Source organism: Talpa occidentalis, unplaced genomic scaffold (assembly GCF_014898055.3).
Source record: "Talpa occidentalis isolate TD23 unplaced genomic scaffold, MPIMG_talOcc4v2.1 talOcc4.11, whole genome shotgun sequence".
In the NCBI taxonomy this organism is placed as follows: domain Eukaryota; kingdom Metazoa; phylum Chordata; class Mammalia; order Eulipotyphla; family Talpidae; genus Talpa; species Talpa occidentalis.
This window is the reverse complement of record NW_023601104.1, coordinates 12462690-12606405: the sequence shown is the minus strand read 5'-3', so window position 1 is coordinate 12606405 and position 143716 is coordinate 12462690. Positions and strand designations below refer to the sequence as shown.

Genomic DNA, 143716 nt, shown 5'->3' with positions numbered 1-143716 from the left:
GCAAACCAGGAAAATATCAGCAAGGAGTGAGAAGAACTGTAGGCAATAGGCTGGAAATGTGGTCAGGGTAAAACATAGTGGCACAACAGGTGAACCAGGTTAAGATTTTGGATTCTGGAGCCATATAAGTTTTGTAATATTTACAATGATGACTAAGAGAAAGAATGAATTTGGGGGATGGGTGGGGTTGAGTTCAATTTCGAACATCCTGAATTTGAAGTGACTGCAGGATCTTCGAGAATCCAGTAGACACATGTAAGGGTGTGGAGCCAAGAGAGGATTATAGCATGTTTGTATTTATTTTAGAGTTAAAGAACCTCAGAGCATGCTGCCTTGTTGTGGGACAAATTTCACGGATTAATCCTAGTAGAGGTTGGTCTATTATTAACATGGAGATGATGCTATGGTAAAAAAGGCCTTTTTGTTCTCAAAACTAATTTCAAAAGTTGACTGTATGGGGCATTTGATTAGGGGAAAACTTATACAATAAACAATATATGATCAGCTAAAGAATATGCAGTGCCACAATGGATATTGATCATAACAAGCAATTTGATTGTAACTTCATTTTTAAAATTAGTTAGCCAAAGCTTTGGAAACAACCCAAATGCCCAAAAATAGATGACTGGATCAAGAAGATGTGGTCCATATATACCATGGAATATTACTCAGCATTCAAAAAAGAGAAACACATGCAATTTGCAGTAACATGGATGGCGCTGGAAGGGATCATGCTCAGCGAAATAAGCCAGAAAGAAAAAGAAAAATACCGGATGGTCTCACTCATAGCAGAAATCTAGAAAACTTAAATAAGAGACCAGGAAAAAGAATAACTATAAGAAAGTAAAAATCAAAATCAACAAACAACTATGAATCAGAGACACTCTATGGGGGGGTGGGGGACAGGGAAAGAGGGGTTGGGGTCAAAATAAGGGGGTTGCAATTGTATGGGGAATATAAAAATAAAATTCAAATTAAAAAAATATATATATAAAATAAAAAAATAAAATAAAATTAGTTAGCCAATATAGCTGGGTATGGCAATAGGTTAGAAGCTGATATGGGTAGTGGTATGAAAAAAACGAGGGGCTGTGAAAAGTTCAACTTGATTAGTGATGTTTAGGTATTAAATCACTCACAGCTATAAGACTCTTAATTTCTTTTTTTTTAATTATTGAAATTCATTTTATTATCCGATGATAAGACATATTTTGATAAATATTTCATCTACATGTAAAAATAAGGTAACCTGCAATAAAAGGATGGAATTTTCAGTACATATCAACAAGATTGATATTTTTTATAGTATTTAAATTTTATTTTTATATTCCCCATACAATTACAACACCCTTATTTTGACCCCAATCCCTCCTTTCCCCGCCCCCCACCCCCCACAGAGTGTCTCTGGTTCATAGTTGTTTGTTGATTTTGATATTTTCTTTCTTATAGTTATTCTTTTTCCTGGTCCCTTATTTAAGTTTTCTAGATTCCTGCTATGAGTGAGACCATCCGGTATTTTTCTTTTTCTTTCTGGCTTATTTCGCTGAGCATGATCCCTTCCAGCGCCATCCATGTTGCTGCAAATTGCATGTGTTTATCTTTTTTGAATGCTGAGTAATATTCCATGGTGTATATGGACCACATCTTCTTGATCCAGTCATCCATTTTTAGGCATTTGGGTTGTTTCCAAAGCTTAGCTATTGTAAATAGTGCTGCTATAAACATAGGGGTGCAGTTGCTCTTTGGAATTGATGTTTCTGTGTCCTTTGGGTAAATACCTAGGAGTGGAATTGCTGGATCATATGGAAGCTCTATGTTTAGTAGGTCAAGAAATCTCCACACAGCTCTCCATAGTGGTTGGACCAGTTTGCACTCCCACCAACAGTGCAGGAGAGTTCCTTTTTCTCCACAACCTCGCCAACATTTGTTGTTGCTAGTTTTTTTTCATAAGTGCCATTCTCACTTGTGTAAGATGGTATCTCATGGTAGTTTTGATTTGCATTTCCCTGATTACAAGTGATGTTGAACATTTTTTCAAATGCCTGTTGGTTATTTGCATTTCCTCTTCAGAGAAGTTTCTTTTTAGCTCTTCTACCCATTTTTTGACTGACACATCACCCAAAGGAGTGATAGTGAAGGCAAAGATAAACAGCTGGGACTACATCGAATTAAAGAGCTTCTGCACAGCAAAAGAGACAATAACAAAAACAAAGAGAAACCCCACCGACTGGAAGAACATTTTTGCACACAACACTAATGATAAAGGACTGATCACAAAAATCTACAAAGAGCTGATGAGACCCAACAAAAACAAAGAAAATAATCCAGTCAAAAAAAGACTCTTAATTTCTAAAGCAGTGCAGGAAAAACAGTTTTGTTTTTTATAATATTGAAATTTCAAGCCTCAGATAATTTTTTTCCCTATTAAAAACAATTGTTTCATGGGCCTCCCTGGTGACACAGGGGTTAAAATCTCATCACTATCAAAGCTATCACCAGCCACTGTGGCATGAGTTTGATCCCCGGCGGGGGAGCTAACACATATGGTGGCAGACTTTTACTCTCCACTGCTCCCTTCAGCAAGTGTATTTCAGTAGATCTGCTTGTTCTGCTCCCCACTCTGTCTCTGGTGAATCCTCTCACCCACCCACCCACCCCACCTTGGCCCAGGATCCAGTTCTTGTATGCATAAATAAATAAAAATAAATCTTTATGAAAAATAAAATAAAATAAATAAAAATAATTGTTTCATAAGGTGAGTTTGGGTTTCTGCAGGCAATGATGGTGAGAGTTTTCAGAAGAATCTCTGGCTTTCCACACTTCCTTTATACTGTGTCTGGGACCTGGGAAACCCTTACATATTTTCCCATTCTCAAATCTTGCTTCTCCTTTCCTGACTGGTCCCAGATCACAATGCCTTTCCAGCCTCCTTCCTAGAACACCTCCATCATTTTGAGCCTACTACTCACGGAAGTTTCCTTTATAGAGGATATTTGTGTTTTATCACCATCAATAGATTCAAGTTTTTTGGGCTTAAAGATTAGTTTTTACCTTTGTGTGCCCCCAAACTTCTAAGATGGGGATGAAAGTTTCAGTCATTTGGTACATGTAAAATGAAGGAAGAAGAGAATGAAAATAGTAGGGGATTTTGAGACACTCAGTCTTAGTGGGTCCCTGAGGATTGATGAAATGGAATGTCTGGTTAACCTGGATAATGATATGGTGGTTATTTTTGGATAAACCTCTTATTTTTCATCTCAGCCCCAAAATAAAAACTGAAGGATTAGAATAATCGAGATGTTAAAGCTTATTTTACAAGGCAAACATCACTGTATCCTTGAAGCTATATTTTCAAATAGCATGGTAAATTATCTTACATGGAAATTCTCACTTTTAAACCAGTTTTGCCTTCAAGATACAGTATGATTGTAATGGTGGGGAAAAACCCCCACCTGCTTAGATAAAATAACTGGAAGGAAATTTACCAAGATGTCTTTTCCTTTCCACCAAAACAAAACAAAAAAAATCTATGTTCAAAATATTTGTAATATTAAACAGGACTTCTATTGTAAAGATTTGGTGTTTTTGAATTCTGCACTCCTCAAAATAGCATATATTTTCATTATAAGACACTCTTGTACCAGTAACCAAAGTGTTATTTTACTGAGTCAAAGTAAAGTTATGTTAAGTATCTACTCAATAAACACTTGGTAATGAGCAAGTTTAATACATCCAACCGAGGAACATTTCCTCAAAACACTTAACACATTAAAAAAGGCTGAGGATGTGACAGCTTTGGGTATAACAGCTGCTGAAATTTATAATGAATCACACAGATTAATCCAGGGAATTAGACGCTCTTACATACCTTGACAGTGATCAGTAAATGTGTAAATAGCTTTATGTTTTCTCTGCAGCACTATTATTTTACCAAACTAAATTCTTCAGGAGTGCTGAGTGGAGATTCCTGTGTCTCTCTTTAAACTGTGAATCTAGTAAAACACACTTGACCAGACTTTCCCATCCTGGGTCCTCCTATATCTTTTCTCACTTTCTCGTAAAAATTTTTCCCTCCCTTTTCTCAAAACATCTTACTCAAAACATCTTACTCTCCCACTGTGGAATATTGTTTTAATTCATAAAATATAACTAAGGAAATCACAATCATGCTCTATCTCAATGCTCTTAGACAATCACCATGTATTACATTTTCTTTCGTCTTTTAAAAATGGGACTATGTGTGTAAATTAACACTTTTTCACACCATTGAGATAGGCTGCACTGTTGTATCCTGCTTCCCTCCCCATTGCACCCCCTGTGAACTTTATATCATAGGCGCTTCCCCTTGTCATTGGAACATTATCAAGTTCATTTTAAATCAACAGCATAACAACTCACCATTTTTCATGTACTTCATTTTTCTTCAAGATGGGTCATAATGGGCTGCTCAAGTCCATTTTCCTGACTATCTGTGTGTGACCTTCCTGAGGGTAGTTCTGTCCTTACCTCATCTCAATAATGACTGTGGGTGATGCCTGGCACCAGACTAAGCTGGCTTAGAGTGAATTGCAGCCCAAGCCTTGAAGTGAGGTGCAAAGAGACAGATCCAAAGCAAGCTTATGCCTTCCGTGTCATTTGAGTCTTCTCAGCTTAAAAAGGAAACCACAGAAAAAAAATCCCTCAGCAATTTTGAAAAGGGCTTTAGACAGAAGCTCTTTTCCTTAAGCTAAGATACACCCAGAACAACGGGAAACTTAAGAGGAGGAGGAATAGTAGAAGGAGGAGGAGGAAATGACAGCCCCACCTAACTCAGGATGGAAGAAAAGGTTCTAGTAGGATGACTGTAAGTGCACAGGGAGGCAATTAGGCCTAGAATCTTAATACTGATTAGTTGAAGGACTGCGGCTGAGAGAAGGAAGGAGATGGAGCAGGGTAAGTACGGGGAATCTAACTTTTCTGAGGTTCTAAGTAAAGAGAAGGGACAAAATTTGGAGAGGGCAGGGTGTGAACAGAAGAGACAGGAGATCCCAAATTGATGCTGGTAGTTTCTTCTGTTGTCTGGTTCTCCATTTCCCCCCACCTCCCTTTTTTTTTTTTTTTGATCGTAGGCCACAAATCACACAGTCATACATTTTCTAATGAATGGATTTCAGCTTAAACCTGATGCTGTGGGCGATCTTATCTTTATCACCTTGGGACAAGAGTAGCCTTGGGAAGTCTGAAGAGGCCCACAGGCCCCTTGGCCTTACTACCACCAGGTGCCCTTGGTGTTTGGGAGGCCATAGCTATGTCCTGGGGATGTGGGAGGATCACTTCTCAGATCTGAGCTTTTCCACCTGGTCCAGTATCTCCTCAGCTCTCAGTTCCTTTCTGAGAGCTGCTGCCCCTATTTGTGAACTCAGGCCCCTTTTCTAGTGCCCTCAGAATTTTTGCTGCTCTGCGTCCGGGAGAAGAATAGGACCCTGTAGCTGGGCCATCATGGTGTTATAGAGCAACCCCGATATTAAACGGGTTCCTGGCTATGGGTCCTCACCCGCGCGCTTTAAAGGGACTTATGAATACTCTACTACAGACACACGCAAAAGGGTTAATAAAAGGTTTATTTACAAGAGAAAAAGAAATAAGGAAAATGTACAACTCAGGGAGAAAATAGGGAAATAAAGTCTTTAATGCGTCCTACCCGATCCGACGACCTGGAAACCCCAAAGTCACTCTCAGAGCTAGACGGACGCCGCGAGCTGGCCGAGGGCCCCAAAATGGAGAGAGCCCCCAAAGCCCACGTGTCTGCCTTTTGTATCCACCTGGCTGCTTAACCCCACCCTCAGGTCCCAGCCACCTTCCCTTTGGTGGTGATGGGATTTGGAGTTCCCAGTGTCTTTGGCTTTGACCTGGGGTGGGGGTGGAGTCCACAAAGCCTGTATGGAATTTGCTTTGGGGCAGCCTTTTCCCCCTAACACTGGGGTGGGGGTGGAGTCCACAAAGCCTGTATGGAATTAGCTTTGGGACTGCCTTTTCCCCCTAACAATGGCAGACACCATAAGGCCTGTGGGAGAGGGTACTAAGCATGGATCATGCGTTTCTTAAAATTGTGTTCTAAATTATGTCATAGAAACTATCAGAAATTAGAGATGTACATGGTAATTTAATACAAGCCAGAGTTCAATAGAGAATGCTCAAGAGGCTTATTGATATCCTAGATTCAAGGTTATTTTTCCTCTCAGTTATCTCCAGTAGAGTAAGCCTAAAATGTTCTATTATCTTTAAAAATAGTATACTCTAAACAAGTGATACACTGAAACTGTATGTTTGTTGTGAAAAGTAAAAATTACATATACTAAGACAAAAAAAACCTCAAATTCCCCTTTTTATACATATGTACTCACAGCCCTGCTCCTTCAAAGGAAAGAACTGGTCACAATTTGGTTTACCGCCTCCAAATAATACTAGGTTATATAAAATAGTTTTATAAAAATGGGATTATATAATAAATATTATTAGATGACTTGATTTTTAAAACTTAATCCTACACCTTGGAGAGCTTTGCATGACAGTGTATATTGGTCTGTCAAAAATTTGTAATAAACTATATAGCTTTCTATTCTGGGCATATAAGCACAATTTATTTGATAAGTATATTAATTTTTTAAATTTGTTACTATGTCTTATTGATGGAGATTTAGGTAATTTTCAATATTTTGCTCCTATAAGCAATGCTGCAATGAGCACCCTTATTGATATAATTTTGCATATATGTGTAATTTTTTTTTATATGAAAGATTTCTAAAAGAACTCTTGGCTACAACAATATCCACTTTAAGTTTTGATGGATACTTTTAGGGGAGGAAAAACTTAATTTTTTTCCCTTTACCAATCAGGTTCATTGATTTGGATCTGTAAATTAGACAATAAATGATAGATAAGCAAAAAAAAACAAAACCCAAAACAAAACAGATGTTTGTTACCATGCGCATCTCTCTCTCTCTCTCTCTCTCTCACACACACACACACACACACACACACACACACACACACGAAAGGACTCAGTGATGGGTAACTTGAAGGGGTGGCCAGCACTTGGGCTTGTTTAACAAAGAAAATAATTTTTTAGAGAAGTGACTAGACAAGGAAAAGGACTTTGAGTTTCTAGGAAACAAATTGTAGGAGGGTAAACATATGGGGGAGCTAATGGAAGAGAAGGGCTAGTAAATAGTTTGCTACATAAATTCAACTGGTGCCCTCTCTGGGATAAGAGTCTAGAACTGCTTCTAGACAGTCTCTAAATTATCTTAATGTTAATTAAACGTCTGTCTTTCCTGGTAGAGAGGGGAGGAGTATTAAAAATTTATGTCCTGTATCTAGGCAAATAGGGGGAGAGCAGAGAGCTTTTCTTGTACTTGCTTCTTTTCAGTTGCCTTGAGCTCAAAATAATTATTATACTAAAGTGGCATATTTAGGGATGACATGTTCTGCTTTTAATATTAACTAATTTAAAAGTCTGTATGAATTTACACTCCTACCATCAATATATGATACAGTCCATTTTCATATACCCTCACAAAATAGGTTGTAATTATCCTTTTATATATTTTTGTTACATAAATAGATCAAAGGTGACATTTCATTATTGTTCTAGTTTGCTTTTCTCTGATTATAGTGCAAGACTTCTTAATATTTACAGCAATCTTAGTATATTATGGATAGTAATCTTTTGTTACATTTACTGCAAAATACATAATGATTTTAGGCTGTATAGCTTGCCTGAGAGCACTATTCTCTTGCCAGCAGCAATTTGAATTGCTGAGTAATGGTTATAAACAATGAAACAATATGGCTGATCATATAGACACCTTAAGTGAAAATAATGCTTCACGGAAACAACATAATAGTAAGTGATAAACTGACAAGTGGTTTAGAAATTGCAGAGCAGAGGGAAAGACAACATGCGCTGGCTGGTTCTGCCCTGACCTGCTGGTGTTTCAGGATGAGGAGGGTGCAGTGGAGCTAGGGTTGCCATTGTGCTCTTCAAGCTCCCCCACACCCCTGGGTCTACCAAGAAGTGGAGGGAGGCCTCCCCAATTCTTCCATCAGCACCATTCCTCTTAGGTTTGTTTATTACATTTTCACTTGAATAAGCATGATCCTCACTCACTTGGACCAAAGAAAAAAGAAAAAAGAAAAGACAACCTCTAAATCATCACCAAAGGCCAGAAGTTAAGAGCTAGGTTCTATTGTCAAACTGTCTACATTTAAATGACAGTTTTGAACTTACTAGGTAAGTGATATTGGGCAGAGTTACTTAACCTCACTGATCCACTATGTACTTGGCTATAACATGGAGTTAATAATATCTTATTGGGTAGGGTTTTTTTTTAATACATCTTTTGTTTTTTAAAAAATGTTTTATTTATTTTTCCATAGAAGAACTGGGATATAGGCCAGAGGGGTGTGTGTGTGTGTGTGTGTGTGTGTGTGGCCGGGCGGGGGTCGGGGGGTTAAGAGGATTCACTAGAGACAGAGTGGAAAGCAGAACAGTCAGATCTATTGAAATACACTGCTGAGAGAAGCAGCAGGCTAGACAGGAGAGGTCTGCTGTGCCATATGTGGGTCACCTCCCTGCCCGGGGATCAAACTCAGGTCATAGTGGCTGAGACTTAACACTTAGGCCACCAGGGAGGCCACTTATTGGGTAGATGTAGGGATAGAAGGAGATAATACATATAAGTTCTAGAGCTAAGTCACACTCTATAAATATTAGCTAGATATAAAACTATTTTTACATGTACTAAGATATTTCCAGGTTTTGAAATTTGGGGAAGGATTTCACGGAGGAGGTGGATGCTATATTTTCTTGACGAATGGGGATGTGTGGAGATTAGAGAAGGGACAGGGACTGTCCAGAGGTATGGATGGGCTATCTATTTTTTTTTCTATTTGGAGGCCACACCACAAGCAATGTTGAATTTATTTATGGGCTATTACAGATATATTGGGGCCATATTAAGGGCTATTACAGGGCTTTGAATGTTTCACTAAAGAATTTGGACTTGAATTTTGGTAATTAAGACATTTTTATGCTTGCACACTTACAGAAGCACAGAAACACCCTGCAGTAATATCAGAGAAAATCTTTGTATGTACTCAAACAGATGTGCCTTTCACATATTTTAAAAGAGAAGAAATTTTAAATAATGAATATTTATGAAGGACCAAACTGACAGTAAGATTGAGAAGTAGAAAGAGAAAAGACATTGACAGAGCTGAATTAGATATCAGGACAAAGGCTGGACCAGGGAAGGAGCCAAATATACCTGATAGTTGCCTGGCTGTGCCGCGGAGATATCCAGTCCTTCACCAGGGGCCTGAAAGTTGGCAGTTGATTTTTGTAACCTCCCCAGTCTTCGTTCAAACTAAAGGGGTCGTAGGAAGCTCTGGAAGTCAAAGTCAAGGTGTTTTTTAGCCCGCAACCTGCCCAGGAACGCCAGGACTTCACATACTAGCATGCTCCCTTCTTTCTCCTTACCGACACCTCCGGGTACTCATTAGCTTTTTGCCTAGATTCTTGCAACAGAGTTCTTGCTGCCCTTCCCACCCCATTCTTTTTTCCCCTCTGGTCTGGACTACATACCACAGCAGGATTAATTCTGGAGTTCAGCTTTAATCATGCCACTCCTGCTCAAAAACCTGCTTTGATTAAAAGCAGGAAAAGTTTTTAAAAAGCATACAAAAGGAATACCTGTTCAAAATAAAGGATGGACAAGACAAAAAAAATCATGGCTAAGAAAAATTTTCCATAGTTTTGCCACTTAAAGATAATTACCATGACGCACAGTTTTTAAGTTTTTATGATGACTTTTAACATCTTCTGAATCATTTCCTCAAATTTTTGTCCTTTTTTTGTTAGCTACAGCAAGATGAAAGGAATAAAGCTTATATATCCAACTTTTATTTTAGGATATTTGGGGTGCATTGAACATCCTTATGCTTACATTTTGGTACACAAGTAATGATTTTCTTGGGAATATGTCTAGGTGAGGAATTAATGGATTAAAGGCATTTATGTTTTCAGATTTTCTTTTATTTTGTAATAAATACTAATATATTGCCTCCAAAAGGTGTAACAGTTTATTCTCCTATCAGAGAGTTCTGGCCATAACTACTCAATTAAACAGTAGTATCTTGGCCTGCAGTCAAGTCTCTCTTCATCCTGGCCCTACTGGATTTTCCTTTCCCTCCCATATAACCCCAATGCCCTTCTGCCAGATTACTTTCCCCTTCTTTTAGGCAGGCAAGCATGTATCCATTCAGCAATCATCTCTGTGCATCCACCAGGAAAGGCACCAGATTGTGAAGGTTTAGGGGGCAAGCTTTGGAGTTAGCTCACTTGTGTTTGAATCCTAGTTCTGCCTTGCACATTCTTGCGTGTCAGGAATAATGTCAACATCTCCATCCAGGTTGTGGGAACATAAATAACTTCAGACATGTCAAATGCTTCAACAGTACCTGGCATGTAGGAAATATTGAACAAACATTAACTATAAGTATCAGCAAGTAAGAAGCATGTTCCACTCTAAGCATGGGGGATCCAGGTGTGAGAAGATGGCCAAGGGCTCTGATTCCATGAAATTAATTCTAGATACTACAAAGTGCTTTGTAAAAAATAGAGACGGTGCTGTGATGGCAAGTGATCATAGGGCAGGAAGAAGAGCATTATATTCAGTGGCCAAAGAATTCCCTGTGTGGCGGTACTTCTGAGCCAAGATTCAGGGAAGAGCTGGTACTGTCCACTAAAGCAGGACTGTCTTGGGTTTCGATTATTTCAGAGCATAAGAACTTCAGCACATTTAAGAACTCAATGCAGCCAGATGTCTGTTTTAACATTTTTTTTTTCAAGGCTGATGATACATGGGATATATTTTGATTCTTTTGTGTCCTGTCTTTTGTATTAGTCATGTGGCCAGGACTCATGGCTCCTCTGACTCAAGTCATTAACTCCTGTGGGATGGTGGCCAAGTCAAGATGGCCTTGTGGGTGCTGACAAGTTTTTACTAATTGATTCAGCTTGATTTCCTGCTTTTTCAACCTCTTCCTGATCCTTGGCTTTATTTTCCTCTCCCTTGAAGGCCCTCCCTTTTGTTCTCTGAAGTCATTGTCTCCCTGATATGAAAAATACTTCAGTGAGCCAAATGTATAATTACAAGGGATGGAATAAAAAAGAAAGCCTGTGTCTCCAATGGAAAATGGCTTTTCTCTGTGCACTGTGACCTCGAGGTTGGAGAGGAAAACATTGTCCTTCTTTCTTTTTCCCTTTCTTTTTCAAACCAAGAGACAACCAGGGTAAAGGGAAAACTAACTTGGCTTCCCTTGAGCTGTGACCAGCAGCCAGGAAAAGACTCCCTTACTCTTCTTGTCCCCGTCTGTAGAAGTGATGCTCTTTATTGCCTCTTCTGAATATCTGACCTTACAGGGTGGAATGGCCATTGGGAGTTATATGTGGGGTAGAGAAGCTTTCTGCGAAGGCTCAGTTGGTTTTGGTATGAAAATGTCAGTTCCTCAGGATCTAGCCCAGTTCCTTTCAACTCTTTTGACGATGACCTCCCCCCAATTTACATCATGACTCTGTCATACATAAAATTTTACTTGCTTGTCTCATATGTGATACATTATAATCTTTTCTATTTAAGAAAAATATTGATCACATTTCTCTAAATTGATTTCATAAACTTCTAGAGGATTGAAACACACGTTTTCAAAATGCTGTTAAATAAAGGCATTTGTCTCAGATATTACCCTGAATTTCCTCGTTCCAATAACATAATAATTAAGTGCCCAAAGTTACATTAAGAGGTTTAAAAGTCTTGTACTATTTGTAATTCACCTTTGAATTTATCTCAAGGAAAGACTGTCTCTAGGAGAGGGATTAAGGGGCCATCATAAACATTTTGTGTCCTGTCAGAGGCTTGCCGATTTGTGGGAAAGATGATAATATAAAAGCTGGAGGGCCTCCCCTGATGGCACAGGTGGCTGAGCACAGCGCTGTGAAGCTGTCCACAGCCTCTGCAGTGCCAGTTTGATCCCGGCCAGCAGGCGAGGGTCCCACATGACGCGGCAGTCCTCTCCTGTCCCGCCTGCTGCTCCCCTCAGCAGTGTATTTCGTCAGTCTGCCTGTTCTGTTCCCCACCCTGTCTCTGGTGAATCCTCTCACCCTCCCGTGCATCTGACTTATACCCCAGTTCTTGTATAAATAAATAAATCTTTAAAAAATAAATAAATAAATAAGCTGGATTTGATTGTAGACTGTGAAGGAAATTAAAAAACTCTAATCCAACTTATTAATGTAAAGAATTAGATGTGGTGACAGCTAGTTGAAGAACTGTACTCAGTTCTCTACTTCTAATGGCTCAGTGTTAACCAGGAGGGAAGTTCTGACAATACTTCATTGGCCTCTGACTTAAATCCTAAGACTTAGAATCATCTTGTTACCAAAGACTTGGACCAAGACATGGAAGACAGTTTAACCTATACCAAGATGGTGAGGTAAAAAAAAGCATTTGGATAAAATAATTAGGATTCCAAAATTCTAGACATGTAGGAAAGATAGGCTGAAACTACCAAAGTGAACTCATTTAGCAAAAATAATCAACATGGTACTTCAAAGTGCAAATCACACAAATCAAAATTTCAATGTCATTCTTCAAAGAAATAGAACAATTATTGATGAAATTCATATGGAATCACAAAAAATCCCGAATAGCCAAAGCTCTCCTGAAAAAAAAGAAGGGAATGGAGGCATCACACTCCCAGACTTCAAACTATACTACAAAGCCATAATCATCAAAACTGCATGGTATTGGGACAAGAACAGACATACAGACCAATGGAATCGAATAGAAAATCCAGAAATAAATCCACAGATTTATGGCCAACTAATCTTTGACAAAGGAGCAAAGACTATGCATTGGAGCAAAGAAAGTTTGTTCAATAAATGGTGCTGGGAAAACTGGGTCGCTACATGCAAAAGAATGAAGCTTGACCACTACCGCACACCATACACAAAAATCAACTCAAAATGGATTAAAGAACTAGATATAAGACCTGAAACCATAAAATACATAGAAGGAAATATAGGCGAAACACTACGTGATATGCACATCAAAGACATCTTTATAGACACATCACCCAAAGCAGTGATAGTGAAGGCAAAGATAAACAGCTGGGACTACATCAAATTAAAGAGCTTCTGCACAGCAAAAGAGACAATAACAAAAACAAAGAGAAACCCCACCCACTGGGAGAACATTTTTGCACACAACACTAATGATAAAGGACTGATCACAAAAATCTGCAAAGAGCTGATGAGACTCAACAACAACAAAGAAAATAATCCAGTCAAAAAATGGTCAGAAGAGCTAAAAAGAAACTTCTCTGAAGAAGAAATGCAAATGGCCAACAGGCATATGAAAAAATGTTCAACATCACTTGTAATCAGGGAAATGCAAATCAAAACTACCATGAGATACCATCTCACACTAGTGAGAATGGCACATATTAAAAAAACTAGCAACAACAAATGTTGGCGAGGATGTGGAGAAAAAGGAACTCTCCTGCACTGCTGGTGGGAGTGCAAAATGGTCCAACCACTATGGAGAGCTGTGTGGAGATTCCTGGACCTACTAAACATAGAGCTTCCATATGATCCAGCAATTCCACTCCTAGGTATTTACCCAAAGGACACAGAAACATCAATTCCAAAGAGCACCTGCACCACTATGTTTATAGCAGCACTATTTACAATAGCTAAGCTTTGGAAACAGCCCAAATGCCCAAAAATGGATGACTGGATCAAGAAGATGTGGTCCATATATACCATGGAATATTACTCAGCATTCAAAAAAGGTAAACACATGCATTTTGCAGCAACATGGATGGCGCTGGAAGGGATCATGTTCAGCGAAATAAGCCAGAAAGAAAAAGAAAAATACCGGATGGTCTCACTCATAGCAGGAATCTAGAAAACTTAAATAAGGGACTAGGTAAATGAATAACTATAAAAAGTGAAAATCAAAATCAACAAAAATCTATCAACCAGAGACACTCTGTGGGGGGTAGAGGGCGGGAGGGGAGGGATTGGTGTCAAAATAAGGGGGTTGCAATTGTATGGGGATTATAAAAATAAAATTTATTATATTAAAAAAAAAGATCACTTCATTGGGAAATATAAAAAAAAAAAGTGCAAATCACACAAAATCTAGCTGAGGGCAAACTTGAGATTTTGCATTGGGGGGCTGTTTGATAGTATCTTTGACCTCTACCTACTAGATGCCAATAGCAGCCAGTCATAATAACTAAAATGACTCCAGACATTGCTAAATGTCCTACAGGGAACAACATTTCCCTAGTTGAGAATCACTGAGATAAACTGATATACTTACTAGGGAAAAGAAAGAACTAGTGGATCCCTGTTGACAGTAAATTCAAGAAATACCACCAGCAAAAATGGCCAATGCAATTGGAGACTGCATTATTAATAGGTACTAAGAGCAACTAATGATTACTCTGAGCAATTAGTGCTTACTCTGGTGGACTTGGCACTCTGCTAAGGTCTTTACATGTGAACCATATAAAGTAGGAATACCACTGTCTCCATTTTTCAGCTGAGGACACTGGTGTCAGGGATATTAGATACTTGCTTAAGGTCTCACAGTGGAGTGTGGTAAAAGCCTACGCTCTTGCCCACTGTGCTGAGAGTTTAAAGCTGTGTACTAGGTGGACACAGATAGTAACTCTCCAGGAAGCAGTCAGTGCCCTCCCCACATACCTGGAAAGCCAGAAATAAGTAACCCTGATCTTCCCACACCTGGTATCCTAAAGCAGGGACTGGCTTTTGGTAAGGTCCCAGTTGTTAGTCAGCATACTAACTTAACTCATAAAAGAGTCTAATATGCTTGTTTTTTTTCCTATCAGAAGGATACTAGAGTAACTTTTAGAGAGGCTATTAAGAAAAGTAACTAAGACAGGTGGAGGGACAGGCGCAGAGGTCACAGGTTCATGGTTTTCCTACTTGTGGGCCAGGGCTGCTAACTCACCCTCTGAGGTTGAGTTGTGAGACCAGGGGGCAGGGTGGCAGAAGGGTTAGATCAGAACAGGAGTTTGACCTAGGTCAAAGCCGGTCATCACAGAGATGATGGAGAAGTGTGAGGGAATGCCTGGGCGCTGGGAGCCACAGCTGGGCATGACTGTTCCCTCTCCCCCAGTGGCAGCTTTGGTGCTCAGCTCGGCCGACTTGCAGAGCCCCAAGAACAACAAGGAGCATCACACACAGGAGATGGGCCTAAAGCGGCTAATTGTGCGCCGGGGCCAGTCCTTCACCCTCCGACTGAATTTCAACAGACCCTTCCAGCCTAGGTTCGACTATATCACCTTTGTGGCTGAGACCGGTAAGTGTGACCAGTCCCAAAGGGAAAGCTCACCTGCAGGGCCCCTGCTGCTCCTTTCTGAGCCACCCTCCCCTCTTTTCTCTTAGGACCCCCAAGAGCCCAATTAGTGCCATTAAGGAAAGATTTTTGACCAACTTGGCAAACCAAAGTTATGATAATAACAACCAACTTTTAAGTACACAACAGGTGATTGTGCCAACACACATTTAATCCTATGACAGAACTTTCAAGTGGGTACTATTAGGATCCCATCTTACAGATTAAAAAAAAAAAACAATGGAGGCCCATAGATCTTAAGTGACTTATCCAAGGACACCAAGTGACGATAAAAGCCTTAAACCAAAAGGATTAGCAAGCAGTGGGAGGTGAGGGTCCTTCAGGTCCCACTGGAATCATGTCACATGGATTTTGAGCCTGACTTTGGGGTCATTCTCTCCTTCACAGGACCAGCACCCAAGGAGAAGCTGGGAACTCGTGCCACCTTCTTGCTCACCCATGCCCGACAAGGAAATGTCTGGAGTGCTTCTGACTTCACCATTCACTCCAACTCACTCTCTGTCTCCCTTTATACACCAGCCAACGCCATCATTGGCCCCTACAGTCTGAAAATAGCCGTCCGCAGGGGCCAGGGGCAGAGTGTGACTTACCCACTGGGGACTTTCATCCTGCTTTTTAACCCTTGGAGTGCAGGTATGAGGTGATTATGGATTGTAATGCTGACCGATCCATTGGGAATGCTCTGTGAGACTGTGGTGAGAAAGCCCAGAAGATGAAATGCTTTGTGTGTCTATACTATATTATGTGCATTGTGCTCACCAAAAATCATCCTTTTTTAAAAAAATATGAATATTTTTAAAGTTTTATTTATTCATGCATATGAGAAACAGGGTACAGACCAAATGTGTGGGAGGGTGAGAAGATTCACCAGAACAGAGCAGGAAACAGAACAGGCAGACTGACTGAAAGACACTGCTGAGGGGAGCAGTAGGTGAGACAGGAGAGGTCTGCCATGCCATGTGGGTATCTCCGTGGCTGGCCGGGATTGAACCTGTGCTGCAGAGGCTTCAGACAACTTCACAGCCATGCGCTCAACTGCCTGCACCACCAGGGAGGCCCACCAAAAATCATCTTTACAAGGCATTTTTAATCGCATGATGAAAATGTTCATGGTATGATGTTAAGTGAAATAGACTAGGAAATGGAACACAATGTGACCTTAATTGTATTACACACATGTGCAGAGAAAGAGTAAGTGGCCAGAATATACCAAAAGGGAATGGGTGTCCTTATCCTGAGTAGTGGGGATGAATGATTTTCATTGTCTTCTTCCCATCATCTGTATTTTCCAAATCTCTACTTTTACCAAAAATAATCGTTATCTTTAAAGTACAGATTTCATTGGCCTCTAGAAAAGCATATAGAAGATTTTAAGGGGCTTTCCAGCACAGTACTGTCATTACTCTTTTTCAACTTTATCACTGTTTGTCTCTCGGTTTGGGGTTGGGCCCTGTTCAGAGGACGATGTCTACCTGCCGAGTGAAATACTGCTGCAGGAGTATATCATGATGGACTACGGCTTTGTTTACAAGGGTCACGAAAAATTCATCACGCCCTGGCCCTGGAACTATGGGCAGGTAACACAATCACCAGAAAGTGGGCGGGGGCAGGTCTCCTGAAGCTGGTCCTTAGAAAACTATCAGTTTTCTGAAGGGCCATCAGCAAAAGTCATCATGTTAGGTGCTGAGTCGATTTCCCATCTAGTGAGGGGAGTAAAGAAGGAAGGAGAGATGCCTTTCCTTCTAGCTTTTAATATTTTGTTTGAAGAACTTGAAGTAACCTGAGTAGATAGGCTATTATAATGAATCTCTATGGACCTATCTCTCAGCTCCAATAGTGATCAATTTATCACCATAAATCTTGCTTCATCTACACCAGAGGTTAACAAACTACAACCCATGGGACAAATATGGCCCTCTCTTGGTTTATGTCCAGTCCATGATGAAGAATGATTTTCATATTCTTGAAACATTTCAAAAAATATTTTGTGGTATGTATATTAGGTGAAGTTCAAATTTCAGTGTCCAGAAATAACATTTTGTTGGTACACAGGCACAGTCATTTGTTTAACTATGGTGTGAGGCTGCTTTTGTGCCACACAGTAGGGTTGAGGAGTTGAGACAGAGACCCTATGGCCCATAAAGCCTATTTATTATCTGGTCCTTTACAGAAAAAGTTTGCTGATCCCCAGTCTACATGTCCTGAGCCCTCCCTCTTTGTCATTGAAATTTTTAAAGTCAAATTTATTTAATCCAGTAATACTTTCAAATATAGCTCTAAAAGATGAACTCCTTCTATAAAATATAAACCCCAATACATTATCATAGCTGATAATGTACAATTATTAGTACGATTCTTTAATAACATCAAATATCTAGGCTATGTATAGAGAGGGACCTTAACTCTGGGCCACTTGTGCATTCTCAACCACTATCCACAGCTGGTGTGGTTTTTCTTTTTTCCTCCCACCACCATCTCAGCCCTGTCCACACACACCAGGAGGGAGAATTGGGGGGAAACAGGGAGCATTGCTGAGGAAGATGTTTCCTCGTTTTCCAACTCGTGTCATTTTTTGAAACAAATACCAGTACACTTGGCAACCAAAAGGGCTACAACATATGTCACAACTGTATGTTATATACGTGTATCTTGAGCCTACACTGGCTTCTTCTATACTCACAATATCAGCGCTGAATTCATACCTAATTTCAAGGCTCCTCTCTTCCCTTTCCTCACATACCTGGCCCTATCTATGTTAATTTATCTGAGCTTTTCCTACTCCCACAAATCCTCAGATATGAGCTGTCTATGACCCTGTCCATGGTACCCACCATGCTCAAGGGCCTCAGATCATCATCCCCACCCAACCCTCCCTTCTTCCTGTCTACTTCACCCTCCAAGGCGCACTGGCTCCAAAAGTCTCCTCTGGTCTCTCCAGTCAAAAGGGGTCTCTCATCTCTCCAAATTCTGTTTGCGTTTTCCCATCAGGTTAATTTTTCAGATTCTGAGTCTAATATAGTCCCAGTTTGACTTACGAACTCTTGAAGGTGGAGCTACTTTAGTCTGCTATTTAGCACTACTATATACACACTATCCCTAGAAGTCTGTTACCAACTTGAAGTTTTACAATTCTAGCCAGTTTTACTCTTCTGTTTTGTCTCTCTTGAAATCACTTGCAAGTTTGAAGAGGACATCATAGATATTTGCTTTGAGATTCTGAACAAGAGCCTGTACTCCTTAGAGAACCCGTCCAAAGACTACTCCCGGCGTGGTGATGTGGTGTACGTGTGCAGGGTGGTGAGTGCCATGGTAAGGACAGGAGCTCCCGGGCCCCATCTGAGACAGTCTCACCTTCCCCAGGCACTGTGGAAAACTACATGCCTGTCCTTTGCAGATCAACAGCAATGATGACAGTGGCGTGCTGCAGGGTAACTGGGGAGAGGACTACTCTACGGGGGCCAACCCACTGGAGTGGAACGGCAGCGTGGCCATCCTGCGCCAGTGGTCAGCCAGGGGCGGGCAGCCTGTGAAGTATGGACAGTGCTGGGTCTTTGCAGCTGTTATGTGCACTGGTGAGTGAGCAGGAGATGGAAATGCAGAATCACTCATTTCATCTTCACGATAAACCTTTGGTTTTCACATGAGTTAACTGTGGCTTGTCCACAGCCCCACAACTAAGGAGTAGGGGGCAAATGGGCTCTTAACTAGCACTCTCTACAGTCTGGAGGAATCCTGTACATTTACCCATGAGGGAGGTTGCAATGTTGCAATCATTCTGAAATCTCCTTGACAGAGCAATTAGATCATTAAAATGGTCATCTGCAGAGAGGAGCATTATGGCCCCAAAGTGGAGGCAAATTGGCTTCTTTCTGCCTCTTATTCTGGTGTCTCAGCTCCAGGTGAGCCTGAAGTTTGGGACAGGTTGGGGCAAGCTTGAGGTACAAGCAGATGGTCTAGGATCTCACCTGGGACATTGCAGCTCCCAAATACTTCTCAAAGCGATTCTTAAGAAATTACAATTAGAAATTTGCTAACTACTCTTAAGGAACATCAGTGTCTTAGGCATTATCAATTATATGCAATTTATTTTTTTTTTTTTTTATAGAGGCATGTTTTTTATTTATTTATTTATTCGTTTGTTTGTTTGTTTTGTTTATACATGCACTGGGTACAGTCAGAAGCGCGGGAGGGTGAGAGAATTCACCAGAGCCAGAGCGGGGAGCAGAGCAGGCAGAAGGACCGAAGTACACTGCTGAGGGGAGCAGCGGGCGGCAGGAGAGGTCTGCACGCCATGTGGGACCCTCCTCCAGTGGCCAGAGAGCAGCCGGGGATCGAACCGGCGCCGCAGAGGCCGTGGGCAGCTTCGCAACCCAGCGCTCAACCGCTGCGCCACCGGGGAGGCCCAATTATATGCAATTTAATGCAACTTGTTGATCAGATGATCTCTGAAGATGATAGACAGAAACTTGTGGGGTGATTGCCTGTTTCCCCTATGCAAGGCCAGAGTATCTTACACTGCCTGTTACATTGCGGTGCTAATTCAGGTTTGCTAAACTCATGGGGTGAGTCTCAATTGGAGAATGAGGGAGCACAGACTGGGGAGGATAGTGACAGGGGCCAAAGTTCCAGAGATTTTTGAGACGGGCAGCATAGTTTGGCAGTTACATATAGGCACTGCAGACCAAGGAGAGAGAGGTTTACATCTGCATGTTCAAATCAAGTGACCAAACTTGGCTCAGTTGCTTTTTCACTGGAAAATGCTCAGCACAGCACTAGCCTTTAATAGCCCCAACTTTGCCTAGGGCTGAGCAGTGTTAGAAGGCGTTAGAAGGCAGGGATCAGGCATCCTCGCTTCACTACCTCTCCCTACTCCTAGGCCCTAGAGTTCAGGGCCATTGAGCAAAGGGACAACTTCTCCCGCCAAGCTGCCCCTTGCAGCTCTGGTCTCTCTCCCTGCTAAGGATATGTGAAACACCAAAGTGCTGCGCTGGGAGAAAACAGGTGATTGTGGACAGAGAACCCTCCTTGGGGCTAGTGAATGAATCAAAACAAAAAGATCAGTCATTTTTAGTAGTCCTTTTACTTTTCAAAGCATTGTAACCTCCCAGCAGCCTCATTAGACACCGTCTGCTCTTTTTGGGCAGGAAAAGGGTGGGCTATACCTATCTTTGAACTCCTTAAGTTGCTGGTGGAGGTGGGGAACTATGTTCTGAAGGTCACTCCTAGCTTTTGGCTTGATTTCACTTGGTCCTTGGCAGATATATGTGTCTCTGTGTGTGTTAATGATGGTAGTGTATCTGCTTTGTGTGACCAGATCTGGGAAATCTTTTGCTGTTCTAATCTTTTTAACACTACCCGAAAACACCACTAGAGGCTACTGTTGCCTTATCAGATATGGTTGCTGCCTCATGCATGTTCCTTTTGTCTCTGATGTCTTTGCGATTCTCTCTATAAGTCTATTTTCCCTTTCCATCCATTCTCTGATTTCTTTCTTAGCTCCTCCAAACCCCTTTACATTTAGTAGAATTATGCAGAATTTCAGAACTGAAAGTCATCTGGTCCAAGTCCTCACCTTGTTACACACAAAGTCTGACCTAAGTTAAACTAAGCCACTAACCCAAGGTTATGCAGCATTTCCTCTAAAACTGGCCACAGTACAGGCCTACAGTTTTTCATATTCTTTGTAGTTAACAAATGTTTTTGGTTTTGTTTTTTAATTTGGAAAGCTGCTGAATAGAAAAAGCCCTACCTAATAGATTGCGTTGTTATTAGTTGTTTTTAGTGACCCTCAGATTATTTCTTCCCCCTGGTGGGATGGAGACCGTTGATAGGGCAGGTAGGAGGCAGGTTCTGGGCCTTGGTGTGGAGCTCTGAGGATAAAGGAGTTACAGGTGTGGATCTACAAGAATCTTGCCCCCCCCTTTTGTTTTTTCACCTCCTCCAACTTGCAAGTTAGGAAGTGAGCATGGGGAACTAATGATTCTGCTTGAAATGAACCCAGTGATTTTTCCATACTTTTTTCTCCCTTTAGTAATGAGATGCTTAGGTGTTCCAACCCGGGTTGTTTCCAATTTCCGTTCTGCACATAATATGGATGGTAACTTGACCATCGACACCTACTATAACCAAACTGCAGAAATGCTACCAATTAAGAAACAAGATAAAATATGGTAAGTGGCTCTGTCTCATATTTCTGCTCCATTTTAGGTAAGGTAGGAAAACTCTGACCTGGCTCTTTCTGGCCTGGAGGCAATACTGCCCTGTGCATGGTTGCTGATGCTCAGTGAATAAGTCCCAAAAGCCCAGGAGGCTGTTCTTGCTAATTAGCTCATCAAATCAAACTCATTTCAGAGACAGAAGATCACCAGTTATCATTTTGAGACTGGCAACCAAATGAACAGATTGGGCATCCTCTGAATACTGACCTTGAAACCAGTATTCATCTTACTCTTTCTTCCTTGAGTCTTTCTCTGTGCCCCTATCAGGGCAAAGCCTGGTCTTGCTCCCCCTGAATACTTCCTCCAGTCTCTCTTGATTTCTTCATTCCCACTGTGTGTGTGCTCACCTGTGTGCATGTAAGTATCTCTCTGTGTGTGCTTTTATCTTTGTATCTCTATTCTCTTCTGGTTCCTTTCTCCCATTCTCCTACCCAAATCTCATTTCTTGTTTCTCTTTGCCAGCCAGTTTCTAGGTAAGGTCCTTTGAGTTGTGTGAGAACTAGCTGCTGTCCTTGGAGCCCTTGGTCTCTGAGCTTCTAGAGGACTGAAACTTCTCTTATTCAATATGCAGTGGCAAAAAAAAAAAAATGCAGTGGCACCTCTGAGTGCCACATATATCACTTACGTACAGCTCTGTGATGCATAATTAAATCTAACCAGAAAAAGATGTCAGACAAGCTCAAAACAGGGCAACTTTGGCACAAAAATAAAGACTGTATTCAACAATGTCAATGGAATAAAGCAAAGGCTGAGAATCTGTTCCAGATCAAAGAAGACTGGAAAACTAAATGAAATATGTGATCCTTAACTGGGCCCTGGACTGAGTGGGAAAGCATGTCATAAAGGACATTACTAGGTTAATTAATAAAATTAGACAGTAAAGTAGACAAAAAGTATATTAATATTAAATGTATGAGGTTGATAACTGCACAAGAGTTATGTAAGAAAAGATCCCCATTCTTAGGAAATACACACTAAAGTACAAAAAAGAAGAAAAAATATACAATCTCCACATCCTAACTGAAAGAAAGCCAATGACAAGGCAGATGGGCAAAATGTTAATTATAGATGAATCGGGTATATGGGTGTTCTTGACTACTCTTGCAACTTTAAGTTTGAAATTACTTCCAAATAAAAATCGAGGGAAAAAAAGTAACAATAATAATGAATGATAGCTGGCAAACCCTTCCAAAGTGTAAGTCCTCTCCTTACTTCTTTCTGTAGGAACTTCCATGTCTGGGATGAGTGCTGGATGATCAGGAAAGATCTCCCACCGGGTTACAATGGGTGGCAGGTCCTGGACCCCACTCCCCAGCAAACCAGCAGTGGTGAGTGGGGCCCACTGTAGACAGTGTGGGCTCTTGTGGGGAGGCTGATCAGGGTGACTGAGCATGTGATCAGGAGGCCAGAAAGAAGAGGAATTCTTTCTACTTTACTCCCTCCCCTAAGTTGTAGCAGAGATGATTCCGGGTTAGGAGTTTAACTTTGCTGTTGACACTGGGTGATCTGGGTAAGTCACTGGACCTCTAGCTGTTTCCTCACCTGTAGACTAGGGAAGATGATGACAAATGCCCCTTCACATGGTGGCTGAAAGGATCGGATGAAATAATGGGAACTAAAGCACCTTCATGGATCAGGGTCATTTGTGCTGCTGCCCCTCCCTGTCCCATGTCCTCTCTCTCTGTCATGACTGGCTGCCCCATTAGCAGATGTGTTAACTGTCCACAACTCCTGTTCCCTGCACAGGGCTGTTCTGCTGCGGCCCTGCCTCCGTAAGGGCCATCAGGGAAGGGGAGGTACACCTGGACTATGACACCCCATTTGTGTACGGTGAAGTGAACGCTGATGAAGTCATTTGGCTCTTCAGGGATGGCGAGGCCCAGGAAATTCTGGCCCATAACACCAGTTCCATCGGAAAGGAAATCAGCACCAAGATGGTAGGGTCAGACCAGCGCCAGAACATCACCAGCTCCTACAAGTACCCAGAAGGTGCCTGTGGCCCTGGGGATTCGGTTAGGGGGAGGGTAAAACTTTCTTTGTGTGGCCTCCCTACTGGGATAGCTCCCACATTAAAATTGCCACTTAATCATGTTATCCTCATGGCAAACGCCTAGGAGTTATCTGGAAACTTGGCCTTGTGACCATCAGGTAAGGTTGCTAGATTTAGCAAATAAAAATACACAGTGCCCAGTGAATTTGAATTCTAGATAAATTCAGATAAATATTTAATTAGTGCATGTCCCAAATTTGTACTAAAAATTGTTTACCTGAAACTAATTGAATGTCCTTTATTTTTCTTGGTGACTCCTAGGGTCTCCATATGTCATGACCATGAGAGGGGGTGGCAGCAAGGACAGGGATGGACACTCGAGGAGGCAAAGTGCTCCTGGGCTTGTGGGAGGGAGTGACCGCCCTGTGGAGAAGGCCAGGGGTTCACTTTCTTATGTTCCGTGTCACCACTTCCTTATCTGTAAAAAGGGTTAATAGTACCTCAAAGGGCTATTGTGAGGACAAAGTGAGCTAACCCATATAAAGTTCTTGGAACAGTGTCCCTGGTTCATAGTAATTGTACTAGAGAAGTTCATGGCTTGGGATGAGTTATGGTTAAGTCCAGATGTTGAATGGTCCCCAGAGGCAAGAGATGAAGGTCTCTTTAAAAGGTTTGGGTATATATATATATATATATATTTTTTTTATTTATATATATGTATGTATGTATTTTTTTTAAGATTTATTTATTTATCCAAGAGCTGGGGTACAGGCCAGAGGCGCGGGAGGGCGAGAGAATTCACCAGAGACAGAGCAGGGGGGAGAACAGGCAGACGGACCGAAGACATTGCTGAGGGGAGCAGTGGGTGAGGCAGGAGAGGTCCGTCATGCCATGTGGGTTTCTCCCTGGCCAGCCGGGGATCGAACCTGCACTGCAGAGGCTGCGGACAGCTTCACAGGGTGGCGCTAGACCCGCTGTGCCACTGGGGAGGCCCTGAGCATATATTTTTGAAGCGTGGATGCTGGGAGGGGAGAAAAGCCTCTGGCTTTGATGATGATGATAGTGACAACAGAGGCAATATTGATGACAAAGAATATGACTCGGTGCTTTTATTCACCAAGCCATTTGGCCCAAATTTTTAGTAACTCTATGGATGAGACAAAGAGTAGTCCTGGGTTGTAAATGACAGAAGTGAGCACTAAGGGATTAAGGAAGTGTGATAGAGCACAGATTTGAACACAGCATCAAGCAACACTAATCTCCACATTCTCAACCACGAATGCTTATGCAGTTATTCTTGTAGTTGGGGCCTCAGGAGGGGAGCTGGGAGTTGCTGGATGGCTTGTTTCCCAAAACAAGCTTCTCTTGAATCCTCCCCCCATCACTGTCTTTCCTGTCTCTCCTTCCTGCCAGGATCCCCGGAAGAACGGTCTATATTCCTGAAGGCTTCCCGGAAAATTCTGGGCCCCAAAGGGGTCTCTTCACCCTTCCTGGATCTTTTGGGGTCCAGGGGCTTTCAGAGTCACCCAGCACAGCTGCAGCTTCACCTGGCCCAGACGCCGGAGTGGGGCCATGACCTGCTGCTGAATCTACATGCCTGGAGGGTGACAGACAAAGCCTACCTGCGGGGTCCCGTCACACTGGTGGTGCACTTGTGTGCACAGGCCCTGCTGCACAAGGGTGGCACTCGGGAGCCCCTGTGGAGGCAAAGAGTGCTCCTGCACCTGGACTTTGGAAAGAGTGAGTATGGGGCAGGCTGGGGAAGGCACCTACAGGGAATGGAGGTTTGGGGTTATGAATAAAGCTGGGCTGGCTTGGCCAGATCAAACAGAAACCCTCACATCCCCAACACACACACACACACGCACACACACACATGCACATGCACACGTGCGCACACACACACACGGTAGTGGTACTGCTGTTGGTAGGAGGTAGAATGCCACCAGGTGAGACAAAGCAGTGACCTTTGGGGTGAATGTGCAGCATGAAAGTACCATGTCTCTTGCACACACACTACCAACATGCACACTATCACTCACACTCTTTACATTCTCTCTCACATGTAAACTGTTTTTTCCTTTCTCACACATGTTCCTCCCCCTACCTCTCCCCTCTTTCTCTCTCTCTTACCCTCTTTTCCTTTCCAAGACCCATTCTCCAGACTCAAGATGCTTTTGTCTGTGCTTAGAGATAGAGAGGCCGCTTTTGCTACCCTACAACAACTACAGAAACAAACTGACGGATGAAAAGCTGATCCGAGTGTCTGGTATCGCCGAGGTCAAGGAGACAGGGAGGTTCATACTGGTCCTAAAAGATATCTCTCTGGAACCTCCCCAGTTATCTATTGAGGTAAGGCATGTGGTCAGAAATTGGACCCAGGGGTCCTCTGACTCACCCAACGCAGGACCTGGGGGTACCAGATGCCACCCAAGCCTTGGACACCAAATGGATGATTAAAGTGCAATATTGGGCCTCCCCGGTGGCGCAGCGGTTGAGCGCTGGGTTGTGAAGCTGCGCGCGGCCTCTGCGGCGCCGGTACGATCCCCGGCTGCTCCCCAGCCACCAGAGGAGGGTCCCACATGGCGCGCAGACCTCTCCTGCCGCCCGCTGCTCCCCTCAGCAGTGTGCTTCGGTCCTTCTGCCTGCTCTGCTCCCCGCTCTGGCTCTGGTGAATTCTCTCACCCTCCCGCGCTTCTGACTGTACCCAGTGCATGTATAAACAAAACAAACAAACAAACCAGCAAACAAATAAATAAAGCATGCCTCTATAAAAAAAAAATAAAAAAAAAAATAAAGTGCAATATTGTGCAGTTTCTGCTCCATGCAAGTGCAGGGCAGGGCATGAAGGCTTCCCAAGGGAGATGATATTTGCAGAGGAGGCACAGGAAGACACTATATAGAGAACAAGATGGACATAAAGGCATTTTAAATGAGGAAACAGCTTTGCAGAGGTAACCAATAAAGGCAGTGACTAGAAGATGGAGAAGACTGATTTGAGAGTCAAATTCAAAAGGTGGTTGCTAAAAAGATGGGGGTGACAAGGAAAAACAAATGAAAAGTGAGGCTCAGATTTTGAGTTCAGAGACTTGAGTGACTGGTGAGGCCATGACATGAGGAAGGAGTACATGGAGAAGGGGTAAATAGGAGGAGGACATGGGTGTTTCCCATCTCCTATTACCAGAGTTTTCCTTCCCCTGAAACCTCATTCTCCTCCCTCCCTGCTTCCTCCTAGCCTACCCTGAAAGATTTGCCTACTACCTAGTTCCAACCTGGCTTTGTACCTTGTGGATTCATCAACAACCTGCCCTACTCCTACGCAGAATGAGAACTGGGTGGCTCTGTATTGTAGACATCAAGCTGCCTGACAGTGTGCCTCTGGGCATGCCATCAGGTTGGCAGGCCAAGTGATGCCAGGAACCCTCCATGGTGGGGAAAACAGTGGGCAAAATCACAAGCACAGACACAAGTCTGGTGCTGAGGAGAAGGCCCTACCTGTTATCTGGAGCCCTGGTCACAACAGGATCCAATGCAAACATATCAGCTGCCAATAGAATATTAATTGGTTCCCGTCAATAAGGAACCTGGGGAAGATTTGTGTAACTATGCTGGATTCTGGAGTAATAATAACTGTTCTACTTTCACACCCTCACTAGAATACAAAGGACTTGTCTCTTTCATTTGAATTCCAGAGAAATCAGAATGTGCTCTTCCTTCTTGATTCTCTGGCTAAGCCAGATGAGCTCGGTAGTCAGGGTTCATTTGAGCTCAGCACTTGTTGATTGAATAGCCATCATGTGACAGCACTGTGCCAGGCTCAGGCCCCTAGACGTGCATAGGACAGAGTCTCTCCCTCCCACTCTGAGGCCAAAGCTGTGCTGCCCTGTGACACAGACCTCAACTGTGATGTGCTGAATGCACTTGGAAAAATCCAGAGTGGCTCTGCTGATGTAAATGAAGACAGAGCAGCATGGGGGAAAGCTGGGATCTGGGATTGCTAGGTCAGGTCACAACTCTGAAATTAACATCCTTCGATCTTGGCCTCAAGGATGGCATGACTGCTGGCATAAGAATGTCACACGTGGGCCTCCCCAGTGGCGCAGCGGTTGAGCGCCGGGTTGCGAAGCTGCCCGCAGCCTCTGCAGCGCCAGTTCGATCCCCGGCTGCTCCCCGGCCACCGGGTGAGGGTCCCACATGGCGCGCAGACCTCTCCTGCCGCCCGCTGCTCCCCTCAGCAGTGTACTTCGGTCCTTCTGCCTGCTCTGCTCCCCGCTCTGCTCTGGTGAATTCTCTCACCCTCCCGCGCTTCTGACTGTGCCTAGTGCTTGTATAAATAAATAAATAAATCTTTGGGGGAAAAAAAAAAAAGAAAGGATGTGAAGGGAAAGAAAAATCTTAAAAAAAAAAAAAAGAATGTCACACGTGACACCCTTTCCTTATCCCTGTGCCAGACACTACTAATCAGTCATGACTGTCTTGGTATCCTTTTGAATATAGATTTCTTTTTTTTTTAATTTTTATATTCTTACATTGTTATTCATTTCTATACAGTATTTAATATCTCCACTCAGGTTTAATACCCATAATTCTCCCCCCATAACATAATGTCACCATAGTCCCCTGTGCCCTCTCCTCCCCTGTTTTTTTTTTTTTAAAGATTTATTTATTTATGCATACCAGAACTGGGGTACAGGCCAGAGGTTTGGGGAGTGAGAGGATTCACCAGAGACAGAGTGGGGAGCAGAACAGGCAGATTGACTGAAGTACACTGCTGAGGGGAGCAGCGGGCACGACAGGAGAGGTCTGCTTGTGGTGCCTTGTGGGTAGCTCCCTGGCTGGGGATCGAAGTCGTGATGCAGTAGCTGCCTGCATAGCTTCATAGGTTGCGTCTTAACCCCTTGCGCCACCAGGGAGACTCTCCTCTTCTGTTTTGATCCCTCTCCCTTCCCTGCTGGATGCCTCAGATCTATGGTTTGCCTGCAAGTTTTGCCTTTTTCCTAACCCTTTGTTCAGTTTCCCCCATAAGTAAAGCCATATGATATTTTTCTTTTCCCTCTGACTTATTTCACTGAGCATAATCTCTTCCAGCTCACTCCACATTGTTGCAAATGACATGAATTTATCTTTTTTGATTGCTGAGTAGTATTCATTGTGTATATACCACATCTTCTTGATCCAGTCATCTGTTTTGGGGTATTGATGTTGTTTCCATATCTTAGCTATTGTAAATAGTGCTACAATACACACAGGGGTACAGGTTTCCTTTCTATTAGCCATGACTAATACACTGGAACTGGCACTTAAGTTGAATCTAATTGCGATCCTAGACTAGATGGTGCTGACGAAAATAGATTTGAACTTGGTGCCAGTTTTTGACTGGTGGTGGCTTCCAGAAATTCTAAGACAGGCCAGGGTATGTGTTAACCTTGTACTCTGGCTCATAGTCTCTCCAAATGGCAGTATCTTAGCTCTACTTAGTAGTTCCTTCTAGTCACCAGAGGGATCGGGGAGTGAGGTTACTGAGCTGTAGTGTAGAAATGAGGCCAGTTGCCCATGATATCTCTCTCTACACAGGTTCCAGATAGGGCAGAAGTGGGCAAGGCGCTGAAGGTCCACATCACCCTCACCAATACCCTGACAGTGGCTCTGAGTAGCTGCACAATGGTGCTGGAAGGAAGTGGCCTCATCAATGGGCAGATATTAAATCAGTAAGTGCCTTGGTGGGGGGGCATAGTTTCCTAGATGATGCCTCCTTCCCTACTTTCTCATCCTCCTTGAGGTTGAGCTCCATGGTATTGGGATAGGAGGTGCTTTCCCACCAAGAAAGGAAATCTGATAACCGACTTGAGCACCTACTCTTCAAGGCTCTAACAGGCTCTTTTTGATTTTCAGCCTCGGGACTCTGGTGCCTGGACACAATGTCCAAATTCATCTGGACCTCTACCCCAACAAATCTGGGCCCCGCCAGCTACAAGTGCTTATCACCAGCAATGAGGTCAAGGAGATCAAGGGCTATAAGCACATCTTTGTCGCTGCTGCTGGTGCTTCTTGAGCCCCACCTGATCCTCCTGTTGCCTTTCTAATCCCTTCCCAGCCCAAACTACTCCAGAAGATGTTTTCTTTGGCCTTTCTCTGTCCTCTTTCCAGTTTGTCCCAGGGTGAAGGAAATACTATTAGAATCACTGTGCATCTTGGGTAGAAACAAGAAGGACATCTTTATTTATCATTGGTGTTCTCTTGTCTGTGCTAACAAGTTACTTATTGCTACTGGCTGCTCCTCTTAGCGTGGCTGCCAGCTGTGTCCCTGTGCCCTCCCTGCTCTTCCTGTCTTCTCTCCCTTTCTCTCCCTTTTAGGACTCTGATCAAAATAAGCCCATCATGATACCCTCTAAAGCTGCTCTCTGTAATCAATGCCAGAACTTTCCACTTAAATTGTGTTAGCCAGCCTGGAGGGAGATGTGGGGAGAGAGGCCTGGATATGCTGAGGGAACAGTGATGGGCACCACACTGACCAGCCAGAAGCTGCCCCGCTGGACTTCACTGTGGGCCTGAGAGCACCTGGGACAGCTGGGAGGGGGCCACTCAGGCCAGTTCCCCAAGGAGACTGGGAGTTATTTCATAGCTGGACTACCTTCAACAACTGGCCCTCACTTTTCCTAACCATACCTTTCCCTCCTGGTCTACCACCAACCCTTCCTCCTCATCGTTCATGCTCTCTAAGTCACTCTAATTCCTCAGCCTCTATTGTATTATTTTTATTTTAAAGACAGAAGTCCCTCTTTTATATTTTCTTCCTGTGATTCTCAAAATCATTTGTGCTCATTCTAGATGATCTGGGAAAAGCAGAAAACTGAAAAGAAAGAAAAGAAAAATCACTGATAGTTCTCCCATCCTTAAGAAATCTCTGCTAAACTCATGCCATCTGCAGCAATATGGGTGGCGCTGAAAGGGATTATACTAAATGAAATGAGCCAGAAGGAGAAAGATAAATACTGATGGTTTTATTTATATGTGGAATACTGAGAAACCAAACAAAAGGCCAGACAAGGCCTCCCCTGGTGGCACAGCGGTTGAGTGCTGGACTGCAAAGCTACCCAGCTGCCAGCAGCCTCTGCAGCGCCCGTCCCCACCCCCCCAACCCCCCCACCCCCCACCCCGCTCCCCAGGGTCCTACGTGATGTGCAGACCTTTCCTGCTGTGCCCGCTGCTCCCCTCAGCAGTGTATTTCGTCAGTCTGCCTGTTCTGTTCCCCACTCTGGCTCTGGTGAATTCTCTCACCCTCCCGCACTTCTGACTATACCCAGTGCTTGTATAAATAAATCTTCAAAAAAAGAAAAGAAAAAAAGGCCAGACAAAGACAAACTTTAAAACCAGCCCTTGAAAGCTGATCACAGATCTGAGGCATGTAGGAGGGGAGGGAGAAGGGGAGGGATGGGGACAGGGAGAGCACCCTGGTCTATGATGGAGGAATATGGGTGCATTAGTGGTGGGAGAACTACAGTGACCACACCTGAGGGGAGAAAGCCCATACTGCCAAAAATTAACAAGGATGTAAAACAACATTAATTAAAAACTTAAAAAATAAAATTCAAAGTAAAAAAAATCTCTGCTAACAATCTCTACCACATTTCAGTCTGGCCTCCCCCTCTACCCTTTTCTTGTGTATTTTAAAGTTATCATTACATGGTGATAATCAAAAAGCCAAGTGATAACAAGTGTTGACAAGGATGTAGTAAAAAGGGAACCCTTGTGTGCTCTTGCTGGGGATGTAAATTTTAAAAGGTAGCCTGCACCCCGGTATTCACTGCATCACTATTCACAATAGCCAAGTATGGATACAAAAGTGTCAGTGGATGAATGGACAAAAAAGATGTGATAACAATGGAATCTTTCTCAGTCTCGAGAAAAAAGGAAATCTGCCATTTGCAACAGCATGAATAGGACCTTGAGGGCATTATGCTAAGTGAGATAAGTCAGACAGAGAAAGACAAATGTTGTTTGATAACACTTAATGTAGAATCCAAACAAGCTGAACTCATAGAAACAGAGAGAACAGTGGTTACCAGGTGCTGGGGCTAGGGGTACTGAGATATTAGGCAAAGGGTATACACTTGTAGTTAGAAGATGAAAAAGTCTTGGACACACAGCATAGTGATTTATAGTTAACAACATAAACAACAATACTGTATTTGATACCTCAGTGCTCTTAAGGGAGCAGATCTTAAATGTTCTCACCATGAAGAAGAAATGATAATTATGTGACATGATGAAGGTGTTACCTGAGCTACAGTGTTAATCATATTGTAATACATAAATGTATCAAAGCAACACAGAATACACCTTAAACTTACACAATATTATATGTCAATTATATATATATATATATATATATATATAAATTTTAGGAGAAAAATAAAGTTATCATTACAAATTGACACATGTCCATTATGGAAAATTTACAAAATCCAGAAATGTAGAAAAGGATCATTTTCTTGTGTATTATCAGGTATGGGCCTCCCCACCTGCTTAGTGGCCCTGCAGGTTCATTTGGCATCTCTCACCACCCCACTTCCCTCCTCCGCCTCCACTCTGTTTTTTGTTTACTTTGCTTTCACATCAGCTGCTTTGGGCAGGAAGCCTGCACAAAGCACACTCCACCCTGTGTGCCAGCTACGCCTGTCCCCATTAGGCACCATTGAGCATTTCCATGGGGCTTGGTCACTGCCTGTCACTGCTTTGTCACTGCTGTGTTTCCAGTGGCTCCCTGCCTGCCCGCAGGAGATCTGGAAGCTGGGCTGACTCTGGAGGAAATCTGAAAGCTTGCTCCATCTGCCCCGTGCCCTGGCTTCCTTTCTTAGTCATTGCCCTAACCTCCTGGGCCATTCTGGTGGTGACATGGAATGGGAACAGTGGGCAGGTTTCCTATTGGGCTTCAGGAGACTCCCAGGGGCATGTGGATATTAATCCATTCCTGTCTTCCCAATCAACCTTTCAAAAACTTTCCTCACCCCTCACCTAAAAATTGACTTTAAAAACCATGACCGGGGCCTCCCTGGTGGTTAACCAAGGGGTTAAGCACGGCACTATGGAGCAATACACAGCCTCTGCAGAGTTTGATCCCTGGCCAGCCAAGGAGCAACCCACATGGTGCAGCAGATCTCTCCTGTCTTGCCCGCTGCTCCCCTCAGCAGTGTATTTCGTCAGTCTGCCTTTTCTGTTTCCCACTCTGTCTCTGGTGAATCCTCTCACCCCCAGCATCTCTGGCCTGTACCCCAGCTCATATATGCATAAATAAATAAATCTTTAAAAAAAATAAAATAAAAACCATGACCATTAGTGTTCTCTGTTTCTTTATCTTTTTTCCACATAAGGAAGCCTGTCCTTCTTCACTTCCCCTCTCACCCCCAGTTGGACCAGACAGACAATCCTAAAATTTCTTTCTAACTTTGATACCCCAGACCCAGGACACTGGGATTCACGCCCACCGCTGGGCGGTTGATGATTGGATTTTGAGGCCTCATAGTCCCTCATCCCATAACTCACTGAGTAGTGAGGCTGGGTCAGGAAGTGGTTCCCACAGAGAAATTCTAGCAAATGTTCAGGCTATGGAGCAAGAAGGAGGAACAAACCAGGCCAGTATCCAGTCTCCTGATTGCTGCTCTTCCCATCCCCCTGCCCCCTGGCATCCTTGGAGACTGTTGTCCTCACGTTATTTTGGCTGGTGGTTTTAGGATCCACATAAATCTACGTGTGCTATTTATACCAGCAGTGTCAAGCTGAGCTGTCTACTCTATCTTACAATCAGGCCGAACTTTCAATCCAAAATATGCATTAATTGGAGCTTTGTGAGCAGCAGTGTAAACAAGTTCTTATGAAGTAACCCTAGCAATCATTTTACTGTCAGATCTCTTAATAAGTGATATCATTTCACATTATCAACGCTAACTATTCATCAAGGATACATATCCTTAATCTTTTCCTCATGACCCCTAGCCATGACGTGGTTCACTTCACCCTCGCAGAAACTAACTGCACTCTATTTGACCTGACAGAAAGAGATCAGAACAAGTTCCTCATTTTAATGTTGAATACACAGTAAGCCCATCTGTCTTATTTTTCCTAGCAGAATATGCCAATATTATCATAATAAATATTTTCCCACCAAGGGGCCTCTCTGGTGGCCCAAGGGGTTAAGACGCGGCACTGTGAAGCAATCCGCAGCTACTGCAGCATGAATTCGATCCCCAGCCAGGGAGGTGACCCACATGGTGCAGCAGACCTCTGCTGACTCGCCTGCTGCTCCCCTCAGCAGTGTGTTTCAGTTGATCTGCCTGTTCTGTTCCCCACTCTGTCTCTAGTGAATCCTCTCACTCCCCACACCTCTGGCCTGGACCCCAGTTCTTTTATGCATAAATAAATCAATCTTTAAAACAAAATCTTTCCCCAGCAATCCTGTTCCCAGGCGCATTTAGCAACCTCTGCGCACCAAAACTATACTCAACCAATTTTACCATTATTCCTTTTCCTGTGGGTCCCCACTGCTCATTGGCATTATGTGATATGAAGCAAAGAGCTTTGGGATGAGTCATGGCTCCCTCAGGTGCAAAATGATAACTACGGCAACAGTGCCAACTTGCTGCCCTCACAGATTTGCTATGAGGATCAAATGAAAAAATATTCTGAAGAGCTGCGCAAGCTGTGAAGGACATTCTTGTGCCCAGGTCCTCTGATCAGCTTCATCACCTCTCTTGGGGACTGTCTCCATTTCTGGAGGCAGGAAGGGGAGGAAGCAGAGGAAGCCACCTGGATCTGCCAATTCTGACTTCCCTTTGCAGTCATCTGTGGGAAACCTTCTCAGACCTGGGCACCCATAGAACTTGGTGCCCTGATTCTACAAAGAAACTGGAACTTGCCTAACTATGCTGGGAATTCATGGCAGGGCCAGGATTTGCACCGTTATCTTTCGAGTCTTGGAGAGATCTGAAGGTTCCTGACCTCTACGTTGCAAGAGCTGGCCTACCCCATGGAGATGGCAGGTAAGTTCACACCTCCCTGAGTGTCCCAGAATCTGCTCGGTTTCCTCTTCCCTATGGGTCACAGCCCTGCTTCCATCCAGATAGGAAGGTGCTTGTCAAACCTGCTGAGCTTCCCTAGCTGGCCACTTCTTCCTTACCACGTACCAAGGGATAAGCTGCTCTGATTTGAACTCCCTCCCTCCCGAGTACACACCTCCTCCCCCATATCCTCTGACTGATGGTTTGTAGGAATCATAGGAGAGGCTCCACCTGTAAGCCGGCTCATTAGACCAGCATCATGAAATGGGCTGTTGCCAGATGGCCAGTGGGCACCTTCCTCTTTGGCTACCCCCACATCTCCAGACCCACCCTCCCTGGCTGCACTCACCTTCCTGTCTCCACTCATAATTAAGCTCTCCTGCCTATGTATGTTCCTCACCCCCAAGATAACCCATCTTAGCTAATGTGGCAGTGGGTTCAGGCATATATCCATTTGTTCACGATTCGGTCATTTTTAAAATTAATTCACCCCATCAATCAATAAATGTGAAATGGAAAATTGACCATGTTTTCAGACACTGTATTAAACATTCATGTGGCGTCTGCAGTCTGCCTGAGTTCAAAATATGGCTCCACCAGCTCTTAGGGGGAACTCTTGGGAAAACTATTTAATGTATTTAAACCTTGACTTCCTCATCTACAATATAGGAACAATAGTAGTATCTGTGAGGTTCAAGCAGCATAAAGCACACAAAATGCCAAGGCAGTGTCTGTAACCTAAAAGTGATTACCACTTCTCCTAGTTGTTGCACTACTCTTAGCCACTATTCTCATTAACACTGGGAATATGTCAAGAAGACACAGGTCATGCCTTCAAAGGAGACTGGGGGGAAAAATAGGTTAAGTATAACACCCAGGTAAGAGGAAGTTAATAGGGAACAAAAAAGGGGGGTGTCTGGAGAGCAGGTATGAAGAAGACGTCTCAGAGGGGCGATGCTTGAGCTTGGATACTAGAGAGAGTAGACAAGTGAGAGTAGAACATTTCAGGAAGAGACAGGCCAACAAGTGCCAGCGCAAAGAGGTGCAGAAGAACAGGTCTTTATCTTAGAATGAGTAGGGTTTGGTCTTCCTGGACTCCAGGAAGATTCCACTGGGGACTATGTTGAGTAGTTTGAACTTTATCCATTGTGGGATCCTAAAACAGGGAGCAAACCTTGTTTGTGTTGTTCAGAAAAAACACTTTGTGACTCATTTGGGAGAAGAATGGGTGGGAGTTGTTGTCCAGGCAAAAGTGTGTGTGTGGGCGGGCAGGGTGTTCAATGCAGGCAAGGCCAAGGGCAAGGAGGGGAGAGGACAGTGTTAATAATAGGGAGTTGAACTGGACAGACCTCATCTGCTGAGGGAGAGAGCTAAGGGAGGTCAGGAAGATCCCAGAGTGACGGGGGCGGCGGGGGCAGGGAGGCACTGTCCTCACTCATCAGGACCAGAAATGTAGAGGAAAGGGGACAGGGGAGGAAGTCCATTTTGGATTGCAGGTAGGGTGCTTGGCAGTGAATTCTATGTGAGTGTTTCACACTATAAGAGCTTATAGGGGACAGAGAGAGTTGAAAATACAGTAGGGAGAATGGATATTGGTAAATGAGGTTCCTGAGAAGAGAGGGTCAGGGACCCAGAAAACAGAGGGATGCAGAGAGAATTGTCCCACAGGAGGGAAAGACAGATGTGTGTGGATGCAGGATGTTTGTCCCCACCACTCCTTACAAAGAGCCCTTTTCTCTTCCTTCTTTCTGAGCTTTTGTCCTGCACACTCACTCCAAGGACTTGGAATTTTCTTACCAGAATCCAGACAACTCCCTGGCATTCCCATGCACTCCTATTTCCAAAACTCCTCCATGAATCTTCTCAAGTTTTTTTTTTTTTCTCTACTGTTTATATTTGAGATTTGAGACCTGGTAGGTCTCACCTGAGACAAAAAAGAAAGATGCCAAAATCATACCAAGGGTGATTCAGAGTGGATTCTGTTTGCAGTTGATGTCCAGAAAGTGACTCTTCTGGATAAAGGAGAGGGCTCAGGTTTAGAGCAGAGTTCTAGGCTGGAGAGGCTCTCAGCTGTGGACTATAGTCTTGTAATCCTGACATTCCTTCTTGCAGGGGCACAGCTCCCTTCATCCCCTAGTGGCCCCACCAGGTGGGCCTTTCCCTCCCTGGGTCCCCCACCATAGCAGAGCAGTGGCTAGGGAATGCCCCATTGCCCAAGAGCCATCAGAGGCCACATGGCACAAGGTCCTGACAGTTCATTGGCCTCTATGCTTCCTCTCAGTCAAGCAACAGTGCCAAGAAAAACCTGAGGGCAAGTGAGAAAACCAGTTGTGATCTGCCCAGCAAGCAGGTGGCAGTGCAGCAGCTGGCCCCGCCTTCAGTGCCTCCTGGAGTCTTGGGGATGGAAAGAAAAGCAGACATTCTAGGGCCAGTTTCCTGAAGCTCCAGGCCATCCAACTGTCCTGTGGGGAGAAGCCCAGAAACCAGAAGCAGCCACTATGGATCAAGGTAGGCAAGGTTCATGGTGTTGCTGGAGCTCAGGGACCAGGATGGCAGGGAGACTGCAGGGAGTGAAAGGAAGCGCACATTCAGAGAAAGAGAAGTAAATAAAGAACTGAGGCAGAAACAGTAGAAACCCCAGAAACCTCAGATTTTGTTGGCAGCCTGAGAATCAAAAGACAAGGTGGAGGCTGACAGGTAAACACAAACAACCTCTTGCCAACATGCCTGCTTCAGCAGCAGCCAGGAATTCGGGTGCTAGAGTTCCTGTCCTCTGCCACTAGCTGACCCTTTGACATTGGGAAAGTTATTTCTCTAGTACAAGCCCCTGTGCCTGAAAAATGGGGGGGGGGGGGCAGTTGGTCCAGACAATCATGAACTGTCTTCCAGCTCTAAAATTCTCTGAATCTTTATGTCTTCTCTTTTCCTTACCATTTCTGAGGGTCTGTTCCTCATGTTTGCTAATCTTTCCACCATTACCCTTCTCTCCATATCAACTCTCTCTAAGAAAGAGCTTCTTTGAAGATGAAATGGTTAGTTGAAACCATTTGGAAGAATGAGCTAAAACTCAACAAGTATAACAGCTTCATATTCTTTTATTTTTTTGTGTCTAAATTTTTATTTTTAAACTTTTCTAATTTTTAATTACATAAGAAATATGCAGCTGGAGTAAAATGAAGCAATAATTGTAGACAAAGCTACAGTTCACTGGCTGCCACCCCTAACCCCAGCCTCATTTCCAGAGAAACCAGTTATCAGTCTTCTGTCTATGCATTATATATACACACACACACACACACACACACACACATATATACATATATTCATTTGAATATCTATTCGACTTAATACATAGGGATAGCATGTATGCCTTTCTTTTTTATATCCATGTCAAAATCATATTGTACATATTTTTCTACAGTTTTTTAAAAAGATTTATTTTATTTATTTATGCATACAAGAGCTGGGGTGTAGGCCAGATGTATGGGAGGTAAGAGGATTCACCAGAAACAGAGTGGGGAGCAGGACAGGTAGATCTACTGCAATACACTGCTGAGGGGAGCACTAGGCGAGACAGGAGAGGTCTGCTTCGCCATGTGGGTTAACTCCCTGGCCGGGGTTTGAACTCGTTCTGCTGTGACTGCTGGCTGATAGCTTCATAGTGCTGAGCCTTAACCCCTTGTGCCACCAGGGAGGCCCCAGTTTGATTCTTTTTTTAACTCAACAGTATCATGGAGTTCTATGCATGGCACTCAGTACCTATGCATCTACCTCAATATTTTCCACTTTGCATAATATTCTACAGTATTGATGTGAGTAACTTATTTATCCAGTCCCTTATTCCTGGACATTTAGGTTGTTTCCCATTTTTCAGTTGTACAAGTAATGTTGTAGTTCATGTCCTTACCTATGCTTCTTTGTGCTCCTGTGGGATGTCTCTTTAGGATAGATGTTGAGATCAATTACTTTAGAAGTTCTTCCTTTAATTTCCTTTCTATTGTTTTACCTCATTCTCTCCCCACATCAAAGAGAACATATGGCTATTAATATTAAGTCTACCTCCTCACTAAATTTCTGGTGTCTAGGCAGAAGAAAGATCCCTATATTACAGGCAGAGATAACTTGACCCATGCGGTATCTAGAAGATGAGATTGGGCCCCAGTGCTTGCTATCAGGCAAATGCCTGCACACATTTTGATTACTCTGGTCATGTGCCCATCCTGAATCAGAGCCAGTTTGTGATTGGTCTAGTCAGTTGATCTCCAACATGAGTGAGCTTCTTTTTCCACTTCTAGGAAAAAGCTACATGCTTTCCAACTGGCAGTGAATCCTGTTCTTTCTGAATATGAATAAAGCCAGCAATGAGTGGCAGCTGTTGGGTAGTGGGAAGAGCATAGGACTAGAACCAGTAACCCCACGTTTAACCTTAGGCCAGACATTTCATCTACCAGAACCTTAGTTTTCACATATCCAAGAGTAGATGACAAGACATGTCATCCCTCCAACGTTGTGGTAAGTATTCGGTGAGATAATTGTCTCAAAAGGCCAAGGACAAAGCCTACACATAGTAGGCATGGCCTCATCAAGGGGATAGCTGAATCCAAAATGTGCAATAAGTGCAGGTGATTATGCAAACAATAGAGAATTGTTCAAAACAGCAAATATTTTTGAGTACCTGATGTGCTGAACACTATGCTTAGATTTCTTATAAGAAATCCATACCCACTAGCACTCATACGTCCTCCCCCATCTTTTCAATCCCTGGCAAACTCTAATCTGCTTTCTGTCTCTATGGATTTTCTTATTCTGCATATTTCATATGAATTGAATCATTTAATATGTGACCTGTTATGTCTGACTACTTTTACTTAGCTTAATGTTTTCAAGCTTCACCCATTTGATATTCAACATTCATTTGTATGACTGAATAATACTCCATTTTATGGCTATATTACATTTATTCATCCATTAATCAGATGGACATTTGGATTGTTCTCATTTTTGATTATTATGAATAACACTGTTATTATCCTTCATGTACAAATTTCGTGTGAATGTGTGTTTTCGATCTCTGGGGTATACACCTAGGAGTGGGAATGCTGGGTCAAATGGTAACTGTACATTTAACATTTTGAAGAACTGTCAGAATGTTCTTCAAAGTGGCTGCACTATTTTACAATCCCACCAGAATATATGAAAATTCCATTTCTCCATATCCTCATTAACCCATATTAAGTATGGGTTTAACTGTGGATTTTTCAAAGATATCTTTTATCAGGTTGAAGAAGTTTCTTTCAATTCTCAGAGATAATTTATTTCTTAAGTATTTTTTTTAAGATTTATTTTTATTTTATTTATACAAGCACTGAGTACAGTCAGAAGCGTGGGAGGGTGAGAGAATTCACCAGAGCCAGAGCGGGGAGCAGAGCAGGCAGAAGGACCGAAGTACACTGCTGAGGGGAGCAGCGGGCGGCAGGAGAGGTCTGCTCGCCATGTGGGACCCTCCTCCGGTGGCCTAGGAGCAGCGGGGGATCCAACCTGCACTGCAGAGGCTGCAGGCAGCTTCGCAACCCAGCGCTCAACCACTGCGCCACTGGGGAGGCCCTATTTCTTGAATATTTTTATTATGAGAGGGCATAGGATTTTTGTCAAATACTTTAGTTCATATTTCTTAAAATATAGGTACAACTAAGACAAAACAGATCTCTGTTCTCATTGGCTTACATCTAGTGGGGGAAGACAGACAAATAAAACATTCATACAACAATATCTGAATGTCACATGTTGAGCCTGAAACTAGTAGGTTCCCAGTAAAAGACTGTTGATATAAGTGAAAAAAATGAGCATACTAGTCACTTGTTAACTAAGTTGTTAATGTTCTTATAGTGGTATAGTTGTGTATCAGTGGGAGAGGAAAAAATATATATATTGTCCAAGGGTTTCATGACAGAGGTGAGTATTAAAATGGAGTTGGAGGACAGGTGGAATTTAGTTAGATGGTGAGGGGGCATTCTGAGTTGGGGTTATAGCAAGATCAAAATACATGAACAGGGCCTTCCTAGTGGCACAAGGGGTTAATCATAACACTACAAAGCTATTCACAGCCTCTGTAGCACAAGCTACAGAGTACCATTTGCTCAGGGGCAGATTGGTTGGAGAAGCAGTTTCATGCTGGGAGTGGTGAGAAATGAGAAAGCAAGGGTGTAAGTTAAGGCGAGGCATAGTGGGTCTAAAGTGTCAGGTTAAAGAATGTGTCTTTTATTCAACAGAATATAAAATATCACAGAACTGTTAAAGGGATGGCATGATCATGTTTTCTTGAGGAAAGAAAATCTGATGATGTGTAGAGGGTAGGTGGTATGGAAAAACAGGAAGCAGGGGACCTGATGGAGGCTGCTAGGAGTAAGGCGAGGAGGTAGGAATGATATAAATTTGTGAAAATACAAATGGACACCAGAGATGCTTTAAAGGAACAAGTAAAGGGACTTGATGATATATGAACAGAGAAAGATTGGGAAGGAGATGTTAAGATGATTGTGATGTAAAGGTTGTGAACCTAGATTTCTCGGGACCAAGAGAGGACACTGGTCCAACACAGAGAAGTCAGAAATGGAGCCTATTAGAGGAGGCAAACTTGGAAAACAGTAATGTTATGTTTTGAAAGACTTCAGAAGGCTGGGAGTGGGACTTTCTTTGTCCTCAGCACCTCCGCAACTAGGGAACTGGGCACCGCATTAGTGGCGGTCAGAGGGCAAGCTAATGGTTAAAAGAATAGCTGCTAATCCACGGACATGATCCCAGATCTGAGGGATGTCATGGAAGCAAGTGAGACTGTTAGCCTGAATCCAACAAAGTGGATGCCAGGTAGATGTGGAGCTGTTAGACTGAAGAGAACAATGAAACTTGGTCAGTCCTACTACAGGTGTCAGACAGACACAGAAAACTAAGCATTTCCAATAAGGTTTAAGGGAGATGGAGCTAGAAGGTCAGAGACACAGGGAAGGAGGGAGGAAGTAAGTAAGAAAGTAAGTGGCACTTGCATGCATGGTACCTCATTTAGTTCTCATACCCTCCCTTTAAGGCTTTGGACTCTATTTTACTGACTGAGGTTCAGAGAGGCTAAGTTTCTTCCTCAAGTTTGCAAAGCTAGTAAATGTGGTGGGCAAAACTGGATCAGATTCCACAACCATGTTTTTTTCATTTGTCCCCTGACCACCTGTTACAGGACTGGAGGTGGTCCTCACAGACCTCCAGAGCTCCCTGAACAATATTTTGCATCACACAGAGGAGATCAGTTCTGACCGCCTCATTGTTCGCCGGGGCCAGGCCTTCAGTATCACTCTGTACTTCAGGAACAGGGGCTTCCAGCCTGGCCTGGACAACATCATCTTTGTGGCTGAGACTGGTAAGGACTCTGGCTGATTCACTAGGCTGTGTGTGTGTGTGTGTGTGTGTGTGTTTTGAGGGGATTCTTGGGAACTGAGAGGTCACTGCAGAGGATGTCAACTCTGCTTCCCTTTCAGGACCACTGCCAGACCTGAACAAGGGTACTCAGGCTGTGTTCAGCCTGGCTGGACATCGAAGCCCCTGGATCGCCTCAGTGAAGACCAATGGGGCCACCTCCCTGGAGGTGAGCCTCTGTGCCCCTCCCATGGCAGCTGTGGGTCGGTATCTCTTGAAGGTTCGAATTGACCCCTACCAGGGGTCTCCAATAGCTTACCAGCTTGGGGAGTTCATTCTGCTCTTCAATCCTTGGTGCACAGGTAAGGCCGTATACCTGTGTGGGGGTCCCTCATCTCTACCCCTTTGTCAGTGCCACAGAAACCAGGCTCAAGGATTTCTAACTCCCTGTTCTCTGACCACCCACAAATTTCCCTCACCCCATGTACTCAGCATCCATTCCCAACCACCAAGAATCAAGGCAGGGATATTTACTACTTATTTACCTTTTTAGAATTTTAAAATTATGACCCAAGTGATCTTTACTGAAAATGAAAACTATTACAATTACATTTGACTACTGTTAACATCTACATTGATCAAACATTAAAAAAGTTAATTAATTAATTTATTTTTTAAAAGATTTATTTATTTATTTATTTTTAAAGAGGCATGTATTATTTATTTATTTGTTTGTTTGTTTGTTTACACATGCACTGGGTATAGTCAGAAGCACGGGAGGGTGAGAGAATTCACCAGAGCCAGAGTGGGGAGCAGAGCAGGCAGAAGGACCGAAGTACACTGCTGAGGGGAGCAGCGGGCGGCAGGAGAGGTCTGTGTGCCATGTGGGACCCTCCTCTGGTGGCCGGGGAGCAGCCGGGGATCGAACCGGCGCTGCAGAGGCTGCGGGCAGCTTCGCAACCCAGCGCTCAACCGCTGCGCCACCGGGGAGGCCCTAAAAAAGTTAATTTATTTTTAACTGAGGTAATATGGGGTATCGCCATCAGGTATCACCACTGTAGCGCACCCACCACCAACTCACCCATAGTCCACCACCATAGGCCAGTGTGCTTCCTTCCCTCTTTGTTCTACCCTTCCCCTTCCCCTACCCACCCTTTCCCTACAACTTGGTGCTTCAGTTCTGTAGTCAGCCCCAGAATAGTCAGATACATTTTTTTATCTGACTATTAGTTTTGTTACTTTATATTCCACTTATTAGTGACACCATCTGGTAGATCAAACATTTTTTAATTAACTCAAGTTTTTTCATTAAAAGAGTAATAAATGGGGCCTCTCGGTGGCGCAGGAGGTTGAGCGCCTCACTGTGAGACTGTCCGCAGCCTCTGCAGCACGGGTTCCATCCAGGCCGGCCTGGCGAGAATCCCACATGGCGAAGCAGACCTCTCCTGTCTCGCCCACTGCTCCCCTCAGCAGTGTATTTCATTGGTCTGCCTGTTCTGCTCCCAGCTCTGTCTCTGGTGAATCCTCTCACCCTCCCGCACCTCTGGCCTGTGTCCCGGTTCTTGTATTAAAATAAATAAATCTTTAAAAAAAAAGGGTAATAAATGCATTGCATTGAATATTTGTGGAATGAAGCAAAGGATAACGTAAAACCTTATCCTAGTCTCCAAGTTGTACCCTCCAGAGGAAATCCTTTTAACACTTTCCTGTAGACTTGCGGAAATGTTCTATGCTTAATCAAAGGTGTATTTATCATATACATATACATATACATGTGTGAGTGATTATATAATGCACCTTACAGATGGGGTCATATAATACACAACATGCTCTCTTTTGTTTTTTTCATTTAACAGTTCAACTTTGGGCATATTTTCCTATCAGTATATTTTTCTTAAAACTATGCTTATTCCTGGAGCCTCCCTAGTGGTGCAAGGGGTTGAGGTGCAGCACCATGAAGCTATCTGCAGCCACTAAAGCACAAGTTCAATCCCCGGCCAGGGAGGTGACCCACATGGTGCAGCAGACCTCTCCTGACTTGCCCACTGCTCCCCTCAGCAGTGTATTTTTGTCAATCTGCCTGTTCTGTTCCCCACTCTGTCTCTGGTGAATCCCCTCACCCCCCACCTCTGGACTGTACCCCAGTTCTTGTATGCCTGGATAAATCTTTAAAAAAAAAAAACATACTTATTCCTGTTTGGATATAGCTAATATTTTTAAATAGTCCCCTATTTATATGCACTTCGAATGTTTCCAGTTTTTGTATTAAACTGACAGTGACCATACCACATGTCCCACAATATATTTCCTCTATATTGACCCCTGAGGGCAGTGACAGTATATGGACATAATAAAGCACAAGTAGGAGGAAAGAGTGGGAAGAGGGACAGTAAGAGTAGAGAATGGGTCTGGAAGGCTTCTGGGCAAAGGCCAGACTCAACAAAATCTCACTTCTGACTTAGAGGATGTTCTTCTCCTCTTTATCATTCTACCTTCTGCCCCAACTTTGTTCCAAAACTACCTTCTTTCCTAACCAAGCCTAAGAGGACTGTTGGTTGTTCCAGAACCAGAACGCTGGTTGATTACCAGCTCTCTAGCAACCTCTCACAGCCCTGTCACTGAATGCTCAGGACACTTACCGATTGGGCAGGTGATGAGGCCCTGCCATTGAATCAAGGAGGACAATTGTCTGTCTTTTTGTGTTTCTGCCTCTCTGTGTCTCTTTTACACACACACACACACACACACACACACACACACACACACACACACACATCTTTGGTCTCTAAGACTGTGGAGTTCAGACAGGTACTAAGGGCCCTCCTAAGATATAGAAAGGAACGTGCTATCTGTGGGGACTTCTCTTTTGAGGTTTGTGTCCACTCAGGTCCCAGAGAGACCCAATATGGGGGCTATGACTAGTAGGGGTAAATTCAGGACCAGAAGCTGCCCCATCCAGGATACTGTCTGGGGGGTACCACATGTAGCTCAGGTCACTGGTGGCCTGCATGAGGGTGGTCTCAACCATGAACCTGCAACCCTAATCACACTGGTCCAAAACTTCAATAAAAACGTATCTTAGCATTTTAACCTCCCCCCACTGATGTCACACAGGGTTGTCCCTGAAGAAAGGGGGAGGGTACCTTCAACTCAGGTCAGGCAAGATTTCTAGGACATTGCAAAGAAGGCACCTGCCCCCACTGGCCTTTTGCTTATTCTTAACTTGAAAAAGATATTTTTTATATCATAAAAGTAACACATGTTCATCCCAGAAAATCTAGAGAATGCCAATAACAAAAAGAAAAAAAAACCCAACCAACTGCTATTAACATTTTTTTAAGAATAGACTTCAAAATTTTCTGTTCATATACACATATATTTTTAACAAAAGTCAATTCAGGTTGTGAATAAATTCATTATTATGTAACCTATGTAAAATTAATGTATCACATGTAGATTTCCATACACACACAAACACTTTGCACCTTAACATTAATAGTGCACAGATTTCTGTGGCAGAGATGACTATTCAACCAGTCCTTAAGAACAGGGAATTTACAATAGAAAAACAGTAAAATGAGTATGAAGTGAAAAAAAAAAAAAAAAGAACAGGGAATTTAGTTCCTTCCAGCTTCTCAGTGTTATAAACAGCTCAAACAGCCTCCTAAATACTTCCTAAATACTTTCCTTAGACTAAATTCCTACAAAAGGAACAATGAGGTCAATGTCAATCCCTAAGTTTGCTCTTTACCAGCCAGGATTATTTGAGTACAGCAGAAAGAGCAGGGAATATGGAGTCAGATGGACTGTGTGTTCAAATTTCACTCTGTACTTATTGTGTGATTTGGGCAAGGTACTTATTCTGAGCCTGTTTTAAGGTACTTATCACCCTTAAAATGGGGCTAGGATGTAGATGTGCTTTGCAAATCAAGAAATTTCCCAAAGGTAAATTTTTACTCTTCTACCTCATGTTCATATTGAGCCTGTAGCTGGTGTTGGGGTTTGGTGCCCCTCTTTGTCCTTCCAGAGCTCGGTTCCCATGGTTCTGTGCTCCTGAGCAAGGGCATGGAGGAGGAAAGGCAAGATGGTTTTTCTGCTTTGTGCCCTCCTACTTTGACTCCTAGGGGATGCTGTTTACTTGGATAGTGAGCCCCAAAGACAGGAGTATGTCGTGAACGATTATGGCTTCATCTACCAAGGGAACAAGGATTGGATCCGCCCTTGCCCCTGGAACTATGGACAGGTGAGTCTCAGCCCCACTTCCTGCCCATCCAGGCCCTGGGCTCATGAGGATAGGGGGGTGGGAGTAAGGGAAGAGGATGCCCTGGGTGTGGCTCACCAAGAAAAGTGAAAGTAACTAAATTGCTCCAGGACCTTGTGAGAAGGGACACCAGGGAGCTAAGGAAAGAGGAAGTTGGAAGGGGTTCTTTGCTGATTATGACAGATTTGGATAATGAGATCTAAGGGGGGAGGACAGCTAAAAGCCTTTCCCTCAGGAATTCCACTGAGTATGACTGTGAGGATAAAGGGCTAATAGTGACAAAGGCAATGATAGGGCCTGGTTTTATTTGTCAATCTGCTTTGGGTGGGGACCCAGTTATCACTCTCCCAGTTCATCCTCATGACACCAGACAGTGGATTCTAGTTCTGCCACACTGAGGAAAGTTTGTCCCCTGAACACCTCAGCTGGAAGCAGGGCTGATGAGTAGCAACGAATTTTCCCTCCCTATTACTATTGCCTCTTTATTTATTTATTATTTTGGCTAGTTTTGATTGTATATCTTTTCTATTATGGAAGTAACACAAGGTCATTTTAAAAACTTTACAAGGAAACCTTACAAAAATGGACACATGGAACATGAACATCATCCCAAGCACTGTTTTTTTCCCCCTAAATATATTCTAAGACTTGTGAATTTATTTGTAGAAATAGCATCATGTCAATCATAGTGCAACTCCTGCCTTACTGAAGATCTGCCTCCTACTTAAAGCTCAATCTAGGGTAGGTGCTCCAGGAAGTTCAGTGCCAGGTAGGGGAAGAAGGTTCTTCAGGCTGAAACCCAGCACCAGGAACACTGTCAGGGAGAAGATTAGCCCTGGCTGCTCAGAAGGGTTGTCAGCTGGAGGTCCCGGGGGTGCTTGTGGAGCTTTGTGTATTTGATATGGGTTCCTCTTCTTTACTTGCCTAAGTAGAACTCAAACACACTGGGGTGGCTAGAATCAAAATGAGATATGGCAGCTTCAACTGGCCCCAACAGAAATTCCCAGCTCACCACGGGGCAGATGGGAATTCTGTCAAAACCCTGGAGAGGAGTTTATCATTATGTGTCAGAAACAAAAGAGAAATTGCTGCTTTCTGAGCTGCTTTCTTCCCTTTCTCTTTTATTTTGTGAACACATACTGAAGGCCTGCTCAGTGACAGGGAGGGTGCTGGGTATTTAGGCCCTTGTAACTCAGGGCAATAAACACTGAGTTATGAAAATGAATGAAACACTGCCCTTGAGTCCACAGTGTAGTGGGGACTCAGACACACAAGCAGATCATTTATCATACAAAGAGATTTGTAAAAAAAAAAAAAAAAATAGAGAGGCAGGCACAAGGAGTCTGGGAGCCCAGATGAAGAGTTCTTGGCTAGGTATGAGGATGTCAGGGAAGCTTCCTGGAAAAATGCTTGAGCTGAGCTATCCAAGTAAAGGATGGTGGGAAAATATCTCAGGCAGAGAGAAGCATGACAAGGACACAGAGGTAAGAAAACAGCTTGACCTGATGCAGGGATTACAAGGAATCTGGTGCTGCTGGAGCATAAATGGTGAGGCAGGGCATACGGATACAAGAAGTTGAAGAGTAGAAGGGGGCCAAGTCAGGAGGGTCTTAAGTGCCTTCTAGAGGAGTTTAGAGCTTTGATTCTGTGGGGCGTAGGGGCCTTTGAACATTTTAAAGCATAAAAGTGAACTGATCAAACTTTCCCCTGGGGAAGATGGATCAGAGAAGGCTCCTACTCCTGTTCATTGGCCTGTATTACATGGGCGCAAATACATTCTTTTATCCTCATACAACAAAGATGCATGGAGTCCCTACTATGTTCTGGACACTGTGCCAAGTCTGGGTTGTGCAGATGTGGGAAGACCTGAAGAGAGACAGAATGTATACTCATGTAGGGAAGACGGATCTTAGCTCCCTCACTATAACATAGTCTGAAGAGCAGGAAGATATCCAGTCCAGGTTATGGAGCTACACCAGGCTTGGGCTCAGGGAAGGCTTCAGAGGAAGTGGCATTCACAATAAGCCTGAAGGACAAGAGGTCAGGCTGCCTGGGCGGGAAGTTTCCATACATCCCTTGTAGTTTGAAGAAGTATCATAGACATCTGCCTGGAGCTGCTAGACAAGCTATTAGTCAGTCCAGAGCCCCTGAGTCATGGGCGTCTTGCAAGCCGGCACCATCATCTCAGCAGTAACTGCCAATGATGAGCTGGGTCAGGGAATGAGAGTGAAAGATAAGGCAATGTGTTTTCAGCAAGGGTATTCCAAGGACTCCAGAAGTGTGGCGACTGAAGGGAGAAGAGGGAGAGACAGAGTCAGACTCATCTGACTCCATCAGACTCATTTGAAGAAGCTCCAGCAGTAGCAATGGGCACTTTAAAATGGAAGGGATTTGACTCCCTGCACATACAAACTGGGTGAGCTGTAACTCCGGAGCTCTGAGATCTCATACCTGCCCAGGAGGCAGTTCATGGCCGTGCTGCTGGACACAGTAAACTTCCAAATGAGTTTATAGATGCTAGGTGGGGCGGGCCATGTATTTCTTTGCATATTTGCGTGGAGCATGGACACTTTTACTCTCTGTGTCTCCCCTTGCAGTTTGAAGAGAATATCATAGACATCTGCTTGGAGCTGCTAGACAAGAGCCTGCACTTCCAGATTGACCCAGCCATAGACTGTGCCCTGAGGGGAAGCCCTGTCTACATCAGCAGGGTGGTGTGTGCCATGGTGAGGCCCCAGGGGTTTCCATGGAGGGAGGAAGCTGTGCAGAAGGAGCCCTGACCACTCACAAGTTGCCCCCTGCAGTGGGGCAGTGAAGAGCCAAGAGGCAGGGGCCCTCCGACAGCGTGATTTAGGATGAGACTGGTGACAGAATGTGGAAAATAAGTTTTCTCAACTGAGCTCTGAGCTAGCTAGGTGGGGCCACCACTTAGCTAATTGCCTGCTAATTAATTCCAAATTTCCTGCTTTGGGAAAGGTTGAGTATAGCTCTGGTTTGGGAAATGATCTTGTTTCCAAATTTCCTTTGCTCTGAAGTATTTTTAGAAGCTCTCAGAGCCAAGCTCTCAGAGCCAAGCTCTAGTTTTACAGGTGATGGGAAGATGGAAGGAAGGGGACATAGGGGGTGAGTAGAAATAGGATAATAAATAAATAATTAACAGTGGAGCACAATCAGAATAGCCAGCTTTCTACCCCATCCCTTTCCTAATGAGTCTGTAAATTGCCAGGTAAAATGAGATGAAGGTCTCCGCTGTGTCTGAGGCCCATGGGCCTTGCAAGGCTGCTCACATATCACCTCTCACCGAGGAAGAGGATGCTTCTAATACTTCTATATATGACTTCTCTTCAGATCAACAGTAATGATGACAATGGGGTACTCAATGGAAACTGGAGTGAGAATTACTCAGATGGCATCAACCCTGCAGAGTGGACCGGTAGCGTAGCCATCCTGAAACAGTGGCACGCCACAGGCTGCCAGCCAGTGAGATATGGGCAGTGCTGGGTCTTCGCAGCTGTCATGTGCACAGGTAGGGAATGAAAGGGCCCTGTGGGAAGCCCAAAACGTGTCATGGTTCATCTATTAGCTCTCTGAACCATTCTTATTCTGGTCTCACATGTTTTCCACCAAGGGATGTTTGGAAGGAAGCCCTTTCCAATAAAAATGTCTCATTACTGACCCCAAACTTCACATAGCTGGGCTTATTCTCAGAGGATGGTTCTGAGGCAGAAGTCACACACTTGCTGGAGACCAGTGTCCTTCCATTCTCTTGAGCTTGGGAACCCTGACAGAATATTCCTATGAGTCTGGCTGGAAATTGTCTAGATCCAAACAGGAATAAGGTGAGAGGTCAAGTAACTGGAAAACTTAAAAAATGATTGGTGCCCTTTTGAACATGGGGAATGGACTTAATGAAGGTGGGGCCAGTGCAGGTATGTGTCTGAGCAATGGTCTGGGTAGTAGGGCCAGAGCAAGATGGCAGCCAAAGTAAAATGACCTTCAGTATGGAGTAGTCACAACTTCACAGGATCTGAAAGCAAAATCCATGTCAGGGAGTTAGGGGAAATGGAGGTCAGCTTCTCAAATAGGAAGTGGATGCTGCATTAGTAAAAGAAAGCTAAAAAAATACCTAGGGAGAAAACATGGCAAATTGAAGTTGGTTTGCATGTGGTAAAAGGAATAAGCAGAAGGCAGAGGCTGACGGAGGGATATGTTGAGGGAACTTACACCTGGAAATGAGTCACATACTGGAGGTAGCAGGAGGCAGTCTGCCTCACCCAGGGCCAAACTTGCTCCTGGCCCTTACCCTCCCACCCTACTTATGTCTCATGCTTAGGCCAGCTCTTAGCCTCCTGGCATGCTTACCCATATACCTGACTTGGGTTAAATCAGGAAATTATTATTCTTGTTAGCTGGGGAAACAAGCAAAGTATGGCTTTTGTTTATGGGATTCCCTAGTCCAATTCAGGGAGATCAGATCTGCCTACAACTTGTTTACTGAGAGCTCAGTCTTTTGTATAGTCAATCCCTGTATGACAAAGCCTGGTACAGTCTATGTGAATGTGTGCTGAACCTATCTCTGGGCTATTCAAGCCTACTGGGCAGTAAGACCAAGCCTTTGTCCAGGAGCACAAAGAAGTTTCTGTTAACAGTCCTGAGCTGCTCCTCTGTAGCTGTAGAGCTCCTTCTCGAGTTAGATGGCTTGATTGCCCAGCGGTAAGAAACTAGAAATTCAATAGCTTTCATACCCAGAGTCATAAAGATTTGGGTCAACTGGAAGGCTGGGTCATCCAGGGAGCAGATACAAGATTGACAGGCAAATAATGGATTGCTCTTATGCATGATAGAGAAGGAAACTTCCTGTGTGTGGAGAAGCTTAGAATATGATGGGCTCTGTGTGTGTGTGTGCGTGTGTATTAGGATCTGATGGGCTATGTGTGTGTGATGGGAGAGGGTCAGGGTGTGGCTGTGGTTGTCTGGAACTGGGTGATGACAGAGGTGGAACCAGTGAAGGGAGATTATACAACTGGAGCAGACCAATTAAAATGTTTGTGAAAACTGTGGCCCTTTAGTGAACTGGGAAGCAAAGGTTTGGGCAAAGTGGGTCAAATGTGGCCCTGTCCAACTGTAGCTTAATGAGTAGCAGCCCAAAAGGACCACCATGCTGTATATTAACAGATATATCAATTCGAAAACTCATTCTTTCATTCAACACATATAGAGTTCTTTTTCTATGCTAGGCACTATGCTTCCAGTACTCTTGGATACAGAGATGGGTAGCACCCAGCCTCTACTCCACTAAAGCTAAGGACTTGGTAAAAATTCCTAACCCAATACAGCTGGGAAACAAATTGTTTATTATTGTTGTGATTGGTGCTGCCATTTAACAATCATAATAGCTGGTATTTATTGGGGATTTCTTGGGTGCCAGGCATTGTGCTGAACCTTGACAGGCTACAGCAATGGTGACTGTGGAATCTGGATGTAGACTGCTTGGGTTCAAATACCAGTACTACCATTAATTGAGTAGTCTTGGGCAAGTCACTTACTTTGTGCTCAATTTCCTTAGCTGTATGATGGGGAAAGTAATGGTACCTACCTCAAAGTGTTGTTGAAAGGACTGAGTGATCTGTAATTGGGGACTGCTTAGAATAGTGCCAGCCTCCTAGGAGTACTAACTAATATTGTCTCACTGCATCTCCCATATGACCTTATGAAGTAGATTCTTCAGCTCCAGTTTTCAGAGGCAACTGAGTGGCAAAGCCAGTCTCACATCTAGGTCTGGCTGGCTCTGTGACCAAGCTCTAGCCATTAGGAAATACTGCCTCATGGGACATTGCTAGGAGCTGCCACTTATTCAGTGACCCTGGTGCTTCAGGCACATGCTGGGCATTTTCTTTCTAAGCCTCACAATCTGCAAAGTAGAGATCCTTAATATCATTTTACAGATGAGAAAATTCATCTAGTCACCTAGTTACCTAGTGACTAATATGTAATATTATATTTGACCAAGTAACTCCTGTCTGACTCAGAAGTGCATTCTCTCCTCTGTAGCTCAGTGTTATCTTTTGTAAGGGTCAACATACTGATCTCAACTTCCTAAAGAAAAATCACAAAAAAAGATACTTTGTGTGCATCAAAGATAAGATTATAATGCTTTAAACCAGCTCCACATCCATTTAGTTGGCTGTTAACTCTGGGAATTTTAGAGAAATCCCTGGCCTATCCTGCCTGTGCTCAAGGCTGGCTGCCCCATAACTCTCGATCTTCAGGCTTTTCCTGTTTCAGCCATCTGGTCCTGTGACAAATTTGGCCTCCTCAGCCCTTGATTGAAGTCTGTGAAATAGCCTGGTTGCCTTCTACTGCAAGGGAACAGAGGAGATGGTAAAATTTCCCATTGCCTGAAAATTTTCCCCAAAGTCAGGCATAAAAAAAGTCACCTACTTTATGATTCCATAGATGTGAAATGTCCAGAAAAGGCAAAGTCATAGAGACAGAGAGTAGATGGGTGTTTGTCTTGGGCTGGGGAGGGGGAGAATAAGAAGTAACTCCTTAGTAGGCATGGCTTTTCCTTTTGAGATGATGAAAACATTCTGGGATTAGAGAGTAGGCATTGTGGCTCTACCTGTGAATGTTACAAGCCATTGAAATGTACAGTTTAAAAGGGTGAGTTTTATGGTATATAAATTATATCTCAATGAAGTTGTGCAGGAAAAAAAAAAAATCAGGCATCCTAGGACTGTCCCTGCCCACAACTGTATGGGCTGAGAGCAGTAGTGACAGGTTTAGGGTTGGAAGACAGATGTGACTATGAGCAGGTGTATGGAGCGTGATCCCCTCCTCCCTAAAGTGGGGCACTGTGCTCAGAGTAATCACGAGAAGGTGCAAGAAATGGTGTGGGAGATGAGGAGGCTGAGTGCTTGGGGCTGGGTATTCTCCCCAAAACTCCCACTTGTAGTATTTTGTACATTTGATCCCCATTTAGGCTTTGGTTTATGTCCTCTGTTTAAAGCTTTTTTGAACACCCCTGAACTAGACGTCTTCTAAGAGTTCTTCTCACTTAGTTGCAGAGTGCCCTCTGTCAAGTATCTCATTATCTTCATTTCAAAACAGTACGTCTTGTTTTTACTGGTTCCTTAGTTCTCAAAGAAAGAACCTCAGCCAAGGCTAGTGTGTTTATTTTGTCTCGAACTTTCTTTAGATTCCAGTCCAAACTGCTTTGTGAAATGCCCTGGCTTAAACACAAATCTACCAACTGTCTTCATTGATTTATGAGATATCAAGGATTGTACAGAATGTTCCTTCATTGGGTTGTGGGTTAATGTACAGCAAGCACTTAGAAAGATCCCTGGCACAGTGTTAGTTTTAAGTGAATGTTGGCTATTGGTCAGATACTATTTCAATTTCTACTTCTTGGGCTCTAGCTATCTAGCTGGGTCTTGTACAAAAGGTGTCCCTGGCCACCCTCCAAACTTCGATTCCCCATCCTCCCTATCACTTTTACTTTAAACTTTATTTTCAACCTTTGTTCCTTAGAGTGTTTAAACTAATCATATTCCTAATTTTGTGGTATTTGTCATAATACATCTGCTTCAAGGTCCCCTTTTTTAAAAGTTAATAAATTTATTTTTCTTATTTCTATATCCTAACTTGTTTCTAGTTACCTAGTGATTAATATGTAGTATTATATTTGAGTGTGTTCTTACAAAATGTGTATTATCTTCATGAAATATTTTTTCCAGATTTTTTTTGGTTTTATTTATTGTATTTTCATTTTTAAACATTCCATTGGGTCTTTTGTCCATCTTCCCTTTCTCTTCTCATTATAGCCATGTTTTCTTTTACTTCTCTTGGGCATATTTCAATGTTTAAAATAATTGTTATAAGGTCCTTGCAAGCTAGTTCTATTACCTCTGTCATTTCTGAATCTAGCTCTATTGATGTACCTTTGTCCTGTTTTATGGGTCATATTTTCCTGCTTCTTGATATGATAGGTGGTTTTTTAAAATAGGTTCATTTTTTAGAGTACTTTTAAGTTTTGTTGACACTTCAGAAATGAAAGAGTGGTTCAAATATGAATTCATGACGGCCTATCTGAAAAACCAAGGCAATATTACATCTTGGTTATAAGAACATGGCAGGAGGGGAAGAAAGTGATACCTTTATCACTTAGAAGCTTAATAAATCCAGGGAGAAATTAAGAAGTGCTAAATTCAGAGGTGCTAAAATTAAGAGATCATATTTCAATGTGATCACTTTAACTCTGTTAGCTGGAGCTTTGACTAAATTCTTCAGGATAAGCCATGAAAGTGTGGCAACAAAGTTGACTAAATGAATTTTGATAAATTGAACTCTAACTTTCCACTGATTTTCCTTATGAAATTGGAGCCAAATTTCCACAGGGGAGACGGGATGGGCGAGGTCAAGAGAAGTAGTGAGAAGCCTTCACTGCCAGTCATGAAATAGTGCCCATGTTTTAAAACCATCAGCATGGTGCCCACTGCCATTCAGAAGTTCCTGCTCCTTGAAAGCAAGAATATCGTTTTAGCCCAGTGCCCGGTTCATCACAGGGACTTGGCACTGAATGAGTGCAGAATGGCTAAGTGAAGAGCCATGGTACTTAATGCCTAGAGAGTGGCGTGATATAAAATGCTAGGGTAAGTCTGCAGCCCCTTTCCAATGTTCAGGTCAAGTCCACCTTTGTTCAAGTATCACCTGTTAGCATGTGTACATGCACACAAACACACATGACCCACATGGGCTTCTCTTTTACAAGAGACTCAGTTACCACAAAATTATCAATAAGTTACTTGAGTCTCACATGAAATTGTGCATCAGAACTGATAGTCAGAAGAAACCTTGTCCATGGGTAGAAGACAGCTCATTTCAACAGGAATTTCATGAGCATCTACTCTGTGCCAAGTACTGTGATAAGGATGAAAAAATGCGCAAATGCTGTGGCTGATAGGCTAAGGCAAATATAAGATCACAGAGAACTTCATGTTCTAATAAAATGTGTAGCACATATTTTGTGTGACTGAGATTAAGCGATAGCACAAGAAAGATTAGTGTAGTATGGAGTAGTTGGGGAAATTTCACAGAAGGTTTACTGGGAATGAGGTGATACTGAATTGTTTATTGAAGCTGCAGTGACTTATAGTTAAAGAATGGGAAGGTTTCCAGATTGGAGAAATATGGATTTAAACGCTGCCCTGGTTCTTCTCTCTCTCTGCCATTTGACCCCAATCTCTCTAAAACAATTTTCTCTTTAAAGCTGGGATAATCATAGAGTTGTGGAGACGATTGAGATCATGCCAGTGTAGTACTTGGCACCACACCTGACGTCCATAAAGTTGTCAGCAGGAAAATAGGGAAGATGGAAAGATGCATTCAGCTGGGGTTGTGATTCATGACAACAAGGGCTCCAGAAACACTCCAGATTCAAATTCAAGGCACAGAAGTGAGAGATGAAACCCCAAGATAGGAGGAGCTCTTGGTAGGGAGACAAAGCAAGAAGGACTGAGGCAGCAAGACCCCAGAAAATACGGCGATGCATCAGTCTGAGTGCCTTTAGTTCCCTTAGTGTGACACTGAAGCTAAGGCCATGGCCTCACTCCCTATGTCACAAACCATTTTTTCCCCTTCCTAGCTTCACAGTGACAGCCATCCTCCCTTATAAGTCATGACAAAAAAGGAGAGAAAATGGATCAGTGCAAATTCGTTACCACTCTACACTTTTGCTCTTCTGACAATCAAATTTGGTACCCAAAGTATAGCATGTAGCTATGACAGTGCTGTACAGAAGTCAGAAATCACCAGAGTGGGCAAAGATTCAGGAGACATCATTCATTCACCCATCCAGCAAAGACACACCAAGTATCTACAAAATAGGTCTGGCCCTGTATTATTAATGGCTGTAAAATGATAAAGTTAAATATCACACAAACCCTGCCCTCAGGAGTGCAGACTCACAAATTGTTGCAAACCCTGTGCCATGTTTAGTAGAGAATGTCCACTGCCATGAGACCAGTGGCTGGTTAGGGGTGGAAAGTGCCTAACCAGCCACGCTGAGCAGGAGTTGACGTCACCACTGACACAAATGGCTGTTCATAAACTCATCAATCAGGGTGAAGAACAGAGGAGGCTTGCTCCTGCTCTTCCTGCCCAGCCCTCCTTGGCATGTGCTTTTATTACCATAAGTGTTATCCACCCTCCTGATTGTAATCTTAACAGAAATCTCAGCCCATGCAATGCTTCTGAGTCACCTGAATTAGTTATTGCATCACTCCTGTCTCAAGTTCCTTCAGATGCAGTTTTCCCAACCTTCACCCTGTCCTCTGAGGCTTTCCTGTGTCACCTCCACCTATATTGCTCTGCTCACTCTCAGCCATTGGCCTTAGAGCTCCAAGGAAAGCTCCAAGTTCCCTATAATGCTTCTACCCCCCCGTCCTGGGGTACATTCAGAGGTGTGTCCCCTCACACATAGGTGTGTCTTCAGAGGTGGCCTTACACTTTGTGCCAAAGTGTAAGAAGGAGCCTAAACAAAAATCTATAAGCAATTAAATGTTTAGTATATGCAAGTAAACTAAAAGCTATAAAACTTTTTACAATGATAGCAGTAAGTGTGAAAAACTCTTAGAAATCTCTGTATTTTTGACTCAGTCATTTTACCTTTTAGAATCTATCCTAAGGGGGAGGGGAGATAAAGATGGATCAACAAAGATGTTCATCACAGTATTACTTACAACAGGGGAAAAACTGTTAAACAACTAAATGCCTAAAAATAACCACCACTAGAAAGTATGCTTTGGCAAATATTTGATAAATGGGAAAATGCTTTGGATTAACAGCTAGGTGAAAATACTATGGTGTTGAACTCTGTGCATAGCAGTAGGAGGGAGCCTCAGAATTGAGTACAAGTTTATCAGTGAAAAGAGATTTGAATGATAAGTTCTGCAACTTTCTAGCTGTGTGACCTTGGTCAATGTAGCAAACTTTCCTTAGCCTCTGATTCTTCACCTTTAAAACAGGGTTAATATTAGTAGCTACCATGGTAGAGTTATTCTGAGCCTTTTGTAAATAAAATACTTAGCATCATATTTGGCTCATAGACATTGTTGTTGAATTGGGTGGACTGTCACTGCTGGACCTGAAGGGATAGGGGTTCTAAGGACTCTGGTGCTGGGCTGGGGTAGAATTAATGGTGTACTAAAAAGAGTGCAGAATGGGGAGGGGGTCAGATAAGGCAGAAGATAAAAAAAAAAAAAGAAGTTTTCTGGCAAAGGGAAGAGATGCCTCTTTAGGAATAAAGATAACATTCTCGATCTTTGTAAGAATTTCTCTACTAGGTAGACTTTCATTTCTAGCCCTCTTTACAAGGTTTTCTTCCCTTCTTGGTTTGATCTGTGATGATTTCCTTAAGAAGATTCTGAAACAACGCACTCATTGAAAGGGGGAAATCTAAGCCACAGAACTCTTTGCCTATGACTTTAATGGTCTGAGGAGCAGGGTTGAGATGAGGGGTGGGTGATCCCCAGCAGCTGCTGAGGAGGCTAGCAGACTGGCACCCCCCGTGAGCACATACAACCTACCTGTCCTGCTGTGCTTGAGCCCCCACAGGACCCACAGACTGCCACAAACCTGGGAAGTCAGAGTGGCAACGCCTGCCCTGCCAATTCCTCTTCACTACCTTTACCCAGGAGTTGAGGTTCAACATGTCCCTAGCTGTTGTTTAAGGAAAGAAACTCTGAGTTCTGGAGAGGAGTAAAGTGGTATATGAGCAACTGCTCACTGGCCTCTAGCATGGATGGCGGGCACCTCCCCACGCCTAGCATCACTGTTACTGTGCACTTCTTCAAAATTGAAGGAGCATTCCACCACCTGGACTGAGCACTTCAGGAAAGTGTGCTTGGCTCCCACCAGCCACTTGCCCTCTCACAGAATCATTCAACCAGGTAGGACAGAGCCTTTGCCACAGTCCCTCTGCCTTTCTGTGGCCACAAAAATGTTTGCTCACTAACCACAATTCCAAAGATTCCCTGATTACTGGTGGGAGCTTCTGACAGGTACTTAGGTATGGACAACCTGGGACTGCTCCCCTCTAGGAAGGAGGCCAGTGTCATTGGATAGCACCATGGACAAAAACAATTAAGTCTTGATCTCAGCCTCTCTAACAGCCCCTTAGTAACTCAGACTAGCGCATTGTTGTGGCCAAAGGTACTTACGTGTCTTGGTCCTTGTTCGAACAAGACATGCCTGCACCCAATGTTGGGTGCTGTGGGTGGTGCTGGTCTGGAAGAGGACAGCACCTTCCTGGGGCTGAAGGAAGACTGCAAGCACCTTCCATGAGTCCCTGGACTTAATGACCTTCACCTGTGAACTCTGAGCCCAGAAGCCCAGAATACTGGCTTGACACAGGACTTTGTATTATGCTGCAATGAACATATACCTAAATTGGGGGAGAGAAGGACATAGAATTAAAAAAAAAAAATTGTAGCGATAGTCTAATGCCAGACAGTTGAGAAATACATTGTTTTCACTTCAGTGGTTTTTAATCCTGTTTATGAAGTTGGTTTGTTTGTTTTTGCCAAAATTAACTGGTGAAGCCCTTAAAACCTCCTGGATTTGCATGCATTAATGTTTCAAGCCAGCACAGGAGCACTAGAAGCTGCTTTATAACAAGCTGTGGTTGATTGTTTTAAATCTGTATATAAGGAGGAATGTGTACGGGATGAGAAGGTGGAGCATGCAGAGTGTTTCTGGTTGAGTCTGGTTCTGTTCAGACAGGTCCAGGTGCCCCTTAGGGTTTGCCATGGCTGGAGCGGGCATTGATCTTGAGGAGACTGCTCTCCCCAGACCATTTTCCCCGTGTTTATTTGTTAATTAAATTCTTTCCAAATTGGAAAAAGAATTCTGATGGTCTCAGCCAACAATCTTTACCACAGGAAGAAAAAAAACCTATTTGGTTTGAAGATAGAGATGTATGGCCAGGAAAGAAGCAGGACCGAGTCATTCTGCTAAATCTTGCCAAGGAAGGTGTGCTGGCCCAGGCAGAGGAACTGATGACTAGTTAAACTTTCTGTTGGCCCTAGTAGTGCATATCTGAGCAACCAGCATTCTCAACTTTTCAGGGAGTCTTTTCCATGAGCCCCAGGGAGCAGAATGCAGGAAGATGAGGCAGGAGGATGGAGGTGTCACTAACCAAGTGCCCCAGTCAGCTCCTGCCTGATCCTGCAGATGCCAATGAGCAATTTTCTTGGGCCCAGGGCCCTGAGTGCAGGGTGCCACAGAATTCATGAACCCACAGCTCACAGGGGATTTTTCTGTCCTTTTCTACAGTGATGAGGTGCCTGGGGATCCCCACGCGTGTGATCACCAACTTTGATTCTGGCCACGACACAGATGGAAACCTGATCATAGATGAGTATTACGACAACACAGGCAGGATTTTGGAGAATAAGAAGAAGGACACTGTCTGGTGAGAGAGAACCTCTCAGTCTCTTTCTAGGGCAAACCCCACCGGCAGGAGGTAGGGCAGGGCTGTGCCCAGGTCTCATGCCCTCCCGTCTGTCACCAGCCCCAGGACCTGGTGCCCCAACCCTAAGACTGGGAAATAGCTGGCCATAAAAACAACGATTTTGGGTTTAGAACCCTCACATCACAAGAGCTCTGTGTCTCTTGACAAAGACTGAGTTTGCCTCCTTGTCACCTCCACCATTTAGCCTGTGGGTATAACCACAAGAGGGCCCAAAATCTTAACCCCAGACACAAGAGCCTGAGCCTCTGTGAGCCAGCAACACACATAGGAAAGGGCATCAAAAAGGATGATCTTTTTGAGAGCAAGTGAACGGTTTTTTATTTCATTTGAGTTTGGAAGCCTTCCGTTGATTCACAAACAGTTTCGGCAGAGGAAAGCACTTTTCTGAGCAAGCTAAGGCTCAAAGGAGGAAAAGCTGTTATCCCCTCACACAGAGGGTTAAAGGCCTGGGGTGTGCTAAGTCTGTCTTTCTCCCTAGTGATCCATTTGCTCATCCATCCCCTATCTTGCTCCAGAAAGAAAACAAGTACCACAAACTCTCTTAGCTTCACTTTACACCGATTCTTTGGCTTCTCCCCCCAGGAATTTCCATGTCTGGGATGAGTGCTGGATGGTGCGAAAGGACCTCCCTCCTGGATATGGAGGCTGGCAGGTGTTGGACGCCACACCACAGGAGACCAGCAATGGTGAGGCTCTCCAAAGAGCAGCAGAACCCACTCCCACAGAGATAGTCTCTGCCCCCGCCAAACCTCCAGCAGCAGCCCACAGAGACTCTTCTGTTCTCCTTCAGGCCTCTACTGTTGCGGCCCTGCCTCAGTCAAAGCCATCAAGGAGGGAGAGGTGAATCTGAACTATGATACACCCTTTGCCTTTTCCATGGTGAATGCTGACTGCATGTCCTGGCTAGTCTATGGTGGGAAGGAGCAGAAACTTTACCAGGACACAAATTCTATTGGCAATTTTATCAGCACCAAGAGCATCCTGAGTGATGAGCGGGATGACATCACAGACAGCTACAAGTATGGAGAAGGTACGACTAAGCAGGCCTCACCCAGAGGCCGAGTCCGGTGAGCACCTTCCCCCTACTCCCTGGGAACTGTCCAACCAGCTGGGACAGGCCTCTGGGGAACCAGAGTGTAAATACTGAGCAGGGCCCAGGCCTGCTGGGTTCTCAACCCTTCAATTTTAAAATATTAATTGGGGTGTCTCCACTGCCTCACATCCTCCATGGGATGTTCACATTGAGTGTGGGGCCACTAACAGTGTATCATTCTCTCTCTCCTGCCTCCCCCCACAATCAACCTCCCACAAAAGATGGAAGAGGATTTAGTAACTATCTCCTATTAACTCAATTTTATTTAACTTATTATTTAAATAGTTGTGTTTTTTTTTTTTTTAAGATTTATTTTATTTATTTATTATACAAGCACTGACTGGGTACAGTCAGAAGCATAGGAGGGTGAGAGAATTCACCAGAGCCAGAGCGGGGAGCAGAGCAGGCAGAAGGAAGCACACTGCTGAGGGGAGCAGCAGGCGGCAGGAGAGTTCTGCACGTCATGTGGGACCCTCCTTTGGTGTCCAGGGAGCAGCCGGGGATTGAACCGGTGCTGCAGAGGCTGCAGGCAGCTTCGCAACCCAGCGCTCAACCGCTGCGCAACTGGGGAAGCCCAATAGTTGTGTTTTATTGAGTGTTTGCAGGATAGGCTAGACCACCAGGCAGCCCTAAGGCTGATGTAAGGTCAAATGTCTACTGATACTACTGCCCTCTACAGAGGAAGGTTCTGAGAGGTAGACATCTGGCAGGGGCTTCTTTCCCAAGCCAGCAGGGGCAAAAGTGGAGCTAATTAGTCAGATGTAGGCTAATTTCTGGGAATTGAGAAAACCGACCACTAAGGAGTCAAGCAAATGTCTCCAGGGCTAGCAGCAAGGGCTAGCAGCAAGGGCTAGCAGCATGGTGAGAGACAAGATCCGACCAGGAATGGGTCAGGGTGTGGTCAGTGGGTAGTTGAGCAGTAGCTGGGAGTGCTGGGGAGTGGTGAGTCTGTGGTTTGTCTATGTGGGCCTTTAGGTGGACACAGGGAAAACACTAGAATCAGACTAGGATGGGACTACACAGTAAGATAAAAAGCACTGGACCCAGCTCAGTGGTACTACCCCTCACTTCTTCCACTCCCCATCTATTCTGGGGATATTTTGGTTGGAGAGTCCAGAAACAAATCCTGAAGTGAGGGTTTGAGTGCATGTGATTTACCCTGTGAGGCAAGCCAAGAACTACTGGAAGGAAGGAGAGTGATCTAGTGAGACAAAGGAGAGGAGGAAGCTTATGCATGGTGCCCCTTCAAGCCTGTTAGCAGATGGGCAGCCAGAGTGCAGTCTCGCCGGAGACTTCCAGGCGAGGGTTGCTTTAGTGTGTGTCCCAAATTATTTGTTGTTTATCTGAAATTCAAATTAAATGGCCCCATCTTTTTGTTTGCTATAACTGGCAACCCTGTCAGGGATTCAGTGTGAAGTGTAGAACTGAAGGTAGGATACATCAGTATCCTACCTAAGAGGCAAAGGGACTAGATTATTGATCCGCCAACTCCTGTCCATCAGGGATTGAGGGCTGCTCCATAGGGGTGTAAATTCCCTAGTGCCTACGGCCTACACCTCTCCATGGGCTGTGTCAGCTCTGGTGGCAGAAAATATCTTGAAGAGGCATAGGTGCTAGGATTTGAATTTAGGCACACTGGCACTGTAATGGCAAATGTCAAGAGATGTGGGTAGGGCATTGACAGTATTTCCTAGAGGTACATGGGTTCACCTTTACAGGAGGTTAGTACTGTATGGGGGGGGAGGTTAGTACTATATTCTGGTGGGCCGGAGTGTCCTGAGCAGTCAGGCAGCACAGTTGATCCTTGAACAATGCAAGGGTTAGGGGTGCTGAGTCCCTAAGCAGTTGTAAATTCAAGTATAACTTTTGATTCCCCCAAAAATTAACTACCAAGTGCCAGCTGTTGACCAGTAGCCTTACCGTTAACATAGTCAATTAACACATATTTTCTATGTAATGTGTATTATATACTGTATTCTTACAACAAAGTAGAGAATAGAAAATGTTATTAAGAAAATCATAAAGAGGGCCTCCCTGGTGGCGCAGGCAGTTGTGCGCCGCACTGTGAAGCTGTCCGCAGCCTCTGCAGCACAGGTTCAATCCTGGCTGGCAGGGGAGATACCCACATGGCACGGCAGACCTCTTCTGTCTCGCCCACTGCTCCCCTCAGCAGTGTGCTTCAGTCAGTCTGCCTGTTCTGTTCCCTGCTCTGTCTCTGGTGAATCCTCTCACCCTCCCACGCATCTGGCCTATACCCCAGTTCTTGTATAAATAAATAAAAAAAAAGAAAATACATTTACAATTCATATTTGTAGATACAGTAAATTTATGTCATTTGTTCACAAGATAAATCATCTCTCAGAATCTACATCAATATTGTCTTATACGATACAAAACACTTGTCACAGTTATATTACTAACAGTAGACATCAAAAATAAAAATATAAAAATGACTCTCATTTATTTACAGGTATAGTGATTCATGCATTGATATTTGTTGGGAAAAAAAATCCACTTTTAAGTGGACCCTCACAGTTCAAATCTATGTTGTTCAAGGACGAACTGTATTCTGTCTCCTACCCAGACTGACAGGATTTGAGAATTGAGCAGACCACAGATGAGCCAAATCTGCTTCACATTTCTCTGGGTCCAATCTAGTCATGCCAGACTCAAGCTACTCTTTCACCTGGACCTGGGTTTAAAATGACACCCAGAGCAAGGGGACAAAAGTGGCCTCTGCCTGGGGAGGTTGCAGGAATGCACTGAAGGGTGGGGCTGGTTCCTGAGGATAGTAAGTGCTCAGTGAAGGCAGCTGCTGGGACTGTGAGGGAAACATGATTGGTATTCCCACACAGCCTCCCAGGACTGACCACTCTGGGAACTCTGTTTTCCCAAATTTCCTTTCATTTACTGTGGCTTCTCAGTTTCTCAATTTCTAGGTATTAGGCTACACCTGACAGATAATTTGGTTCTGGAGGAGGAAATCACAACAAACCCTGTTTTCTTTAAGAGTTTATTCCTCTGCATTTGTGGGCCCTTGCCTTTTCCTTGGGAAAAGTTGGATAGAATCTACTGGTTATAAGTACATACTGTCAAGTTGGGGAGATCTAGTTTCCTACTGGACTCCATCCCTTTCAATTTGTGTAGCTTGGACAATTACATGACCTGTCTGTGGCCCATTTTCCTCATCTGTATTATAATAATAACAATACATCTCTGTCATTGTGGATGTGAGGATGAAAGGTGTGAAGGGCTCAGCAGAGCCTGACCCTTGGAAAGCACTTGATGAATAGTGGGGATTGTTTGTTATTGGAAATGAAGATTTTAACACCCCTGTAGTATTGGTGGAGCTGTTGCGGGGAATGTTTAACCAAGGCTTACTCTTCCCCACCAACCATCAGCCTGGCCCACAGTTAATGCTGTGCTCTTAACTTTCAGGTTCCCCCCAGGAGAGACAGATATTTCTGAAGGCTCTTCAGAAGCTGAAGGTTAGACAGGCCCAAGGCACCCACCCAGCAGAATTGCAACCCTCTGGTCCCAGACCTCGGAGCATGGAGGCAACACCCCCTCCTCCGCCCAGTGATGTTGTTCAGGTCTCCCTGAAATTTCAGCTGCTCGACCCACCCAACATGGGCCAGGATGTAAGGTTTGCCCTGATCGCTCTCAACATGTCACGCAAGTTCAAGGACCTCAAAGTGAACCTGAGTGCCCAGTCCCTGCTTCATGATGGTAGTCCCCTGCCCCCGTTCTGGCAGGACACAGCCTTCATCACACTCTCTCCTGGTGAAGGTATGGGAACTGGGTATGGGCACAGAGGTAATCCATGTACAGGGCGGGTGGTGAAAATGCTAGCAGGGTTGTCAGACAACAAGGGTTCTGGCGTCAGACCCCTGTGATAAGGCTCTTCCTGCAGCAGATTCCTCCTTCTCCTCTCCCTCGTCCACTTCCTCTCCTACTTCTCCTGCCCTTTCTCCTCCTCCTCCCTTCATTTACTATGTCAAGGAAAGTAGCCTGATTTAGTGGGAAAAGCCTGAGCTTTGGAACCATCAGACCTTGGTTAAAGCCTCATTTTACCCATTAACTAGCAAAATGACCTTAGGCAAGCCATTTTACCTCTCTTCATCTCAGTGGTCTCCGTTATGGGGGCCTAGTACATATTAGAGAAGGGTCCCCAAGTCCAACCCATGCCAAGCTCATTTTCTAGCTAGCCTAGCCTCACCCCATTCTTGTGTTCTCTCCCTAGCAAAGTACCATCCCTGCCAAGTTCCCTACTCCCAGTACAGCCAGTATCTGTCAACAGACAAGCTGATCCGCATCAGTGCCCTGGGCGAAGAGAAAAGCAGTCCCGAGAAGATCCTGGTGAACAAGATCATCACCTTAACCTATCCAGGCATCGTAATAAATGTAGGCAAGAGCCCTGCAATTGTCCTAAGGGGTTCTTGGGATGGGGTAAAGGACCCAGAGAGGGCAACCTGGCCTACTCAAGTGAATAGCATTCCTTTCTTTTGCTTCTTCTGGTCTCCCCATACCTTGCCACCAGAAACAAGAGGTTTGCCTGAAAACGCTAGGTGAGGTCTCCATCATCTTGTACCATTAGAGGCCGTCTAGGTGGAACTTGAGCAAGTGCCATGCAGAGGTCAGAAAGAGATCCTGCTCTTGTGCCACCTCCCAATGTTGGCCTTCCCTGGGGTCAACACGAAGACATATGAGCTCAATGGGATGGACCTGAGTAGGAAGAAGATCAGCTCAGGTTTGATTTGCTATTTCTGGATTATGAATCCCTGGACAAGTCGCTGGGCCTCTGCCTCTGGAATTGTCAAATAAGAAGATTCGACTAGATGGCCTCTAAGGACCTCTCATACTCTGAGTGGGAAGACATTGTCCCTTCCTCATAGTGATGTCTTCCCAAAGCCCATGAGACTGTGGTGCCCCCTGGTGGGGTGCTTCTGGCAAGCCCTCTCACTGGAGTCCATTTTAGAGAGGGTTTCCAAAGGTTTCCTGGGACCACTGTCTTTTCTCTCTCTCTCATAGCCCTGCATGCTCCTTTTGGTCTTCTCTCACACATTGGTATGAAATGAAATGAGCCACGGAGATGAGAAAGGGATGGAGTGGAATTCAAAAAGAAAAAAACAAACAAAAACCGCAAAAGATTTTATCCATTCACATTACTCATAAGAATTCTTTCACAACTCTTATTATTTCACACTTGGATGAAATCTTTGGAGCAGAGGAAACATCACTGGAGACTCCCAGTTCATCAGATTTCTCTATATACTGGGTTGAGTGATTTAAATTTTGTTACATCACAACTTAGCACAAGAATCCATTTTAAATAAATGATACAGAAGTTTCACATAACTATCTTGTGTGATGGACACTGGTATTTTCTTCTTTTCTATTTCAATTTTTAAAGATTTTGATTACAACCTGTTAGCATTGGTTTTTAACCCATAATTGGAAAAACTAAGGCCATGTCAGTCTAGCTCTTCAGGAAGCAGACCTCTAGGAAAGAGTGCCCTCCATAAATGTTTGCGGAATTGTGGACTGAGACTAATTCTCTGCTCTTTTTTTTCCTCTGGATTTCTCTGTTTAGGTTTTAGGAGCAGCTATTGTGAACCAGCCACTTTCCATACAGGTGATATTTTCAAACCCCCTCTTGGAGCAGGTTGCAGACTGTGTGCTGACTGTCGAAGGAAGTGGTCTCTTCAAGAAACAGCAGAGAGTCCTGTGAGTGTTGCGATCTTATCCAGGAGTTAGTTCTGTCCTTCTCTGAGAACACCAGGAAAGGAGAGACCTGGTTGCTGAGTAGAAAAGGGATTTGGGGTTATCTTGATGCCTACTGTGTCCTGACATTCCTTTCTCTGCTGCAGCATTGGAGTCCTCAAGCCCCAACATAGAGCGAGCATCACTCTGGAGACTGTGCCCTTCAAGAGTGGCCAAAGGCAGATACAAGCCAACCTGAGAAGTGACAAATTTAAGGACATAAAGGGCTACAAGATTGTCTCTGTGGAAGCTGGGTTATAAATTATGGAATAATGAGCTTGCTGCACAGGTTGTGAGCTTCAGGAAAAGGTGCAAGTTCAAATGCAGTTGTATCATTCCCCAACACAGGAGAGGTTTCACAGGGCTTCCAAGTGGGTGGTAAAGCAGATGGCGGCAAAAGATAATCCCAATTTGCCATTTGCACTGGTCCCCAGGAGTCTGTTCAGGGCTGCTGAATTCCAAGGTGTCCGTTTAGAAGTGTGAGAAGGCACAGAAGCCTGAGTACACTGGTTGCATTTGACCATGACTTACTAACCTCACCCCCCACTCCTAAAATGAAGAAAAGAAGTCTAGCTGAGTAGCTCACTGTCATTTTGTTATTGCAATGGCTAATTCCCTGGTACTAATAAATGTCAGTCCTTGTTCTCACCTCCTTTTGCCTGTGTAATTATCACTTTCCCTACAGCAGCTCCCACCTGTTTCCTGGATGCTGGGAGTGTCCTGCTGTTTCAATACCTGAGCTCATTCACTCATTCAAGAAATATTTACTGAGTGTCTAGATGTGTCAAACATTGTTCTGAATGTAGGGAATAAGGCTATAAATAAAGCAAGTCCCTGTCTCCATGGATCTTACATTCCACCTGGGTAGTGGTGGTGGTGGTGGTGCAAGAGACCACCATTAAACATGTCAACACATAAGTAAGGTGCTTAGAAATCCTGCCAGGAAAACAAAACCCCTGCAGGTGTCTCTACATACTACCCAACATCATGTTTTAGGAAAAATCCTAGGAGATCTCTCCCTTCACCTTCCTTTGAATTCCTTCCCATATCACATCCCAGATGTCCTTCAATCCTAATAGTTTCCACCTTAGGCTCAAAGGCTACCAGAGCATTGTGGTCCTGGATGGACCTGGGGTGGCTGGGGTTCTGGAGTTAGAACCAGCTGAATAATGCAGTGAAGGAGAGTTTTGGTAAGGAGCGAAGACTTTTCTATTGGTTGCAGTTCCACTGAACACAAAGCAACTCCAACCATTATCTCCTCTCTGCCACACCTGCTTTTTATGATGCTGTGCAAAGTTCTCCGTGGAGAAAGGTATGGTGCTCCTGCCCTCCAGGTGTTGGTTGCAAGATTGAGACTGCTGTCTAGGGCAGATGTTAAATACACACATTAACTAAAGTTAAATACTTCTATTATATATATATACAAAAGGGTAAGTGTGATTAATCAGAGTGAGAGGAGAGGGTGTGGTGGGAATTTTATGGTAGGGTGATAGTCCTGCTAAAGAGTGGGCTGAGAACCAGGAGAACCCTGAAAGCAGGGAACTGAAAGCAACCTATAATTATTTCATGCTGTAATTACTGCCTGGCAAGCATGAAAACCATTTTAAAGAAAACATCCTGGAGGGGAGCATCTTACAGAGACAAAGGCCTCTGAAGTACTTGGTATATTTCAGCTACCACACCCTTGGACTCCTTCATGAATTTTTATTTTAACACCACATTCATTAACTCTTTCACTCGGCATGTTTGCTGAGTTTGTACTAGGGCACCGAGGACACAAGGAGGACCAGGGCCTGCCCTCAACTAGCTCAAGTCTAAGCCTGTGGAGAATGAAAAATAAATAAGAGGTTATAATACATAGGGGTATAGGGATGAGGGGAAAACTGGTCCAGTCTTGGGATGGTGGATCAAGGAAGGCTTCCCGAAGGGAGTGGCATTTAAGCTAGAAGTTAAAAGACCAGGAGTGAGCTGAATAGACTCAGGGGGTAGAGTATAGCAGTCAGGAACTTTAAGTCATTCAGATGGCTAGAGATCAGAGCAGGAGAGAGCAAGTAGCAGGAAAAATGAGGCAAGACACAAGGGATCGGGGCCTCCCCGGTGGCGCAGCGGTTGAGCGCTGGGTTGCGAAGCTGCCAGCAGCCTCTGCAGCGCCGGTTCGATCCCCGGCTGCTCCCCAGCCACCAGAGGAGGGTCCCACATGGCGCGCAGACCTCTCCTGCCGCCCGCTGCTCCCCTCAGCAGTGTACTTCGGTCCTTCTGCCTGCTCTGCTCCCCGCTCTGGCTCTGGTGAATTCTCTCACCCTCCCGCGCTTCTGACTGTACCCAGTGCATGTATAAACAAAACAAACAAATGAATAAATAAATAAATAAATAAAAACATGCCTCTATTAAAAAAAAAAAAAAAAAAAAAAAAAAAAAAAGACACAAGGGATCTCTGAAGAACTTAGGATGGCAGTCTAAGGAGTTAGGACAGATCATATTCAGAAATAAATTTCCTCTAAGTATTGGATCACAGTCATTGCCTATAATGCCCATGCTTAGTTGATTCTCTTTTGCAGAGCTAAGCAAAGTAACTAAGTGACTTGAAAAACACTTCCAGGGCAAATAGTTCTCCATCATAGAGACCAGTTTTGGGTCTACCACTTTTTGAGGGGTACAGACAAGAATAATTTTATTGTTAAGTGGTTCCAGCTTGCCTTAGACCCCACTGGTTGGGACTTGGCTTCAGATGTACCACAGCATGGAGCTTCCTAAGGGAGGCAGGCCAAGCTGCTTAGCATAACAAGGGAGTTCAGGAAATGCTTGAGCTGAAACAGTATATGAATATGTGGGAATGTGAAGAAAAAAAATCTCTGTAATTATTCACCAAGGTGGAGGAGAAAGATCAAGATAAAAAGTAGAAGAATAAAAGCCTGATTTTAGAAAGATATTGCTATGTTTCATCTATTTAGGGACTTCCTAGTTAACCTTTCGGCATTAATTTCTAGCTTAGTTCCAGTATGGTTGGTGAACACACTGTCAATGTCTGATTTTAATCCTTTGCAGTTTGTTGAGATGTGTGCTGTGCACCAGCATATAGTCCATTTTGATGGCTATTTCACATCCTCTTGAGTACGTAATCTGCAGTTTTGTGGCACATTGTTTATATGTGTTCATTAAGTCAAGTTTGTTAATGAGTTGCTCAAATCTATATATGCACTAATTTTTGTTTGCTCTACAAATTAGTGAGGGAAATGCATTAAATTCTCCCATTAGGATTGTGGATTTATCTATTATCTTTTTACTTCTGTATGGATGGAGCAGAATTTTGAGTAATCTCCCATTAGTGTTTGTGGATTTAAGTATTTCTCTTTTTTTTAAATTTTTTTTTTTTTTTTTTTTATAGAGGCATGTTTTATTTATTTATTTTATTTTGTTTATACATGCACTGGGTACAGTCAGAAGCGCGGGAGGGTGAGAGAATTCACCAGAGCCAGAGCGGGGAGCAGAGCAGGCAGAAGGACCGAAGTACACTGCTGAGGGGAGCAGCGGGCGGCAGGAGAGGTCTGTGCGCCATGTGGGACCCTCCTCAGGTGGCCGGGGAGCAGCCGGGGATCGAACCTGCGCCGCAGAGGCCGCGGGCAGCTTCGCAACCCAGCGCTCAACCGCTGCGCCACCGGGGAGGCCCTTTTTAAATTTTTTTTTAAAAAATAATAAATTTTATTTTTATATTCCCCATACAATTGCAACCCCCCCATCTGACCCCAATCCCTCCCTTCCCGCCCCCATCCCCCAAAAGTGTCTCTGGTTCATAGTTTTTTGTTGATTTTGATTTTCACTTTCTTATAGTTATAGGAAAATCCTGGTCCCTTATTTAAGTTTTCTAGATTCCTGCTATGAGTGAGACCATCCGGTATTTTTCTTTTTCTTTCTGGCTTATTTCGCTGAGCATGATCCCTTCCAGCGCCATCCATGTAAGTATTTCTCTTTTTAATCCTGTGTGTTGCCGGGAGTATTTGAGAAGACAAGCTATTAACCTACAGGTGGGCAGGGGCTAGGGAACTATAGTTATTGTGGGGCATTTAGACCACCAGACCTGAAGTAGTGAGGGGAGGGGAGATTGTTGGAAATAGGAGACAGAAAGAGTTATGTGGAGAGGGCTACCTGCCAGGAACTGCCTTTTCGGTGACACTACAGGGAGGGAATCAGGAGATTTAACACTTCAGCCTCGATCTTCTCCCACCCTCTGATTTTCTGTTGGCACCCGGTTAGGCAAAGAAAACAACAGGGGGTCCACGTGTTTTGTCAACACTGTTCAGCTTCTGGGGTACAGGGAAACATGAATAAGGGTGTTGAGGAAATATAGAGGGGAAAATAAAAATATCCAATTTATGAAGTAGCTAATCCAACTTCCTCACTTTAAAGGTACTGAGCCGACAGGACCTAGAAGCTACCTCACTGCGGTAGGTCCCAGAAGACTCCAGTAAGCCCCAAAATGGGGCCTGGAAGCAGTCCAGACCTAGTAGGCCCTGGCAAATATGTCCTGCCAAGGGGCAGAGATGTGACAGGCCCCAGCAGAGGCAATAGTAGGTCCTGGTCCTCGCTGCTGCAGCTCTTGGAGCAGTGAGCCAGAGAGAAACTGTTTGGAGGGATAGTCCCGTGGGTAGGATTGGACTGATTACACCTTGGACAGTAGACACCAGAGCAGACTTCAACAGGTTTGGCTCTGAGGAGATTCATGATACATAGAACAGGAAGTGGGTGGAAAGAAGAACCTGGGAGTTGTGGTCTGGAGAACGGCCTGGTAGCAGGATGTCAACTCAGCCAGAGGTCCTGGGGAAAGGGGAGTGGAGGTTGTGTGCAAACATACTCCTTTGAAAGAGGAAAACCTTGTGGAGGAGCTGGGGTGCTGCATATTGACTGAGTCCCCAGTAAAGATAGTAGCTGAGCAGGCATTCTGATCTTCTCTTCCCTTCCCACTCCCTGGGACTGGTGCTTACCGCGTAAGGCACACTCAGCATGCAGGGACTGCTGAGTCTCTCATCCCAAACTCCAGAGAAGGAAAATATCAGGGGTGCCACAAATACGAGTCCCATCCCAACTCAACCATACCAATATCTGGATCCTTCCAAGCCCCTCCCTCACCTGCTAACTTAACCATTACAGAATAAATCGGAATACATAAAGAAGTTAGCAAAGGCCAACATAAATAATCAAACAAAACCATGGCACCACCTGTGGGGAAAGTAAAATAATTTAAACCCCCTAAGTTACTGCTAAACATATTAAAAACAATAATAAAATAGCGACCTCAAGTAGCAAGATGGATGGAAAATAAAATACATGGAAATATGAGACCTCAACAGAGTATGACATTACAAGTATGACATTACTTTCCAGAATCCAAACACACACAAAAATGGAAGATTACATCTCCCTATCAATAGAGAATTCAGACTGCTATAATAAAAAAAAACTCAAAGAGATAGAAGAAAACTGAGAAAGTCAAGTCAAAGTAATATAAGAGCACTCAGAAAGGCTAATCGAGGAGATACAATAAATTGCAGAAAAACAGGGGCCTCCCTGGTGGCGCAGGCAGTTGAGCGCCACACTCTGAAGCTGTCCGCAGCCTCTGCAGCACGGGTTTGATCCCGGCCGGCTGGGGAGAAACCCACATGGTGCAGCAGACCTCTCCTGTCTCGCCTGCTGCTTCCCTCAGCAGTGTATTTTGTCAAGTCTGCCTGTTCTATTCCCCACTCTGTCTCTGGTGAATCCTCTCACCTTCCTGCACATCTGGCTGTACCCTAGTTCTTAAATAATTTTTTTAAAATCTTAATAAATAAAAAAATTGCAGAAAAACAAATTAATGAGCTCAGAAATAAACATCAATGAACAGAAGGCATAAATTGAAACTTTAAATAAGAAAATGACAGAAATTCAGAAAGAGCTCAATAAATGAGGTCTACCATATGATCCAGCAATTCCACTCATAGATCTCCCCAAAGAATGCAAAAACACTCAAAGGGATATACACATTCCTATGTTCATTTCAGCACTTTTTACAATAACCAAGTTCTGGAAACAAGCTAAGTGCCAATGACAGAGGAGTGGATTAAGATTTGGTCTAATTAGACTCTTCTGGAAGGTTAATATCTGGAAGGAAAGCTACCAAGAGAGGCTTACAGATTAAGTGAAAGGCAGTAGATAAGGGTGTACCAGGTGGCTTAAAAGTATGTTCTCCTGCTGTGTGGAGATTTCTGGACCTACTAAACATAGAGCTTCCATATGATCCAGCAATTCCACTCCTAGGTATTTACCCAAAGGACACAGAAACATCAATTCCAAAGAACACCTGCACCCCTATGTTTATAGCAGCACTGTTTACAATAGCTAAGCTTTGGAAACAACACAAATTCCCAAAAATAGATGACTGAATCAAGAAGATGTGGTCCATATACACCATGGAATATTACTCAGCATTCAAAAAAGATAAACACATGCAATTTGCATTAACATGGATGGCGCTGGAAGGGATCATGCTCAGCAAAATAAGCCAGAAAGAAAAAGAAAAATACCGGATGGTCTCACTCATAGCAGGAATCTAGAAAACTTAAATAAGGGACCAGGAAAATGAATAACTATAAGAAAGTGAAAATCAAAATCAACAAAAAACTATGAACCAGAGACACTCTATGGGGGGTTGGGGACGGGGAGGGGAGAGATTGGGGTCAAAATAAGGGGGTTGCAATTGTATGGGGAATATAAAAATAAAATTTATTTAAAAAAATAAAAGAAAATAAATTAGGAAGAAAAAAAAAGTATGCTCTCCTATACCTCTACCTACAGGAGTGCTTGGATTTTGTGACTGTCATTATTTTTCTAGGAAGCACTGCAAGCTATTAGAAATCAAACATAGAAAGAAAAAAAAAAAAGATGTGGTCTGTAAATATGATGGAATACTACTACTCAGCTATAAAAAAAATATGAATTTTTTACATTTGTGACAATATGTATGAAACTAGAGGGGACTATGCTAAGTGAAATAAATCATAAAGGGAAAGACAAGCATGGGATTTCATTCATATGTGGAATATAGAGAAGCAAAACAAAGGAACTGATGAAACTAAATGAAAACAAACTCTACAAATGTGACTGCAGTAGGGGTGGGAACAAGGGGGAAAGGAGGCCCAATGGTCTAGGGTAAAGGTCGATGAGTGTTTTGGTGGTGGGTGTGGTGTGATGATCTATATCTGAGTAGGTGTGAGCCATTTCCCCTAAATCACATATGGTGTTGTAAACCAATGTTACCTCAATAGAAAGAAAGAAAGAAAAAAAACATGAGAGAGGGAGGGAGAGAGGGAGAAGGGGCCTAAGCCTCAAGGGGAAAGGCCTGACCCAGTGGGTAAGTTGTAGTGGGTTTGGATGTTGGTTCATACTCTCCCACTCTCAGGTGCTCAAAGGATCCCTTCTCACAAGTGTGACTTAAACCTTGAAAAATAATCTTAAATCAGTTGGAAATGGTTTATTTCTCATTTATGGGTGATGTATTCTACAGTTACTAGTCATGGTATAGTCTGCATTTCCCAGAACTACTTTGAAAATATCTTCATTGTTCATTACACAAAGATGTTGTGTAATGTTTGTTGCACGTTTGAAGGGAGTCAAGATTTTCAACAGATTAAAGGGATGACAGCTCAAACAAAAAACTTGTAGCAGGTAAGGGTGTGCAAGCAGAAGTAGACTTGCAGAGTGTGTCTCAAGTTCTGCAGTGAAGCCCAGCTGCTCACACACTTTCTCTGTGCTGTGGCACAATAAGGTAAAAGGAAGCATTCCCATCCAGAACCCTAGCTCAGCTCTTTGCCACTAATGAGCTGAGAGAGCACTGTCTATCCCACTGAAATGCAAAAAGAGTTGTGTATTGACCCTCAAGTTGCTGGGGTCTAACCACTTCAGAAAACAGCATGACACTTCCTCAAAAAAAAATTAAAATAAGGGCCTCCCTGGTGGTACAAGGGTTTAAGTCTCAGCACTATGAAGCTATCAGCAGTCACTGCAGAATGAGTTCACTCCCCAGCCAGGGAGCTAACCTACATGGTACAGCAGACCTCTCCTGTCTCACCTGCTGCACCGCTCTGAGGATAAAATTCAAAATCCTTAATTGTCCAATATTTTGTTCCTGCCTTAACTCTCTCTCTCACAATCTGTGTTCCAGTTCCACTGACTTTCTTTCTATTGCTCCCTGCCTCAGGGGGTCTGCAGATGCAATTCTCTTTTCTTCCTCCCACCCCATCCTTTGCCACATTGCCTAGCTACTCCTATTTATCCTTTCATTTCTAGTTACATATCACTTTCCTAAGAAGCCCTCCCTGACCTTCACACCTGTGTCCTAAAATTTGGAATTTCTTTTTTAAAGCATTTATCACAATGGGAAGTAAACTCTCACTGTAGGCATTTAGTACTGTTTCTCCCTGCTGGAATGTAAGTTCCTGGGTCCAGGGACATATCAATCTTTATTATTGTATAACCAGTACCCAATACAATTCTTGATGCACAATAGTACTTAATAAGTATTTGGGTCATGAATGAATAAATAAGTCTTTCTTGAGGACACGCCAGTTGAAGACTTGTTTTTCTGCCAGGTCTGCCAGGACAGACCTTTCTGGTCTCTCCTCCCTCCTACCTCTTCACATTCCCCACTCACTTTTCTCCAGCTCAAACAGAATACATTATCTGTCTCATCATGGGATCCCCCCAAAATGCCCCAACTGAAATGCTGCCAGAGAGTGATTATTTGTGAAATCCCATGAGAATTATACCAGGAAAGAGAAGAGTCTCTTTGCTAGTACCAGAAGAGTGGAAAACCCCAAAAGGAAAGTCAGGCTGTGACACCCCCACTTCCTTCTCAGGTAGGGGGTTCACAGTGGGGGAAAATGTCTTCTGCTTATCATTTTCTTTCCTTGGCAAGGTTTTGTTACTCTTTTATCATAAAACATAGCCTAATGGGGACCTCCCTGGTGGCGCGAGGGGTTAAGACACAACACATGAAGTTATCCACAGCCACTGAAGCAAGAATTCGATACGTGGCCAGAGAGCCACCCACATGGCGCGGCAGACCTCGCCTGACTTGCCCACTGCTCCCCTCAGCAGTGTATTTCAGTAGATCCACCTGTTCTGTTCCCCACTCTGTCTCTGTTGAATCCTCTCACCCCCTGGCCTGTACCCCAGCTCTTGTACACATGAATAAATAGATCTTTTTTCCTTTTTCTTTTTCTTTTTCTTTTTTTTTGTGGGACCCTCGCTGGCCGCCGGGGAATAAACTGGCGCTGCAGAGGCTGCGGGAGTGCTCAACTGCTGCGCCACTGGGGGAGGCCCATAAATAGATCTTAAAAAAAAATTTAAAAAAATAAAAAAAACAGGGCCTCCCCGGTGGTGCAGCGGTTGAGCGCTGGGTTGCGAGGCTGCCTGCAGCCTCTGCGGCGTCGGTTCGATCCCCGGCTGCTCCCCGGCCACCAGGGGAGGGTCCCGCATGGCGCGCAGACCTCTCCTGCCGCCCGCTGCTCCCCTCAGCAGTGTACTTCGGTCCTTCTGCCTGCTCTGCTCCCCGCTCTGGCTCTGGTGAATTCTCTCACCCTCCTGCTCTTCTGACTGTACCCAGTGCTTGTATAAATAAATAAATAAAATCTTTAAAAAAAAATAATATGGTTAATTTAAAAAAACAAACAAACAAACAAAAAAAACACAACATAGTCTTATGGTAAAAAGATACTAAAGGACATATAGAAAAAAAGCCTAATTCCAAGTCACTGAATTTCCCTATACAGAAGCATTATCTTTTCAGAAATATTATATGCAAACACAAAAAAATTCATATGCAATATATTCTCTCCTCACACACCCTTTAAACTAAGGTAGCATACTGTTCACACTGTTTTACTCCTTGCTTATTCAATTTAATAATAGACTTGGAAATCCTCCCATCAGTTTATATACAGCTACTTTGTTCTTTTTTTTTTTTTTAATATTTATTTATTTATTTATACAAGCACTGGGTACAGTCAAAAGCGCAGGAGGGTGAGAGAATTCACCAGAGCCAGAGCGGGGAACAGAACAGACAGACTGACAAATACACTGCTGAGGGGAGCAAGCAGGCTTCAGGAGAGCGCACCATGCGAGACCCTCATCTGGCAGCCGGGGATCAAACCGGCGCTGCAGAGGCTGCGGGCAGCTTTACAGCCCAGCGCTCAACCGCTGCACCACCGGGGAGGCCCCTACTTTGTTCTTTTTTATGCTTCTATAGTACTCCATGGAATGCAAGTTCCTTAATTAAATTATTGCTATTATTTAGGAACATTTAGGTAGTTTCTAATATTTTGCTATTGTAACTATCAGTGCACTGGATATACCTGTAAATTTCATTCTACAAATGTTTGGTCATTTATATGATAAGAGTATCTAGAAGTATAATAGCTGACCAAAAGTATAGATTTTGATATTTTCCCTAATTTCCCTCCATAAAACTAAACCAACTTACACCCCTACAAGCACAATAAGAGAAAAACTATTTCCCAAACCAGCACTAACTCAGTTTATTTTTTCATTTGTATTAAATGAAGTTGGATATTTTTTCATGTATTTAGGAGACATCAGAATTTCCTTTTCTGTGATTATCTATCATATCTTTCACAGTTTTTCCATTGATTTGTTGTTCCTATTGATTTGCAAGCATACCTTACATTAAGGAAATGAAAACCCTTTGTTAAAAAGGATTTTTTTCTGCTGTTATTACTACTGTAAATTGAAACTTATTCACATTTTCTGACTGTTGTTGACTATATGTATGAAAACTATTGGTTTCTATAATTTTGGTGCTAGCCAACCTACTAAATTATCTTCTTTTCTACTCATGTTTAAAGTAGATTCATGTTCTCCAGGTAAAAATTACATCATGTTCAAATAATGAAACTTTACCTTTCATTTCTCATGAAGAATGGGGGGAACATAATAATATTCTTCAAATGGACAAGATTTCAAAAGCATAAAAGGGTAAAAACAGAAAAATTAGTTTCCTACTCCACTCCTCAAGTGTCTCCCCACAGGCCACCAATAATCCCTGCAGTTTCTTTGATATCCTTCTAATACATATCCCATACATGTGCAGGCTTGTACAGTTGCTCTAAGAGTGCTTCTGGCAACATAGTCTCAGAAGCTCAGGTAAAAGCTGGGCTTTTAGGAAAATCAAAGGGCCAACAAGAGATGCTCTCCTGTGCCGTGTCTTCTCAGTGACTAAGCGAGTAGAGGTAGAGAGACATAAGCACTTCATCCAAAAATAGCTCCAAACTTTTCTGGTAGAATGTCCCAGACCAACAGGCTTGGAAGAGCAGAACACTGGCTTCTGCTTTTAGGACACTTATTTTTACCAACAAATTCTACCTCCTTATCTGTTTCACACAGACGAATCCCAGACACACACTATTTCTCTGTATTACTGAATCAGCCCATGAATACATAGCAACTTGCAGCCCATGATAAATTTAGAGTCTGCGATTTGGAGTTGCAAATGGGTTTTGAGTTTTTGGAATCATCTCCTCCAGAGTCTTTCAGTGTTGTCCAGGTGACATCTGTGAGTCTCTTAAGGCTACTGAGTAACACAATTATAAGTTTCTTCAGGGCTTTTCCAGCTGATAGAGTGCCCCACCCCACTCCCCTACTCTACACTGCTGCCTGAGCCTCCAGCACAAGAGATAAAATGAAAAAGGGTCACTCCCAGCAGCTGGTCTAAAAGATACCAGCAGGACAGAAGAAACCTGTCAGCAAGCTCACAGGAGAAGTGTAAGGAAACTGCACTATTTACAAGTACTTCCATCAATTTCCATCTGGGAGACTGATTCAGGGAGTGATCCCAGAGCCAGAGTTCAAGACAGGCCTTTCCTGTGGTCAAGTGGATATCAGCCAGCAGCCATGGGACAGGGTGAGCCAAACCAGCTCCTTGTGGGCTTATTGGACTATCAGTAGCCCCTCCATCATTATGCATTTTCATTAGAGGAAGTAGGATGTGGTGGAGGGGATGGCAATGTGATATGTGATATGACACGAGGGTGTGGTAGATGGGTGCTGGTGATGATGGAGGTGATGTTGGTGGGGCTTTGGTAGTGGGTGCTGTGGTGGTGATACTGGTAGTAAACCTATGAGTTGGTAATAGAGTAGGGTTGTTGCTGGTAAGCTGGTGATCATAGTTGTGAGGATGGTGGTTAAGATGAATTTATAGCCTTATCCCAGCATCATCATCACATGATTGTTCTCACTGGGCTGTGATACCTATGGGAGATGACCCTGGGGTAACATGAGAGTGTCATAGCTAGCCTCAAGGTCAAATGGAAAAGAAGGGATGGTACGAGTCAGGGAATCCAACTAAAAGGGGCAGAGGCAGATAAAAGACAAGAAAATGGGCAGACCCTGAGAATGTAGAAATCTCAGAGACCTCTTTAAAGGTCTTGCACATATACAAGTCTCACAGCAAATCATTATTGTAAAATGAGAATTACCTGATATCAGACTGTCATAATACTCTTGGGTCCCTTCCTTGTAGAGTTTTTTCTGGACTGCATAATTTGTTTGGTGAGTCTGTAGGTCAAATAACTATGTATGATCTCAGGTGAGTTGATTCTAACTCCCTGGGTCTTAGTCTTCTCATCTATAAAACAAGAGAATTGGACTCAGTGATTTCAAAACCAACTCTAAAAGTTACCTAATTGAATTCTAAAAAAAAGTGAGTGAGGGTGAGAAAGAATTTCTACTTTATTAATTGCTTTTGGATTGTGGGCAAAAAAAGGAGATCGACAATAAGAACAAGCATTGTTCTTAGTAATAACAGCCTCGATTAATGGCATTTATGGCATATTTGACTCTGTGCTAATTGTATTATATATGTTACCTCAATTAATTGCCACAACCCTGTGAGGAAGGAGTATTATTTTAAGGAAGAGAAAACTGAAGCTCAGAGTGGTTTACCTTACTTGCCTGAGATGGCACAGCTAATAAGTAGGTTAAGCCAAGGATTTGAGCCCTGGCCTCTCTAATTCCAGGGTATCTGCTTTTACTTTCATGGTCACATTTGCCTAGTCTCCATGATTTCTGTTTTTTTCCAAAAAGGACTGGGGATCAAGAGCTGCAACTTCCAGGCAGCAAGAAACAATGAAGAGCACCACACCAAGGCCTTTAGCTCCAGGCACCTCATTGTGAGGAGGGGACAGGCCTTCACCATCAGCCTGCACTTCCGAGCTCCAGTACACACATATCTGCCTGCCCTAAAGAAGGTGACCCTCATTGCTCAAACTGGTAAGTGGGGTAGGACTACGCTTTTTTGGCAGCACATCTAGGGGTAAGGGGTTTCTAGCACCCCCTCAAGAAACCATGGGGAAAATGGCCAACATAGCTCCCAAGCCTCAAGAAGCCCTGCCCATCTTGTAGGGTTGCTGTATGAGATAATGTACACAGTAGCGTTCTTCATGATACAGAAGTTGCTCAGCAGCATTATCACTAAGGCATCTTTTTGGTTGCAAATAGACTATCATTTTTGTAGAAAACTGTATCCCCAGAATTATACCTAATCCAGGATAGATATAACATTTGATTGCTATGTTTATTGAATCTGTACAAGTCAGATACTGTATTACAAGTGCTTTACATATAATATCTCATTAAGTGCTCATGTCACTCCTATGGCGGGTGCTATTTACAGTCCCCATTTTATATCTAGGAAACTTCTCTATGTGCCTCCACTGGCTGAGGGTCTGTGCTCTCCCTTCACCTTGACTGCTTCCCATCACTGAATGGGCCACTTTCGCTCTCATTCTCCTCATTTCAAGACCAATTTCACCTGCTCCAACTTTTGATATTTGACTTTATGACTCTGAGTTGTGACCAAGAAGTCCAAAATGACTGATTCATCTGTGTGACTGCAGGAGAGCAGCCTTCCACAAGCAACAGGACAGAAGCCGTATTTCCGATTTCCAGTCGTGGAGACCGGAAGTGGTGGAGTGCTGCGGTGGAAAGCAGAGATGCAGAGTCCTGGACTCTTTCTGTGACCACACCTGCAGATGCTGTCATTGGTCACTACTCCCTCCTGCTGCAGGTCTCTGGGCGGAAGCCACGCCTCCTGGGCCGCTTCACACTGCTCTTTAACCCCTGGGGTCGAGGTGAGTTTGAACCTCAGCTGCACAGAGGCTCAAGTCTTGGGAGCTGGGCACAGCTCTAGCAATGAGCACCAGTTCAGGCCCTGGCAGGCAGCTCCTGCTATGGCAGCAAAACAGCACTCAGTTGCTGCAGTACCTTCTCCCTGGTTGAATGGTGGGTCAGACCCAGGGTCCTGTCACCAGTGCAGCCTGGGGTTTCCCACTGAAAGCAAAGGTAAACCAAACTCGGGGGCAGGCTGGGACTATTTTAGTCTCAGTTGTTGAGATCCACTAAGGTGACCTTGGAAGAGCTATCCTTTACTATAATAATACCAGGGCAAGAAAGGGAAAAACTTCAGGAATGGAGGCAACCTGCTTTCTCCCTGGCCTCCCATGGCCTGATTCTAGGGTGAGTCCAGGTTTGTTGGTCCTGAAGCTTAAGTAATTTGGAGGGATCCACTTTAAGAAAAAGATTACAAATTTTTGAATTGCTAAGGAAGGCCCCTCCCAGGGCCTGAAAGGGTCTATGCTCATGAGGAGCCCCAAAGTTTCAGCTTCATAGTAAACCTGACCCATTCTGCTCTCTCTATTATCTCCACTTGTTCTGTTCTTACTACAGACTGCTTGGTCCTTTCCACACTGACCAACCTAAATATCTGACTGCAGTAGCCAAATAAAGGAAGGTCTACAGTAATGTAGTCTATTGGTGGGGGTTTCCTGGAATCAGGTAACCTCCTGTGGCCTGGTAACCAGAGGCCACCCCTGGTAAAGCTCAGCCCTGGTTGTTGGGGTTGTTTCATGGGGTAGGAAAGGCCATCAGACATGATTACCATGCCCCAAAGAGAACCCCAGAGGGCATCTCCTTTTGCTTCCCATGCTGAAAACTAAGCCTTGTCTTTCCTTTTTAAAATCTGCCACCACCCACCTAATTGCTTGAGGTACCCTGAAGAGTTGTTTTGGGGAATGAAAAACAGCTTCTCCAGGCTTTCCTACCCTTGCCACCCAAGGCAACAAACTTGAGCCCTTTCTTGTCAAGAGTTCTGTTAGCCTGAGGGGGGGCTCATTATAAGGCAGGACCGAGAAAGAGGAAACATGGAGAAATAGAAGAAATCTTCCCAGGTTCCCACAGCCCTGACTCCCTTTCTATACGGCACCTGAATCCCTGTGGGCTCTCTTTTCATTTCCTTTGCCTAGGGTGGGGTTCTCCAATCCCCTCTCCTTCAGATGGGCCTGTCTGCCATCAGTTCAGGCCCTTCTTTCCTGCTCCAAGGGTTTTGGCAGATAAACAATAGATGGGTACAATAGATGGTCCATTCAGGTGTCCCTTACCCAGTGTGGGTAATAAGCAAAGTCCCAGGCTCTCCACATACTGACAGAAAGACCCTCAAGTCATTCTCCTCCAAAGCCAAGGCTTTAATGTGTCCACCTTGCTGACCCTGAGTGTGAATCCAAAGCTAGGCCCAGGTGGCCTCCTCAAAGATACAGGAAAGATAGTTCTGGAACAGTGCTTGATTCAGAGGAAATTCAGTTTTGATTCTATGCCAGGATTTCTGCCTCCATGCTTGGCTTGTAGGGACCTGCCTTGGGAAGACCTTGACAAGTGAGGGTGTATGGAGATGTCCCTCTGGGAAGAGGGTGGGTGGTGGTTGACTCTGCCCATCTGGGAGGTGATTAAGAGACTTTTCAGAGCTTATCAGGTACATTGTTTATCTGTTATCTGAGTATACTTGGGAATGGGGCTCTCTTGGATTTAAAGGAAATCTTACATCTATAGTGAAAATCAGAGTCCTATTCATAAGCAGGTAAGTTTATAAAGGGGGGGGGGCTATACCAGGTGGAGAAAAGGGGCTACCTGTGCTCTGATAGCATATTGCACAGACCAAGGCTGAATCTGGGGTTAAACACCTCAGTTTGAAAGTGATTGTCAAAGATGGTCAGCTGACTTCTCAGAGAGGGCTCAGGATGGAGGGACAGGAGTCAAGTGCTCCTGGGACACATGGTTCTGTGATTTTAGGTCTTTTCAGTGCTTCCTGATGTTGAATATCTTCTCTTTCTGTTGCTTTAAGTTCCTTGCTCCTGGTAGGATGCTTGGAGGGGATGGTTTGGAAACCTTTTTTTCTTTCTAGTCTCCAGGAACCAGTCTAACCTCCCTTGACTCCACCCCAACACCAGGTGGAGAGAGGTCCCACCCTGCTCCCAGATTCCTAGAGTGGGTGACAACCTCCCTAAAAGCCCCCATCCTCCTCATGATTCCCAGCCAACCCTTGGATGAGGACATCAGCAGCAGCACTGGGCAGAGACGATGGGAATCCTACCCCCACTTGAACACCCCCACAGCAAAAAGCCAATGCTTTGGCTTCCACTGTCCCAGCCCCATTGCTCCCTCTGATCATCTTGCCAAATACTTCTCTTTCTTCTGCTCAACCCTGTCAACCTGTTTTTGTTTTTGTTTTTTAAATTGAACTTGTGGGAGAGAAGAACGGGCCCTCTGGGAAACTCCCCGTGCTGTTGCCAAATTCTCTTGGGTCTAGAGACTCTGGCTGCAAGTGTATTCTGGGAACCAGTAGGCTTTTAAAGGTTGACATGTTCCTGTCTGCCCAGCTGACCAAAAGGCCACATCCTTGGCAGACCCAGGGACTGACTCCTCTCCCCACCCTCCACCAGAGAGGATGTCAGGTCCCAGTGGAGGCAGTGAAATGAGGATGCGCTTCTCAGTCCCCACCAACCCCAGAGCCAAATGGAAACTTGGCAGCTAAACCTGACCTGGGCAGGGAGGGCAGAGGCAGGCTGTGGAGGGCAGATCTCGCACCAGACAGGCCCTCATTGCTGCCTGCTTCTCACCAGAGGATGCTGTGTTCCTGGAGAATGAGGCTCAACGTAGGGAGTACGTACTGAACCAGAATGGCATCATCTACCTGGGCACAGCTGACTGCATTGAGACAATGTCCTGGGATTTTGGCCAGGTAGAGGGCTGGGGAGGGGGGGGTCTTCCGGGAAGGAGAGGGGACAGTGGTTTCTCCCTAACATTCAATGTTCAGGACAGACAGAGCTGGCAGGTCCCAAAGTCCCTGGTCACAAGACCATTTCTTTAGCCCATTTCAGCCAGGTGGTACCTCTCTTTCCTCAGGGCTTTATTAGACCACCCCCTACAGTTTCCAGATTTGCCTTCCTAAAGCCCACACAAATAAAATCTCTGTTAAATCCCCACATACAGAACAACAAGCAAATTCCCTAATTTGACACACAAGGCCCTTCACCGCTAGGCCACTGCTTTCCTTTCCCCGAGAGCAACTCCTGCACTAGCTCCCCACCATTCCTGAACGTGACATGCAGGCCGAATGTTCCCTCAGCCTCCAATAGCTTCCATGCTTACTTCCTGGAAAACTCAGACCCATCCTTTTAGACCCCCTGAAAGCCATCCATACCCCCAAAGGCAGAATCAACTTCTCCCCTGTGCTCTCTGTTCTAGGTTGGTGTTTCCTCCTGGAGGCCCAGCTACAATGCTGAGATCTGTATTCTAAGTGGCTGTGTGTCCCTCTCTACTCTTAAGCTATGGCTCCTCAAGACAAGGAGCCACCTTGCCATCTCCACCCCTGTCGGTGCTGGCAAGAGCAGTAGCAGCTCCCTAAAAAGGAAACTGAAAGGAATGAAAGGAAACACCACAGCCAGGTTCTCAACAGCTCATCCCCTATGGGAGAGTCATATGGCAGAGTAGGCAAAGCACTGGTCTGCCTGGGCACAGGGACCAGGGGCACCAGGGGACAAGGCCACAAGGGGAGAAGGAATAGAGCCTGAGTCTGGAAAAAGACAAGGGCAAGAAGACAAGGGAGGCTGTTGTGTGGGGCGAGTGCCTGGCCAGAGACTCTTCATCATGGTCCCGCGTGGTCCTTACAGTTCGAGAGTGATGTCATCGACCTCAGCCTGAGCTTACTGAGCATGGACAAGCAGGTGGAGGAGTGGGGCAACCCCGTGCATGTGGCCCGCGTTTTGGGTGCCCTGGTGAGTGAGAAACATGGGGTGGGGGGAGGCCAGAATGGGGAGGACATGAGAAGAGTGATCTCTGACATAGTTGCCCCAGAAATTTCTCTGTAACCCCGGAAATTTCAAATCACAAATGGCCCCCTCCTCCCAAGGTCTAGGAGCCAGTTCTTAGACAAGGTTTTGAGTGTGGAGAGGACAAGAGGCTCCTCAGGGGAGAGAAAAGCAAAAGGAGGTGTCATTTCTCAGGGCACAATCCCTGATAGACTAAAATTGGAGCAGATTCCTCAGCGTACTCCTCTCTCCAGCCCCAACTTGGAGGTTGGGGTCCCTGGAAGGAAGGAAATAGAATCCAACTTAAGCTTGTTGCTAAGATGGTCAGAGGGACTTTCATTTCTAAATTGTTCTAAGAAGACACAGACCTTAAAGATAGCTTGGCGTCTTCCTGTTTTTCCTAAAAGTCCTTTCACTAATATCATGTGTTGCTCATATACTTTTATGCCTCTGGACTCCCCTCTGAAGAAGTGGTGAGGGACAGGGACAGCCTGGGAGGAAGAGGAAGCTTGGGATAGTGAGCCTCCAGGCCCCAGGTGCAAACAGCTCAAGCTGTTAGGGCCAGAGAGCAAAGGTGCAATGAAACCAGCCCGCTGAGAAGCAGCCAGCCTGCTCCTCTTGAGGCTTGAGCTGGGTTTGCCAGTTGGCCCACAAACACCTGTTTTTCAGAGGACTTGTTAATAAAGAGGGCTCCTAGGCCCTCCCCCCTGGAAATCATAACCCGGTAGGCTAGGGCAGGCCCAGGAACCTGAAGGTTTAACAAGTTCCAGGTGACTCTGATGTTGGGGGTTCTGTTCTCCAGGGGTAGAGAACTGCCCCTTCTGAGCCCTACTTATACCCCAGAAGCTGTCCTATCCTGGGATTCATATAACAGCCACATATTTCCCCAAACAGCTGCACGCTCTCAAGAAGAAGAGAGTCCTGCCCACTCCGCAGACCCAGGCCACCCCGGAAGGGGCCTTGCTGAACAAGCGCCGGGGCAGCGTCCCTATCCTGCGACAGTGGCTCACAGGCCACGGGCGACCTGTGTATGCTGGTCAGGCCTGGGTGTTGGCCGCTGTTGCTTGCACAGGTAAAGAGCAGGTTTGCCTGCTGCACCATGGGTCACCCTGGCTAATGTAGAGCGTCTGTTCTGCTGTTTGGGATGCCCATGGCGCCCCATGTGGGAGAGACAGCACCCAACACAGTTCCTGACTCCACTCTGCAGCATTTCCCTACCTTCATTGCAACCTTAACTACTTCAGAAACACCCTCTGGCCAAGAAACCAGCTGCTTATCCCTGGCAGCTCTTCCCATCCAGCTTCTGTTCCTGAGCAAATGTGGGCCCATCTGGCAAACTCTGCTCCCAAATTTACTTTCTCCCCAAAATATCTGCCCCTGCCCTCATAAAGCAATTCCCTAGCCCTCTGTGTGTATTCTGTGAGCTTCCCCAGCTGTGCAACTAACTAATTTGATTTCATTTCTTGGCCTTTATACTTCCTGTGCCTGGTGTCAATCCAAGATTCCCAGAGCCCCTGCCCTGCCTCTTTCCACCATGTCATTTAGGGCCATCCCTGCCCACAGGAGACACTGAGGATCCTACCTCCCTCACACTCCCAGGCCAGGCCTCTCTGGAGCCCTCTGACTCTCTGCCTGCTTCCACACAGTGCTCCGATGCCTGGGAATCCCTGCCCGCGTCATCACCGTCTTCGCCTCAGCCCAGGGTACCGGTGGGGAACTGCTCATAGATGAGTATTACAATGAAGAGGGGCTTCAGAATGGCGAAGGCCAGAGGGGCAGAATATGGTGAGTAGCCCAAAGGCGATGAGTTCTCGGACGTGGAAGTGCTCCAAACTTGCATGTTATCACCCCACTGGAACCCCTGAGTGGCCCTGGCACTGACAGGAGGCCTTAAAGACACCTAGAGGTTGGACACAGTGACATGTTGGTCAGTCATGGCATACACATCCCTTCCTGGGATTGTTGCAACTACTTTTACACAGTGTCCTCCCACCCGCACTGCAAGGAGGACTCTGCCATTACTAGAACCTCTTCAGGACTAATTTTTTTTTACCACTTGAATTGTTCCCTTTGCTACCCTCAGGATATACCAGACATCCACAGAGTGCTGGATGACCCGGCCTGCTTTGCCCGAGGGCTATGGCGGATGGCAGATTATATACACAACTGCTGCTAATGGAGGTGGAGGTAAAGTCTGAGGTGGACCCAGGGACAGGACCACCTTGGGCTACACAGAGCTGCATGAGCTTCAGGAATCCCCTGTGGAGGAAACAGGAGCAGCAGATCCTCCAAAGGGGGTCTGAACCCCTAAAACAAGAGAAGGGAAGGGAATGGTAGCACCTCACAGAATGCTACCCAGATGCCAGTGGTAGCTATCTTCAGCACAAGGCTGAGGAGAGACTAGCGACAGGTGAAGGAGGTAAATCTCAATGGCAGGAAAAGGGTCTTAAGATTGTTGTGGATATGCTGGCTCTGGGACTCTAGGGTGCGACTTCATAATGTCTGTATATGGATGAAGACATTATCAGGTTAGGGTCAGACTCGCAGAAGGAATCTTCAGAGGCCCAAAAGGATGGCTCACCTGTTCCCATAACAGAATGATCACAGAGCCTGGCATATCTTAAGTGCTCAGTAAAGATGACCTACTTCTATATCAGTAAAAAAGCTGGTTTAGGAGCTCCTATGTGCTACATTTCTGAGGGTCTACCTGTCCAGTTTCTGACAGGGCTTCAGTCATAACCCTAACTAAAAAGTATTGTCACTAAATAGTGTTTCACCTCTGTGAAGTCCTCTCAAAAACCCTGCTCAGTACCCACCTCTGACCTCGATCCTGGGGTACAGTGTGGGGACTGAGAAGCATGGCTTCTCTTGCTCGCTGACCTGTCTTTCCCTCAGTGCTGGAGGCCTGTGAGCTGGTCCCAGTCAGAGCTGTCAAGGAGGGGACACTGGAGCTGAGCCCTGCAGTATCAGACCTTTTTGCAGCAGTAAATGCATCTTGTGTGGTGTGGAAGTGTCGTGAGGATGGGGCACTGGAGTTGACCGACTCCAACACCAAGTATGTTGGCAACAACATCAGCACCAAGGGTGTTGGCAGTGACCGCTGTGAGGACATCACGCAGAACTACAAGTACCCAGAAGGTACTGGGCAGGGGAGGGCTCCAGGCTTCTCAGCATCTGAAACCACAACAGAGGGGAAGGAATAGGCCAAACAGACATAGGCCAGAGAAAGTCATAGTCCTTTCCTTATTATATAAAACAGGATTTAACCTCTTTTCACACCACTGACATATTGGGCCAGATAACTATTTATGGCGGGGGAGGGGAGGTGGAGGCCGCTTGTGCATCATGGGACATTTAGCAGCACTCTACTAAATGCCAGCAGCCCCTCCTCCCCAACGCACACACCAGTGTAACAACCAAAAATGTCTCCAGACATTTCCAAATGTCCCCTTGAGACAGGGCAAGCTAGGGTTATTAGGCAGTTTTAGGGATAGTGCAGGAGGGGACCTCTGAAAAATTTAGGGAGGCTTCAGAGATAAGGACAAGCAAGGGAAAGTAACCCATTCCATTAGGAAAAACAAACATGCCAGGACCAAGGACAACATTGTTAATGCTGGTCCTGGTTTCCTTCAGGTGGTAAAGGGAGGTGGAGACTGGAGAAATGGAGAGTGGTTTAATTTATGAACACATTAGAAGGGCAGCTGTTTAACTTCAATGCAGGGATGCCATCCAGAAGACTGGGCCATAAATTTAAAGATGCAACAAATGGGAAAAGAGAAAACTGTTAGATAAGGAATGTGAAGATCCCCACTCAGTAGCAAATTAAGTGAGACAGCCGAGAACTAACCAATCACAGAGAGACTGGGGCAGCTTTAGAATAATGAGGGAAAAAAGGTCTATATTCCCTGAGACACGGCTCCACTTTGGCTTCCTTGCCCCTCCCAGGCCTGGTTCCCTGGCCTGGGAGTCCCACTTTATTTCTGTTCTTTTTCTCCTCAATAAACTTTTTCTTTTTCTAAACAAACTGCCTCTTCTCGGTTGCTTGCCTGAGCGTCTGCGAAGTTCCTGCTGCGGCTTCGTGAGACACCAACCCGTGGGGGTCTAGCGGCTGGGGCTCAGCACTGCCCTGCAGCCTGGAATCCGTTCCTGGCTGGGAGACTAGGCCTGACAATTCCGGTATCACCCTGAGGGGCAAAACTGTCCCCAGTTGAGAACCATTGCTATGAAACAATACAACAGCTTACTACCAAACTCAGCTGCCTCAAGATGTTCTCCCTTACCCCTCTCCACCAACACCCCTCGACCTGTTCCTCCCTCCTTGTTTGTTAATGGCGCTACCCGTCCACCTATTTGTCCAAACAAGAAGGCTTGCACTTTCTTGAGTCTTTGCCCTTTACCATCCCACACTACTCTCACCTGTTTTCTCGTCTCCTTCCCCACTGCCTCATCTCTTGTTTGCAGTACTACAGCAGTGTTTTCACTGGACCCCCTGCCTCCATTCTCTTCATCACTGCTCCTGTTACAACTGTCAGTTTCCAGAATGAGTTTTCCAAGACACAACGGTCACCATGTTACTTCCCTGTTCCAGAATGGCCCCCATTGTCCTTGGAGTAAGCCCAAACTCCTTCACTTAAGGAAGATTTAAGTCCCTGAAAAATTGTCCTCAGAGACAGTGTGACTTGTTCAAAAGTTTACTCCCCTGCTGCTCTAGGCAAATGTATATATAGCACTTGAACTTCCCTGAGTGACTTGGAAAAGACACACTGAGGTAGAGCTGCTTAACACACACATTTTTTAAAACTAAATATGGCCTTAAAGGTTTGCAGAGCTCTGTGACTTTGGCATTGGGGCAGCATTAGGTAAATGAATCTTAAATGCTGGGTAAGACATTTGCTTTGTTTCTTCCCTTCTTTAGGATCACTTCAAGAAAATGAGGTGCTGGAGAGAGTTAAGAGTGAGAGAATGAAACATGGCAAAGACAATGGTATCCACCCCCCAAGTCTCGAGGTTGCTGATCCTCTATACCTGTTCTTAGAAGCACCCTGCTCCCTACCCCTGGGAGGTGATGCTCAGCTCTCTGTGACCCTGGTTAACCCCAGTAACCAGGAGAAAGCCGTGCAACTGGCATTTGGGGTGCAGGCAGTGTACTACAATGGTGTCCTTGCTGCCGAGCTCTGGAGACAGAAGCTACTCCTTACACTCAGCGCCAACCTGGGTAATTGTTTATGTCTCGTCCCAGCCACCCAGCTCCTATCCTGGGTAGGCAGCAGACATAGGTCTGAAGAGCCCCTGCAGTCTGAAAAAAGGAATTCTAGCCCCTGGTGTGCACACTCTCAAACCACCCCTCCTTCTCAATACATATTTGGCTTCACATGGGGGAAAAACACAGCCACACTTTTATCTGCACTCAGTTAGGTTATCAGATTATGGGAGCAGTGGAAGAAGTGTGTGATAAGGTAAAGAGAGTACAATAGCAGGGGTGCATCTTGCTGAGACTGAAATAGGCTGCCTCCAATTTAGACTGCACTTATGTCTTAAAAGATGAGTAAGAGAGTGACAGAGAAAAGTGAGTCAAGGAGATCTGAGGCAAAAGGGGGGTGAAATTCACTGGACTAGAGAAGTTGCTTCTCAAACTCTGCTGTGCATTAGAATGAGCTGGGGAAGTTCAATGCTCAGCCTGCACCCCAGACCAATTAAATCAGAAACTTCACAGTTGGACCCAAATACCAATTTTTTAAAAAATTCTTTGGGTGATTTTTACAAAACTTGTGCAGTTTGAGAATCAGTGGACAGCTTGTCTGTAGTATTGCAATAGCCCACTAACTGGCCCTCTGCCTCCAGTCACTGTACCATCTTACTGTTCCAAGGGGATAAGCGGGGAGTGTGGGGAATGACTAGAGAGCTGGATGGGACTAGATCATGAAGGGACTTATATATCATGTTAAAGAGTTTGAGTTTTGTCCTCTGGGAACCAGGGGAATCAATGTGATGAGAAATTCGTTTTTTAAAAAGAACTTTTGTCAGAATGGAATGGAGGGAACTGTATTACAGTAGTGGTGCTCAAAGTTGGCTTTGTGTTCATTCACCGGGGAACTTTAAAAAACTGATACCTAGACCTCATCACCAAGGTCTGATGTAATTGATATGGCCTGACACTGGGTTTGTTTTATAAAGTTCCTCAGATGATTCTAATGCACATCTGATGTTGAGACTACTGGATGAGAGGCTGGAAAGTTTTGCAATAACCAAGTCAAGAAATGAAAGACAAACTGAACTAGCAGCACTTAGAATATTAAGGGGGTAGAATAGATTGAACTTGAGAATGTGTGTATGTGGGGTGGGGGGTTGCCTCCAGTTTGGGTGAGTCTCTAGAATAAGAAAAATGAGGAACAAATTGGGAGAAAGATGATGAATTCTATTTGTGGCATGTTGGTTTTGAAAGCCTATGAGACATCCAAGTAGAGATGGCTAGTAGGCAACTGGAAACCCAAGCCTGATATTCAAAGAAAAGGACTGGAGAGACATGGGAATCCCAGCACAGAGTCAGGATGTGGATGAACTCATGGCAAAGAGAGAGAGTGAAGAGGGCATTCCAGGCAGCACTGTCATGTAGCAGGCAGTCAGTTAAGGCAAGAGAAGAGAGAGACTGAAGTCAGAGAGAGGAAGGCAGCACAAAGCAAGGTCTGCAGAGAGACCACAAGATGTCAAGGCTGACACTAAGAGAGTAGCTGTACCTAAAAGCAATGCCACAGGCCAGCGACCTGGGGGTTAAATCGAATGAGAGTTGAGAAGGTGAGACAAGGCGCACAGTCCTACCTGGAAGGGTGGATGGAAAGAGAAGACAAACTGGATGGAAATCAGTCAGGGACACTGGGTAGAGGGAAACATTAATCAGCAGAGAGCAAATGACTTAAGCCTCAGGAAAGATGGGTTCTAACTGATGGTACAACTCCTGGGAAAAATGAGCAGTAACTAGGATAATTATAGCTCATGTTTATTGAGAGCTATTTCTGCCAAAAATGATGTTAATGTTCTATATGCCTTATTTCATTTGTCTTTGTAACCTTATGAAGCAAGGAACCATTGTTATCCCCACTTTACAGAGGAGGAGCCTGAGACACAGAGAGGTTAAATTATGTAACCTCAAGGTTACACCACAAGTCAGCATGTGCTCAGGATAGAGCATAAATTTAAAAAGCAGAGGATTCGACTTGGGCAGGGGAGATATTGCCTCTTCCTGTGGGGAGTCACTGACAGTGGAGAGAGATGTCTGCAGATTGGGAATGGGAATGAGTTTGAGAGCATCTGTCAAGGATAAAGGATGGCTTCATTTTCTCTGCAGAAGGGAAAGAGAATAAGCAGACAATGGGAAGGAACTAAGTAAATATATTCAGCAACAATTGTGTGGCAGAATCTGAGATAAGCACTTCATTTGGTATCTCATTTAACAAAAACCATTCCACTAGTGGCTGTTAATATTCGATAAAGAAACTGAAGCTGAAGAGCTAAACTTGCTCTAGTTCCTAGGGACCTTTCCACGGCCCCATTGAGGTGGTATGCAGTGATGGTTGTGGGTTGGGTGTCAAGTGAGTCCAAAACTTGAGGTTACTGAGAACGAGACATCTTTCTGGCTTCAGTGAGTCCTGAGTACTTTGCTTTGTGTAATGATTGCTTGTTTCTGGGGTGTGCACACACTCATCACCTGTAATTTGTTTTAGTTAAGAAAATCACCACCAGCCTGTCCTTCTCCTATTTTGAGCAAAGCCCACCAGAGAACAGCTTTCTCAGATTCACAGCTATGGCAACACACTCCGAGTCCAGCATTAGCTGCTTTGCTCAGGAAGACATCGCCATCTGTAGACCTCATCTTGCCATTGAGGTAGGCCCTACTCCCTCTCTGAATTGCTCTCACATACTACTACTCAGGTCCCCATTTCAGAAGTAATTGTTTCCATATTTTAACTATTGTAAATAGTGCTGCAATAAACACACAAGTGCAGGTTTCTCTTCAAATTAGTGTTTTAGTGTACTGTGGGTATATTCTCAGGAGTGGAATCACTGGATCCTCTCCTGGTAAATCCATTTTTAGTGTTTTGAGGGTCCTCCACACAGCTTTCCATAGTGGCTGCACCAGTTTGCATTCCCACCAGCAGTGTAAGAGGGTTCCTTTTTCTCCACATCTGTTGTTGCCAGTTTAAGATGTGTACCCCAGGCCCAGTAGGTTCATTGTCAGTTCTTGCAGACAAAAAGATAATTTTGGAGCCTTTATTAGATTTTTATAGGTCTTTATTGCCGAATCAGGGGACAAACCAGCTTTCTCTCAGTATTTCCTTCGTGGTCTCCTCCCTCAGTCTCATAGTGAGGCCACCCTCATAACCCCTCACCCCACACCCAGGACTGGTGTCCCCATTTACATATGTACATGCCCCAGGCGTACCTAATTATAGGTGCAGTTGGAAGACCACAGATACTAATGGCAGAATGGCAGTAAAAAAGCCTGATAACTTTATTTACCCTACAATGGGCGATTCTCACTGGTGTGAGGTTCATTGTGGTTTTGACTTGCATTTCCCTGATTATAAATGATGTTGAGTATTTTTTCATATACCTGTTGGCCATTTGCATTTCTCCTTTTGAAAAGTGTTTTTTTAGGTCCACTGCTCATTTTTTGATTGGGTTGTTTGTTTTTGTTGAGTTGTATAAGCTCTTTGTAGATCTTTGATATCTTTATTAGTTCCATGATGTGCAAATATTTTCTCCCATCCCGTGGGGTGTCTTTTCGTTTTGGTTACTGTCTCTTTTGCTGTGTAGAAGCTTTTTAGTTTGATGTAGTCTCTGCTGTTTTTCCTTTCCTTCATTTTCTTTGCTTCTGGGGATAAGTTTCAAAGATGTTTCTCAGATGTATGTATCTGTTTCCCAGATGTATGCCTGTTTTTTCCTACATATTTTATTGTTTCAAGTCTTACATTCAATTCTTTTATTCATTTTGAGTTGGTTTTTTCTTTTGATACAAAAGCCCTGTGAGATGGAATTGTTCCCAATATTAGATGAAGAAATAGTCCTAGGTAACAATATATCCAAGATCATAAAATGGGAGTTTAGCAGTTTGGGGCTCTTGGTCCAGTTCCACATATCTACCCTGATCAAATGGAATGTGATCTTGTCCCTGTCTAGTTGAATGAGAGCGAAGTGTTTGGTCTTTTATGGAAGTGCTTTAATAGAGGTAAAAATTTGCTATGAGCTAAGTGAAGAAAAGGGGATTAATTCCCCTTTAGTTTAGTGGTTTGATGATTTCATGTAGGAGTTAGCATTTCTGCTGGGCCTTGGAAAATGGATGAGTTTTTAGTGCAGAGGTGGTAAATTAGGTCCCCGCAGGCAGAAGACTGTGCAAAGAGACCCAAAGGAAGAGGGTCTGAGGGTTGTGCTGAGGATGGGAAATTGCCCAAAATGGCTGGGACGTCGTTTCATCAAGTGAAGAAAATGGAAACCTCTGAGGTTTCTAAGTGGAAGAAAGGTACCATCAAAGATGGTCAGTGATGAGTCAATAAAATCAAGGTTGAAGAGTAAAGTCAGGAAGACCAGCTAGAGACGTAAGGAAGCTAGCTATAGAGTTTGGGTCAAGATGGCAGAGAAAGGAGAGTAACTGAGGGGGCATAAACAGGGTTCCCAGGAGGAGGAATGACTTCCACTCTGTTCTTAGACTATGCTCCAGGTTTTGCCCTTTCCCACAGATGCCAGAGACTGCAAAGCAGTATCAACCTCTCACCGCCTCAGTCAGCATTCATAACTCCTTAGACGCTCCCATGAAGGACTGTGTGATCACCATTCTTGGAAGGGGGCTCATTCACAAAGAGAGGAGCTACAGGTAAGAGACTACAAACTTCTCATCCTACTGACACAACTCAACAGGTCAGAAAGGAGGGGGTAAATACTCCCAGAAGTTGAACTAAAGGATCTGAACCTCTCTCATCCTGGAACTCCCATGTCTATAGGGCTAGGAGTAAGGGAGACTGGGTGTCCTTTGGGTGCCCACCTGACCCTGGTTGCTACCCTAGTCATGCAGGTGATTGCTGGTGATTCTAGGTGATGGGGTTAAGGCTGACTACTAGAGAATTTCACAGGGTGGGGAGGCTGCCTCTTGGGTAGCTGTGTTCACAATATAGAATTTTATTTATTCAACTACCCCCTTGTATTCCTACGTCCCACTCCCATTCCCACCTCCTTTTGTTAGTGTGTATAAAACGTGCACTATTTTTCATGAGCCTGTATTTTAAGTTAATAATATTATGTTGAACTTTTCCTAACTTTTCTCTTAAAACTGTGTTTTTGTGATTCGTCCACATGTCAAATCCGTAGCTTCTGCTATATAACATTCCACATATCCCCTAGTTCCTACCACTCCACTCCCCTCCACAATGATGGACACCCACAGTGCCTCCAACTCTTAAACACCACGATACTATTGCAATGACCATCCTCACACATGACCCTTACATACTGGTTGGAAACTTTGGGGGAGGCAGTGATTATTTATGCCAGGGATGGAACTGCTGGATGATAGGATATGACTTGGTCTGACCAGGTGCTATCAGATTTGTTTGCAGAATGGCTGGAGGAGCCTGGGCTCCTCCCAACTGGATATGACAGTTCCTGTATTCCTACCACTCCTCCCTCTTGGCAATATTATTCCAGTCTAAAAGAAATGAAGTAATACCTTATTGTGCTAATTTGTAACTCTTCATGTTGTTAGCCTTTTTTGTTTCCTCCTTTAATCTTTGTTTACTTTTCTTTTGGTGGTCCTGTCTTTCTTCCTTGTTGATCTACAGGAGTTCTCTGTATAGTCTAAATATTAGTCCCTTGTTGGTTTTCAAATGTCACAAAAATGTTTCATTAGCCTCCTCTTGTTATGCCCCTGCACCTTGTGTTGAATAGTGTACACAATGTACAGTTGAGGGTTGAGGCCTTCTCCTACCTTTCCTGAGGTCCTTGACGGGTTGTCTGGTTACTGAGCCATTGATTCATTCTCATGAAACTCAGTGAGTTGCTTGCCAACAAGTTGAGAGGAAGGGCTGCCATCATTTATTAGATTTTTGTGGTCTCCCAGATCAATTCTGGGATGAAGCTCCTCAAAGGAAACTCGTACTTTTCCCTCAGTCACCAAGAGAAAGCTCACAGGCAGGGTGGGGTTGTGACAGAGTTCCAAACACCACTTCTGAACATAGTAAACATCTTCTCAAAATGCCTATTCTACCTATTGCAGTTAGCAATCAGTAAGTGAGGGTTCCAGAATCATAGCTCTTCAAAACATACCCCAGTCCCACTACTAAAAACTGGACCAGACTGAAGTCACAGGTGATTAAAAAAACAACACATTCAGTGTGGAAGCCCTTAGAATAGGGTGTTTCTCTTCTCAACCATGCAACTGTTAACTACAGGGAGACTCCTGTCATCTAGCTCCTTAAAACTGCCTCTTTTCAATAGCAAGGTTCTTAGATGTTCATTTCTTCACATTCCACGTCTTCAAGTACAGAAAGATCAAAGTCACTGGGACCAGTAAAGCAATGAACCTGAACAGAACTACTTTTTCTTTTACTGCAGGCTAGGTTCAGTGCGGCCTGGAAATACCTTGCGTACCCAGTTCCACTTCACACCAACGCACGTGGGGGTCCAGAGGCTCATTGTGGAAATGGACTGCAACATGTTCCAGAACCTAACCAACTACAGAAATGTCACTGTGGTAGCCCCTGAACTTCCAGCTTAAACTTCCAGCTCTAGCATCACTTTCCCCAGGCACCCTCTGGAATCTAAAATCTAAAACCAAACTAGTTATCAAACAAGTGAATTTCTATTCAAATTGAGGAGAAGAGTGACAAAGAACAAAACTAGATTCCCATAAATCAATAGGAAAAGACACTCATTTCTGTTACTCCAGCTTAAGGCAGCTGTGTGAAGACTAGTCGTATTAGAATGTGTCTTAGAATAAAAATTCTAGAATGTTGTAGAAACTACTAGGTTTGAGCGACAAAAGGAAGCCTTTGAAAAGGTACTTCAGATTTTGGGGGTTCAAGGTTTTTCTTAACCATTTTACTACTCACGAACATGTAAATCATTTTCATTTTTCTGATGAAGTAGGACAATGTTGCAAGAATGTCACTTAAACATGGAATACAGAAAAAGGATCAGATAAAGCCAAACTAGTAACAAAGTCTAGAAATCTAGAACTGAGGCTACCAGGAGACAGAGGGGACAGGAGAGGACAGGACAAAGTGGGGAGGGAGCACAATGGACTATGGTGGTGAACAAACTATGGCTGTTTTGGTGGTAGGTCTGGTATGGTACCACCTGAAGGAGTAAATCATATACAACATTATAAACCAATGTTTCCTCAATAAAAAAAAAAAATGGACTTTTTAGGTAATCCTAAGATTACACTGATCAGTGTTATCCCTGACCATTATCCTTAAAGATATATGATAGAGCAAAGTCATAAAATATACAACATAGAACCTAGGAGGAGAATGATATTTGAGATTCAGCTACAGACAAATATTTATCAGACTGCTATATTCATTAAGTATCCTACAATTAAAGTTTGATAACATGAATTTGTTACTCAGTAATTTGTTCTCAGTAGAGAAATACAAAAATTTAGTACATAGAAAATAGGCCCTATAAAAAAATAAGAGTTGAATTGCTTTTGTACAAAGTTATGATTTTTTCTAATTCATTGTTGTTTTGGTGCACTCTTATTTGATTTTAGTTTTTTTATATTTGTTGAAAGAATAGAATGGCACGTTATAAAAGTAAATTAAAACTCATTTGACTTAAGGAATTTCAATGCCAGTACACACTAGTTGAGCAAAAGAAAGGCTACTGTTGCTGATTATACCTAAAGAGACTAAAGGGACATAAGAAGAGTTGATGTGGTGAACTACGCTTATCCAAGGGAGAGGAGTGGATTGAAAGGTTGTGGAAACATGTGGTACATGCATAAGGCCCACATTAACTCACCAGAATACGCATCACTAGAGGTTTACCTTGCTTCTCAATATGTAACTTTCCAGGCCAATGCAAAAATATAATTGAAGTGGTGATGATTCTGCCAAAGGATTCACTAAAGAGGCCCTTAAAATTACAGAAACCTTCTTATACATTTAAAATTTTTGATTTATAAAATCTTTGTATTTACTTTTGGGGGAGACATGTAATATATAAAAGAAAACAATAATACAGTTATGTATAAGGAAAATATGTTCAATTAGGTGGACAAAAACCAAATGAGCTCCATATAAAAAAGCTTCAGAGGCATGGACTAACCTGGAATTATATTCAGAAAGATTCACTGATAAGAATAATGGTATTATATAACACGCTGAAATAGTAAGAGGGCTTTGAGTCATCTTCTCTAAACTAAGTCAAGTGTTTTTGCTTGAAATATACTTGTGATCATAACCAGATTTTTAGACCTATAAACCCAAATAAAAGCTATGTTCTAATCCCAACCCAATGAATTTCTGGTAGAAACAAACTTTGGAAGGGTACGCATTTAACCACTGGCAGGTCAACATTTTATTAAGACTCTCAACATTTTTAACAGTGAAATAACACTCTTTATTGCAAATAGGGAATAAGGCAATTTCCCCAGGAATTTCTAAAAGGCAATTCAGAAGCACAAACTCATGCGATTACCTTTTGTATCTAGCACATAAAAATAAATTTATATGGTTTATAAATAATTGCCAGTCTTGTAAAACCAACCATCTTTGATAAAGTGTCTCTTGGTAAGTATAGCCAGGAATGCCCTTTTGATTCAGGAATCATCCTAAGCCCCTTTTAAAAGCAGACATCAGATCCTACCTGTGACAGTAAGAAAAGGAAAGAGTGGTATGTATGAGCCTCAAAACTCATAATTCAAGTTCATTCTGAGTGAGCTCCTTGATTCTGTTCATGCAATGATCAACAGCGTTAACAAGTAAGGGGATCCAGCTATCTTCTGGTTGTGGGGTTACATGACTCGCTCTGTGAGAACAGGAAACAGACAGGAATTAAAATTAATATACTGTCAGGGAAAGACCTATCTTTAATAGGGAGCTCATGGAAACTATAATAAGAAAAAATCAATTTTCTATACAGAAATTCAGGGGCTCCACTATTGGAAGTCAAAAGAAAACACCATACCCACCTTCTTTCAATTTGTGAAATGGGGATTTGGGAGTTGAAAAGTGATGGAAAGAGTAAAAAAGCTACTTGGGGAGAAGTCTTCATACTCACTTTGTAATTTCAAGCGCCTTCTTTAAAACAGATACAAGTTTCGCAGACTAGAAAAGAAACAGAGAATTTATTCATGTGGAACCCTACCATGAAAACAAAAGGAAAACAAAAATAGTTTAAAAGACTCAAATAAAATTTTTTTAAAGAATCTTAGGGGAGGGCCTCCCCGGTGGCGCAGCAGTTGAGCGCTGGGTTGCGAACCTGCCCACAGCCTCTGCGGCGCCGGTTCGATCCCCAGCTGCTCCCCAGCCACCAAAGGAGAGTCCCACATGGCACGCAGACCTCTCCTGCGGCCCGCTGCTCCCCTCAGCAGTGTACTTCGGTCCTTCTGCCTGCTCTGCTCCCCGCTCTGGTGAATTCTCTCACCCTCCCACGCTTCTGACTGTACCCAGTGCATGTATAAACAAAACAAAACAAACAAACAAACAAATAAATAAACATGCCTCTATAAAATTTAAAAAAAAAAAGAATCTTAAGGGAAATATTTAAAAACAAAAATGCTGATTACAGCAATGGAGTTATGGGATTTTTTTCTATTTAGCAAAATCTTACTATCACTATAACATTTTTGTAAGGTTTTTTTTTTTTTTAAAAACATTAATTAATTAATTAATTTATTTATTTATACAAGCACTGGGTACAGTCAGAAGCGTGGGAGGGTGAGAGAATTCACCAGAGCCAGAGCAGGGAGCAGAGCAGGCAGAAGGACCGAAGTACACTGCTGAGGGGAGCAGCGGGCGGCAGGAGAGGTCTGCACGCCATGTGGGACCCTCCTCCGGTGGCCAGGGAGCAGCCAGGGATTGAATCAGCGCTGCAGAGGCTGCGGGCAGCTTCGCAACCAGCGCTCAACCGCTGCGCCACCGGGGAGGCCCTGTAAGGTTTTTTAACTGAAAACATTTCAAATAAAGGAAACAGAAAAAGGAAGCCTTCATCTAAATTTGTCTCTTCTGCTGATAGGTTAGACTATGTAGCAGAAAAAACTAATGCTCCTTTAAAAAAAAAAAATCTATGAATATAATTTTAATAAGGTAACATGAGGACGTATGTATGCCACTGATAAATAGCACATATCTCAAATTTTTATTTGGAGTAACTGAAAAGGCATATTGCTAAAGATGTTTATTAGGAAACTAATATTTTAAAAGATGAATGTAAAAAAATGCTAATACCCAAAAGGTAGATACATTTGACATGTCTAATTTCCACTATCCAATTTATCAAATATTTTTAGGGCTGATTCATCTAATTGTAAATATAAGTCACACGACAGTTTTACTTATCTTTTCAATAGCATTAGATATAAGAACTTAAGTATGAAAATAAGAGAAGTGAACTCTTGCTAGCATAAGACTCAGTACTTGGAAGAATACAATGAAATCCGATTTTTGTAAAAAGGAGCTTGACCCTTCGTGGTTAAATCACAATGTGTTTATATCAGAGCAGTATATTTCTGGGACATTTATTTCTTGCTAACCTAGAAATTAGAAACCTGTGACTTCAGGTTGAGAGAATCCTAAAGCATTGTGGTATTTTAAGACTTTCTTTTCAAAGTTGTATTTTCTAAGGTCTTTGGATTTTTTAAAATAATTACCCAAGTGGTTATGGGGTAGAGAGCACTACTAAAGCCCATGGCTATTATAACTAACTCAGTAAGTATTTATTAGCACAAACACATGTAAGATGTGTGGCATTACTATTGTGCTTGCATCCAAATGTAACTATACTCCCTACAGTTTAAAGAAAATACTACTGATTAGTGAAATTCTACCAATTAGGTCTGCATTTATTCCCTGAATGCTGGTACTTACATTAATTCTCACAGTCAGGTGGCACACAGGTGGATATATGCTCAGAGCCAAATCATCCACACTAAGGGCAGAAGGCAAAAGTAACCATTAACAAAAACAAACAAACAAAAAGCGTCCAAAGATTACCTAGATGACAGCTAGCTACTGCACAGCTAAGGATGTTACTACTAAGAAAATGACTGTCCCCCAAATACCTATCAGTTCCTTAAACTGGGCAGCCAGGCAAGCAATAAGGATTCAATTCATGTGGTATTTACTAAGCACATACATACACCTTTCACTAGGAAGCTTGAGGGGGTATCTCCCTTGCCCATAGTATGGGACATGATTAATTCAGTTAAAAATGTAAGAATCTGAAACCATCAATTTAATAATTGACACAGGTGGAGCTCACCCCTGGAGTGCTACTATATTGAGCACCACATTAATCAAGTGATCAAAATTAGCACTACCATTAACAGGACAAACTAACATCATATGCCTTCCCAATAAAAATGCAATGAGAAGCATAAAATACTCAACTGAGTGATACTCTTACCAAAAAATGTTTAACCTGAATATAATCTATAATCATGAAAAAACAATCACATGAATCTAGTTTGTTGCATATTCTATAAGACTGAATTGGATCCTTTAAAAATGTCAATATGAAAAAAAGACTATGAAGCACAGGGACTGTTCTAGTTATCCCTGTAGAGATACAACCAAATGCAATGTGAGACCTTGAAAGAAACCTGGATTTTAAAAAAAAGTCACAAAAGACATTTTAGAGAAAACTAGGGAAATCTGAATGTCAGATAACATTATGATTAATGATGTTTCATATACACATATACTGAAGTATATAGGGGTCACTGATGTCTGCAAATTATTCTCAAATGGTTCAGAGAAAAAAATGGCACATCTATCAGTAGAGAAATAAACCAACATAGGAAAAAAATGTGAGCACTAGGTGAACCTAGATGAAGACTCTATGGGTGTTCACCGCAATACTTTTCAACTTTCCTCTAAGTTTATAAACTTTTGAAACAAGAAGCTGGGGAAACACCTTGGGGTGACAGAAAAACAATGAGCTCAGAATGCTGTTGTTCAGATGTTTCTCGTGGGGAATCACACTTACCTAGGACTGATCTCATCAGAAATATCCACAATATCATCCAGCTGGGCCACCTGGTCCTTCTTCCCATTCTCTGCCACTGAAATGCGGATTTTCTTCAGGCAGGCTTTGGATGCTCTCACCAGTGCAAGGCATGGGATTAGGAGCTCATGATCTTCCTCTGACCAATATAAGTCTCGGTTGTTTGGACACCCCAACACATCATCTTCATTACTATGATTGTCAAAGTTGTTCTCCTCAGTGTCATTCAAGAGGCCAGAGTAAGGATCACATTCTTCCATGGCCTGAGATATAGATGATATAGATGAATGTTAAAAAGGGGGGAGGGAGCTATTAAACTTCCAGCATCATGTCTGAGTCATTCCAAAATCTTAGCAGCCACTTTATTAATGGCAATAGAGTTGAACAATTTCAAAAACCCTATTCTCACTCTCTTAGTCCTGTGAGGGAACAGAGAAGGGTGTCCCTAAATCACACAATTCCACATGTGGTGGAAGATGGGACACGAAAGTCAATACACAGGAAATCTCTCAATCCTCATCCACTAGTCACAGAGCTGCCTTCCAATGACCAGCAAAAACAGTCTCCTCACCTGCTCCATTTCCTCATGTGCATCCTTCACAAAATCCACACTCTTCGTCAGCATTAAAAGGGCTGCAGCCTTATTATCTATGAATGAAAATTGAAAATAAAAACCACTAGAATTAAAGGAGAAATCCAACAATTCTCCTGTCTGCAACCAACTGCATTCTCATTTGAAGGAACAGCTAAGGAGAGTCAACAAGAGTGGAAACCTAATGTAAAATTTTCTCACATTCATCCTCTGGGTTCCCAGACAGGAAGCTAAAAAGCTTTTTGCCATTTACAAAGTCACATGAGGTTTCTCATCATGGTCTTCTTGAATAACCACTATAGGTGGCTCTACACAGTAACTGCTTGAATGTGCCCCTACATACTGCTCTTGACCTATTTGTTCAACAAGAGAGCGCCACAGTATACAGGGAGTTTGAATTTAGAAGTATGAGATCAGAAAAGACTGGTGAAAGTACTAACACCTAATTTATGCTGTTGGTGATAAACTATACCTTTCCACTAGTTTAAATACACAAATGCTACAAAACTGGAAGCCAGACATGAGAGGTCTGTTTGCTTTGGCCAAAAAAGTCAATAACCCACTTCCCACTCACCTCTTGGTATCCGAGGCACCTGCTGGCATGCAACACAGACACTGTTGCAGGAAATAAGGTCACTGTTCTCGGGGCTAGGGAAAGGAATCAGTAAGAATATATCAATAACCTAGGTTCCTGTCTCCTAAAAAGCTCCTTCCTGATAGTCACTATTCTCAACTTCAGTAACTTTCTGTTTAAATGAGTTTTTCCCCTTTCTGAAGCAAGGAATCCCATTAACTGATGACCCAAGTGTGGCATCACTACCTCTGAGGTGGAGAGATGACAAGCACATCCACAAGCTGAGCCATGCCATCCATGATGTCCAGAGTGGCGCTCCGTATCAGCTTTCTCAGGGTAATTCCTACAGCCGAACCAAAAAAGTAAACAGCCTTGTTATCTTTCCAGAAAGTACCATCTGCTTTCCTGAGAGTCTAAGCACTATAGAACTTGAGGTAACGTGCACCCACATGTTTTACTGGAATGCCAATATAAAACTCAAGTATTATTTATATCCCTATGTCATTTTCTTATACCTCCCATGATTCATTAGGCTGTTCTCCAAAAGAGATCTGGAACAAAATCTTTCTGTGACATTATGTATTCATTAAGAATAGTGGTCCCTTGACATTTGTGGAGTAAACACTTGAAGTTTAAACCATTTGTGAGTCACCCTAGGATCCATGAAGCATGTGTTCATTTATAATTTTGGCATGATTATAACCAAGGCATAAACTACAGGCCGGGCTGGAGATCACCTAACCTATAAGGGAGGTCAGCAATAGGGTATGAGGAAGGTGACTGGGTCTGAGATCCAATCAGCATCTGTGGTATCTTTAGCAGGTTAGAGAGGGAAGAACCAATGAAAATTAAAAACCTTACAGTCAGGCAAGGCAGGGGAGATGAGAACACAGTATCTACTCCTTAGCACAGAGGTTTATTTATGGAGGTCATTTATTTTATAAAACCATCCTTGCTGCATATTATAGGGTAGTTACACGCTCAAGCTGAAGGAAAGGTAAAAGTTTCAGGGCTTTGGCTGACATATTAGCAAAAATTTATCCTGTAAATCGAACATGTATGCATACATAGAGGCTTACCCTGATCCTTGGGAAAGGAATAGTATACTGCAATAATTGCCTTGATAGCAGCATGGATTTGTTCACAGAACCTCTGGGTTTCCTATGAGATGATGGACCAATTTTAGAAAGAAAAAAGGAAACGGATTAGATCATCAAACATGTTCCAAAGTCCTATTGTACTGTTCTTAACACATACCAGAAGGAGTTAACTGGACACAAGATACTAAACTGATAACTCAATAAAACATGAAGAAACAAGAAAAACGTTTCTCTGATACTCTATATTCCAAGATATGCATGATCACCTCTGAGATCTTCACCGTATCTTAGACCAGAAGTTGAAAAACTTTGGCCCACTGCCAGTTTTGGTAAATAAAGTGTTACTGGGATACAGTTTATATATTTTCTATAGTTGCATTCACACAGGAGCAGAGTTGAGTAGTTGGCCTGCAGGGCCTAAAATATTTATATTAGTCTCTAGTAGAAACATAATATACCTAAAGTAATTAAAATGGACTGTGCAATGCTCAATGTTGACTATTTTCCTTTTAAGTAGTCACTGACTTTCTCTTATCTTCCTTGTCCTCATGTCTCTGCTAAATTCTGTGCCAGTGCTATTGCAGATTAATGACAGTCTATAAACTTACCAGTTTGGGGTGGATAAGTACAGTGATTGAGTGTGTTTAGAAACTGATATGGTAATAAGACATTGCCTCAATATCCAAACACATAATTTAAAAAAATACCAATCTATATGGATTGGAATGAAAAAAAAAAAAAAAAAAAAAACCTCCCAAAACACCCTTCAGTAGGAGTAATGTGCCAAGATCCTAAGATTCAAGGTTCTGCCTGACAAACTTTTATTACATTAGAAAATTCTGACTCTTTATCTATGAGTGAAACCACCATTCTGAGTATAGCCAGAAAATGCTCTGTTCTCATGGTATCTTACTATCTGTGAATTTTAGCAACAAGTCCTAAGTGTGTCTGAAAGGAGGCAGCAGATTAGAAAAATAAGGTAATATTACTATTCTCTGAAATACGTTCTTCCACAAATCTTTTAAAATGCTTTCATACAGGGCCTCCCCGGTGGCGCAGCGGTTGAGCGCTGGGTTGCGAAGCTGCCGGCGACCTCTGTGGCGCAGCGGTTCGATCCCCAGCTGCTCCCCGGCCACCTGAGGAGGGTCCCACATGGCGTGCAGACCTCTCCTGCCACCCGCTGCTCCCCTCAGCAGTGTACTTCGGTCCTTCTGCCTGCTCTGCTCCCCGCTCTGGCTCTGGTGAATTCTCTCGCCCTCCCGCGCTTCTGACTGTACCCAGTGCATGTATAAACAAAACAAACAAATAAATAAATAAAAACATGCCTCTATAAATAAAAAAAAAAAAGTGTTAAAAAAAAATAAAATGCTTTCATACAATTAGTTTTTTCATCACAGATATTTGAAGTATAGGGCGAGAGTTTATCATTTATTGTAGGTGCAGGAAAAGAACTTTTTTTTTTTCATTTTAAGACATCTGGATATCGAGACTGAGAAAGAGAATAAAACTAGTGACTATGAAAATCAAGTGATATGCCATTTTCAAATAATCTTACTCTCAAGCTAAGCTTATTTAGTTCTAGAAAAACTGGGAATAGGGCATACATGGTCACAGTCAATGTTCATTTTGTTTTATAATAAAAGGTTATTAAAAATGCATATATTCTTCGTTCCAGCAATTCTTTTTTTTTTTTTTTAAATTTATTTATACAAGCACTGGGTACAGTGAGAAGCGCGGGAGGGTGAGTGAATTACCAGAGCCAGAGCGGGGAGCAGAGCAGGCAGAAGGACTGAAGCACGCTGCTGAGGGGAGCAGCGGGCGGCAGGAGAGGTCTGCGCGCCATGTGGGACCCTCCTCCAGGGCCGGGGAGTAGCCAGGGATCGAACAGGTGCTGCAGAGGCTGCGGGCAGCTTCGCAACCCAGCGCTCAACCGCTGCGCCACCGGGGAGGCCCCGTTCCAGCAATTCTACTGGATTTTTTTCCCCCAGGTTCTGCCTGACAAACTTTTATTACATTGGAAAAGCAACACTAGACACTTGATCTTGCAAAATAAGCTCTGACCAATTATAAACTTTTTAATTTGCAGGGCCTCCCCTGGTGGCGCATTGGTTAAGCACTGGGCTGCGAAGCTACCCACAGCCTCTGCAGTACCGGGTTTGATCCCTGGCACCTGGCAAGGGTCCCACATGGCACGCAGACCTCTCCTGCCGCCTGTTGCTCCCCACAGCAGTGTACATCGTCGGTCTGCCTGTTCTGTTCCCCACTCTGGCTCTGGTGAATTCTCTCACCCTCCTGCGCTTCTGACTATACCCAGTGCTTGTATAAATAAATAAAAATCTTAAAAAAAAAAACTTGCAAATTATGATGTTAATTATTTTAAAAAGGTCCAGAAAAATGTTTATGGTATCTTTTTTTTTTATAAAAAGCACATATGTATAAATAAATATGTGTATGTATAGCATATGCGTTGAGTAATACAAAAGGAAAAGGGGAGAGGCGACAAAAATGAGGAATGGAGAGGGAAGACAAAAACTTTTAGCACACATAACTTTGTTATCGTTTGAATTTTAACTATCCATATTACTGATTAAATATTTTTAAAATTCAATATAAAAAGGGCTTTATGTAGTGCAGCAGGAAAGATGTAGCTTAGACATCAGATAGGCTCTAATTTAAATCCAACCTCCACTGTTTATTACCTTAACCCAAGCCTCAGAACCTGCTCATGGTATGTGAAAACCCCTAGTAAACAGCAAGTGCTTAAAAAATAATTACAAGAAAGGAAATAACCAGGAAGAACTTCAGACTGAACTAATACATTTATAGGGCCTGCCTAGTTCTTGTCAGGCACTGCACTGGGCAATTGGTCGTCACACTCCTGAGAAGCCCGAACAATCTCATTTGACAGATGAGGAAAATAAACCACCTGGCTTTAGTGTGAAAGTGGAAGGAAAATGCGGGAGTTCCCAGGGAACAGAGGCAGCCCAGGGACTCCTGGAAAGCAAAGCCCACCTGTGGAGACGGCAGGGGGAGTCGAGAGAAGACAGCGGTGAGCGTCGTGGCCTCCTTCGACACCACCACGGCGGCCTCATCTAAGGGGTGACGAGAGGCTGGTGTTAGTGCCCAAAGGACGGGCTGCAGCCGCCTGCCGGGCTCTAAGCCAACGTGTTCCCTCGCCACCCCCGCCGGCCGGGTCTCAGAAAACACCCTCCGACGATGACTGTTTCACGCTTCAGCCTCTGAGGTGCCGAGGACGGGCGGGGTGAGGTAACCCCACAGAGAAGGCGCCGCCGCGGGGGGAGCGAGAGGGAGGAGGAGGGGTCGGGACGCTGGGGCGAGAAGCGGGAGGCGGCGACGGCAGGCACTCACTGAGGCTTCTCCAAAACGTCTCCCGATTAAACTCCTTGGTGGTCTCGCGGGCTTCGCCGACTAGCGAAGTGGCGTGAGGACGGAAGCAAGAGGAAGAGCTGAGGTGAGCGGGGCCACCTGCGCCCCAGCCCTCCGCCCGCCCCCGCCCCGGCCGCACCCACGCTGGGCCTGGGCTCTGCCCGTCCCCACCGCGCCAGCTCACCCCGCACTCCCGACATGAGCAGCCGCAGCGCGACTGCCAAGTGCCGGAGCTGCTCCAAAGGCGGCGCCAAGCCGGGCTGAGCGGCCGCAGGGCCAGCGGCGCTCGCCATCACAGAGGCTCGCCCGGCGCCCGGTCACGGCAGCCACCCCACTTCCGGCGTCAGCGACTCGGCGCTCGCTTCCGGCAACAACCACGCCCGCCCGCCCCCAGCGTGACCACGCCCCCTCGCGCCCCAGGCCACGCCCACTCGCCCCTGGGATGCAGGCTCCGCCTCACTCCGTCTTGCAACAACCCCTTCCAACAAGCCAGTAGGAGTTCTTTCTCATTCATCATTCATTTATTCGATTAGTTGAAAACACCCCCGACTAGGAAGCAGAGCCCATAATCCTTCAGGAAAAGAGAACTTGGAGCTAATATAACAAGGATAGTCAGGGCTGGGTTCAAGTTTGCACTTGCCCCTTGACGGTTGTCCAGTTCCAGACACAGTGTTAGGTATTTTACATGAGGTAACCCTAAAAACACACTAGGCCTTAGATATGCCCATACATATACCTAGCCCTTGTCCTGAGGATGTCCCAGATTAAGGCTTTCTCTTCACAAAGTAAATCAACCCTTTGCCTTCCTGGGGAAGGAAGGAATCATGGCATTATTTTGAGATTTTTCTGCAGTCCATTCTGCAGGAATCAGTAGTGGATTAATTCACCCAACTGCAGGGAGTTCAAGGAGTGGTTGATCCCAGAAGGTCACCCACTAATATTGGCCTTCCACCTGCTGCTGGGGCAGAGGCCAGGGCTGCAGATGCATATGGTGAGACAGGGCCTTCAGGAACTCAGGTGACTTTTTAACTGCCCTACGAAGGTTCCAAGCTTGGTGGAGTTCAGTGTCCACACAGAACGAATGAGAACAGGTGTCAACAGTGTCAACCAGGTCCGCAAAGGAGAGAATAAAAGAGCTATAGTGCCATATGTCTTATGAAGAAAGTAGCAGGAATAAATCTGCCAGATGTACATCAGTAGCATAAACAGGTGAACAGGTATAATTTTCAAGTATGTCCCTTGGCGGAGATGAGACGTGAAGTTGTGGCCAAAGCACCGCTGCAGCAAGCTCCAACACAAGTAAGCCATCAAGGGGATGTTAAAAAACACCAGCTGAAATGAGGAGAAGAACAAAACCATTAGCCTACTAGCAAGTCCGTGGACGGGACTCCAGGTTACAGGGTCACATTAGCACATTATTAGTGGTCCCTAAGAATATGTTGCTTTTTCTCTTGGGGATTGTGATTCTTTATGCTTCACTCTACTTGCTTATAATACAATTGTTGACTTGTAATTAGTTGTGTATTTGCCTGTATCTTTTTGTTCATCTTAAAAGTAGGTATCATTTCGGGCCTCCCCGGTGGCGCAGCGGTTGAGCACTGGGTTGCGAAGCTGCCCGCAGCCTCTGCAGCGCCAGTTCGATCCCCAGCTGCTCCCCGGCCACCGGAGGAGGGTCCCACATGGCGCGCAGACCTCTCCTGCCGCCCACTGCTCCCCTCAGCAGTGTACTTCGGTCCTTCTGCCTGCTCTGCTCCCCGCTCTGGCTCTGGTGAATTCTCTCACCCTCCCGCGCCTCTGACTGTACCCAGTGCTTGTATAAATAAATAAATAAATCTTAAAAAAAAAAAAAAAAAGTAGGTATCATTTCATTTATGTCAAAGTCTTTAATAATGTTTCAGGTGGAAAGGAAATGAATACACACTCTTTTGGGGGGTCAGAGTGAGGGGGATATATGGGTATCAATTTTTTTTCTTAATGGTTTTTTTAATTTAAGTGGCATAGTGAGTACTGGAATACAAATTAGAAGATTTAAGTTATAATCCAAGTTTAGCTGTGGTGTGATTCATTCATTCATCATATAATTATTGAGCGTCCAGTATGTGGCAGGCACTGTGCTAGGCATTAAGGCTAGGGGCATAGTGGTGAACAAGTCAGAAAGGATATGTCATAGAGCTTGCATTCTAATGGGAGAACAGAAACTAAAAAATAAACAAGTACAGACAGTGATAAATTCAATGAAGGAAAGAATTGGAGCAAGGGAGAATAACCTGGAAATGAACTCTTGGAGGCCCGAAGGACAGGAATGAGTTTGTGGAGGGAAGTGCATTCCAGGCAGAAGAAACAAATGAAAAGCCCAGAGGTGGAAGGGGTCTTGGCCTTTTTAAGGTCAATGAGCCTGGAACATGATAAGCCAGGTGGGAATCAGCGCAGGACCTATATCATGTCAATGCTCTGCTTAAAGCATTTTTTAAGCTGAGGAGTGAGTGAGCCAATTAAGGTTTTTTAAAACCACAGTGGATGCTCTATGGTGAATTGAGAGTAGGGAGGCAAGAGCAGCAGTGGAAAGACCAGTTAAGAAATTTGCCAGGGAAGAATTAATTATGACTTAGACTAGAGGTGGTAACAGAGATGGAAAGAAGTAGAGGATTCAAGATATGTACTGGAGGGTAGATCAAACAAGATTCTTGCTGGGGAACTAGATACAGGGTATGAGGGAACGGGGAGAACTGGGGATTTATCCTGGTGAAACTAGGTGAATGGTGGAGCCATTACGGAAATTGAAAAGAAAGGGAGGAGAAGTTTGGGGATAGAAATTAAAAGTTCTATTAGTTCCATAATATCAAGCTGATATGTCTAGACATCTAAGCAAAGATATGAAATAGCAGTTGAATATATAGGTACTTGAAGTACAAACAAGAGGTCTAGGTCAGAGACAGATTTAGGGGTCATGGGCCTCTGATATATAAAATATATACATAAAATCCATCGGTGTACTATTTATTAAAATATGAATACAAACCCATCTTTCATTAAGTCTCAGGTTTTACTTGGTATAAGAGTGCTCCTGAAGCTACCATATGACCCAGCAATTCTACTCCTAGGGATCTACCCAAAGGGCACAAAAATACTGATTCAAAAGAATATTTGTACTACTATGTTTATTGCATCACTATTTATAATAGGTAAAACCTGGAAACAACCCAAATGCCCGAAAACAGATGACTGGACCAAGAAGACGTGGTATATATACACAATGGAATACTATTCAGCAATGATAAACTAATGCCATTCGTAGTAACATGGATGGAGCTAGAAGGCATCATGCTCAGTGAAATAATTCAGAAGGAAAAAGAAAAATATCGGATACTTTCACATATGGGAGGAATATAGGGGAACCAAATAAGACATCAGGGGGAAGAAATAATAACAATACAAAACACAACACAACAAAACAAAAACAAACGGACAATTATAAACCAGAGACATCTTGCAGAGGAGGAGGAGGGAGAGAGATCAGAGGGAGGAGTACAGGCTGTGGTGATGGTGCACAGGTGAAGTCGTGAAGGAAATTCTATGGGGACTACACCTGAGGGGAGGGGCACTGTTTAAAAATGAACAATGATGTAAAATATATATAAATTAAAAAAAAGAGTGCTCCTGAGAGACAGCCTCCATCGACATAATAGAAAACTAAACTAGACCTAAGACCTACTCACATATAAAATGCTGCTACACAGAGAATCTTCTGGTTCATTATTGGTGGTCTTTCTTATTTGTCTCTAATCCTGTTAATCATGTTATGATGCTCCTGATCTGGTTGTGAACTCATTTTGAGCAATGTTTTTGTATCTCTTCCAAAATTTCAGATTATCACTTTTGATTTTGGTTCATTAGTACCATTAGGTGAGTTAATAAATTATTAGGTAAGGACTTTTCAAACCTATTTATGGAGATTCGCTGAGTCAGAACTTTTTGCTGTGTGTTTGTTTTAAAGGACTCAATCCAAATGTAAACCCAATCCATCAGGATTTATTAAATAAGTGTATTACGAAAAAGCTGAGGTCTGGTTTCTGCCCTGGATACCTCCCATTGGATAACTGACTCACTTTTCTCCATTGTCTATTTTCTTTCCTCCCTCTGGCACATTTTCCTTCTTTCATAATCAATCTTGGGTTACTCAGAAGTCTATCATTTATCCTACCATAAATCCCTTATTTAATTTTTCGTTAATGAAAAGGCACAGTGAAACAAACAAAAACAAAATATAAACCCTGCAGTCAAAAATGTATTTTAGATATTTATGAGTGAATGACAGGAAAAAAAGCAAAGCACTTTAAAGGTGTGTGCAAATACACAAACACACAGTTAAAGAATGCCCTGCCATTAAATTAGGAAACATGGTCTATGATGTTTAATTTGGGGTTTTGGATTTAATTCATAACTGTTACACAACGATTCCAACAAAGCCAAGATGTTCCTAAATTACATTTCTGACTTCTTACCTGGAGAATTCCAACTACATATGTTAGGCTGCCTTGTAGGAAACGCCCACTGACAAAGATTCCAAAGGAAAAGCAGCAACCGAATTTGCCTGTAGTGATTTCGCCAACAAACCACGGTCCTGAAAGAGGCAATGGACAGGAAAAGAGATTAAATAACAATGACTCTGATAACACATATCATGAGATGCATATAATGAAGAAATATGTGATAATCTATAAGCATTTTATTTCCATAGCCTTTCTTTGCTCATTTGTATGCTGTACCCAATGTCCTAGCAAACCAACTTTTTCCTTTGTTCCATATTTCTCTGGATTTTAAAATTACCTTGAGTATATGCTATATCTGGAATAGATATGCAGTTTCTGGACACCAAAACAGATTGGAATACATTTAGATATTTTAGAAGATTCTATTTGCGATAGAATCTAATAACCTCAATATAATACATTAGATAGAATCTAATAACCTCAATATAATACATTAATTTATTTTAAGAAGCATAGAAATTAATTTTTCAGATAACTGAGATACTCCTTTACAGAATAAAACTTGAATCACTTTAATCTTTCCAAACTGCATTCTTTTTCATATTAATATTAATAATGTACTTTAACCTTCTCTTGCTGACCCACAGTTACTACTTTGTACATCAACTCCTTACTCAGGGATAACAGGTACAAAGTTAAGCTATCTTTTTTTTTTTTTGCATAGAACTGGGTGTAGGCTTGAGGTGCGGGGGTGAGAGGATTCACCAGAGACAGAGTGGGGAGCAGAACAGGCAGATTTACTGAAACACACTAGTAAGGGTAAATACAGCAGGTGAGACAGGTGAGATATGCTACACCATATGTGGATTAGCTCCCTGGCTGGGGATTGAACTCAGGCAATAGCGGTGATAGCACTGAGACTTAATCCCTAGGCCATCCGGGAAACCCGGACTTGCTTCTTTATTTTAATTTTTCATAAAGAATGCCAGAGTAACTTTTCTCTCCTCTGTACTATTATTGACTGCTCCTTCTCAGTGTGCAGGTTTCTGGAACTAGTATATTGCTAACAGTGACTAAGATACAGTATGACATCTTGTCTCAAAATGCAAATACTTATGAGAGTTCAGGATTAAAAATCCATAGGTCATCTTCTCAGGTATATATTATATAAACTCAATTAGATACACACTGGCCTCAAAAAGTATTTTTCTTTCAAGTCCTAACTTTAAAATGAAGCAACTTCTACCTTTTTAATGTTTTTTTGCTTTGCGTCCTAGTATGAGACAAGTGTGTAAAACAGCTTCAACCAATCTTACAAAGAAATGTACCTCCAGGCGGAATCTGCCTTAGCTTGTTACACAGAATCATAATGTGTCATCTTTTAAATTTAACAATGTTCTACTCTCTGGTAGGAGTTACTGATGTGCAAAGAAAAGCCCAAAGATGGAATGAAAGTGTAAAGTAGGGCCTCCCCAGTGGAGCAGTGGTTGAGCACTGGGCTGCGAGGCTGCCCGCAGCCTCTGCAGCGCCAGTTCGATTCCCAGCCACCGGCAAGGGTCCCACATGGCGCGCAGACCTCTCCTGCCGCCCACTGCTCCCCTCAGCAGTGTATCATTGGTCTGCCTGTACTGTTTCCCGCACTGGCTCTGGTAAATTCTCTCACACTCCCGTGCTTCTCACTGTACCCAGTGCTTGTATGTATGTATAAATAAATAAATAATAAATAGATAAATAAATCTTTAAAAAAAAAGTGTAAAGACTAATCAACATACAGGATAATCTACTTCTAATTGACTTTTAGTCACTAAAAGACATCCGCAAAGAGCATTAAAATATCTGCAGTATTTTCTGCTTTCACTTTGCAAATATCGGATATAATAATCAATATAACAGAAGAGCTCAGATATGCTTAAAATTCATTGCTCATTTCATAGTCTATCTTTTTTAAGTTGAGTTTTTAGGAACCACACATTAGTAATTATTAAACTGAACTACATACTAAGGACTGTTCTTAGTGCTGGGCACAGAGGGGAAAGTTAGACAAGACATTAATGGATATTCTAACGAGGGGAGTGATGGTAAGTACATAAGAGGGCCTCCCTGGTGGTGCAAGGGTTAAGCACAGCACTGTGAAGCTATCTGCAGCCTCTGCAGCACAAGTTCGATCCCTGGCCAGCCAGGGAGCTACCCAGATGGTGCAGTAGACCTCTCCTGTCTTGCCCGCTGCTGCCCTCAACAGTGTATTTCAGTCAGTCTGCCTGTTCAGTTCCCCACTCTGTCTCTGGTAGATCCTCTCCATCCCCACCTCACCTCTGGCTTGTACTCCAATTCTTGTATGCATAAATAAATAAATCTTTAAAAAAAAATAAGCACAGAAGATAATAATAAATTCAGATAAAGTAATAAAGGAAATAAAAAGTGTAATGAAATAAATGAAAAACTCTAAGGCAATAAAAGAAGGCTCTCATGAAGAGATGGTATTTAAGCTAAACTTCCATCCATTAGGTATCTACACAAGTATTAATTCTGTCATGGTCTTCTTGGTGCCCTTAAGTTTACTTGGTATCAATGAAATGTCCTTTAAATAAGTCAGGAAAGAATTCTATCTCCCAAGACCATGTTCCAGGAAATGACTTAAGAGGAGCCATGTGCTGCTTGTTATGTTCTCAAGAACCTAAATGACTCTATTTTCAAAATTCTCAATATAATCTTGGGTAGAATTCTCTGCAATCTCAGGTTTCCTAAAGGACTTACCCAGGACTGTGTATAAGGTCAGCAACAACACAGAATAGTAGAAGATGTTTATTTTGCTCAAGACATGAAGGGAAAATGATGTCAAAACTATAAATCCTGGAGGTCCTAAATAGAATAAATTTGAAATATCCAGTGAACACATGCAAAGTTCAACTTCTTTATAACATTTTCTAGAAGGCTTCCACGGGCTATCTACTACATATTCAGCAATCTGTTATATGTAACTATACAGATGATATCAATTTAAATTCAGAATTGGATAAGAATCCTGATAAGTCAGTTCACTCAGATTTGAGATAAGTTTAGAAAAATAATTCCAGGTAGCTTTAATAGTCTGGACAAAAGCACAGAAGCAGAAATGAGGATGGAGTAATTAGGGAACAGTGAAAATTATCTAGGATGATACAGGTAACTAGTTGAAGTTATGGTTAGCTAGTTAAGACCAGATTAGAGAGGAGCTTTAATGTCTAGCAGAGATTTTTGGTCATTTTGAGCTACACTGTATTTCCCTCCCATTTTGGGAGAGACTCATTTCAATAACATGTAGCAGCAAAAAACTGAAAAACTGAGCCTCCCCGGTGGTACAACAGTTGAGCGCTGAGCTGCAAAGCTGCCTGCAGCCTTTGCAGTACCGCTTTGGACCCTGGCCACTGTACTTCGTCAGTCTGCCTGTTCTGCTCCCCATTCTGGCTCTGGTGAATTCTCTCACCCTCCCGCGCTTCTGACTGTACCCAGTGCTTGTATAAATAAATAAATAAATCTTTAAAAAAAAAAAAAAAACTGAAAAATTTTTAAGATTTCTCCAATTACATATTGTGGAAAAATTGTGACAGTCTGAAGAATGTACCTCACAGAGCTCAAGCAAAGACAATTTATATTGATATTCATCAACTGATAATAGTAAGGCCATTATGTGATACTTTAATATAAATTCTTCTAATAATAAAAAGAACCATGACTAACCTTTATGTTCTGTAAATCCTCGATGCCTAAAAATAATGAGAATGGTGAGTTGAATCAGCACAATCATCACAAAAAGAACCCGAGCCTGCAGAGAAATAAATGTGAAATAGATATATGGGTACAGCTTCAGTCAAGGCTTTTAAAATGGCCTCCATAACAAAAATGGAAAGTATGTCATTAGCAGAAATTACTATATAAAAAAAAATTGGATCAAAGAGAATCAAAACAGTATCATTTTCAAAAATGAAAATTATAAGTTGCCTCAGCATTACTCTTTCAAAATTTGGCTACTTACACCAATGGAGAAACTAAGTAATTTTATACAATTATATAAAGTGATGAAATTTAAAGATTCTTGATTGCACTGAGATGTCTAATTGTTTTTGTTTTATTTAAACTTGTATGAGTTTAAAAAAAGGTACAGGGCCTCCCTGGTGGCACAGCGGGTTGCGTGCCGTGCTGTGAAGCTGTCCACAGCCTCTGCACCACAGGTTCGATCCCCCGCCAGCCAGGGAGAAACCCACATGGCGCGGCAGACCTCTCCTGTCTCGCCTGCTGCTCCCCTCAGCAGTGTCTTTGGTCCATCTGCCTGTTCTGTTCCCCTCTGTCTCTGGTGAATTCTCTTGCCCTCCTGTGCCTCTGGCCTGTACCCCAGTTCCTGTATAAATAAATAAATCTTTAAAAAAAAAAAAAAAGGTACACAGTAAACTGTAAACTGTGTAAACTGCAGCCTGAGTGAACAGGACTATATTTTCTTTTTCCATCAAGAAGTCCTTCACTTGAGATTAACTCACAGTAAAGAAACAAGTAATTTAGGTTAGGTCCTTGTTTCTCAAAGAATGGTCCTTAGAACATCACTGGAATCACCTTGAGCCTGTTAAGAATGCAAAAACTCAGGTCCCATCTTAGCCTTACTGAATTAGAATTTGCCCTTTACTAATATTCCCAGGCAATTCGTTAAGTATATTGATGCTCCCAAAGCATTGATATAACTGACCTAAGTGACTATTAAAAATCCCCAAAGAAAAATGAACACAAAAATTTGTAAAAATTAGATACCAATGCCTATTAGACATATTTTTAAAAAGTTGAGTCAAGAAATAAAAGTAAATAAAATAAAAGTAAATTAATCATTCAGTCTTTTAAGTCTGTGAGGCTATATACAAGCTATCTGTGAGAAATGTAATTAAAGGAGGCTTAAGTTTTCTTCTCAAGCTTGTAGTGTGTATCTTTCATGTATTTTATGTTAATACCCAATAACATAAGTGAGGTGTATTTTCTCTCAGAAATGTGTACAAACTGCCACAACTTCTCTGGAAAAGAATTTAATGGTGTATATTAAAAACTAAACGTACTGGGGCCTCCCTGGTGGAAAAGGGGTTAAAGTCACAGTGCTATGAAACTACTGCCAGCCACTATGCCACCCACTACGGCCGGGCCTGAGTTCAATTCCCGGCCAGGGAGCTGACCCACATGACGCAGCAGACCTCTCCTGTCTCACCCGCTGCTCCCCACAGCAGTGTATTTCAGTAGATCTGCCAGTTCTGTTCCTCACTCTGGTGAATCCTCTCACCTCCCCCCTGCACCTCTGGCCTTCACCCCAGTTCTTGCATGCATAAATAAAAAAAAATAAATCTTTAAAAAAAAGGTTCAGTTTTATTGTCACATATGATTTACTTGTGAGTTTGAACCTATCAAATCCAGTAAACACATAACAGTACAATTTACTTACCACGATGCAGTGATCGGTAAGGAGAATAAATGATGCCAGGGGATCAAATCTGAGATGAATATCTTCTTGAATAGAAAATATGTGGTGAACACTTTTACTTCTTCCTGCAGAATCCTAGTTATAAGCACAGCAAAGAAGTAACTCTTTTGAGCATTTAAATATGGACAATGTTCCAATATTAAATTTCCTATAACTAGTCAGTTATATCTGAATAGCTGCATTTTTTTCTATTTACTTTTGGTTCTTCCTATAAGCACTTTAATTTGAATTTCTTTGAATTTTGAATTTCTTCGTAATTTTTTTTTTAAAGAGTTATTTATTTATTTGTTTGTTTGTTTATTTGTTTATTTATACAAGCACTGGGTACAGTCAGAAGCGCGGGAGGGTGAGAGAATTCACCAGAGCCAGAGTGGGGAGCAGAGCAGGCAGAAGGACCGAAGTACACTGCTGAGGGGAGCAGCGGGTGCTGCAAGAGAGGTCTGCGCGCCATTCGGGACCCTCCTCTGGTGGTCGGGGAGAAGCCGGGGATCGAACCGGCGCCGCAGAGGCTGCGGGCAGCTTTGCAACCCAGCGCTCAACCGCTGCGCCACAGGGGAGGCCCAATTTCTTCGTAATTTTATATTTGATATGAAAACCAAATAGACCAACTGATTATAATTTACCACCATACCAATGGATAAGGCTAACAATACCTGAACACATTGGTCAATCTTAATATTAGTAAAAGAGAGGCAATCAGATATTACAGGCTCTGATGAAAGCATGAAACACCAAAGGAAGTATTCTTGCCGGCAAACAGACTCACATGTCATCAACTCTTAAATCTAATCACCCATTAGAAAAACAAGAGAAGGTAAATTATACCATATGAATATAAACAGCAAAAATCCAGAATATAAGAAACTACAGGATAGAAGATGCAGTTTCCAAAGCAAATGCACTGCAAGGGGGAAAACGGGAGAGGGGGAGAGATCTTCAAGTAGAGTAAGATGAAGTGAAAAACTGCTGAATGCACTATTTGAGCCTTGTTTAGATTCTGATTTGAACCAACCAAATGCAGTATACATATCTATATATAAAATTGGGAGAACTGCATACTAGCTAGTTTGATATTAAGGAATGCTCTTAGTTTTTCAGGTGTGATACATTTTTTAAAAATAGTCCTTATCTGTTAGGGATTCATATAGACATATTTACAGAGGATATGACATCACGGTGCAGGGAAGAGGGAAGTGGATAGGGGGTAGATGAACTAACATTGGTCCATGATGTTGAAGTTGCCTGATGGATACATGGGAATTCATCATATTATTATCTCTTTCATATTTACATTCCCCAACATATAAAAATGCTCTTAAATAGCAAAACAAACTTGTATCAGTATTTATTTAACAATTATTGCTGAATATGTTCTTACTTTAAATAATATGCTCTTGTATTAGAGCAGAGATTTTCTTTATTTTTAACATACAGTGAGTGCTAGAGTCTTTAAATTGGCAAAGTAGGAACAATAATCTAAAGCACTGATTCTCAACTTCAGTGCATACAGGAATCACCTGGAAGGACTGTTAAAACAGACTGGTGGGTCCCATCTCTAGAATTTCTGAATTATAGGTTTGGGATGGGACCTGATAATCTGCATTGCTGAGATGTTCCCAGGTGACACTGATATTCAGGAACAAGGAAACCTGATTTAACAGTTTAGATGCTGTTTCTGCCAAGAACCTTATTCAATAAATATAGTAGGTAAAATATATGATAATAAATTGATGTTTTCTCTCACAGATTTTGAGTTTCAATGCAGACTTTATCTATAGTGTGCTGTATTTATTTATTTATTTATTTATTTATTTTTTAATAGAGGCACGTTTTATTTATTTATTTGTTTGTTTGTTTGCTTGTTCGTTTATACATGCACTGGGTACAGTCAGAAGCGCGGGAGGGTGAGAGAATTCACCAGAGCCAGAGCGGGGAGCAGAGCAGGCAGAAGGACCGAAGTACACTGCTGAGGGGAGCAGCAGGCGGCAGGAGAGGTCTGCGCGCCATGTGGGACCCTCCTCTGGTGGCCGGGGAGCAGCCGGGGATCGAACTGGCGCCGCAGAGGCCGCGGGCAGCTTCGCAACCCAGCGCTCAACCGCTGCGCCACCGGGGAGGCCCTATAGTGTGCTGTATTTAAAAGGACAGAACTTTCCCATTCATGAATGAGGAGACCAGATTCCCTATTCAATAATTTTTTTTAAGTTATACATATAAACTGAAAACAGAGCAGTGGTTGCTTGGAAATGAGATTGGAAAGAAGGCAGATGTAAAGGATCACAAGAAAACTTCTGAGGATGATCTATTGTATTGATCACAGTGATTATTTAAAGGGTGTATATTTATGTCAAAACATACCAAACTACTATTTATGTAGCTTTTGATATGCAGATTATAGTGCAATAATATAAGAATGTTAAACATATAAAAAGTGTATGTGATTTCACATTTTTACTTAGGATTAAACTAAGCAGACAAAAATGTTTGAAAGAATGTGAAATATGTCTTTTTCCTCAGAAGTTAACTAAGGTTGTGAAGCATTCCCAGGATTTGGAATTTTGAATGAAACTGGCCCACTCCATAGCGAGCAGGTCTCACATAGTGCTACTGCTTTTTCCCCATGACTGTAAAAATAGGGAATAATTTATTCTAGGTATTATCAAGTCTTTGTACTTGTAAAATCTTTTAAAAATGATCCAAATTTTGGGCCTCCCCGGTGGCGCAGCGGTTGAGCGCTGGGTTGCGAAGCTGCCCGCAGTCTCTGCAGCGCCTGTTCGATCCCCGGTTGCTCCCCGGCCACCGGAGGAGGGTCCCACATGGCACGCAGACCTCTTCTGCCACCCGCTGCTCCCCTCAGCAGTGTACTTCGGTCCTTCTGCCTGCTCTGCTCCCCACTCTGGCTCTGGTGAATTCTCTCACCCTCCCGCGCTTCTGACTGTACCCAGTGCTTGTATAAATAAATAAATTAATTAATTAATTAATTAATCTTTAAAAAAAAAAAGATCCAAATTTTAATGCCTTTCTTCATTTAAAAAAAAATGAAAAAAGATATTAAAAGTTCATTCCCAGCTACCCCTCCCTGCTCATCGTCACTGTGAGTTACTTCTCTCTCCAAAGCAGTGTACTTTAAACATGGGTGGCACTGCAAAGCGCCTTCTCTTATTTCCTCATCTGTGAATTAGGGATACAACTATACACCACACCACATACAATCACTATATGGATTAAGTAAAAAAAAAAAATCTAGGTGTCTAGTATTTCCTTAGAAGGAGCTCAGTCAATAGTTCCTGCTCAACGCTCGGTTGCGAAGCTGCCTGCAGCCTCTGCAACACTGGTTCGATCCCTGGCCACCAGGCAAGGGTCCCACAGGGCGCGCAGACCTCTCCTGCTGCCCGCTGCTCCCCTCAACAGTGTACTTCGTCAGTCTGCCTGCTCTGCTCTGCTCTCACACTCTCACACTTCTGACTGTACCCAGTGCTTATATAAATGAAAAAAAAACTTAAAAAAAAAAAATAGTTCCTGCTCAAAGCCTTCTCTGTGACAATGATCAAGGTAATTGCATGTGTTTTCTGAAGGATTATTTGTCATCACCAAACTAAGACTTAACATGAAAGTAAATAGCTAAAAACTGTCATCAAATCATAGTTGTAGAAATTTGCAGCTTAACAAAAATGTAATTTCTGAACACAGTCAATCTCCTAAAGAGTTTCATTTTGATGAAATGTTCTACTTTGTTAATGATGATATGATCATTTTCTACTCTAGCAGGTGCTAGTGCACTAAATGCCCGAAGCTGAATCAGAATAAGGGCAGACAGACTGCTGCTGCATATGCTATCAATGTGTACTTCTTCAACGAAATGTCTTTGATGACTTGAAAATTCCCTATCACAATTTTCCTATACTTGGAGACAGCAATCAAAGGCATAGTTATATAAATACATATTTTCTGACTTTTCCTATTATTTTCAGGTATAACAGGAATTTGCTACCATTTTTAAAAGACTGTGGCCAAAGTTGGAAGAAAGAAAAAAAAAGAATGATTCCCTGGGTCAGCTACCTGGCCAGTAGCTGCAGACTCATCTCCTCTGCCGAGTTTTTAGTCTAATAGTAGAGTTACTCCTAAGTGCCCGTTTTCAATATAATACACTAAATACAATAAATTAAAATTTTTATTAAGTTAGTTTTCGCTTTACCAGTGAACTGAAAAAACATTAAGCCAAATCAGAGTTCAACAGTGTTTCAGTTTAATCATATATATACAGAAAATTGAAAATTGCTAACTTACCTGGACAATTACTTCTATGTTGTGTGTACCATTACTGTAGCTTCTTGGATTCCACTTGAGTATGAAAATAGGCCCAGACAAATGAACAGCCTGCCCTAATTGAACTCCATCAATCTTAACTGTGACAGAAGCAATGGAGGATAGGGAAAAAGCCAAAACCCTAAAAAGAGAGCACATACAAACATATGGTTTTAGGTATTTGTCATGGTTTTCATAAAGGAGAATAACCTTATTACACTTGAAAAGATTTTGTAAGTATTGACAGAACCATCACATTTGACCACTGTTCATTGATGACTACTCATATAACCCAGTTTCTTTCTGAATGGTGACTTTTGGAATTCTATAAGTCATCAAGCCTGAATTGAGAAATTAGAAATTATTCCTTTACTTATTAAAAAGAAAATCAATTGTCTTTGAAAGATCAATCTGGTGTGGATTCAAAGTTCATTCTGAAGAAACGCTTTATTTTTCTCATAGGAAGAGAATACAGATAAGACATCTCACTTTGTTAATCTAATACCAAGCCTCGTATCTATTCATTTGGTTTCCAATATATCTGACTGGAAATAGTACTGTCTTAAATAGTGCTAAGGCTACTAAGCCCTTTCCGAGAATATAACATTTAAATCTGATACCTTCCGACTCGCCATTTTAGAACAGGGACCTTCCTTCAATAAAGACTGCTTGAAACAAGCAGAAGGCTCCCCGAGGAGCCAGAGGTGAGCTGGGAAGCACCCCCATGCCAGGCCTCTTCTGGCCAGCAGCCTGAGCCCAGAGGGGGAAACAGGCAGCCAAAGCCAGGGCAGACCGCACGCACAGGAAAGTGCGACTCCGACTCGCCCTTTTAGAACAGAGACCTTCCTTCAATAAAGACTTCTTGAAACTGGAAGAAGGCTCGCTGAGGAGCCAGAGGTGAGCTGAAGGCCCCCACAAGCCTGGTCCCCCCTGGCAGGGAGTTGGAGCCCAGAGGGGGATCCAGTGATTTGGAGTCCAGAGTGCAATCCAGCTGCCCCACCTCCAGGGAAGTCTGTGGGACTTCAAGACACACCTTTGGAATTAAACAAACACAGAAGGAGGAGATATTCCTTGACAGCGATCATTAACATATTCAAAGTACCACTGCCTCACTGGACTTCTGGCATAACAGTATTTGACTCGTTTGGACCACCAGTTTCCGAAATCCCAGAAAGAGCACACCAAAAAGATGCCGGCCAGTACCAGCAACACAGTGTCCCAAAGCATAGGGCAAATTAGAAAACAGGCAGCAGGAAGAAGAAAAACTACATGCAACCTAGCAACTCCTCAGGAAAAAGACACACCACAAAAAGAAAACCACCCACCAGATTGCAACGATAGTAGCTTGGAAGAACTTCTGAGCCTTCCAGAAAGAGAATTTAAAATTGCCATGATTGGGCCTCCCCGGTGGCGCAGTGGTTGAGCGCTGGGTTGCGAAGCTGCCCGCGGCCTCTGCGGCGCCGGTTCGATCCCCGGCTGCTCCCCGGTCACCGGAGGAGGGTCCCACATGGCGCGCAGACCTCTCCTGCCGCCCGCTGCTCCCCTCAGCAGTGTCCTTCGGTCCTTCTGCCTGCTCTGCTCCCCGCTCTGGCTCTGGTGAATTCTCTCACCCTCCCGCGCTTCTGACTGTACCCAGTGCATGTATAAACAAAACAAACAAACCAGCAAACAAATAAATAAAGCATGCCTCTATTAAAAAAAAAAAATTGCCATGATTAAAAAACTGAAGGAAGTCAAAAACGATACGGGAAAAATAATCAGTGATCAGAAGAATAAAATTGAGTCCCTAAAGAGGGAAGTAAAAGAAATGCAGGAGATAAAAGAATGGAGGAGCTAAAGAACGCTGGGAAAAGCAGTGAAAGCAGAATAGATGAAATGGAAGAATGAATAAATCTGATACCTAACACCTATCAAAAAAGTCTGACTAACTCACTAGTCAAAAAAAAAAAAAATTAAGGGCCTCCCTAGTGGCACAGGCGGTTGAGCGCAGCACTGTGAAGCTTCCGCAGCCTCTGTGAAGCTTCTGCACCTCTGCAGTGCTGGTTCCACCCTGCCGTGTCCTTTGGGTAAGTACCTAGGAGTGGAATTGCTGGATCATATGGAAGCTCCATCTTTAGCAAATTGAGGAACCTCCACACAGCTCTCCATAGTGGTTGGACCAGTTTGCACTCCCACCAGCAGTGCAGGAGAGTTCTTTTCTCACATCCTCGACAACATTTGTTGTTGCTATTTTTTTTAATCTGTACCATTCTCACTGGTGTAAGATGGTATCTCATTGTAGTTTTGATTTGCATTTCCCTGATTATCAGTGATGTTGAACATTTTTTCATATGCCTATTGGCCACTTGCGTTTCCTCCCTGGAGAAGTTTTCTTTTTAGCTCATCTGCTCATTTTTTGACTGGGTTGTTTACTTTGTTTTTGTTGAGTCTTGTCAGCTCTTTGTAGATTTTTGTGATCAGTCCTTTATCATTAGTGTTGTGTGCAAAAATTTTCTCCCAATCAGTGGGGTGTCTCTGTTTTGGTTACTGTCTCTTCTGCTATACAGAAGCTCTTTAATTTGATGTAGTCTCAGCTGTTTATCTTTTCCTTCACTATCACTGCTTTGGGCGATGTGTCTTTAAAGATGTTACCAAGGTGCATGTCATGTAGTGTTTTACCTATATTTCCTTCTGCATATTTTATGGTTTCAGGTCTTATGTCTAATTCTTTAATCCATTTTGAGTTGGTTTTTGTGTATGGTGTGAGGTAGTGGTCAAGCTTCATTCTTTTGCATGTAGTGACCCAGTTTTCCCAGCACCATTTACTGAACAAACTTTCTTTGCTCTATTGCATATTCTTTGTTCTTTTGTCAAAGATTAGTTGACTGTAAATCTGTGGGTTTATTTCTGGATTTTCTATTCGGTTCCATTGGTCTGTGTGTCTGTATGGCTTTATAGTATAATTTGAAGTCTGGGCGTGTGATACCGCCATTCCCTTCTTTTTTTCCTCAGGAGAGCTTTGGCTATTCAGGGTTTTTGGTGGCTCCATATGAATTTCACCAATATTTGTTCTATTTCTTTGAAGAATGTCATTGAAATTTTTTTTTTTTTTAAATGTTTTTTTTTTAATAGAGGCATGTTTTATTTATTTATTTGCTTGTTTTGTTTGTTTGTTTGTTTGTTTATACATGCACTGGGTACAGTCAGAAGCACGGGAGGGCGAGGGAATTCACCAGAGCCAGAGCGGGGAGCAGAGCAGGCAGAAGGACCGAAGTACACTGCTGAGGGGAGCAGCGGGCAGCAGGAGAGGTCTGCGCGCCATATGGGACCCTCCTGCGGTGGCCGGGGAGCAGCCGGGGATCGAACCAGTGCCGCAGAGGCTGCGGGCAGCTTCGCAACCCAGCGCTCAACCGCTGCGCCACCGGGGAGGCCCTGTCATTGAAATTTTTATTGGAATAGCATTGAATCTGTAAATTGTTATTGGTAGGATGGCCATTTTGATAATGTCAATTCTTCCAATCCATGAGCAGGGGATGTCTTTCCATTTCTTTGTGTCTTCTTTTATTTCTTTTAACATTGTTTTATAGTTTTCTTTGTATAGGTCCTTTACCTCATTTGTTAGGTTTATTCCCAAGTATTTTATTTTTTTTTGTTTCAATAATAAAAGGGATGGTTTTCATGATTTCTTCTTCAGATTTATTGTTTGTGTATAGGAAGGCTACTGATTTTTGCATGTTGATTTTGTGTCCTGCCACTTTACTAAAGTTGATTAGTTGATCAACTAATTGGTTGATTAGTTTGATTAGTTTTTTCTGTGGAGTTTTGGGGGTTCTCTATGTATATTATCATATCATCTGTGAATAGTGATAGCTTTACTTCTACCTTTCCTATTTGGATTCCTTGCATGTCTTTCTTATTGCTCTAGCTAGGACTTCCAGTATTATATTTAAAAGCAATGGGGAGAGTAGAGATCCTTGTCTTGTTCCAGATCTTAATGGAAGTGCTTTCAACTTTCACCATTGAGAATGATATTGACTATGGGCTTGTCATATATGGCCTTTATAATGTTGAGGTATGTTCCTTGTATCCTGAGAATTTCAAGGGCCTTTATCATAAATGGGTGTTGTACATTGTCGAAAGCTTTTCCAGCATCTATTGATATTATCATATGTTTACCACAATTTTTAATAAAAGAATAATGATCTTAGTTACAAGAAAAGTAATTGGGTAATTCTTATCAACAGTCATAAAGGAATTAAAACTCTTCCATTTCTAGAATTCTAAAGAAATTATTCAAATGAAGGAAGAATCTGTATGTACCCAATGCTCATCCCAAATTAGAAAAAGAACCTTAAAGTTCACCAATGAAACAGGAAAATAGTTGGACAAATTGTGGGACATACTCTCGTTGAGACAGAAAAGTAGGAATTAGAATAGACTATGTCCTATGATTACAGCCATGGAAAAACAGGCCTGAAAAACAAAGTCTGAGAAGGAAAACTCAGAAATGTTTGAAAGAGGTTGTAAGTCTATTTAATTTACACTGTTAAATTCACATGTCAACTGAATTTCCAGTTCCATAAAGTTTAGTTTTTAGAAGGCTATATATAGCAAAATAAAAAAACAAGTTTCTGATATATAATGTAGATTAAAAAAAACAGGATACAAAAGAACATAGCCATTATGATTACAGCAATGTAAAAACATGTACATAAAAAGGATGGAATAAAATACATAGCTCTAATAAAGAATTATGGGTTCCTGGGTAGTTTTAAAATTTTGGCAGTTTAAGAAATTATATATATTTTTAAGTGAATGGGAATGAAACAGTAAGCAATTTATTTTTACATAATGTTTAGATATTTGAGAAAACTAAAATGGGGCATCTCATAGCTTCCACATGGGATTCAGTCGCAATGATTCATTTTCTATCAATATCAAACTGAAAGTAAATTCTGAAAAACTGATACATACCTGATGTGTGTTGAATGAAGGAGTCTTTCTAGTGGTTCATGTTTAGCACAACTATAGAGGAGTGACTTAGGATTGGTGATGAGAACCACAGGCCACTCATCAAAAGTCCAATCTGCAAAGCTGAAGAGGTCATGGTCAAAAGCAAAGATCCGGTACCTAGAGACCAGAGGACAATAAGGTAACTTAGTCATTTCGTGTCATAAGAAGGCATGAAGGTTATATATAGAACAAATATAAAAAAATAATAACTGTACCATTAGAGATCATAAATTCAAATGCAGAGTAAATAATATTCTTTATTTTTCTTCTTCTGCCACTATGAATTTATATTTCACATTTGTCACAACTGGGATCTGACTGAAACAATTAATTTAACTGTACTCTAGAACAATGTCTGGAATATAGCATATACTTTATTTTTTAAATAAATGCTTATTGAATTAATTCATCTGATTTCTATACTTTGAACATAGGACATTCATCATAAGCTTAATACCTGACATCCTTCATCCCATTAACAATGTCATATAAATTATAAAAATGAATATAATTCGAAATTTTTCATTTTTATAGCTTTATTTCAGCAATTTCAAAGAAATTAAAGCTAAGTTGTTTTGATTTTCTAAGTGCACTGTGAAAAGTATATTAAGGGTAACCAAAGTTTTGTTATTTTCTAATTTTCTAACTAAGAAATGATTAACTGTGGCAGAAACAATAGTGCTCACCAAATATTCCATGTGCTCCCCTGCACTTCCCAGTCTCCCTGGTATTAGGTTGAGACCATGTGACTAGTTCTGGCCAATGGGCTGTGAACAGAAGTGACATGTATCACACTTCTGATTCAAAGTAATTAAGAGTGGATGTGAGGTCTCCATGGTTTCTTCTCTGCTCTGGAATTAATGTGTTGAAAGAGTAGCATTATGATATGGAGGAAATCTGGATTCCTGAATCACCCGATGGAAGAGAGTTGTATGGAATCATACTAGATTTACAAAAATTAAAAATTAAATATCTGCTATGTTAAAAATCACTGATATTTTTAGATATATTGCATCCACAACAAAGCCCTGCCTAATATTATTAATATATTATTTTTAAAAACTCATTCATTGCACTAACACAACTTAAATATTTAAAGGACATGTAAAGATTAGTTGGTTTTGTTTTTGTTTTTGTTTTTGTTTTTTCAGTAAAACTCCAAATAAAACCCCAGGGTTGGAACACAGGAGAACAGGTGGGAAAAGAAAGAATTTCGTAACAAACATCATTTAACTTGTAATTGTAGTATTTATACGAAATCAAGAAGCTGACCAAAGGTTAAGAAGGCTATCTGATAAAAAGCACACCCAGCCCAGCCACAGGTTATGAATAGATAGATCTTAGCTCAAAGTAATTACCATTGCCAACTAATTATAGGCTTCAAGAATAGCTGTTACATACAATTTCTACAAAAGTCAACTGTAATGACTAAGTAACTTCCAGAATATAAAGCTGTTTTTTAATAAATGCAAGTAGTTAAAAATAGAAAGATAACATATTCAGCTCAACAAATATTTACTGAGTGCCTAATATTGTTAGAGCACTGGGTTTGAATAAGTTAAACAGCAATTGATAATAAACAATGAAATGATACTTATTTATACTCAAACTATCCCATTAATTCTCAAAATATATTTATTTCATACACACATTTATTCATATATATATGTGTATATACACACGTACACACACACATATGTGAAAGTATACTGTATACCGCTGACTGGATAAATTAGCTTTTCATAGACTTTAACCTCAATAAAACCACTCTCACCTATTTAAAGAACTTAAATCATAACCATCTTATAGCAACAACTAGAACAGTCAATATAAATAATTCAGGGGGGATATGACATATTTCTATTCCTAGTGTTTCTCAGTGTAGTCCATAGAGAACCTTCATTTATAAAATGACATTTCCTGCATCTTAACCCAGACCAACACAAGCAAAATCTCTAGAGGTAGAACCTGAAAATTTTATTTTTTAATAACTCCTCCATAATTCTCATGCACCCTCAAGTCCAGAACTATTTCCTGACAGATGAAGTTTGAAAATATAAGGTAACATAGTTTCAGACAAACATAACTGCTGCAACAAGGACTTGCATAATGACAAAGACTGACAGATACCGTTGTCACCACAGAAACATAGAGCTATCACAAGCTTTTCCTCAAGTGGAATCACTCACCATAGCCAAAAGAGAGCTATCACTGTGTTAACAAAACTTCCATGAGTATGTTTTATTTTGTTCCTTTACCTTCTGTTGTCCTTCCAGTCTCCCACCTCAAGTTCCAAAGTGCCCTGGGCATGACGAGTGTGCAACACAGGCATCAGTCCACCAAGTGTATGGAGGTGCCCACAAAAATAAGCTGTCGCTGAACTAACCAAAGAAAAATAAATGTAATGAACAAAGATAATTTGTGATGCCGAACTAATAAAAATATCTCTTCAGGAAAGCAAGATAAACGGAGGAACACAAAAAAATTTTAAACAATTTATTTTGATTTTGGAAGTCTGACTCACCTCATTATTGACCGAATTCCTGGTGCTGGAGAAAGGATAGTAGATGTTGTATAGTGTCCAAACCAAATACTGTGGTTGCTCTGACTACTTTCCTTGGCTAGTAATAAAAGTTCCTCCATTTGTTTCTGAAATGGGAGAAAAACAGAAGAACTTTTAATGAAGGCCTAGGCTGAATCTAATGTTAAACAGCTGCCCTAAAGTTTCACAATACTAGGTAAATTAAGTCAAGGGCTTAATCCTTATAAACTAATGACCTGCATGAACCTCTCTAAGTTTCAAACTGTCTTCACATACATTACCACTCACTTGATTCCAAAAGTAATTCTGTGCTAAGTAAGACAGTTATTATCCCTATTTGATAAATAAGCAAATTGACATTCACCTTTAAATTACATACATTTTTAAATAAATTATAAATTTATTTATAAATGTAAAAAAAGAACCACCAATATTTTTGGTCCTGTATATCATATTGTAAAGAGGATATTGAAACTAAACCTCTAAACAAGATATATATATATATATACACATACACACATACCACAGAAAGCCCTGGACCTAAATATTTGTAACAGCTGTACTCATAACAGCCAAAAGCAGGAAACTATCAACAAATCGCAGTACATCCATACAATGGAACACTACTCAACAATGAAAAGGAAAGAACCCCTAATTTTCAGTGGTTCTCAGAAACATATATAATGGATAAATGGGTGACTCACAGACATATGACTACAACATTTTATTATTTCATTTACATAAAATTTGAGAACAAATAAAACTAATTTGTACTGATAGAAAACCAATCAGTGTTTCTTTGGGACTAGGGGTGAATACTGCCCAAAAACTTTCTGAGGTGATGGAAAGCTTGATCTTGTTTGTAGTGACAGTTACTCCAGTATATATATATTTGTCAAAACTCTTCACGTAAAACAGTGCATTTTATATTATAAAAGTTATCCCTCATAAAGTTGATTTCAAAAGTAACTTGTGCATATGTAAATATACCATAATATTATCTGTATAGTGCTTATAGCAATAAATTCCTGTGTCATACCCCCAGGGTTTCTATGTAATTTGGTAAGACTCGGGTAAAGCCTGGCAACCTTTACTTGGTAAGATAACAAGCTGATTTTCAAGCAGATGAATCTTGACTCACATCTTAAAAAAACACTATTTTAAGGTAGAAGGATTAAAATAATAAGCTAACCAATTCTCTATAAAGACACGTGATAGACAAGAAACAAAATATACCTTCATTAAATAAAAGGCCTAATTTAACACTATATTTATTTATTTATTTTTAAAGATTTATTTATTTATTTGTTTGTTTATACAAGCACTGGGTACAGTCAGAAGCGCAGGAGGGTGAGAGAATTTACCAGAGCCAGAGCGGGGAGCAGAGCAGGCAGAAGGACCGAAGTACACTGCTGAAGGGAGCAGCGGGCGGCAGGAAAGGTCTGCGCGCCATGTGGGACCCTCCTCCGGTGGCCGGGGAGCAGCCAGGGATCGAACTGGCGCTGCAGAGGCTGCGGGCAGCTTTGCAACCCAGCGCTCAACCGCTGCGCCACCGGGGAGGCCCTTAACATTGTATTTAATACTACTCTGCGTACTTGATTTCAAGCTCCTCTCAACCCTCATAGCACTTTATTTTAGTTATCTCCATGCTGGTCTTTCACCTCACCATTAGGTTAAATATTCTTAAGTGGTCAGGGACTTGGTCTCACCACCTCTGCATTCTTACATATGGGCATATATGTCTTGCATACAGGCATATGTTTATTAAATATTTAATGAGGGGTCTCCCCTGGTGGCGCAGGTGGTTGAGCGCAGCGCTGTGAAGCTGTCTGCAGCCTCTGCAGCGCTGGTTCTATCCCCGCCAGCAGGCGAGAGTCCCACATGGCGCAATAGACCCCTCCTGTCTCGCCCGCTGCTCCCCTCAGCAGTGTATTTCATCTGTCTGCCTGTTCTGTTCCCCGCTCTGTCTCTGGTGAATCCTTTCACCCTCCTGCTGCTCATCTGACCTGTACCCCGGTTCTTGTAGAAATAAATAAATAAATAAATCTTAAAAATAAATAAATAAATATTTAATGAGTTGACATTTGCTGAGCATAAAATGATGAGAGGTTCTCAGATGTGACTTTCCAGACATTTTTATTCATGCAACAATTTTCATTTAGTTCACAAAAGTACCTAAGAAAATTGTTACCCTTCTCTTAAAATAAATATATTTAATTAGAAATGGCCAATGTAGGGATCTAGAAATATACTATATCATTTACAAAGCTCTATGTCCGGCATCTTGAGAAGTACATCCTGGATTTAATAAATATTTAATAAATGTTGACTGAGTAAATTTCTTTGCTAGATTTTCATAAAAGAAAAAGGATAACAGTGCTGATATAGCTGGTATTTTCTTCTAGCATACTTGTGAGCATAGCAAAATTTTTCTCCAGCATTTCTAGGTAAGAAATTGTTTACCTAGGATAACTTAAAAGTGAGCTACGTGTGAGTCATGTGTATCCAAGAAAAAAGTAAAATAGGTTAGCTACAAAGGGTAGTGAAATTTTTACTGTACCTCATCTAAAATTCCAAAGAAATTATAGGGTCTCTTAGGGCCTGGATTTAAGGTGGCATCCACAGAGATGAAAGAATAGTTGCCAAAGGTAGTACTATGGACATAATGGAAAGAGCCATCCCTACGTACAGCAGAATATTTCCTAAAAAATACAAGACAGGAAAGTTTTAGTGCAATCATAAAAACAAAAAGAGTTTCAATTCCTTCACTAATATCACACTAGATTTTGCCTAACTATGAAAATTTCACAATCTGACACAGAAATACACTAAACTAGATCCACAATGGATAAACTGATGAAAAGAAATTTTAAAGATTTTCTCCCATTGCCAAGACTCAGGCAATCAAATTTATCAGTAACCGAATACAAGGTGATCAAATAGAGAAGTAGGCAGTCTACTAAACATTTAAAAAGGGATCGATCAGAATCCAGTGAAATGGTACCAATTGTTAATAAAATCTAGTGAGGTCCTACTAAATAATTAGCAGCATTCTTAGTGTAGTAAGATACAAAAGGTGTTTATTTCTTGAAATAGGACTACATATGCTTAACTCACATCAAAGCCTTGCAAAGATGAAGTCATCAAGCCAGGAGAAAAATGTAAGTCGAGGTGTGGGTCAATTAATCTTTTGTAGTTCCTAAAAACATATTGGTAACAAACACAACCTCCTTAAGTCTTCATCACTTTAAATACCAACAGTGGGAGGGAGGTACATGGGGTATGGGCACAGGTAGTGTGGTGGAGGGTAAAAGAAACAAATATAATAAAAATTAATATACTTAAATGTTCATGTGAGTCTTCAGGTTTGGGTGAAAGATGCACTGTTTTCCTTATTTGTCTATGGAACTCTCTTCTGCACTCACCCCTAGGTTTTTCAGGAGTGCCTTTTAGAAGCTCACAGAAAGCTAGAGATACATGGACCAGAGTTTGAGAAAAGCTGATCTGGAGGAATGGATGAGCTCAAACCCCTCCAAATAAAATTCTCTCAAGCAGATAGTTGCTAAAATTGGCTATCTTATGGTTTAAGGTGATGCTGTCTGACATGCCCAGACTTCAGGACTTCCATGATGAAATGAGTAAAAGAAAGTATCAACAGTTTCAGATGTCCATAAAGTTGGAAAGTGAAGAGCAGGAAGAAAGAATAGTGCACAGAACAGGCACTATTATGTATTTGTTGCATAAATATGAAGCATAGATTATATTGGGAGCATACCTATATTATTAAAGTGTCAGAACATTATAAGAAAATATCAATACCTAAGGGTCTTATGTTTTACTTAAGAATGTACATGAAAAAATACAAATAAACTTCTGAGCTGTCAGAGAGCTTTAAAGTCACATCAGTCACAAAATATTTAAAAATGTAGTGCCGGGCCACCCTGGTGGCACAAAGGGTTAAGATGCAACCTACGAAGCTATCCACAGACGCTACAGCATGAGTTCAATCCCCAGCCAGGGAGCTACCCACATGGTACAGCTGTCTCACCTGCTGCTCCCTTCAGCAGTATATTTCAGTCACTCTGCCTATTCTGTTCCCCACTATGCCTCTGATGAATCCTCTTACCCCTCACATCTCTGGCCTGTTCCCCAGTTTCTTATATGCATAAATAAATAAATCTTTAAAAATAAAATAAAACAAAAATGTAGTGCCATAGATTTTATAATTAGCAGTTAATTCATGCCATTGCCTTTTTTTTTTAAAAAAGATTTATTTATTTATGCATACAATAGCTGGGGTACAGGTCAGAGATGCAGGGAGTGAGAAGATTCACCAGAGACAGAGTGGGGAACAGAACAGGCAGACTGACTGAAATACACTGCTGAGGGGAGCAGTGGGCGAGTCAGGAGAGGTCTGCTGCGCCATGTGGGTTGCTCCTTGGCCGGCCAGGGATCAAACTCGTGCTGCAGATGCTGCAGATTGCTTCATAGTGCAACACTTACCCCCTTGGGCCACCTAGGAGGCCCCTCCATTGCCTTTCTTAATGACTTTTAAAAAATTTCTATTTAAAGGGTCTTTTTCTCATTAAAATTTTTATTTACATTTTTCCTGCTTAATTCATTTTTAGAATTACTCTTCAGGATCCTATAATTCCACAGATGTTGGTTTTTTTCCTACATTTTTTAACACATTAAAATCCAACTATCTCCAAAATAATCCAACTACTTGAAAACAAAGGTTAAAATATATCATAGTTAACATTTTTTGAATTCTGCATTTTGGCATTCTGAACATTCTTAATATCAAGATTTAACTTTAAGATTTTTTCCCCCCTTTGGACTTATAACATCTGTAAAAGCTCTATTCCCAGCAAAATGTCACTTATTAAATTTAGATAAAGTTTACAGAGTTAGAAACAAAAACAAAAAGTGAAAGAAGCTTTAATGTGACTAATGATTTGACTTTCTCAATAACTAGAAGGACCCTAAGTTCTATTAACTTAAAGATACAGTTAATAGGAGATGAAAGATTTTCATCTTTGTCCTTTTCCTTTGTCATATTAACAGAAGTAAACAGCCTAGTCTTCCAAACTGTGTTGACTCTCATTATATGTTAGTAAATCATCGCTTTTTGATCCATCATCCTCAAACTGATGTCACCAACCCCTTATCCATGAATTTTGTTTAGGTAGGTATGCCTTCTATTCATCTCAGGTCCTTGCCATATCATGAATGGAGCATGAGGGACCCTCTGATTTGTTCTACATACTTTCAATCTCTCCTGCTTTCCCCCTTTATTCCTATCCTCTCTCCTTGTAGTATGATCGCCCTTATAAAATACTATTTTCATTATGCTATTTGTATCTTTAGGGACCTAAAGTGAATTATGAAGAATTTCCCATCACATCTAAATTTCTATGCCTTCCATTTAAGACCTCCATAAATTTGTCTGAAGCTACCTATCCAATGTCACACTACTCCTCATCATGAACATTTATTTTGAATATACTTGTTTTCAGATTACCCCAAAGAACTCATTCTGGCTTCTAAAACTCTAATTTTTTGTGTGTAAGATATGGCCCTCAGGATTTCTTAATTGTCTACATGCTACCCGCCTTTTAAGACTGGCTGTAATTTTTGCTTCTCTTACATAGTCTTCTCTAACATGCAACTAAAGATAAGTTCTGGAGATCTAACACACAGCATAATAATTATAGTCAACAATACTTTGTTACAAATGTCAAGAAATTAGATCTTAATTATTCTCTTCACACAAAAGAAGGCTAATTATATAATGTGATAGAGGTGTTAGCTAACGCTACCGCTATGGCGATAATCGAATTGCAGTGATACATGTATCACATGGATATGCAGGAGCACTTCCACTTAGACAATGTTATATGTTAATTATATCTTAGTAAGAAAAAGTAAAATATAAAGTCTTCTCTATGTCCATCCCTTGGTGACCTCTGCCTTTTCTGATTTCTCAGTAATTATCATGTATAACAAAAAAATCTAGGATTTCATCAGCCCTTTCTTCATGTTCTTTTCTAATTTTTTCCTAAACAATTTTTATCTTACTTAACTAGACTTCCTTGAAGGTAGAGGCTATATACTTTTTTAATATAATCACTTGTACCTCTGATTCTATTTAACGATGGGCTCTCAATAAAACTTGCTTCTTGAGTGGTTGACAATGCAGAACAAAGCCACTTCATGTCCTAGAACTAAAAGTGAAACTACAACCAAAAGTAGAATTGTAACTAGAGAATTAGTTTTCTAACTGAAAAATTCTTTCACATTCACAATATTTTCACATTCATAGCACATAAAGAAAATTTTAAAAGACAAAGCAGCCAGGGGTGCCCACTGGACTGTTCAACCAACACAAGGCTAAGAGAATCAGTATCTCAATATTCTTAAAATCCACAGTACTCTAGCTGAAAATCTCTGCTCCAAATGATTTGTGCTACGCAACAATGGCAACTAAAAGTCTGTGTGTAATATTAAAAGCACCATTTAGCAAAAATAAAAAAATTAAAGATGGATGAAATAAAAAGAAGGAAAAAGTCCAAGTAAAAAAGAACTGAATCCGTTACCAAAAAAAAAAAAAAGCAAGCATCATTTCCTAAATTACCAGAGGTTTTCTTAATATAGAAAATTCAGCTGTAAAGCAAAGTTTTCATTCATTCATTCAACTGACTATACCTTCCCTATAACACAGACTCTGTACCATGGTCTGTTCATTACAGTACCTGTAATAATTCTCGACACTGTCCAGACTTGGAATGTTGAATGCATCTTAATAAAAAGAAAAGAGAAAATATCATCTATATTAAAAAGAAAAATGCAAACATGTTAATCAACTAAAGGAAAATGACAATTCTTTCAATAACACTTTAAATGGTAAAACACAATTAATGAGGTTGATAATTTTTGAAACTTAATGGACTGCAGATTATCTGAAACATTTAAGGTACCACTTAGTATATTAGAGAATAATACTGAATTATATACAATTCAGAACAATCAGTAAGATTGGACCATTGTTGCTTTTGTTTTAATCATGAGATTTTGGAAGCCAACAAGGACTAGACTCAAGTCTGATATATATAGATCCATAACAGGTGCTCACTTTAAAAACAGGGCCAAAGTTCCTCTCTTCTTAAATCTTAAAAACAATTCAGTAAAAAAGGAGTTAGATAATGGTAAGGGGTAAGATTAAGAACATCTTAGAATACTTAAATTGGAATACAACTATTTCATAGACTGCATTAGCTAAAATTGTCCAGATGCTTTGAATTCTGGGGATCTACTATATTTATAATAATTAACTTAGAGAAAAAGCTAAAATTCTATATAAGTAAAGTTAGATTATTATGAATTCCAAAGGATTATCTAATTTTTTTAATCAAAGGGGTCTGTTTGATATTTATTGCTTGATTTGCTATTTACTGCAAAAATTTTTTTGATTTGTATAGCTAATTAGGATCAGGAAAAAAGAAAATGTAAATAAACCAGAGACAATTGTAGGCCAGATATCCTATTTTAATTTATAATTCCTAGCTGCATTGCAAGAACTATTCATTTCTAAAGAGGATTCTGATCAAACTACTAGCTACATATTTTAGTAGATAAATTTATCTGTTTAAAATTATCATTTACATATAAATAGGTACTCATCAGAATCAATTGATCAAATGAAACAACAAATTAAGTAAATAATAATAAAATCAGCCATTATAAAACAAACAAATCTACCATCAGGACTCTTTATGGAAAAGCGTTCATTTCTTCGCAAACACGATAATCTTAAAAATTGGAAGGAGTAGCCATTTCTTTCCTCATGCATAGGGAAATGTACTTGCATTTTCATTTTTAATATACACAGCAAAGTTCATTTTTTGTGATGCATATTTCTATATGCTTTAACAAATGCATAGTCATGTATCTACCACTACAGGCAAGATACAGGATAGTTCCCACAAAATTCTCTCAAGACATTCTCTATGTAGTTAATTTCTCCTATTTCCAGCCCCTGGCAACCACAATCTGTTCTTTGTCTGTCATTTCTTTAATATCAATATCTTATCACTGGGATCACACAGGATATAGATGTATGGGTTTGGGTTCTTTCACATAGCAAAATGTACATTTTTTAAAAAGATTTATTTATTTATGCATACAAGAAATGGGGTACAGACCAGAGGTGTGGGGGGGTTGAGAGGATTCACCGGAGACAGTGTGGGGAACAGAACAGGCAAACTGACTGAAATACACTGCTGAGGGGAGCAGTGGGCGACTCAGGATTGAACTCATACTGCAGTGGCTGTGGATAACTTCATAGGTTGCGTCCTAACCCTTGCACCACCTGGGAGGACCAAAATATACACTTTTTTTTTAAGATTTTTAAAACTTATTTATGCATACAAGAGCTGGGGTATAGGCCAGACGTGCGGGAGGGTGAGAGGATTCACCAGAGACAGAGTGGGGAACAGAACAGGCAGACTGACCGAAATACACTGCTGAGGGGAGCAGCAGGTGAGTCAGGAGAGGTCTGCTGCACCATGTGGGTTGCTCTCTGTCGGCCCTGGGATCGAACTTGTGCTGCAGAGGCTGTGGATTGCTTCACAGCGCAGTGCTTAACCCCTTGGGCCACCAGGAAGGCCCACCAAAATGCACATATTTTAAATAGATTCACCAGCATGGGTTCTACTAGAACTTTTCTTCCATATAAAGAAAAGGCCATACCAATTTTCCCCTCCAAAGCTAAGAGTGACACCTGATGTTTTAATAGTATATATTATAGCTATATTTCAGAGTGGTGGCTCTCAGTATATCTAAATCTATGTTACAATATCTCATTTTATAGTTTTACAATCTAAATTGGAGAATCTAGGCTCCTGATGGGAGAAAAAAGTCTAGTCTTAATTATAACTGGATCTTGATTCTTACCATGATTTCCTTTGATATCGAGCCACTTGGTTTTTTCCATGACCCTTGTCTTCTTCAGAATATGTTGGTAAGTTTGCCATTCTACCTCTTGCTGTGTGGATCCCAATTGTTCCTTTGTTTTGGCATCTGTCAGGTCTCCTGTAGATTTACATATGAATTGAATCACAGTGCAAAATAAATCTCAGGCAGTTAATTTTTTTTAAGTGCACACTAAAGAAACTAAGATACTTCAAATACTCAACATGTGTAAGCATAAGCACTTATGAGTCCATCTATGTCCACAGCAAAGCATCTAAATTTTTTCAGCAAGGGCTTTAGTTTCTGAAGTTAGCAAGTGCCCTATTTAACCTGATATTAGATATGATATTAGAAATGAGTTATGAAACTTTTTTTTAAGACACAGTACAGAATGTACCAGGAGATTCTGATAAAATGAAAAGCCTCTATTAGAAATTCCAACACTCTGGGCAGGTACCTAGTGCCTATGGGAGACACATTTTCCAAATCCCAAAATTAGGATATGTGATCTGACTATTGTTTTTACAGCAAGAAGCAATCTGGAAGGTGTGATTTGGAAAATGAAATATCAAAATTTGTAGGAAACCAGACACTTGAATTCTCCTCCCACAGTTTGGGAGCAAATGGTTAGGGGATTGAAGATTTTAGAGAACCCAAATAACAGAAGTACCAAGAGAAGAAGATGAAGTGTTCCAAGTCACTTGAAGACTCCCACAATAACAATACAAGATTGTTACTATGGAGAACGTGAAAAGTTTGCGAGAGAACTTTTGATTTGTGATGAAAGAGCTTTCCCAATGCTTTCTCAAATCCAGGATTGCAACAGTAACAAAAGAAACAAATATAACAGACAGTGCAGTAACGGGAAATCGTGAGCCTGTTCCAACCACTAAGTCATAGAGACTGGCTCTTGACCGGTTCAATCCTAGCTGAAGGGAAATATGATGTCCCTTCTCCTCTGCAGGAGGAGGACTCACATAGGGTTGAGGCTATGCTGTTCTGAAAGTCCCCAAAGTTAAAAAGCTGCAGGCCTGACTGGTATTCTACCACCCAAACTACAGCACCACAGGACAGCACGGCAATCCTCCCTACCTGTGGCTAGGACGAGGGCTGGTTGAATGATGTCAATAGTTTCAGAGCAGAATTTCTCTAAGTCTACAGCTCTGCCTGGATCGTGATACCTGCTCAGGTGAATGTCGGATATCTGCCGAAAGCAGGTATTAAGCAGAGACAGCCGAGTCAGGGAGAGGCAGCACTTACAGAGGCGACCCAGCGGCTCTCTCCCGCGGAAGGAAAAGGCAAAAATGCAGCGCATCCGGGCATTCCCCAGAGGAGGGCCGACTTCCCCCTGACCCCACGCCAGCCCGGGGTTTGGGGCCCAAACCCGCCCGTATCGCGCCCGCACGGCCGCACCCGCGCCTCCTCGCGTCGTGACAGCTCTGCCCCCGCGCCCCCCCGCGTCACCTGCAGACCCCAGAAGAGGTTGCCGGCTTCAGGGCCCGGGGCGGGGTGCGGGCTTCTGGGGGCGCGGGGCTGGGGCAGCGGCGAGGGCGGGCCGGCCAGGCCGTAGTGCTCCAAGAGCACGGCCGCCAGCGCCGCGGCCGCCAGCCCGGTGACCACCCTCAGGGCCAGCGCCGCGGCCATCCCGCCCGCCCGCCCGGGCGCGGCCCTCGCTGTCCCGGGCCGGAGCGCGCGGCCCCCGGGAGCCGCTCTGGCCGCGCTTCCGGACTCTATGGTCGGGGGCCGCCCGCCCGCCGCCCGCGCGAGGGGAGACGGCCGGCCCGGAGAGGAAACCCAGGCCCCAGCGCCACGCCCGGCGGCCGCGGGGTGGCGGGGACGGAGCCTCGGGCCGAGGGCGGGGCGGGAGCACAGGCTCCGCCTGAGTCGTTTCTGACCCCAGTAGGTCAGTTTCCGTAGCCGGTAAAGCCGAGTTAATAACACCCCCGCGAGCACTTCACAGGGCCGCGAGGATCAACGCTGGGCGGAGGACGCCCTTTAAACTGCCGCACGGCGGTGGCTTCCGCCGGCCCCTGCTGCTGTTACGAGGCCCCAGTGTAGGTTTTCTAAGATGTTATCCGTACGTTTTGCGTTGTTTTTTCCTTGACCTGCTTTCTTATGCGCTTGGGAATATAATATGCAAAGCAGGGGCATGCCATTCAGTAAATGTTAAATACTTCCCATGGGCCAGGCACAGGAAAAGAATTAGATTTGGACCTTGCCCTTAATTTATCCAACACTTCCTTATGGTTGGACTTTTATGTTCTGAAATCAACGTCTTCTTTGAGTCAACATTCTGAATAAACATTGCTATTCGGAATAAACTTTTTTATACAAATAGGGCCTTTTGTTCAACCCATTTTTTTGTTGTTCCTTGGGGTAAGTCGCTAATGTTGGGAGTTTTGCCCATTTCAATGCATTAAATACTATTTGAGTACCTTTGTTTTTTTTTTTTTTTAAGCAAACAATGCAGATTGTTCTTTTTTTTTTTTAATAGAGGCATGCTTTATTTATTTATTTATTTGTGTGTTTTGTTTATACATGCACTGGGTACAGTCAGAAGCACGGGAGGATGAGAGAATTCACTAGAGCCAGAGTGGGGAGCAGAGCAGGCAGAAGGACCGAAGTACACTGCGGAGGGAAGCAGCGGGCGGCAGGAGAGGTCTGCGCGCCTATTTGAGTACCTTTGTGAATGCCAGGTACTGATTTAAACAGAAGACATAAAGGAACTCATGGTAAGCAGCGAATGAAACATGCTTTATTATCTCAGAAGCTTCAGTAGGTCAGAGAAATATGCAAATAGGTTAAATATACAAAGAATGTACTATTTGCCACAAGGCAATCAACCAGATATGAAAGACTAGAGGAAGGTTAAAACAGGGAGAGATTACATCTTTGGAGAGAATCAAGAAAAGTTCAGTTAAGGAAGTGGCATATAAAGGATGGACAGTATTTCTGAATGGCAGAAACTAGAGGTGGGAAGGGGAGAAGCACTTCTTTCCACGAAGACCTAATAACATGAAAGTAAGAAAATTGGGTACAGGCTATAGAGATAAACACTTCAGTTTGGCTGGGCCAGGGATTGTATTAAAAGTGGTAGTGGTAATTAGACCAGACCCTTGGTTTGAGCCACATTATGGAAGGCCTCCATAAATGCCAAGACTGAAAATGGACTTGACATAACATAAGAGACTGATTGGATAAAGGAGCATTGTGGTAGAGAATCCTGTTAGAAGATAATGCATAAACCCAGTTCAAAATCCTAACATCCAGTGTGATGTTATTTGGAGTTGGGGTCATTTATTGGGTTCTGCCCTCATGAATGAATGGGATTAGTGTCCTTATAAAACAGACCCTAGCAAGACCCATTACCCTTTTCACCCTGTGAAGACACAGGAAGAAGTCTACAGTTTACAACATGGAAGAAAGCCTTCATCAGAACCCAACCATGCTGGAACCCTGACTGTAGACTTCTAGCCAGAACACCGATAAACAAATTTCTGTTCTTTACAAGACCACCTTATCTGTGGTATTCTGTATAGCAGACCAACCTGATGAAGACATTTAGGTGGTGGATTATTACAAAGAACTGAAGGAGATCGGAGAGCCTGGCACTGAGATCAGAAACTAAGGATCAGATGTAAAGTAAATGTAAAGACAGGAACTATAGGACTTGCCAGCTGACTGGATATTTGAAGGAAGAAAAAAAAAAAAAGCAGTTAAAAACCAGGGCCTAAAAAGCAGAACTGTAGTTTTTATGCATAGAGGATTGTCCATGTGAATGGACATGTGGATTATGCATAGAGGATTGTCCATGTGAATGGTTTTAGGTTTTGTTTAATACTGCATCATTAGAAAACACCTGGATAGCTATGTTTAAAACCAAAATTGACAGCAATAGTGGAGATTATCTGATTTAAAACAGGCAATGTGGCATATATTCAGTGCATTGGAGAGCTCTTAGTGGAACCTCAAGGATATGAGAATTATTTTCCAGAAACAGAATATAAGTGCCTATGTGATAGGAACACAGTACTAAGATATGTGGGACAGAGAAACATTTAAAATTGCAAAGACCAACAGATACTGAATTATAACCAAGTTGCTTCAGAAGCAGGAATGTACTTAAGGAGGGTTACTAATTCTCCAAAGAATTAACTGTTTTGACCTGCTAATCACTACAAAGTATTAGCATAAAAGATGGCTTTCAATTCCTGACAGTCCAAACAGAAAGTTAGATTACTTGTTATCTCATGCAGAGAGCAAGCAGCAATTCACCCTGTAAAACAACTTCCCTAGAACTACATTCAAGGGAGAATTTATACTGGGACATGTCACAGTGGACTGAAATTCTCATCAATAGTCTTAAGTGGAGCTACAAGACTCTCATAGCCATGAGATGTGGGGAATATCTTCAAATTACTATCTTATATAAACCTTGCGTAAAAATCCAAATACAAAGTATTTAGTCATTGTTCTATGAAGTCATTTCTATACACAGCTAAAATAATGTAATTAAGCTAGTTCTTTGGGTGTATATTTTATTTTCCAAAAGTGTGATAAAATAGATAATATAAAATGTACCATGTTAACCATTTTAGAGTATAAAATTCAGTGACATAAGCACATTCACATTCACATTGTTGGGCAAGCATTACCACAGATTGCTTCAACATCCCAAACTGAAATGTTATACCATTAAACACACCAAACTCCTCATTCTGCTCTTTCTACCCTTCAGCCCCTACTAAATACTATTTTACCTTGTCTCTATGAATTTGATTATTCTAGGGACCTCATATAACATTGTCATGGTGTCTGGCTTATTTTACTTAGCATAGAATTTTCAAGGTTCACCCATATTATAGCATGTATCAGAAGCCCCTTCTTTTTTTAAGGTTGAATAATATTTCACTGTATGAATATACCACATTGTTTCCAGCTTTTCGCTAGTGTGGATAATGCTGCTATGAACATTAATCAGTATGTACAGGATTGTTAAAAGCTTTCAAAGGAGCATTCCTTTTACTCTTTAGGAAAACAAATCAGAGAATTTCACCTAAGTAAATGCATTT

General features: G+C 42.6%; 5 protein-coding genes across 11 annotated transcripts; 3 read left to right on the top strand and 2 right to left on the bottom strand.

Moving 5' to 3' along the window:
• Window positions 1-15181: 15181 nt before the first annotated feature.
• On the top strand, window positions 15182-29957 carry TGM7 (transglutaminase 7). The gene is made up of 12 exons (XM_037504144.1): window positions 15182-15434; window positions 15879-16124; window positions 16950-17068; window positions 18672-18800; window positions 18886-19063; window positions 21523-21661; window positions 22934-23037; window positions 23456-23698; window positions 25113-25439; window positions 25891-26051; window positions 29274-29407; window positions 29592-29957. The coding sequence occupies exons 1-12, from the start codon at window positions 15182-15184 to the stop codon at window positions 29749-29751; spliced, it is 2193 nt and encodes a 730-aa protein (XP_037360041.1). The 3' UTR covers window positions 29752-29957.
• Window positions 29958-37130: 7173 nt separating this feature from the next.
• TGM5 (transglutaminase 5) lies at window positions 37131-67465 on the top strand. Of its 2 annotated transcripts, XM_037502327.2 has the most exons (13): window positions 37131-37261; window positions 41979-42158; window positions 42277-42516; window positions 46279-46397; window positions 49013-49141; window positions 49764-49941; window positions 59751-59889; window positions 60532-60635; window positions 60740-60979; window positions 64481-64831; window positions 65286-65446; window positions 66636-66769; window positions 66913-67465. In XM_037502327.2, the coding sequence occupies exons 1-13, from the start codon at window positions 37252-37254 to the stop codon at window positions 67064-67066; spliced, it is 2139 nt and encodes a 712-aa protein (XP_037358224.1). In that variant the 5' UTR covers window positions 37131-37251; the 3' UTR covers window positions 67067-67465. The 2 variants fall into 2 exon arrangements, with proteins under 2 accessions (XP_037358224.1, XP_054556997.1); XM_054701022.1 differs by lacking the exons at window positions 41979-42158; window positions 42277-42516.
• Window positions 67466-78736: 11271 nt separating this feature from the next.
• EPB42 (erythrocyte membrane protein band 4.2) lies at window positions 78737-96895 on the top strand. Its single transcript, XM_054701023.1, has 13 exons — window positions 78737-78752; window positions 79934-80119; window positions 80746-80979; window positions 83800-83918; window positions 84850-84954; window positions 85882-86059; window positions 86634-86772; window positions 87071-87174; window positions 87883-88125; window positions 89903-90202; window positions 92706-92866; window positions 94719-94852; window positions 96586-96895. Exons 1-13 carry the CDS (start codon window positions 78743-78745, stop codon window positions 96746-96748), a joined length of 2076 nt encoding a protein of 691 aa, XP_054556998.1. The 5' UTR covers window positions 78737-78742; the 3' UTR covers window positions 96749-96895.
• Window positions 96896-98511: 1616 nt separating this feature from the next.
• On the bottom strand, window positions 98512-108171 carry CCNDBP1 (cyclin D1 binding protein 1). Its single transcript, XM_037502326.2, has 11 exons — window positions 108042-108171; window positions 107840-107899; window positions 107483-107562; window positions 104450-104531; window positions 103617-103713; window positions 103371-103444; window positions 102776-102852; window positions 102187-102467; window positions 101067-101127; window positions 99259-99305; window positions 98512-99006 (listed from the first exon to the last, which is right to left on the bottom strand). The coding sequence occupies exons 1-11, from the start codon at window positions 108148-108150 to the stop codon at window positions 98892-98894; spliced, it is 1083 nt and encodes a 360-aa protein (XP_037358223.1). The 5' UTR covers window positions 108151-108171; the 3' UTR covers window positions 98512-98891.
• Window positions 108172-108359: 188 nt separating this feature from the next.
• Window positions 108360-140381, bottom strand: TMEM62 (transmembrane protein 62). Of its 6 annotated transcripts, XM_037502320.1 has the most exons (14): window positions 140109-140381; window positions 139737-139848; window positions 138627-138764; window positions 136427-136472; window positions 132232-132373; window positions 129654-129778; window positions 129388-129510; window positions 127091-127246; window positions 122120-122279; window positions 117797-117910; window positions 116065-116149; window positions 115102-115206; window positions 112360-112478; window positions 108360-109189 (listed from the first exon to the last, which is right to left on the bottom strand). In XM_037502320.1, the coding sequence occupies exons 1-14, from the start codon at window positions 140286-140288 to the stop codon at window positions 108863-108865; spliced, it is 1932 nt and encodes a 643-aa protein (XP_037358217.1). In that variant the 5' UTR covers window positions 140289-140381; the 3' UTR covers window positions 108360-108862. The 6 variants fall into 6 exon arrangements, with proteins under 6 accessions (XP_037358217.1, XP_037358218.1, XP_037358221.1 ...); XM_037502321.2 differs by lacking the exon at window positions 115102-115206 and having other exon boundaries at window positions 140109-140288; XM_037502324.2 differs by lacking the exons at window positions 136427-136472; window positions 139737-139848; window positions 140109-140381 and having other exon boundaries at window positions 138627-138706.
• Window positions 140382-143716: the final 3335 nt, after the last annotated feature.

Coding starts and splice junctions, on each gene's coding strand:
- TGM7 (XM_037504144.1), top strand. CDS start 15,182: ATGGAGAAGTGTGAGGGAATGCCTGGGCGCTGGGAGCCACAGCTGGGC. Junction 18,801..18,885: donor GCAGGGTGGTGAGTGCCATG/GTAAGGACAGGA, acceptor TGTCCTTTGCAG/ATCAACAGCAATGATGACAG. Junction 23,699..25,112: donor CTCCTACAAGTACCCAGAAG/GTGCCTGTGGCC, acceptor CCTTCCTGCCAG/GATCCCCGGAAGAACGGTCT.
- TMEM62 (XM_037502320.1), bottom strand. CDS start 140,288: ATGGCCGCGGCGCTGGCCCTGAGGGTGGTCACCGGGCTGGCGGCCGCG. Junction 136,473..138,626: donor CGATATCAAAGGAAATCATG/GTAAGAATCAAG, acceptor CTTTTTATTAAG/ATGCATTCAACATTCCAAGT. Junction 117,911..122,119: donor ACATAGAAGTAATTGTCCAG/GTAAGTTAGCAA, acceptor GCTTATAACTAG/GATTCTGCAGGAAGAAGTAA.
- CCNDBP1 (XM_037502326.2), bottom strand. CDS start 108,150: ATGGCGAGCGCCGCTGGCCCTGCGGCCGCTCAGCCCGGCTTGGCGCCG. Junction 104,532..107,482: donor TCCCCCTGCCGTCTCCACAG/GTGGGCTTTGCT, acceptor ATCATCTCATAG/GAAACCCAGAGGTTCTGTGA. Junction 102,853..103,370: donor GGTGCCTCGGATACCAAGAG/GTGAGTGGGAAG, acceptor TTTCATTCATAG/ATAATAAGGCTGCAGCCCTT.
- TGM5 (XM_037502327.2), top strand. Junction 49,142..49,763: donor GCAGGGTGGTGTGTGCCATG/GTGAGGCCCCAG, acceptor ACTTCTCTTCAG/ATCAACAGTAATGATGACAA. Junction 49,942..59,750: donor CGCAGCTGTCATGTGCACAG/GTAGGGAATGAA, acceptor CCTTTTCTACAG/TGATGAGGTGCCTGGGGATC.
- EPB42 (XM_054701023.1), top strand. Junction 80,980..83,799: donor CTTTAACCCCTGGGGTCGAG/GTGAGTTTGAAC, acceptor GCTTCTCACCAG/AGGATGCTGTGTTCCTGGAG. Junction 90,203..92,705: donor TACACTCAGCGCCAACCTGG/GTAATTGTTTAT, acceptor AATTTGTTTTAG/TTAAGAAAATCACCACCAGC.